Below are 144179 nucleotides of genomic sequence, written 5' to 3' on the forward strand. Positions count from 1 at the left end.
CACTAAACCAGGCCGCACCACCGTCCCTCACCAGCTCATTATGTCACCACTATCATGCGCCTCTTTCCAAAGGGACTTGTCACATCATCTAAGCTGCCTTAGCATTCAAGCTGTACTAATTGGCTTGAATCTCACATGCTTATGAGATTGCTTGTCATCTATGTTCTATTTTTTGCAAAACACTGACAAGATAATAGAGGTGTGTGTCCTGTGATGCTACATTCACTGTAAAGCTAATTTACATTGGAGCCAAGAGATATAAAAGCTTCGTTCGAGAAAATGTTAAACAATAAGTAAAATGTTAATAACAACAGCCTGCAAGAAACTTGGGAAGTTTCTTGCAGACTCCAGAATAACGACAATGTATAAAATGTTTATATGACATTTTAATATTACAATAAATATATTTCGGTATCATAAAATATAATTAAAATTTTTATTTAAACTTTAACCATCATCCCAACATTTTTGGAAATGTTATTGTAAAATCCTTACCAAAACTCATCTGTGTCTATTAGGAGACTTGTTTGAATTAGAGCTCAAATTTATAAATATAGGAAAGGGAAAATGCAATGACGCACATTATATACAGGACGTTTTTTCCTGTACATCTGTTAAATATGGTCCGAGTACCTTCGTTTGATCCAATAGTAAACAATATTTCAACTTAAGATAATTGGGGATATTCATTTTCCTCTCGGTGTGAATGTGACTGTCTGTGCTTATCTGTCTTTTGGTGTTTGCATTCACTCAGAGCCACCTGGGCTCGGCTCGAGCACTCTGTGACCCAGAGTTGGATAAAGTCACATAGACAATGGAAGAGTGGATTGAAGAAGCCTTTAAAAGCTTTTTTTCTTTGATTAAATTTAAATGTGTAAATTTGCTCCATAAACCTTTAACAAGCTAAAAAAAAAAAATTATAATATAGCTTTCATAAGATGATACGTTCCTGCTGTTCTGTCATCCTGTATAAATGGTATTCAACACAAATGAGCTCACCGAAGCATGGCGCTGGGTGTACTTTGACCACAAAGAGACGAGAAGAAACGTAATGCACTATTACCACTGTCTTGAGGTTTCCAGTAGAGAAACAGTTATCCTATTCCCTAATCCAATCCGTTTTATTCCTTCATCATAAAAGACTGTTTGGGCTCACAGTTGACTGTTATTGCAGATTTACAAAAACTGACAATTGGAGGATGATGGCAGTTTATAAATTATCTTTGGAAATAAACCTTTGTCCATCAAATACTAAAACGTCGCTAATTTTAAAGGAATTGCAACAATCTGTAAATTAAATCAAAGAAATTCTTTTCACTTCCTGCATTAGAGTGCAATGTCATATCAGCACATTTATACTACAACTGTTACATCCAGTGCTTCCACACACGCACACACACATGCACACACACACACTTTCTTAGGATAGGCTTTGTTTTACATCTTTGTTTCTAACAAACCTGCTGCTCAAATCCTTAATAGAGAAAGAGCAATTGCGTTAAGAAAAAAGAAATGTCCTCGTCCTCCTCCTTCCTGCACAGCTCTTCTAAGAGCCACACTTTGTTTAATTCAAAGAACGCTGGGACGCCTGTGCAGCAGATGTAAGATTTTGTGGAAAATAACCACTAATGAATCTCTTCAATCCTTGTTTCTTCTCGTAGTTTATAGGGGGTTCTGTGCTCTCTGGCTGACGATACCATTTGTTAAAATGATGCTTCACACATCCTATTTTGGGTCTATGTGAGACCCCCATCCCCCTCTTCAAAAAAACCCCCACAAAAAACCCAAAGAAACCTGGATTTAACACAAGTAAAATAAGTAGCAGCATTGCTCAGATTTGGAAATGTTAGCTTTGTGTTTTGAAGTTAATTCTATTCACACCATCACTGTGATTATTATGTAATTGGGATATTTCATGGTTTCTGCTCGCCAGTGATTCTCTTTATGTTTAACACAACTCAGTGTAGTCGTAATACACATGTGAAGATGATCAGAACCACCAGAGCACCAAGGATCTGAAATGAATGAACTAAATCCTGCATTTTGAATTATAATCTGTTCAGCGTTTTAAAGCCCGAGGTAAAAACTCCAACAATCTCCATGGCCACAGGACACACGGATTAAAAAAGAAAAGGGAGCCATGAAGAAATATGTGCATCTTCATGCACTTAATTCTCCTGCAAAAAATGGACAGTAGTGGCCTATAGGTTAGAAAAGCAGACTTGGGATTGAGCGCTCACAAGTTTAATTCCCACAGCAAGACCTTTAACCCCCATCTGCTCCCTGTAATGTGGCTTCACCACCGCATCCTAGAAAAAGAATGAGTCAATGTGGAAAAGATGAATTTCCCCAAGGTACAAGTAAATCAAGGATGATCGGTTTTTTGGGGGGGAGTAAAATATCTCCAGCCATTAATTGCTTATGATGAGTGATGTGAAACAGAAGCTCCAGTGCCGTTTCATCACTGGTGTCTTGTGGAATTCGGTCATGCATCCTTCCTCTTCTCCCTATACACTAATTATCTTGGTTATGCAATCAAGTCACATGGCTTCCAAACAAACCCATAAGACCAATAAGGTACTCAATTTGTCTGTTCTCCTTTCTCTTAGAAACTAGAGAGCTGGTATGTGCATTTCATTCAAATGCTGATTAATGAATGATTGTGCACAATTTATAACCGCATGAAGCCAAACCTCTCACTCCAGTGAAGGGCCATTCTTATCAATCGTATAGAAGCCTTGTTTTCCAAATCAAATTATATGCAATTATTGGTTAGTTAAATGCACAAGTAGTTGATTGAACAAACTCTATCATCCGACGGACCCAGAAAAAACACTTTTTAAATTAAGTGCCTATTACGAATAAAACCTTAATTTGTCTCAACCTATTTCGTTTCATCATCTTAGTGAACCACAGGGAGACTTGAGTTGTGCCACCCATCATCATACAGCACAATGAGGATGGTAAAAGTGTCAGGATTCTTCTTAAAAGTAATTTGTCCATGTCTGAGCATTGATCGAGCCCTGCTGCTTTAATAGTAGCCGGTACATGAAAAAAGAAGAAAAAAAAACAACATTATCCATTGCAAAACCCTTGTGTAGGAAGAACAGAAGAAACCTGAAAAAGGAGCTGAAGTTTTTTTTATATATATATTGTTTTTGCAATAAATGTCACTCAAAAAAGCAAAAAAATGAAGGGAAAGGGTGGAGAGAAACGGAGTGTTAATGGATGATACGGAGGAGAGAGGCGAGCAGAAAAAGGGAGATTGAGAGTTGAAGTGAAGAAGTGAAGAGTGCCTTCTGTCTTTTACAGTTGCCATGGACACCAAGAAAGCGGACTTGCTGCTGTGTGAACAGCTTTTTTGAATGGAAAACACACGAACCAATAACCACACATTATTACCATCATAAGTGCCATCACCTACTCGTCTTTCCATTTAGAATACTTCCACCCCCTTCACTTGTCAGAGAAAATTGGCCTTTTATGGAATGTTTGCAACATTTGGATGTTCCTAAATGCAAAGATAAGGTCTTTATGAGCTTTACTAGGTTCTCATTAATGCAAGGCAGAAAGGCCAAATGAGGACAGGTCAGTGTCACTTATAAAGATAATAACACAAATCTACCTCACGGGTTCACAGTGTGAATAACATACAACATACAAAATACCCTTTTCCCTTTTCAGATAAGGAAAAAAAAATCTCACAAAACAGTACCCCAACGTAAACATTCAAGATACAAAAAAATGGACCACAAAGCCTTTTTGACAGCAATACAATGAGACAAATGGACAGCTCATTAGAAGTTGTATTTATCTTTGATGAGAGAATACAGTTGGGTTTGAAAAGTATGCTTGTCACCCAAACCCCTCAACATCCTCTTCATAGTTTCCCTTTCTCATGTGCCAATTCACAAACCAAAGTTCCACTATGTGAAAACACTGGAGGGAATACGGGTCCCAGTTTTGTTTTGTATTTTTGGTATAGATTTGACACTTTACCTGCATTCATTCATTTGACCGTGTTGACAAAAGCAAAAAACCCACAACTAAACTTTCTTCAAATTTAGCTTTGCCTGCAGTGTATGTTTGCTAGTTTCATGGTGCACACTGGGACCATTCATTTTCATGTGCAATGCCATGCCCTTTAACCACATGGGATCTCCATCATAATTACTGGGTTTGTTAATCACATATATGAACTTAATGATGGTGAAATTGGCTGCTTATCATTTTAAAGAATATATATAATTGGCTGTGTCAATGTATAGAGGAGTGAAAGCACAGCAATGCAATCATAGAAACGTTTATATTGATTGCAATAATAAAGGGTGTATGTGCTAAACACGGTTAAACATACAATAAAGAGGACATATGTGGATATAAAATACACTTGTGACTAGTAGTTTGGTTGTTATACCCGAAAGACTAAAGATATTTGCAAAAAAAAAAAAAGAAAAAAGGAGGAGATTTTCTGATTGGCCGTGTGGAGGCACGTAAAACCACACCAGGCTCGTCGGAGCAGAGAGTAATAGAGTATTGCTACAACAGGTTGTGGTGAAACAGCTCGCAAATGCGGATATTCTACCCTCATAGTAAAGTGCTGCTCAACTTTCCCAGAGATCTTCAACGCTTAAAAGCGTAGAGATTGTCGATCGGATATCGGAGCTCCCTGCGGTGCGGGAGACATGCATTACAGCGAGAGTCTGCGCGCACATTTCAGCACATTGGACAGCGCGCGGCGCCGCAGAGGCGGTGCGTGAATTCAACCGGTGGCTTTTCCACCTCGACCAGAGTGAGAGGAACCGTCATAAAACACTAGTCCTGCTTCACATGTTGGATTCCTCTTCTTCTTGGTCTCTGGATCACTTGGACTTGTGCTTTTTTTCTTTTCTTTTTTTTTTCCCCTGACACAAAGCGTCTCCATCGCGTGAGAAGGCGTGCCACTGGGTGAGCGGCTGACTCCGGCGCTGAGCAGCGGGGAAGAAGTGACTGTCAGGCGGCCGTGAGTGGTGCACTAAGAGACGCTCCGTTTAGAAGGATGCTGGAGGGAAATGCCTGGAGACAGAGATGACGAGATTTGTCAAAAGGCACTTGAACTCCTGTCAGATCTTTGTTCCAAAGGGGAAGTGCAGAACGAGAACTGCCTGGATTTCATCTACTATTTCCGAGATCTTGCCAGGCCACGCTACTCAGATTCAGGTGAGTGATTATTCGCACGCATGACTGAACGACTGCATTGAATTGAACTCATGTGCATGTGACTGATTTCATTAAAAAAAAAATCCAGTGCCGGAAACACAATGGGTGGCCTTTGTGATAGTGGTGCACGGTCAGTGTTGCTTCCAAAATAGTCCCAGACCAGTATTCTTTTCTATAATTATCTCAACAATTACCCAGTTCAGTTATGTAATCTTTTCAGGAATTTGCATTTTTGTCATTTTCGGTTCCTAGACTCAAAAGTAATATCGGCACAAATGCACTCATGAGATAATAGTATGCAGTCTTTTCCCTGATTGAGTTTAGCTTGTATCCAGCAGCTATTATCACACAGTGGATTCTATACTTCTTTAAAAGTTTATCTAATTTTTGTTCAATTCTGCGTGTCAGCCTATATCCTGAATCCAACATAATTCGTTGGTGTTTTTTGGGGGGGGAACCCAAACGGACATTGGATCACATATAGAAACATGATGTTGCCATAGAGTCATGTTTAATGACTAGCAGCGCCTTGGTTAGGCAGCCTAACAGGAATGACACGCACAAATGAGCGTGTGAGTGCCACTGTGTGCAGAGCTCAGAGCGAAGAAAAAGAGGGGAGGGGGAGGCGTATTAGCGGCAGTGAGAAAGTGCAGTCCCTGCAATTCTCCACATACCTGCTCCAATCTTTCATTATTTTGCATGATTAGCTATTAATGAATATTCACCACATGAAAGCTCTGTGCAAATTCTCTCTCATGTTGCTACTCCCTCCATCCCTTACTTCCACATAACACCCCCCCCCCCCCATTTTCCATATTCCCAAATGTTCCAACAGTCTCCCTTTCACCCCTCATCCCTCTTGTCTGTCTCATCTTTTCAATTCTAAAGGCAGTTTAAAAGTTGCACTGATGTGGCAGCACATGCATAGTCCTTTAATGCCAGATCTAACTGGTTTGTATCAGCCAGCATATGGCAGAACCCATGATAGAAAGTCGATAAAGGAGAAAAGGCAGGTCATCCTTTCTTAAAGATGCCGCCACACAGTGGTAATGAGGTTTTACACGCACACCAAATATAAGTTGGAACAAAAAGCTTACCAATTGGGTTATTTAAAAATAATGATGTATTTATGTATTTTCTGTCAGCATGCAAGATAATCACATAGAGCAATAACCAAGAGATGAATAAGCAGAGATTGACCGTATCCATATATATTCACACAATCAATGCAACATAGCACACTATTAGCTGGGAAAAATAAAACAAAGCCCTTTGAAATACAAACACAATTAAATATTTTATTTTTATTCATGTTTGAGAACTTCCATATGGAAAACATTGTGACCTGCAGTAATACTTACAGTAGACAGTGAAATCACAAGGGGGGAGTATAACATGAATCATAAAATGAATCACGAAAGCAGATCTCAATAGGTTAAAATAACAGTAAGATGTTTAAAGTGATCTAGCATTTTTGGTCCTTTTGCTGAGCGTTAGCTCAGAGGAATCACATAAAAGTAGTGAAGCTCATTCAGCTTTACTCCAGCAAGAAAGAGAACGAGCACATTAGAAAAGGCTACTATGGCTCAGGTGTTATGGCAGATCCACATGTCGATGTGCCCTTGTGCAACACATGGATTGAATCCAAATTTTCTCCCAATGGGGGGCGAGGAGCTCGGGATCATGCACTCACACCCCAATGCCCTGCTGTCAGTGTGTGTCTGTGCAATAATGTGTGTGTGTGTGTGTGTGTGTGTGTGTGTGTGTGTGTGTGTGTGTGTGTGTGTGTGTGTGTGTGTGTGTGTGTGTGTGTGTGTGTGTGTGTGTGTGTGTGTGTGTGTGTGTGTGTGTGTGTGTGTGTGTGTGTGTGTGTGTGGATGGGTGAAACTGATTCATCATTATATCTAGGTAAGATCAACGCCAACAACAAAGCTTCTAAAAAGCATAGCGACACTTTAAAACCGTGGCTTCCAACCATTTCTCTTGTAGTCCCCCAAATTGTCTCTAAGAGAGGTTGTGGACCCTCCCTTCAATCTGGCTCACTAACACATGACAACAAAGCCAATAACTAGTGGATGCAGCCATTCTCACAACATACAAAAGCATGAGTCTGTTAGATAAAAGCAATGTTTCCCAGGTCTCGACTGGATTGTTATAGTTTTCTTTGATGTGTGCATATTTGACATACAGTAGCAGGCAAAGCTTTGGAACCACAAAAACTCTCCCATCACACCAGGAGGTTCTGGACAACAAGTTGAGAAACAGTCCTTATGAAGCCCCGCACTATTTATTTGGAGTTGTATACATGAGCCTACAAGCTCCTTTTGTTATTAATTGGAACTATATAATTGCACCATTTTTCCTGGGTGAATAATAACCAGCAAGATAAACTGACGGAGCCAGTCCAAGTGACTCAGTTTTGTCTGAGTGAGAATAAAGAGCCACACCAACTTGCATGTGAAACACAGGATGTCAGGGAATGAGCTATTAAACATTATAAAAGGTATATAAATCTAAAGTATATTTCTTATAAAGAAAAGCACATTTCAGATGTGGTGTCATGCAATGCTTTTTCAGCACTTGCTTCCCTCCTACACTATTGCACCTTTCGAGGTCCTGTGCTCTAAAATGAATCCAAAGTTCTTTGTTGTGATACAGTCTCCGAATCCCTCCTGATGTCTATAGATTGTTATCGACCAAGCAGCGCTTGGGCAACCTGCCAAACTGACTATGGGCTCAGTGTCCTCGGATGGCAAGTTTCTCAATTTCTCCACATTATTCTTTCAGATCATAGCAGATCACACATACTCTGGTATTCACAGAGTCTCCCATCGCAGAAAGGACAGTTGGTCTGAGTTCCTGTGTAAGGTCTAATGACAGCGCCCACACACAGACCCTCTCCTGTCTCAGCCTGTGCTGCCGAATTTGGAGGATTTGTGGCTTTACCTACAGTTTAATACAAAAAAAATTTATTTTAGAGTAAAATGTTCAGATTTGTATTCTTACATAACCGTTACTGAGTGGGTCAACATTCAGTCGCCTGGTTTTATTGAAATATGTATGAAACATGGGAAACAGAATATCTTACATTTCCCAATGATTTAATTCAAAGCTTTGTTACATTCAATACATAGAAATACCATTTCAAGATCATTTCTGGGTGAGTTACACATGTTGTGAGTTAAATTACAGATTTTTAAACATTCTTTTCTTTGTGGATTAGCAATTCTATTAATCAGATTAAATATTAAAAAAATCTAAAAGGAAACACCACAAAAGCTGCAGTAAGCTCTGTAAAATAAAGCAGAATAGATGTCGAAAAATGATTAAGGGAAAAAAATAAGACATAACCATGCTTTCTCATGATCCTTTAAAGAGCAAAACTCAACAATCCCATATAAGCAAGCACAGGTGAAGAGGAAGATGAGGCATAGTTGTCCTGGGAGCTGCAATATAATATTTTAATATTATGAAATGTTGTTTCACCAAGGAGCTATGAATTTTACCAGTAAGCTACTCACAGAATGTAGTCTGCTGGAGTAACAATTGAATTCACACACACTCAGTACGCTGCAACTCATGAGATGTCAATGATTGCACTGTCCAAGTTTGGTTAATTAGTGAAAGCCTAAGTGACAAGTTTGCAAATATTTGCAAGATACGTGTGATTTATAAGTTCTACAAAACTTCTCTGGAAATCATGAAGGGACCAGATTCTAAAAGACTGGCTGCTCATCATGGTCATTACTTTTCTGTTAACTGTGTCAGCATGGATTTCATTTGATATCCAGGAGGTGTTTTGGCTAAAGAAGTGACACACTGTGCTTCACAATGACAGGGTGTTCATTTTGAAGGCAATCATTACTGTCACTAGAAACTGAAATAGTATAATTATACTGTAGTCATTGCTATGAGTGAATGAGTGACGCACACCTGACTTTTTTCCATTTTATTTTAATATTAAACTCTGCACACACACACACACACACACACACACACACACACACACACACACACACACACACACACACACACACACACACACACACACACACACACACACACACACACACACACACACACACACACACACACACACCATTTTTATTACTATAGTTGACTAATAGCCTGTTGCATAGTCAGCACAAAAACTGAGAAGAATTCTGCATCACTGCTCTCGCACTGAGCGAGGCACAGCCAAAAATAGCATTGGTCATGTGGATACAGCAGACTGAAGCTAATAAAAAGTTCCTGTGCAAGATTCTGGACTTTTCTGAAAGTAGGTATCGTTTTGACATCATTATAATGCAATAAGTGAAAGGAAATGTCACAGTAACAGGGGTGAAAGTTTATCGGTTTGGCATTAGACAAAGAAGTGTATGTAGAGGCTTCCGGTGCACAGAAAAGAGACAATGGAGAGCAGGTTCGCAGGTACAGTCATAAGTGAGGTGGCTGAGATCAAAGCTTAGGGGAAGCAGGCGAGAAGGGTGGCCGAGACTCAGGGGATTGCCAGGGGAAAAAATAAAAAAAAGCTCAGTGCCCTGAATATTTGAGTGTCAGAGCAGGACAAGTCAGGCTGACAGAGTGAGGACTGCACATGGAAGAAAGCAAGAGGCTGTGTCAGGTCAGAGACAAAGAGGCCATCCAGGTGGCCTGAGCACTGTAGATCAACCGGACAGGGCAGAAGACTTCAAATGTGCAGATGGGGAGGAAAAAAGCATCCGCCTGGAGCTGCCAACAGGGGAACCTGACGATAAATATGCAGTTTTAGCAGTATGAATAGAAGACCAAGCAGATGGAGTTGATGATTGGGATGATCAGGAGGGAACTCACTTTGGCAGAACTGCTCAACCTGGATGCAGGTGACATCGGCAGAACCTGCAGAGGACCGCCAGGTGGGGGGGGGGCAGAGTATGAAAGACTGCTTTGAAGAGAAGCTTAGAGACTTTGGCGGCATGCTTTGAGTTTAGATGCATTAGTGGAGCAGCCAGAAGAGAATAAAACTGTTATCTTTAGAGAAGGCCGGACAAAATGAATGGGGCTTGGAAAACAGAGGAGTCCTCAGTGGGGACTGGGCAGATGGCTTTGGTGATGAGAAAACACATTGCTGGGGACCAGTGCAGAAAACTGAGGTGCATGCCTGGTGCCTGGAGAGCAGCACTGCACACAATGACAGCTGGCTGGAGAACATCCTGCAAACCAAACAGTTGCACTGTGGCCATCAGCGGAGAACCATGAGCAACTGCAGTGGTGCAGTGCTTCAGCAAAGGAGGCTGACAAATAATGTGGCTGAATGTCAGCAGACCATTAAAAATCAAATAGTATGGGGTAAAGAAAAGAAATCACGGCTTAGTGGGAATACAGGTGGAGAAGACTGGAAGCGAATCAAAGTGGCCACAGTCAAGCAACTTGCATGTGTCTGATATGGCAATTTACAGTAATAGCATAATTGAATTTAATGAATTGTGTGTATCATAATGTGGCTGCAGGGAATTTCGAATCAACAGCCTTTTGGATTGCACTGAATCTAGAGGTTTTTTTGAAAGCTTTCAAACAGGTAGAAGGTACTTCAGTGTTGGTTTCATTAAAACGCTGGTAAATTCTAACACTTATGAGCAGGTTTTTTTGAAGACGTCACATTTAGCAACAAACTTTAATTCAATAATGTTTTTCTGTTATCATGTTTAGTCATCAAGCAGTTACTTTACTTTTTTTTTTTGCTGGAAGTAGATTCAAGTGCAAGTTGCCCCAGTGCCTGGGTGTGCTAACTCCAGTTTCCTCTCACACTCCAAAGACATGTACGTTGAGAAAATGGTGACTCTAAATTCAAGTGTGAATACGAGTGTTTGCTCTGTGGTGGACTGTTCATCTGGTGTAACCAGCCCTTCTCGCTTTGTCCGCTCCAATTAGCTCCAGCACCCCATAATGGACAAACTGGTGTAGAAGGTGGATAGATGGAAAATCAAATAGTTATAAACACTGTTTAATAGAAATTGCCTTGTTCTTGTTCTAATGGGAGCTATGAACTGCATATTCCACCTGGTGTAGTTCATGATAAAACATCCATTAACTCCTACACAGCATTTTCTTTATTTAGTATATTTAACATATCACTTAAATACAACGGGCTGTACACATACAGTCTTGTGCTTCAGATCCTTGGCTCGAGGTACATTTTGTTGGATCGCATTGCTCTCCACATGTCCACCATAGAACATGACATTATGTAAGTAATTAAATGACTTTCTTTTCCATTTCTTCTGCATCAGCAATTGGTGTTGACAGTTCCATTAACACATCCCACTCCAAAACCGAAATAGGTCTATTTAAATTTCTGTTAGACGTGTTTCAGCAGATTCAAAGAGGGTAGAATAAGGTATTACACCTATTGGAGTGTAATTGATGTCTTAGTCAAGCAACATCACCTCTTATACCTTTTAGGTGGGGGAACTGGCATCACTTCAGTGTATTTTCCTCTAGTTGCATTAAAGTCATGAGGGAAAAACAGTGTAGTAAAGTAGTCATTCCTGTATGTTACCTATACAGAGGAATTTGAACCACCTCAGATAATCTAAACAAAACACATGGGCAACATTTCCGTAACAACTTAACTAATACATTTTGTCATAGCTTCATAATTGTATCAAATCACTGTAGTCATTGGGGGACTGCAGCAGTGGTAGCAGTTTCTATGATTTTTCTTTAAAAAAAAAAAAAAAAAAAAAGATTTTGTGAAAAGTCACCCACTTCCTGAGAGGAGAGATGATTCAAAGACCTTGATAACTCTGTTGGTTCACACCTCACCTTCCTTTTCTATGGTGACTCACACACCCGATGACATTGCTTTGAAACTACAAATTCGTATTTGACAGACTGAGGTGTATTGTAATATGTCTGCAAAATTTATTTTTCCCACGCACAGCCACTGCTTTTGCTGTTGCACACATGTACTGTACATGAGCATTATTTTTGATAAGGATATTGCTTCTCTATAAAGAATAACAATCTCTTATTCCCAAAAAAAATCTTGAATATCCTGATAGCTCTGAAACAATCAATTTGACAGAAAGATCTGAACATTTTACTCTAACCACATTGTGAAAGAGGAAGAAAATAAATTATCTTAGGATGTTGAGGTTTGACACTTTATTTGTACCAAACTATCAACTGGACATGACATTTTATCTTATAGACATTCCAAGTTTCCGTCAAACTGAACATAACAAAATAGCCTGGTTTTCAAATGAATGATTGTATGGACGAACGGACGAACAAATGGATGGATGGACAAATGAATGAATAATTAATGTGACAGTGTTTCAATATTTAAGCGTGTACAGCCTGACTGTTGCTTATAAGTCATATAACAGCATGGAGCGTGGTCATCTTGGCCAGCACATAGGATTCACCATTCCATGATATAATTAAATACAATTAATATAAATGAGTATTGATGGAAAATTCTTCAAAACAATGTTGTTGTTTTTTTAATAGGAAATAATGTCCAAGTGCAACAGACCCAGCATGTCAGTCCTCAGGTGGAACATAATTTGCTTTATAGGTCACTCACTTATACTTTTCCTACCTTTGCGGATGTTGCTTTTAAAAGTGATGAGAAGGAGGACAACTAATTTGCTTTACACCAATGTGGTGAACCAAAATAAGTTCACTCTGTTGTATACTAATCCCTCTTCTCTATTATTCACCTCTCAGATATCTCAGTGAGTCTGTTGTCACTGGTCGTGACCGCCTGTGGCTTGGCTCTATTTGGAGTCTCCCTCTTTGTCTCCTGGAAGCTCTGCTGGATACCATGGAGGGAACGCGGGATATCCCCCACCACCAAGGAGGCTCATGGGCACCTCAACCCCACCATGAGCCCCCTATTATCACAAGCAGCACCCAGACAGCCAGTTTACACAGCGGTGGACCCCCCACTGCACAACCGCCGTGAGTCCATGGCCAGGGAACCGACTCCTGTCGCGTCGGTTGTATCGGTGGAGGTTCCCGGCACTCCTGTGTCACCCCCACCTGTGGTCATGGCCACGCCAGAGGCAGCTATGAAGATCAGCCACACGTCTCCAGACATACCTCTGGATGCCCAGAGTAAAAGTCGGGAAAACGGTGTTCACACTACTCCTCGTATGCAGAGACAGACCACCGAACCCCCTCCGTCTGGTCATTCAATGTCTGAAATTGGGTTAGTATAAGTTATTTGTTGATTTTGGGACTAATACTTTTGCACAGAAAAGTTAAAACACTTATATTCTTTTTTGTATTTGTTGCTCCACCTGCTTTTACTTCACCTCATTTCTCAACAATACTACAGAATGGCAACATTCAAGGCAACATTTTGTTAATATCTGCAAGGACCCTGAATGTGGCAGCAAGTTAAGCAATTTGAAAGATTGTAACTACGGCATTTAGATTATTGAGTTCAAAATTAGGATTTGAATAGTTATGTTTAGGGTTACAGATTTGTTAAATTGTGGCAGTTGGGGGGTTAGGGGTCCTCTAAAGACAATGAAAACAGGACTGAAGATAGAGCCCTAACTTCAATGTCAAAAATGACCTGCTATAAATGGATTAACAAATTGAGTTAGCAACTACTATACGACGGTGATATAATGCATCTTCTAGTCGTTTAACAATCGCAATTAAATGTTTAGCCTGACCCCAAATATCCTTTGGCACCTGATCACTGTTACGTAAACTCATTTGAGACCCCACAAGGTATGAGAAGTGGGAGAAGCATAACAACCATATATCATCCTTGAATCCCTGAAGTCTCTGAACATTGTTTGATAAACTACAAAGACTATTGTACAGGTGTAGCCAGTAATCTGTATACCTCTATGGGTGTGAATCAGTAAAGGATTAAGATCACCCAGCAGTTCACATCATGTTTTTTAGGTCACAAAATACAAAATATAGAAATGATAAACTGTTGAATGGTCTCAGGTCAGAAGTAAGACCTTCATAGATCATAGTCTGTTGACATCATTTAATCAACCATGTTCTAACAGGTATAATGCAAATAGAAACCAATTTCTGGAATTTCTTGAAAAAGAATTTAGGTTTGAAGTCTGTATGATTCACACTTGTCATGATTGGTCTGGTTAAAATGAACCCCGATGTGCACTAAACAAGTGCACCACCTCCTCTCAAAAACCAGGTTGAGCTATCCTTCTCAATACGCTTTGGTTTGTGCTTCCATTAAGGTTTGACTGAAGTCTGAATACAGCAACAACAGCTGTAAGTGGACAATATTGGATGTGACATACTTTAGAAGATCCATACCCTCACAGTTTATTGTACTTTATATGTATAATGCAGGAATCCCTGCAGCTGTATTGATTACTTTATATATTGTATAAGCTGTTAATAAGTAAGACGGTAAAAATCTCACTACAGTAATCTAATATGCTACGTGATGCATCAAGTGCAACAGCAGCTGTCAAACATGTGGTTTATTTACATTCATTAGTCCAGTATTATAGTATTGTGTACTACTTCAATTATGTAATATGAGCCAGTAATATAACAACTTATTCAATAATGGTTAATAATATCATTGAGTTAATCACTTTATTTCATTTAAAATAACTATAACTATTGGCTTTTATTACATTATTGGTTGCGACAAATATGAAGTAGACTAGAACGAAATGCAGACGTTTCATTTTTCTTTAAATGTTGATGTGAGGCACAACAACAGTGTGAACACTACCTCAGAAACTAAAAAGCTTTTAGTTTCTTCATAATTAAATTGTCAGTGACAAATCAGTGACAGACTGAAAGAACATGGATAATCTTCACACACGCTACACACTTCCTTTGTACCTGACTGCTGTAAAGACCTCGTTCCTGAAGAAATGCTAGCATATATTATAATATTATGGTGTGAAGAATTGTTCATACAGCTTGTTACTCTGTTTTTTCTACCTTTTGTTAATACCACCCTGCTTTCCACTTTCCACAGACAAGGTACCATACGCAGACATATGAACCTTTCTAACCCAGACTTCAATGTGGCCCAGTTCCAAAGGCAGGACTCCCTCACAGGAATGGGCCTGGGCCTTGGCCGCCTGAAGCCTGAGCTCTACAAACAGCGCTCCCTAGAGGGTGATGATGGTAGTCGGAGAGGCGGAGGCTGTGGGCGACTCCACTTCATCCTTAAATTTGACTGCGACCTGGAACAGTTAATAGTTAAGATTCACAAAGCAGAGAACCTTCCTGCAAAGGATTTTTCTGGCACCTCTGACCCTTACGTTAAGATATACCTGCTGCCTGATCGTAAGACCAAGCACCAGACCAAGGTGCACCGCAAGACGCTGAACCCTGTGTTTGACGAGGTCTTCCTGTTTCCTGTGGCATACTCTGAACTTCCCACACGTAAGCTGCACTTCAGCGTCTACGACTTTGACCGTTTTTCACGCCACGACATTATCGGTCAAGTGGTGGTGGACAACTTCCTTGATCTGGCAGATTTCCCCAGGGAGACGAAACTCTGTCGGGAGATCCAGTATGTCTCCTCGGTAAGTTGCTACACACATAAAAAAAAGTCTTATTATCTTCACTTTCTTACTTTTAATTTTTTTCCATAAATGCACAAGACATTTCAAGTCTGACAGGTCTTTTGGAATGGATTGTCAAGTTATTCATTTGTTCTTTAATTTCAGTACCAAGAGTCTCATATTGACAGTATAAAGTGCAAAATGAAAAAGACTGTCTTCCAAACACAGCGAGCTGTCGGCTCTGAATAAACCAGTGAAAAATTAGTTGGTAGGTAAGATGAAAAGGTTTCACTTTGAGAAAGATACGCAGCTCGACACAGACACACTGGTCGTCTTTCAACATTTGATCAACGAGTCAGTGCAAAGCGCATCTTGAATAAATGCATTGTTCAAATCACAACTTGAATATATTTGCTTTATTGCTACTTATTTTAGCATTTCTGAAATGTGATCGGCAGCTTATAAACATCAAGGGAAAATTAGCCATCAAAGTGGCAAAAGGCAAATTGAGCTAACACATTTAAAACTGGTCACTTAACTACTCTGCTTGATATTTGTTTAGGACACCCTATTAAATGACGCACCAGACATGCACAGCCAAATTGTCTGAAGCAAAGCATCAAGGTGATCAACTGCTTATACAGATACCAGAAACACATCTGTTGTACTTTGCAAGTTGTATCTGACTGAGTGCTAGAAATACCAGTGAAATCAGAGGTAAAAACGGAACGAGAATGAGTAAAGCCATATTTGTGTGTATGTGCTCGCAGGGATATACATTTTTTTTTTTTATTGACAGTAATCTCAGTGTGTGTGCTTGACAAGCTGTAAAATACAATTGATTGCCCATGACATGCTTAATTGTCATCAGTCAGAGGCCTTGTCACTGATTGCTCAAAACAATTCGCCCCTGGAACCTTGTAAAACTCATGAAGATTACATGCATTCACTCTCACAGATTAAAAATGGTAGAACTTCAAACAGTTCAAGTTTAACTGAAGATGTATTACAGATCAGTGTAAAATCAATTTTCAGTTTCCTCATTGCAGACACATCACATCTCTCTAAAACAATCAACTTCCAAGCTGTTTCTTGCACATAAATCCATCTCTTAAAATCTGATTTTCAGTGAACGCAACGAAATCTTCCCACTTCAGGAGATAAATGAAGGCTTTAGCTTTCACCTCTTCTCATAGATCATTCTGCACTGCAAACACTCAACCTGAGAACAGATAAAAATAGAGGGGTTTTGTGCTGTTTTTCAGTGGAGATTGACTTAAAACGAGTTAAATATTCATGGCTTCCTTCCGTTGTTATTTTTGCGGTAGTCACATTTTGCCGATTGAAGCTGTTCCCAGAATTTGGTTGACATGTGGATACAAAACACAGCAAATCAATAGAAAGAAGAAGCTGTAACATGTGATTAATGTGTGCAATGGACAGTCAAAGTTTGATGTCTCTTTCAAATGAGGTTAGCTAATATGTGTATTTGGGTCCAGCTTCTCTGACTGTTAGATTTGGAAAATTTCTTGTTTCAGAAATCCTGACACTTGATTCTTTCTGAACTTGGTTGTATTGAATACACAAGTCAGTTCTGCCGCACAGAGAGTCACATGGGAATACATGACTGGCGCCTGTATTGTGCTGACTACACAGTCTGCACAATCTGTCTCTTCTGTGTTTAATGGGTGAAGCTGTATCTTCTGCCTTTGTTGTCCAGGCTTGCCTCCTGAAGCTCTCTTCCATACAACATTTGCAAATGTCATCACCGCAGCCTTTTATGTACTGAGCTTTGCTTGATAGTTAGTGGAACTTGTGAAACACACCTGTCAAAGCATATTAAATATAGCTACTGTAGGGATGTGAAGGAAGGAGTGTGATGGATATTTCCTTTTAAGGAGAAAAAAAACAGTTGAAAATATAATTAGTTGTGAACATGTCTTTCTGGTTCAGTGGGTCTTATTAGAAAAACAACTTGTTTCAATTGTGTGGATATGATTTAATTATGTCTTGTTTTTTTAACAACTATTTATAGATTTATTGCAAATAATTGAGCATTTTGGTTTTGGAGTTGCGTGTAATAGCAAAAGCTTGAGATGATGAGAAATCAAATATTTGCATAGATTTCAAGATAATTAGTCAACGAATACATTATGAACATTATGAAATGTGCCCCAAATACCATTAAATATGGTGAGTAAGCCAACCTGGGAAGACATTCTGGTGATATTCAGCCCACAGAAATATAAATAAGCTAGTTATCAACTCTATAACTCATCTTTTCCATTCACCCCTCAGCACATATATAAAGTGGGTGGAGTTTGTGTGGCCATGTGCAGACATGGCGAAATCTGGAAATAGTTCATGGAAGAGGCACTTATTATATTCACAAACAAACAAAATCACTGTTTGTTGTATTACAATATTCATTTCCAAACATGACAGAACAAGTATATCTCCCTATTGCAACTCATATTAATTAAATACATTCATGCCTTTTTAAAGTCATTTCAGTTGTTATCCCAGAGAAGCAAAGGGAACTCAGGAGAACATTTTTGTCAGGTTCATTATGATATTGAAACATTCCTGCAAATAGATCCACTCAACCCAAAAAGGACAAGTCACTTCTAAAGAGAGCTGACTGGTCAGTAAAAGTAGTATTTTATACCTGCTGAGGTCGTATCCTGATTCCTGAACATATACTCCTCCAGGGCAGGCAAGGAGTTCGACATGAGTTACCATGGCAACATATTTTGATAAAGAGTTAACCACCATCACAGTACTGATACCCCAGGGTTAACTTTGACATTAAATTATTTCTTACTACAGGCCTTGGGTATGTGTTATTTGTTATTATTTTTCTTTTAGCAAGAAAAGCTGCTACCATCACACATGACCTTTCTATCAACTGCATGGTAACCTTGTTGAATCCAGAAAAGATTGTAGTATACTGCAGTCAAAAAGCAGTAATATTTTGGTGTAAAAAAATATATCAAATACTATTAGGGTAAACAAGAAGAGCAGGATTCAGAAGATGAAAGCATACCAGGGCTACAGGAGCCTGCTGTGATGTGCAATACAATGTGGATCAATAGGATACACCATAAATGTTATAATAGATCAGTTGCGTTGCTGTGTTTTCATATGACATGGTGCATTTTGTGCAGAGTTTTGTGATAAAATCCAAGAACACAGTACTGACAATAAATCCTTTTTTTTAAAGTTTCTTTGGGAGTATACTCATATTCACTCCTCATTTGGGTCCAGTCCTCATTTAACATCATGTGTTATATTTTAACAAGTGATACACATTCACACACTAATCTTTTAAAACAATTAGTGGTGCTTTATTTCTGTTGCATCAGATTTAGTGCAGCTGTAAATTATGATTCTCTGAGGAGATTCATTCACGAGTGTTTACTTTCTGATTGTTGTAAGCCTGTTTTTCACTTCTTACCTCACAGATCTGATTATTAAGATTCAAACAGCTTTTTCTCATGTGTGATAGGGATAAAGAGACTCATTATATTGAAAAAATCTGTTCCAGAATCTCTTATCCACAGAACCAAGGCTGTGAATCCTAGGCTGTGAATTTTGGCCCGGAGGTTTTGCTGCAAATCTAGATTATATTTTATTTTATTGTAATTTTTTTTTTCTGCTGAAAATTTATGTAGCACCTCAAAGCAGACTTGAACAGTCTCCATCATGCTGTCTCCAATGCGTGGTTTGTCTCTCCTCAGCCCACAGCTGGTCTGTGACCATGAGCACCTCACAAGCGTTGCCATTTTCAAAAATGCTTCGACTGGTCACACTGCTCCTGTTAGAGTGACTCAGTGCTTTACACTTGCCCATTTCTGCTGCATCACTGAGTGCTTCAAATACCCCAGACTTTGACGTGGTTATCATCACCAGTCAGTTTTTATCAGTGTGTGGTTATACAGGTTAAAGTAAGAAATATTGATTGTTAGCATCTTAGAACAAGTATGGATGTTTCATCCATACTTGTTCTTTTTCCTGTAAAATCCATTGCAAAATAATGGCAATGATTTGTCCTTCAAACCGGGCTTTCCTTAGAGGTGTAATTCTTACTCATATTCAAACAGTTAATGCTTTCATACTTTTCCTTGTTGCATTTTTCACTTAGTGTGACTCAAATGTGTAGCATTGCATAAGTATCCTTATCATTTGCAGGCAGCTCAAACCAGTCAGTGGTTGAGCAAAAAGTCTCGCTGCTTCCTACTCGTGGCCTAAAAATACTGACAGCTGGATTCTACCTGTCTCTCTCTGACATGCATCCACACGGCTGCTTTAACCCAAGCTGAAAAATACTTTAGTCCCTCAGAAAGTCTCAACATTGACAGCATTTTACATGTAAGATGGTTAACCACATCCAGCCTAGATATTGTATGTGAATATGCATTCTGAGTTGATGGGAGTCAATGTGTTCATAACCTAGAGATGGTGGAATCACAATGGAAATGTAAATATGCTTCAGTGATTGCTTTGTGTATACCCAAGGAAAGCACTGCTCAATCTTTGAATTAAAAATGCTAAAATCTCTTTTTCAGTCAAGTTAATCAAGCATCAAATTCCTATAATTAATATGTTGTGATGTTGCAACAGCTTCATTGAATCCAGACAAACACTGTCTTCTGTGAAACACTTGAATTGGAAAAAACATTACATGCTCAGGTAATGGTGATGGATGGATGGATGGATGGCACATACACTCACATACTAATTTACTCTAATTTTGTTCATGTCCTGTGTGCGTACGTTGAAATGGCATGCAGTTACATCATGTAATGTAAAAAGAGAAGCAGTCAGTCATAACTGTTAATACAGGTTTTGATCCTTTGTTGAAACAGTACTTTCCCCCCTCTCTCTTATGTGAATACAGCACTTTGTTTAAAATGCCAGCATTTTCTGCACAATAAAATATAAATATCACTTTACCAACTACTGCACTGTGTGGGATTGTAAGAGGGCTTTTAGAGCCTCATGACAAATAATGTTTGTAGCAACATACATCAGTAAAATAGTGACAGGTTTCAATGTTAATCTTTGTGAGTGAGCAAGAGTGTTTAAATGGTACATATGCATGTTGGCATGTGTTTCTTAGTGTTTTTGTTGCTGCTATGTCTGCTGAGAGCAGCTGGAAAGACATATAAATGTCCGACTTTGTCAAAATACATATGGTCAAATCTGGAGTCTTGAATACAGTCAGCTACTAAATCTGTTCTTCTCTCTAATGGTTTCCGTGGCAAAGAATTGATTCAGAAGTAAGAGCATTTCCAAATATGACTGCTAGGGGAATAACATTTTATCTGTTTAACACAAGACAGCTGTTTCAAATTTAAAATACACTGAATAAATAACAAGAATTACACAAAGAAAGCAAGAGGGAGATGCTGGAAAAATGGTGTGAAGATATTTGTTCCGTCAACAAGCCAGATGGAGACAATAGGGAGATATTGATAGAAGTATTGATATATTTGTGTAACCTCTCCACATATGGTTGTTTGATGGGTCACTGCTGAGACTTGCACTCTTCATCATTGATCGGTGATCAATATTACAGAGTTCGAACAGAATGCTATGACAGGTGGTTGATGGAAACCAGTGATTCACAGAATCTGGGATGCTCCATTCTCACACTGTCCATTTTTTTTTTGTTTCACACGACTCAGTTCTTGCAGACACACACCAACACATACATATACACAGACATTTACATTCGCACAAGACACACACACACACACACACACACACACACACACACACACACACACACACACACACACACACACACACACACACACACACACACACACACACACACACACACACACACACACACACCGGGACACTTGCACAAATGCTTGTTCCCAGACATTTGCACACATAAACCCTCATAAACAAGCTAATTATTTGGACAGCCGCACAGAGGTAGGACATTTTGTAACCACTATAGCAGAGCCTATTAGTCAGAACCAGAATACAGAATTACTGATTTAATTTATAAGAACTGGCATGCTTATTATTAAGTCTTGATTGGCAGTAGAATTGTCCATATTGGGAGTTTCATCACCACACCGAGCTTCTTGAAGCTCTGCAAAACAAGCAGATTGTTTCAACAGTGTTATATTTTAACAGATTATCAGATCCAGATTGATAAATAAAAACAAAAGCACTGCTCAAAAAATACCTTTTTTTATATTTTCTTATTTATCAGTTTAATGGTTTTGGCATTTAATATGTTGAAATTGTGAAACGTGAGATCCATTTTGAATATCAGACACTTTGGATGTGACAGGAAACCTGGAGGTATTAGATGCAGCAGTATATGTTGTCTAAGAGGGATTCGGGAGTGAATGAACCACAGCTCTAATCTTTCTCTTCCCACCTGTACCTCAGGCGGGCACAAAAAGACATCAGAGCATGAAGCATGTAAAACCCACAGGATCCCTCTTGGATGAAAAAAGCATTTTCTAGAGGTGGTTGTCAGTTAATCCATCATGCAAATTAAAACGCCTTTAACCATGGCCTTTTTGAATACTTGATCTTAGTTGTAAGAAAAGCCCCCCACGATTGAAATATAAGACAATGTAGGTCTCAGGAGGAACATTCTGAATGTTTCTGGGTTTTTTTTCCCCTCTTTTTTTCTTCTTGGCCTTGATTTTTTCACACTCACACAAACACAATCACAGACTTGCAGATCACAAATAATAAAAACAAGTGTGATTTCACAGGGTATATATAGCTTTACCAAGACAAACTACAAAATAGGGTTGGAGAGTGTGAGACAATAATCTAAGAGTTGCAAAAATTAAATTGCATTCGCTTTAAAAAAAAAAAAAGAAAAATCTGGTTCACAAGCAGATATTAAGATAAAGTCGTGTCCCGTTGAATGAGGCTGTATTTGCTGCTGTGTTCTCCCTTAATAAAGCACAGACTTGGGGATTAATTCAGCTATGTTTCTGACATGCGTAGAGAAGCTTTTACGCCGGGATAGTCCAAGGGGGTCAACTGAACTTAGGATGACAAAAACATTGACACCTTCATTTGGTTCACTGCACTTTTGAAAGTGGACCAAACTCATACAGGTCATACAGGTAGAACAGCTGCACGTTTGGAGCTCTGCTGCAAACAAACACTGACTCGCAATGAAGCACAAAGAAAGAGGTAATTCAGCTGACTGATTGGTCTTGACTGAAAAAAGGAACACAAAATCAAATATGCAACAAACAATGAGGCAATTTAAAAACATAATTATTCTTGTGGGTGGCCAACTACAATTTAAGGACATCAGTCCATGTATCAATCAATCACCCCAGACCTACCCACGAGACATTTTCTTAACTTTTCCTTTGTCTCCTCGAGCGAGCATTTTTAGCATGCACCATGCACACTACATCACTCTCTTTGCTTCATCTCTTATATTTGCTCCGCAAGTATTTCACAATGCAGAATATGCAAAAATGTACACTTACAATGCAAAAAGTTCATGTGCAAGTGAACCAAGTTTGCTTGTTTGGTCTGTACCAGAGTGTGAATGATGAGCTTTCCCACCTGCGCAAACAAAGTGGATTATCAGGGAACTGAATTGTGGTCTGCTTGAACTGTACCAAACAATGTTAGTGTGAACCACCCCTAATCGTCACTGGTTCAGCGTGATCTAATACAAAAAGCACATAGACAAACCCAAATTCGAAGAGAAAGTATAGAAGTAGACCGCTCTGTAGCCACTAGGGAAAGACTTAGTAACTACACCAAAGAAGCAGATGTTGGAGAGAACAAAGCAACCCAGGGGAGATATTGGAATTGATATAAATGTCAACAGTGAAAATAAAGAAGTCATATCCATCTCTTTTACAAAAATAAAAAAAAATGTGTTTGATTAAATAATACAAATAGAATATAATCAACTGTGGCGACATCATTGATCGTGACTTAAAATCTGTAGTGTTATTTCAAAAACCGAGATGATTTTGCAGATGGTCGATGTCACAGTCGTGTGACTACAGACAGCCTGCAATCTCTCTTTTTTTTTTTAAACTGCGTCACAATTTCACAACCACTGCCTCACAGCATTGCTCAGTGTGACTGCTGATACGGCCCAAACCAATGAAAATACTGCAGAACATGACAAGTCAATTCTTTTTAACTTTTGGACGGTCATTCTAAACTTTAACTCTTGGTTGCCTTGAAATTTGATATTATCTCAATCGGTTAATAAAGCAGCTGTGCAAATGGTTATAGGACCAATCTGTCTCAAAGTTAGATGTTTGCACATTGATTACACTCTCAGAGCTGGAAGTTAAAAGCAGACGACGCTTTATTCCAAACACCAACACGATTTTTCCTCAACATGCCAAGAGATCAGCAAGAGATTCTGCTGTAAGAGTGGTTGTTGTCTTCACCACACACGTTTGTGTGCTTTCCTGGTTCTCACTTCTTCAGTGGAGTTATTTTAGGCACATGTGATAAGTGAGCTGCAGCTGAACAGAAGTCTCCCTGTCAGCTGAAATATGTGAGACTTTTAATAGAGCCACGTGAAAGAAGAGTGTAACCTTTTAAAGAAAAAAATGTAATTCATGCAAGTACCCACCAGAATGAGACTGCTTTTATTAATATTAACAAAGACACAGCTTGGTGGGGAAGAAGAAAACAAAAACATGAAATGTATTTAAATTAAAGTTCATGTTGAAATGAAATAAATGTCTTTATTTTGTCCATTAGGACAATGTGGACCTTGGGGATCTCATGTTTTCACTCTGTTACTTGCCGACTGCGGGCAGATTGACCATTACCATGATAAAAGCTCGCAATCTCAAGGCTATGGATATCACTGGTGCATCTGGTAATTAAAATCTGATACTATCTATAACTACAGATCCCCGCTGGTAGACTGCATCTAAATATATGTGTATTTTTCTCTCTCTTTTTTTTAATAGATCCCTATGTGAAGGTGTCACTGATGTGCGATAGTCGCAGACTGAAGAAGAGGAAGACATCCACAAAGAGGAACACTTTAAATCCAGTCTATAATGAGGCCATTGTCTTTGATGTTCCTCCAGAAAACATTGAGCAGATCAGCCTTTTGATTGCAGTGATGGATTATGACCGGTTAGGAACTTCATATGAATAAAGACACAAAGTACAGTATATAGGTCAAGCAATATCTTGCACCTTCTCAGTATGACTCATTAACTGCTGCTGACTGAAGGAGATGATACGTAATCAGATGTTATTCAAATTATTTCACGGGCACTGTTTCTGTAGCATAGCGACATTCTTGTCATTCTTATAATGTCTGATAATTTTGTGATCGTGTTTCCTCTCTCTATCTCTCCATTCTACACTTATAGTGTAGGCCATAATGAAGTCATTGGTGTGTGTCGAGTTGGCAACGATGCTGACAACCTCGGTCGGGATCACTGGAGTGAAATGCTCACATATCCGCGAAAACCTGTCGCCCACTGGCACCCTCTTGTCGAGGTGAGCTGAATTTACTGTGATGTCTGTGATTGATGTGCTTCTGTGCATGGACGACTGACCATGTTTTTAACATGAATACATTTGTTGTGTGTTTGTGTCCAAATGGAAATTTGCAACTTATGGTGTCAAAGCTTCAGACTGCCAATACATTCCAACACCCGCAGGTTTCAGTCGCCAGGTAGAAATGGGTTATATCTATAAATTCAGTAGAGGTCTAAAATCTGCTGCTATTACAGCTGTAGGAACCTGCAATGTTTGATGCAATGACTCACAGTTGCCAGGGGAAACATCTGTGTTGTATTTATATGTATATGTATTTTTTTTATTTATTTTTTTACTTGTACAATTAAAGAGGGATAACTATAATTTTGCAGAGAAAAATTAAAGGGGTTTAAAATTTATTTTTTCTTCCTAATCATATGCCCACACATCTTAGGCAAAATAAGCCAATTGCTGGTCATTAAACTTTCATGAAAAATAATATTATACAGTAAAACAGATTAAAAGACTCAAGGACTCAAGGAAAAACTGTAGTGAGAACAATACGCGAGTAAGAGATTCAACTTCTCATTCTTTAGTTATTAAGGCAGAGTGAGCTCATTAGTATGCATTGATACAGTAGTGTGTTGTTACAACGAAGCTGCGAAAACAATTTTGGTCAGAGGTAATGTGAATATTTCGGCAAGCTAGCAAAGCAAGTATCATAATTTAAAAAGAAGAAAAAATATGTGTGCTTTTATAATAAACATTTCTTTTACCTGACCTGAAAAAAAAAGCCTGAAATATATATCTGATGTACAGTATAGTATATATCAGATTTAATAATATTCAAGAAAAGAAAGTGTGTTTGTTTTTCATTTCAAAAGCTGATTTAGGGGGGGTGCTATTTTATCTGAAAGTACATATCTGAAACTGATATATGGCTGATATATAACCTGCTCTGGACCAGAGCAAATCTGCTGCTTCTTTGAGAAAAAGACAGCAAGTTTTGAGCCTGCAGTTATCTGGATAATTTATTGTGATGGATTCCTGCAGGAGAGACCACTTATCCTTGCTTAGGTGCCAGTTCACTTAATATTAGCTTGTACCTTCTTCCTTTTTTAGTAGGAAAAAGCAAATGTGACACCACAGAAAAAGCACTGATACAGAAGATACAGCACCATACAGACGAATGGTGTCAAACCTATTTTAGTTCAGGAGGCAAATCCTGCCCCATTTCTCTCATTTAGGTCAGTAAAAGGACAGCATGATACCCGGCAAATACTGAAAACTAACACATTTGTCCATGGTCAAAGGGTTTCAGTTTTGAATTAAACTTCAGATTGAAAGGTTAGAGTTCAGTGGTTTTAATACCTGAAACTTTTTTGTTTTTTATGAGCGTCTTTAACACAGTGACACTGTGACAAAAGCAACAAACAGACAGGCAGAGATAGACCGATAGATAGACAGAACACACCAAATAGTTGCAGTTTTAAGTAAGGCAAGGCATATTTCAGGCAAGGCATATTTCTAGTAAGTCCACATTTGAACTACTTTGACATTAATAGCTGTTGAGGCAAGAAAAGCCTCCTTGGAGGCTTGTTAGACAAACCTGTTAAACTCGCTATCCTTATCTTATAATTTGATTTGGTCTTTCTTGGTTTTACATCACAATCAATTCCAGGACATATTTTCATAAAAAAAAAATAATAATAATAATTTTTGAAACTGTATTTTTTTTTTATTTAAGTTCTTTTTTAAACCACGGTATGACCAAAACTATGAGTGGAATCAAACAAAATTTTACATAATTTTGAAATATTACAGCTGTATTTGTAGTGCAAAACCACACAAGTACAATCTGAAAATGTTCACATTTACTGATTTATTTTCTTTTTAGAATATTATAAATGAGGATGGTGCCTCATAATGAGATCATCGGTTCAAATCCTGGCCAGAACAATTTGTGTGGAGTGTATATCTTTTCACCATTCATGGGTTTACCTAGGGCACTCTGGTTTCCTTCTACGGTCTAACAACATGGATGTGAGGTTATATGGTGATCCTGCATTGCCTGCAGTGTTATTGTGAGTGTATGTAGATGTCATAGCCAGCTGGTATAAGTTCCAATGACCCTGCTGCCTCTCAGAACATATGATTGCATGTTTTCAGAAACCCATCCTGACAGTATGGCATTGACGCTAATGCTATCTCAAAGCTTTCACTGCTGCATTACTGATCATTCAGCTTTGAGAATGGTTTCCATCTGCTGTCCCTGAAGCACAAGAGCCTCAGTTACAGTATGTAATGCAGATTGAACATTCTTCCATTGTATTTTAGCCTGATAGATTACATGTCTATTTTTTGTCAATATATATATATATATATATATATATATATATATATATATATATATATATATATATATATATATATATATATATTTGTATATATGTTTTGTATTGAGTCCATTATACCAGTTCTTAAAAGTTTAGTTTTTTATTTTTTTTCCTATTTTATACTACAATCAGAATTATTTTTTCATGAATACAGTCTAGTTTTAGAAGCTTTATTCAACTTAACTTCCATTAAGTATATCTATAAATAACTCACCTAAAATTTGGATTTGATGGAATTTCTGGGAATAGGGTGGCTGGCTCTTGACAATTTCAAAGACTTATATTCTGACTGTAGAGAAATGGAGAAAACACTGAAGGGCAGTTTGTCTGACCTGTGCTTTGAGGCAAGAGGAATGGCTTCACTGTGCATTTGTGTGTGCATCAAAGGTCTCCGCTTGCTGCATTCAAAGAGACACCGAGTGCTAGAGAAAAAAAGGAAACTGGAGTCACAATGTTTCTTTTTAGGCTAATAGTGTATGTACACAGTGCTTTGAAATGTTCACCACAGCCTCCAGAAAACACAGCAATTGTTCTCAAGTGATTGCAGTGAACGTTTTTTCCATCTTTACAGGCACTTCATCTTCAGTAAGCCCACAAACCAGCAAGCTACTTCTCTCCTGAGCTAATAACTTTCAGTTTGCAGATCTATTTTTGCTTTTGAATGCCAAATAAGCCCCTTTATCTGCAAAAGCTTTCATGTCTCTTTTGCACTTGGCAACGCAGTCACAGTTTTGCAATGTATTCCAAAAAAACTGAGGGAACAACCTACGTGGATAAACTCTCCTCCTAATGAGTCAAATATAAAATGACAGTCGCATAATTTCTGGCTGACCATTTAAAAAAATCATCAGGAGGTTGGAACATTCCTTTAAAGGCATCGACAATGGCTATGGTTTGATTCCCATCTATCCACCTCCTATACCGCTGTATCCAACAGAGGGTTGAGAGGTCTTGAGCTGTCATGCTGGACAGATCACCAGTCCATCATAGGGCAAACACAGTGAGGTAGACAGTCACACATGCATCTATAGGACATTGAAAGCCATCAATGGTCCAATTGAATGCTCGACTGTGGGAGGGAGCAGGAGTGCACAGCTAAAACCTACCCACGCACAGGGAGTTCATGCAAACTTAACCAAAAAAAAAAAGGCCTCCAAACCCAACCCGGACCAATGAAGAGAACAAAGAGCACCATGTCATTTGGAACACAAAAGGAATTATGATTCCTGTGTGAATGCGTGCGTGGATACAAGCACATCTATTACATTACATCACCTGAGAATTGGGTCAAAGAAGCTTTAGGTGGGTTGTGTGAGCCATTTAGAAATGTATTCTTTAGCAAAATTGAAGACTTTGGTCTAAACTGAGGGAAAATTTTGGTCTGGGTCCACCCCAGGCAAAATCTGAACCACTACTACTGAACCTGTTTCACCAATGTTTGGATTAGAGATGTTGTTCCACAGGTAACCAGCAACATCCACTTGCCCTGTACTGGATATATTTTTTGTTACCAAACACACATGAGGGTGATGATAGGAGTGACACGTGACAACATTTGAAACACACGTACAAATTTACATGCATTAACTTTTTGAACTTTTCAATTTGAGACAAGAGCTCTAAGCCCTTCCTCACTGTTTGGCTCTGACTTTATTTAATATCATCCATACATGTGACTTGTTATGATGTTTGTTATTTTTTATGCATATTTAAGGTTCCATTCTATTATGACATGCTTTCTGTTCCACTCTTTTTGCAGTACCAGGGGACCACAGGTAGTAGCCAAGGAGGATCCTGTAATTCTCTGAAGACGCCTCCTTCTCCGTAGCCTTGAGCAACCGTTCACGTGACAAAATGAATCGACCTTGAACCTCCGCTGTACGTTTAGACAGTGATGCTACCACTTGTCGCTCAAATAAAGGTACCAACAGACAGATGCAGACATCCATGAACAACGATGGAAGAAGACAGACAAAAACTGTCTGGAGCTCTGCTCAGTTGGATCAGTTGCATGTTGAATGACCGCAAAGATGGATGTTTTCTTTTCTATAATGTTCCACGAGTAAAACAGCAGGCGTATGCAGACATTTTAGGTCTGTGCTATACCTGAGTTTTTAAAGTCATGAGTTTTTTACATGGTCTTGTTACTTGTTTTAATGAGATGAGTCTGTATTTGCACAATGTACTAACAACCAGTCAAACTGCCATACTGTTCCTTCATTTGGTAGTGAATTGGTGCATGAGGTCATGGTTTGGTGGGAAAACTTCTCCTCAGTTGTTTGTTTCTGTTTCTATTTTGGGAATACGGCGTGTTGTTCTGTTGGTCTGTTGATGTGCAGTGACAGTTCATTTCTAGATGAAATCTGTGTAAGTAAGAGATGTTAAATGTGAGAAATAAATATTATTACATAAAAAACACCAAAAAAAAGAAACCCTTGAATTTGCGTTTTAATTTATTTATCATGTGTTGGGGACTAATTAATTTGCCTTTTGTGTTCTGATCAGTAAATTAAATAAGAAAGTTCTCTCACTGTGGTTTTCTCATGCATGAATAACTATAAAAGATGGAAAACACAAATGTTACACACATTTCATACACATGTGGTGCTTGAAAGGCTTAAATACTGGAAAAAAATAACTTTATCATACAATAGTTACATTATTTTTCATTATCCTCATCAATAATTTCAGCATGTTGATCTAATTACATTTTAAGATTAATTTGTTTGAAGTGCGAGCTGAAAAATGCAGACAGATTATTTTCAAACTCTTCTGAATAAGTTTGTCTAGTATAATTTGTGAAACAGGCTGAAGTGACAGGTTGAGTAAGCAGATTATGAATATCAAACACAACTGTGAAATTAAATACTGAAAATTTCCAACTACTGTGGAGCAGTCGGGTAAAAAGAAACTACACAATCACCTAAGATATTTGGTATTGTTCCTCTTGCGTTGAGCATTTGATTTAATTTTAGAATAAGCACCAGATTGGAAGTGCTTGGCGGTGTTGCTCATAATTTGGTAACTTGTTGGCAAGCAGCAAACTGCAGTCAGCCACATCTAGTAAGTTGACTTGACTCAACTGAGTAAGAAGAAACTTGGAACAGAACTGGGACTTAATTACCACTTTTCAACTCGCTCCTCCTTTTTCATTTAATTTGCTTAAATGGCTCACAGCCAAAGTCTCTCTCTACTGTTCCTGTGATGTTACATTTAGGCTTTGGCTGTTTCATTTACTTGGTGTGCTGGTTAAAAGGCTGGCAGTGGGTGCAAGTTGCAATAAAAATGTTCCCACTGCAAAAATGTCTTTTATTTATTATTACATGCACAGACCATATCCTCCAGGCTACATACTGTAAAATGGAAGACATTTCATAATGGAGGAGCTGTGCTGAGCATAATCCTCAAAGCAATTTTATTTTCAAAACACCCAGAAGGAGGAAACATTAAAATGCTGTATACCTTTTGCTACTTCCATTGCCTTTTCATCAACATATTACAGCCATATAAATTGATCATTTTTAGGCCTTTAAATTGAAGTAGACATCTTGTCTAACAGATTAAAATCAATTTAATACATGATTGCTATAATAATATTTAAATTTGAAAATATAAAAATAAAAAATCACAATGAATGAGCACTAAGGAAAAATTTATTTTGTTAAGTAATCAATAAAAAAAGAACTAGAAATAGCAGCGGTTTTGTGTATTTTCCTGAAAGTGTGAGAACATTTACATAAGGTCAAATGTCTTTTAATGTATATATGTAGGAGAGGCTTTATGAGATAAACAATTTTACTTAATGGACATCTGTGCGTTACTTAGGGTCTGCTTCAGCCAAACCCTATAGCCCAGGATCTCAGAGGTCTCCAAACCAGAGCCTTTGTTTTGTGCACACGACCTTTTATTTTTTTCAATTCCTCATTCAAGTCATTAGCAGAGCCCCACATGCCTCTCTGTTGGCATTCATTTAGTAGGTAGTGGGATTTTATGCAGCTGGCACCAGGGGAACAGTTTCTCCTTATCCCTGCAATTTATCCCGGATTCATAAAAGCATTGCAGCTTAAAAGAGATTAGCAATAATACAAAATAAAGCCACAGCACAGATTGGTAGACTACAAAGTTATGCCTAACAAGAACAGAGAGTGGATGTGGAAACAGGTGTGGTTTCTTCTCTTGGCATCTGTTGAAAGCGGAGCGGCATAGACATCCAGAGAGTCAGTGCCAGAGCTCCAGAACGCCAGAATAGATACGAGTCCAGTTCAAACACCAATGAATGAAAGCGCGTATGCACTATTCCCAGGTTCCTGGTTAGTATTTTTGCACGTCTGAAACAAAATGCAAAACCTGAGTAAAAATTAAAAGGAAGGCCAAGTGAGCAATGTTAGGCTTGGTGCGATATAGCAAACACAAAGAATACCCATGTCATTTCATTTGTAAGCGAGGCGGAGTGAAATCACTGACGCTGATGAGTATTCATATATAATGTTGTTTTTCTATTATGGAGTAATAGCCAAGGTTATCAAATGCTTCACAATGTTTGATCTACTGTGTCTTTACATTAACAGAATGCACCATAACTTCTCACATGCATATACTGTAATTAGGACCTTTGAAATAATTGAGCCACTTCAAAGAGTCTGCAATTAGATGAATGGGTCATGGTAGTTCACCTCGTGGAATGAGCTATGAATTAAGCATATGTGTCTTCAGTGCATATCACATTCCCATGCTGCTTCTTCCAATTTGCAAGTAATGATAAAAAAAGAAAAAAAATCAATGCTGCTATTTTAGTGCTATATCTCTCGAGTTACAAGAGCTACATAGTTTTCATTCTGTTCAAATCAAATCAACAGATCAAAAGAGTTCTTCAGATTGAAACCACTAATCACATAGAAACTGGTTTGTTCATATTTGCTTTAAAACAAATTGGTGGATCAGTGGTAATGTGGTTTACAAGCTCCCTGCAAGAATGTCAATGTCCCTCAATTCAAAAACCATGGGAGCTGACTACTTTCTGAGTACTTTCGGAGTTTACAAGTTATCTCTTGCACAATACAAAGTTATAATGCAAATTTAATTGTTTGTGATGGACTGGTGACACACCGAGGGTGTGTCCTGGACTAGATTGACTCTTGTCCAGAGTGACCCTGGTGTAGATAAAGCACATGAGATAGAAGATGGATAGATACACTGGGGTTGTATTCCTATTGTATTAAACAATCATTTCCTTGAGTTTAAATGTCTATCTGGCCACCAGGCTATTCAATTTAGTCTCACACAGATACAGTATGACATCCAGATTCCCATGGAGATATTGATGAATAGACAGATTTCCTGTTGCTCTAACTGAATAATGCAGCGCTACTTCTCATCAGTGTCAAAGGTCTCACCCCCCCATGACAGCTAACCTTCAGCTTCTTCCATCAAATTAATAACTGTGACAGTTGTCCTCTTACTGTAAGTGACCCCTGCTTAGAACTCATTTTCTGTGTAGCATTAGAATATAAGGTAAAAGACAGAAAAGGAGAGGGTAGGTGTGAGTTGTCATTGCAGAAACAGAGGTGTGTGGGTTGCTTGTTAAGGTCGTGTAAGTGGGAGCTATGTATGATACATTTCTGGTAGGCTGTACAACTGTGATCCAGCCAGGTTGATGGTAGCGAGGGAGGGAGAGTGCTCTTTTCATAGAGCATCTTACCTGGTGAAGTAATTATCTATCTGGCATTTGCTATACACGGCTAAAGACTCTCACTACTGTAAGTCTGTGTGACTTCCTAACCTCACATTTTTCACTGAATGATAATGACTCATAACTTTCCTGAAGCGCTCTCACTGAGTTGTTGTGAAGGACTGGCTGTCTGAAATATTTCTACAGCTAAAATAATCGAAATAAAATCTTCATTCAAACTGTAATTGAATATGTGAAATATAAATAATCTGTATCGAGCTTGGCCCCGGTTTCTTGGTTTAATAACATGTTTAATATTTGTAAAGTTGTTTGAAAGAGGCAGACACACACCAGCGAGTATACAATACATCAGGCAGACCTGTAGCTAAAACTAGTAAGAGGGAACATCATGTCACATTGCGTTATCGATCAAACACAATCTCAGAGATCAACAACGGAGGTGAGGGCACATTTCCATGTGGAGCGGTTTGATCAAATTTCTATCTTCTCAGTCCACATTTCTTTTCTTTATTCATAGAGTACCCAAACATGCCTGATTTAAAGGATTGGCTTCACCCAATCTCCTTGTGCTCTGTTTCTATCAGTATTGTGGATTATCCTCTGGGATATCAAAGGAAACAACCGGACCATTCCCAAGAGAAACAGACTGCATATCGTGCTTATTTAGCCAGGTCCTTGCTTTGGCTAAATAAACAATTTCTTTAGACTGATTTGTTTGCCGTGTCAATCAGGAAGTGCTTATTGAATGAAATTGAATCAAATGAAATAGCTGAAGAATAGGCTATGAAGAAATAAATGTAATGTTTATTTACAGGGTCCAGGACACAGAGCATACTTTAGCTACAGTAAACCACTCCTCTACTATATAGCCCCCTTTTGCTTGTTGAAATTATATACATTTTAATGTTCAAGGATGACATGCTGAGATGTCAAGAAGTTTCCCAGATAAAAAAAAATATGTATTTGTGATTTCAACACACGTGTGTATTCACGGTTGACTAAACAGATAAGCAAATTATATATTTTACCATAATAAAGTGTGAATGTCGTTAAAAGCAATAAAACTAATTCTGTGCCGTAACCAATTCCATCTATTAGTTCGAAGAAAAAAAAAAATATATATTTTTTTTTCCTGACTCTCTGCGTGTTGCCAACTAAAAATCATTATTATTTGTGATTCTCATTAAATGAGATGGGATGACGAAAGCCTTTGACTTCCATATTTCGTTGCCTGAGTCTTTACATGATGACGGTCAATACAGTTATATTTTTCAGTCAACGTTATCAGTATTTAAAAACCACAATTAAAAGTACATCAGTGGTTTATCACAGTTTGTGACCCAATCGTTGGCTGTCTGCAGTCACAGTTGCACTGAGGCCGAGTAATTAACTTTGTGGAATAGAGAAGAAACAAGGGGACCTCAAAAGGATAAAAACAAGAGATTGAAGTGAGATATTTCAGCAACTTAAAGAAAATGTGTCATATCTTCCTCAGGAAAAGCTGTTGATCTCCCATGTATACTGTTTTCCTGTGATTTTGGTAATGTGTGAGTCTGACAGGTAAACATGACCCCATTTTTATTATGCATCTCCCCCAGCCATGGATCAATGATGGCTCTCAGTATGTTGCTGAAACCAAGGTCAGTGTCTCTACATTGTAAAGTGAGTTCATAATACACTTTCACCACAGTGTCTTCACTGGATGGTAATGGTATTACCTTATACAATTTATCCAATAATGACAACGATGATAATCTAATTTCTAAATGCATGTTATCAGATAACAATCTTGCTTTCAGCTAATGGTCTGAGAGGCGTCACATAGGTTACAATAAAAATTTATATTTCAAATAAATCAAGCATCATTTTCACTTTCAATGGTTGGAAATAACAAATCTGTCAAAATGTTTTGATAGTTTGATTGACAAGATACATAAAATGGAATATGTCAGTAACGGCAAACTCTGACTATGACTGGAGAAAAAACCCTGTTGAAAATGTTTTATTAAAGTCTTTCCATCCATCCATCCATCCTTCCATCCATCCATCCATCATTAGTAATATGTCATAAAATCTCACAGGGGATGTAGGAAGAGAACAAACGTAAAGAGCAAGAAACTTTCATTTTGTTGTATTTTTGAAGAATTTGACAGCCTTCATCAATTCCAAACCAAGCTTTTCATTATTTGACAAAGTTGCAAAATCCATCAAAACCATGAAACTATAAACTTTCAGGTCATAATAAGTTAGTCAGAAATGCATATTCAAAAATTCCCATGGGGCCGAGAGAACATGGTTGATGTTTGGGCTGAATCACTGCAAGTTTTCTGATCCCAAGTCCACCTCTTTAACTTGCCCACCACTGACCCCTTTTAACCAGGAAACATGACAATGTGTATTTCAACTTTGCAAACTGAAACTCTGACCATGAACCATCCAGCATCTGTGTTTGTTGTGGGAATTCAAGTGACACTTCAGTCTGAATGATGAAATGAACAACAACTAATGAATCTGTTTTCATCTAGAAAATAAAATCTGTCCAAATCTATTTTCAGTGATTTTAGTTGGGGAATTACTATTTGGTATGGAGTACCCTTAAATGGCCGCATGTCTTAAAACTGGCATGGACTGAAAGATTTGCATGACACCGGATCAATGTTATCCTTGTGAGCTTTTGTTGAAAAGAGCTGCTTGCTTGTAAAGTCAGGAATGCTTATCTCAGTCCTTCAGTGGCCCCATAAATGTTCAATGGGGTTGAGGTCGGGTGACCAGGGAGCAAAGCCCACAGGAGTCAGCACTCCTCACACTGCTTTGGTCTTCATAGTTCTTTTGCAAAGCTTTGAAGTGTGTTTGGGCTCATTATCCCGCTGAATTATGGATCCTGGCTGCAGAAAGATGCAGCCTGTGAAGGATGAGACCTTCTTCTGCTGAATGTCATCAAAATAAAGGGTTTTAGTGAAATGACGTAACTCTGGGAAACTTAATAGTTTTGTACACATAAGCTTAGCTCGCCACTGATTGACAAATGCAGCTGAACGTTCACCTTCTTAAATTATCAGAAGAAAACTGTGTAGTATTGATATTAATGCTGGCATAAAGCAGTTATAATAAAACAGTTTTTTTCTTTGTTTTTTTTCTTTGTTTTGTTTTGTTTTGTTAAATTACACATTTTGTAACTATATCTATTTTTTTTTTTAATTCAGTGACATAGTTTTCCAGGAATACATTCAAGAGAGGTCTCTGTACAACTATATATTATTATCCTTGACTAGTGATGCACCCTGTTGGCCATTCTGTGTATAGCAGAGCACTGTCAATGAACTTAAGCAAAAAATAAAGAAAAAGTTTTCAAGGTCCCCAACCTGTTACACACATAAACACAAAATCATATAAATGGTGAATGGTGAATATATTTCACTTACGTACATAGAGCTTTTTTCTCTCTCTGATCTAACAGCTCCGAATGCGCTATACGATGTTCGTCACAGTCACACACCAGTGCAATGCAGCTGCCATACAAGGTGCTCAGTATAAAAGTATACCTCCTCATCAGGAAATCACGTGTCCCGGTGTCACACTGTCTGATTCACATTTTTCCAGCAAAAAAGATGATGACTCTGTGTGTATGTGTGTGTGTGTGTGTGTGTGTGTGTGTGTGTGTGTGTGTGTGTGTGTGTGTGTGTGTGTGTGTGTGTGTGTGTGTGTGTGTGTGTGTGTGTGTGTGTGTGTGCATTATTGTATTTTCCCTTTTGTAAGATAGTTTCAATTAACCTTGCAACTCTTGCAACAGTAATTTCATATCAGTACTGTGTGACTTCAGATAAAATGTCCTTGGGAGCAACATAATAATAAAAAAAACCAACATTGATTTGTTTGTCTATGAACTACAAATAATGACAGATCACTGTTCAGCTTTTATCTGCACAAAATGATGTTCAATTCATGTGAAAGAAAATATTTCCCCTGAGATATTCTTTCCCTACATCAAGGTCTCTGAGTTTCCTCTTCATGCTGTCGTTGTTAGATTACAGCAACGATAAAACATGTAGTAAACAGTCAGCCTATCCTAAGAGACTGTTGCACGTCAGAATCGCTTCATGTTGTACAAGTCCAAACAGTGGCTGCATGGTGGTGTAGTTGATGTAGCCTCTTAGCAAGAATGTCCCTGGTTGGAGTCCAGGTTGGCTCAGCTGCCTTTCTGTGCAGAGCAAGCTCTCCAACAACCCCAGTTCCCTCCCACTGTCCAAAAACATGCATTTGAGGTTTATTAATAATTCTGAATTGCAGTTGTGTGTGTGTTTGTGCGTGCGTGTGTGTGTGTGTGCGTGCGTGAGACTTGATAAAGCAGAATAAAAAAAGATGGATTCATTTATGTGAAAGTAGTTGCTCTAATATTAAATCAATGTAAAATATCTCCAAAGCAGCTGCCTTCCTCCAGTTTCATGTTGCATCCAGTGTTTTCCGTCATCAGTGTCAGTAAAACTAGTCACTGTGGTTAAACATCCTGATGAGATCCTCTCTGGCTCGACCAACGCTTTTGGCCTGAAACTTTCAATCTGGTGGATTTTCCTCTTTTAAAAAAGTAATTAAAAGTCATTCACACAGATAAATTCAAGCAAAAATATATACAAACAATAAAAACTATTCTAAATAGGAGTTTTTGTCTAATGTGGACAACAGAGCTGAGAACAGATCACAGAATAAGAGGAGACTTTAAACCCAAAAGCCACATTGAGGGTTTTGGAGGTCCTTCAGATGTCAGGGCAGCTGTTTGTAACTTCTGGTGTAAAAGAATGTAAGTGTTAGACGCAGGAGAGAGATTCTGCAACAATCTTTCCTTCTGCTAAAAATGCCTCACTGTCACTGTTTCCACTGGACAACACTTTTCTCCATCTTAGTGAATGAAGATCAACGAGTGCTGCAGTGTGCGATCGTGTGTTGACATGGCGTCGAATGCCAGTCACATGTTAGAGGCAGCCTTGGAGCGCATGGATAACATTATTGCTGGTAAGAGTTTTCTGTTTCATTATCAGAGTTTCAATAGACTGCCCAGTTTGTAATTGTAGTTTTACATAAACCCACACTACACTCATGGCTGGACTCTGGGATGTTCAACATGTGAAAACATTTGTTTTGTTATATATGAGCTGTTATATAAACACAATTTGGTATTTAAAAAAAAGATACAAGTATGACAATTATTATTTGAAGAACTCCCATACTGTTAGTTTAACTGCTTTTTCCTCCTTTTTAATCTTAATTACGTTTAATTTGCTTACACTAGCCGCCATGCAGGAAATATGTGAACTCCAACTCACTTTCAAAAACTTTCCCCAAAGTTATTTGTAGTAGAGGTGACACATTTTAGCAGCTGCCCTTTGTCAGGACCACAGAGGTGTTATTGTCCAGGGTCAGGAGACAAAGATCTATTATTAGAAGTGTCAGCTTCGCTATTAACATGCTTCAGAGGGAAACCCACGCGACAGACAACAACTAAAAACCACATACTGTCAGTGGAAACACGTGACATTTAGAGCAAATGCACATCTTCACAGTGTTGGCATGAATACATTTCTAAGGGTCTGATGTAACTGTACAAAATGAAAAGAACTTTCTGCAGCATGGACATGGTGATTACTGTAACTGCTACTACATGCTGAACCTGTAATTTGTGGATTTCAAAGACAGTGAGCAAAATATGATGCTATTTATGCCCAGCAAGGCCCATTTTGATATGATAGCGCCCCCATGAGTCCAACTGGCTCTTGGTCATTTTTTATTGAGATGCCCAAATAATTGCAAATAAGTTAGTGAGCTGTTTCGAAAAATAAAATGAGTAAGTTTTCAGTTTTCTGTCATTGAATTACTAGTGTCTTGTAGTAATCTTGATTATTTGTACTCTTCCCAAGGAAAAATGGTTGAAGGGCTCTCAAGTTCTCCCATGCAGTTAGGTGGCCAGGATTACCAGTCCTCAGAGTGCATTCAGCAGCTGACATTTCCTCCCTCTGTGGACCCCACTTTCAAGACCCTTCAGCTGACCGAGGCTCTCAGAGCTGTGTTAGAGATCCAGACGAGTGAGGAAGAAAAGGACAGTCTCAGAAAACAAGTCTCTACTGACACAGCCAGTGTTATACTGAGATGGCTGGAAAGACATGAGGTAAGCAGTTTCACTGTGCCCTGGTCATACAAAGAAAGGATCACGGACTGCACTATGTAATGACAATGGTCAGAAAATCTTGATTCAGGGAATCAAGCTATTTAAAATACAAGTAGCCTGCCACAGCGTACTTCCACAGAGGCCCCGGGTTTTATTTGCTGCGTGATATGGTGCTCTTTGATCCTGACCATCAGCATGTGGAGGGCCTTTTCCTGTCTGCCAGGGAGTAGAAAGCTGAAAGCAGGATATGTTGCAAACGTCACCAGTAATGAGATCCAGAGCTCCTGTTTTCAATATGTGTAGTTATACAACCTAATCACTGTTACAGCCACACTTATTTTCTTTACTGCAGTATTTGTTTATTTGTTTGGTCCAGGTTAACCACCACAAGTGTTTCCCCTGTTCATCAACTTGTCCTTTGATTTTTATACAGTCAACTTTACATTAATATTTCCTTTTGGTCTCTTTAACTACAACCCCCTCCCCCCCTCCTCCTCCTGTTCTGCATTGCCTTTACTGACTTTTTGCTCTCCACCACATCTGACAAGCATGTGCTGCTGCAGAAACGTTCCTCTACCCTGCTCCCCTTTAGGACGCCCCACAAAATTATCCTGACTGAGGGGCACTCCAGACACTGTGAGAGAAGGAGCTGTAGAGACAGATCGAGGTGCAGGACGAGAAAGAAAGGGAGGACAGGAAAAGTTGGTAGATCGTGATTGAGGGTCAGCAAGAATGCACGGATAAGAACAACACTGAAGCAGTTAAGAGCTTGTATGACGGAGAAACAGCAGGAAGCAAGAAGGGAGTAAAGGAAAAGAGCACAGCCAGCAGGCATAGTTTGACTTGTGTAGAGTTGTTTCTAAAGTCTCAGGCAGTCCAGACTAGAAACCACAAGGACCAAGATCCTCTCTGCACGCTCCACAACTGCAGTATGGACGGTCTGTAAAAAAGGAAAGAGAGAGAGTGCAGTCCAGTTACAAAATAGTTGTTTTGCTTCTTTTGTGGATCGTCTGTGCCCGTCCTCTTGAGCTCGATCAAGCAAAAGCTAAGTTCGGTTAGTAATTAACCTTAAAAGTACAATGGGCTTGCAAAATGGAGTATGACATTGATTTCTACAAACATTTTGCTTGGCTCAGAAAGGTAAGTCATACCTCATTTGCATGTCTGCTCTTCATACCGTCACACTGCCTCACAAGTGTACTGTGATTTTTGTTTACTTTGTGGCTTTTCCTATGTGATTACAGTAGCCATGGCAGATCATTTGGGGGGGATATGTGTGGTTTGTATGTTGTAGAACAAACAGTGCTGCAGAGAAAGTGTCTTTTGCATAGGAGTGGAGAAAGTTGATTCGGAAAATAATCTTTTAAAGCACTACAAGCGTGCATGTAATTACATCAGTTCTTTTTTTTTTTTTTTTTTACAAATGGGAGGGAAGGTCTGCTAAACTACCCAATGCTTAAATAGTTCATATGCCTAGAGAGATCTTTTCCTGCTACTTTAACTTATCGACAGTCATCTTGCTTCTTTTAGAAACTCTTCAGTTATCACCGCCTTCATTAAGTCTTAGATCTTATTGTATGTTACATCAATATAGAACATATTTTCATAGATATACTTGCTGAATACATGTTAAATATTACTTACTTTTCTGAAAGGTGAAGCCAATTGGTTTGGAAATTGTTAATATTGTAGTGATATCGCTATTCTTAAAGGCACTGAAACAAACTCAAACATACTTTAATCCTGCTTAAATATCCAGACACAAAAAATGCAATATACAAGTAAAATATTTCCTTCACAAAACAATTCCATAAGATACAGATCAAGTGTTTCAAATAAAAAAAAAAATTAAAATAGGAATAGTGTGAGAAAAGAGTGTTTATTTTATGATGTGACACTGTGCGTTTTTCACACCTTTGTTGCCACTGACAGATTCAGATTCAGTGCTGCATATTAAACCCTAAGTTTCTCTGAGCATTAGTGCATCACTATAAGTCTACTAATAATTAATGTTTCCAGGATACTGAATGCTTTCCCCATGATTTTTTAATCCAATCATTTGGAAATAAGATGAAGAACTGATTGGACTGATCTTGGTTTTGGAAAATCTGCTAAAACATAATTGGGCACACGACAAGGACAGAAACAATATTTACAGTTTCACTGCCAAAAAATAGGGATATGAAAAACAAGAGGACCGGGAATCATCTAAAAAGCAGATGATATTGATCAAAAAATATTAACAGAAATGTCTATGCTGCCACATATACTATGTTGCATATATTACACAGCTGAAATATGAACTCCTGTAGCTCTGAAGTCTTGAAGTTTCATACCAGGGGAATATAAAAAGCTTAGTCGTATTTTACAATTATTGAAAACCACTTGAGTGGGTTGATCATAATTAGGGCTGCTGCACTACATAATATTTCAATAGCTGTGGTTAAAAAGTGGGTCTTGGTGAAACTGGAGCAGACTTGGTTGCATTTCACTTCCTTCGCACACTGGCGGCTCTCTAATAACTCAACCCAGAAGACAGCCCTCAACTCGAGCTGCCGCCAATACTTCATTCGCCCTAATCTTCTGGTATAAAATGTTGTACACAACTTTTAATGCTGGATTACGACCTGAAAATCTCCTCCAGACTCTCCACTCAAACAAAAGAGTGTTTACAGATTTGGAATCTGTGCAGTTGTGTGTGGTCTTGTATTTCTCTTTGTGTGAGGCCAAAAACCTGAGGGGTGGGGGTGCACAGTGATTCAGACACTTATTTGTGAAGGTTCGGGTTATAGTGGGGTCTAGAACATTCATTCACATAATACGAAGGTCCCACACAGAAAACAAATTATGAGCATGTATGTGCTGTTCTGTGTTTCTCTTCAATGGGCCTAAATGTTGAGGGACACACTACAATTATGAGGTCCAGAATGCAGAATCCAACATTAGTTTCATATGTTTTTAAGTCTAAATATGTGGTTTCATGTTACAATTGGGTGGTTAGGATTATGGTCAGCACCCTCTCGTGGTATACGGAGGAAAACTTCTTTAAAAATTGAAATCTGAATATCAGTACAAAATTTGCTTAAATATATAAAGAATTACATTCTTATTTGAATCAGATGCATTAAAAAAGAGATAAATAGCCACTGTATCTTGTTGTGGTGAGTTTATGTGCCTTTTTTTAATAAATGCTCAAGCTTTTTATAACGTGGCTGATAAAAGTGGTCAATAAACAGTCCACTTCCTGGCAGTAAAGTTATATTGTTTGTGAACCGTCCATAGGTAATCAGGTAAGCTCCTGCTACCATGTCAGACAGATGGTACTTGGTGCTCAACATTTCCTCAGATGGTAGGAGAACTTTACTGCAAGATGTTTGACCACTATATTACTGCAATGGGAATGTCCCAAAAATATAGTACTGCAGATGTTTGTGTAATTCATTTTAATATTAACAGTTTATCTAATGAGCCTAACTTAGCTGACCTCTTTTCTTCAGGTAAACCTCCATTCAAACATTAACAGTGAGTCGTACCAGGACCGGTTATCACGTCTGGAAGGAGACAAAGAGTCGTTAATTCTGCAGGTAAGACGACCCACTCCTTGGTTGTATTAATCTGATTGAATACAGTATTATCAGCATTATCTCTGTCTCATGTAAGATAGTGTCAGAAAGGCTGCTGCACTACCAATGCGCTTACCCAGGCATACCTAAGCATCTGTTTGTAAATGAATCGGTTTCATTGCACAGGTTCCTGCTCAAACAAAAGGGGACAGGTGACACCACCTTGTTAGTGGGAACTGCTTTCAAACATTTCCCAGTTCGCATATCAGTGTTAGAGGAGAGAGGTGAGGATAGGCCGGTGAAAGGACAAAGGTAGATCAGGGTGTTGGGCTGTTGCGTAACTGCGTGTTTCTGCACTGCTGCATAGGTGCAGCAACAGTTATGAAGTGGATTAAGTGAAGTTACAACACTGGAACATCTCGCTTTGTGTCATGTGTTTGTCTGCGTGTGCATGTGTAGGTGTGTGTAATGTTCTTACAGGTTGAAGCAGGTTGTGTGTGTGTGTGTGTGTGTGTGTGTGTGTGTGTGTGTGTGTGTGTGTGTGTGTGTGTGTGTGTGTGTGTGTGTGTGTGTGTGTGTGTGTGTGTGTGTGTGTGTGTGTGTGTGTGTGAGAGAGAGAGAGAGAGAGAGAGGGAGAGGCAAAGTGCCCCGTTTAGTTTTTTAGGTCTTACTTAAAAAAACAACAACAACAAAAAAAACATTCTGTGTTCCAGAGAAAATCTGTTCCAGTTGGCTGGTTGGACCTGCCTCTTAGCAAGTGATTAGCTATTATGTGGCCTTAATAGATTTGCATTTAACCTGCATTCTGCTGACATTGCTGCAGCCACTGAAGTGTTGCAACCACCTGCCGAGACATAAAGGATCATTCATGTTGTCTCAAAGGACATTTGTGCAGTGTTTCTTTTGGCGCGGCTGTAGAAATTTCAACAAAAGGAGCAGCAGCATTTCAGTGAAAATGGCAAATTTTCATGAATAGTTTACTGTGAGATAATAGTAAAACTGGAAAGCGGAAGGTTTTTAGAATGCAGCTCGGTGCAGTCTGCCATCATGAGATAAAGTTTTACTTTAAATGTCAGATAAACAATTTTAGTTCTGGGATGAACAATAAAAAAGCATCCTCATATCTATTATATGTCTGCCCATCTACACAAATGCTTGCAGGTGAGTGTGCTGACAGACCAGGTGGAAGCTCAGGGGGTGAAGATCAGTGATTTACAGACTTCTTTGGTGGAGCATCAGCACAAACTCAACTCCACAGAGGAGATGCTTCAGCAGGTATTCACACTAACTGATCTCAACTCATGACACATTGCATCAGAACATCTTTCCCTCAACCCCCTGCATACCAACGGCTCTCAGGAGTGTGAACGTAACAAAGTCAGAAAACTCTGCTTTCCACCAGAAGGCAGGCAGTATTGTTATATCAGTACTGTTCTTCCTCTTAATGAAATGTGACACAGTCTCAGACAGTTCATTGATCTTTTAAATGTGCCTCATCCACATGTCAGAGTTTTTCTCATAACACAATGTTAACTGGGGATGAGTTCTGCTTCCTGGCAAAAAAAAAAAAATTCCTCTTTCAAATTCCAGTGGATCTGGCCGCACATTACCTTGACAACCAAAATATTTAGGAGGCTGAGGCTCATTCCTGGCCGCTGTCTCAGAGTATATGTCTAGTGGTTTATGCAGGGCTTGAATAGTCTGTCTGAGCAGGTGATTGCTGAACCATAAGCCCCACCTCCAACAAGTAAACACACGGTCTGCTCGCATTCAGGCCTCTACAGAATGACAGAAAGAGGGAGGAGAAGACAAGAGAAAGAGGAAGAAATTAAATAAGGAAATAAGGAAGGGAGGAATCATTAAAAAGGTGGAGAGATGGGAGGGAAAAAAGCAAAGGGGTGGTGCTCCCTGAAGGGTTAGAAGTGTATCTCAACTTTCGGTTGTGTGTGTGCTTTCAACTTCACGTCTGCGACTTTATTAAAGACTTCAAGACAACAGAACGGAATGGATATATGAAACTATTAACTACAGCTTTTTTGAGACTACTGCATCTATGAAGAACAGACATTTAAGTTTCAATATGCTGGAGGCAGGCACTGGAAGATGAATCAGGTATTACATCTCATTCCTATAACCCGACTCCTGTAAAAATAATTAAACTGGACTCTTTCAGTCTGTTCCGACAGGACTACGTATGTGCTATCTATCTGATGAGTTGTGAACTTAATCCACAATGTGTACTCTGTGCAATGCTGTATGTATTTAGAGTATCAAAGGGCAGCCACGGCTGGTTTCTCGGAGACGTGGTCATTATGAGGCTTTGGACATGAGCCGTAAATCTCTTCCTGGTGACAAAGCTCTAATATTTTCCATGTGGACTCTAGAAGAAGCCAGATATTTTTCCAAAGCCAGAGTTTTAAATGAATGTATCTATATGCACAGTTTCTCTTGCCCCAGATGCTCATTTCTGGACTTTAAGTGATTTAGCACCTGACATCAACTAAATTAGTATTACATCTGCCTGCATAGCTTGGCTTCATTCTGAAGGCTGACAGCCACTCAGGACAAACAGTCACAGCACCGTTTTGCCACATCGTCCCTCCACACCAGGTTTGACTGGTGGCCATTCACATACACCGGACAGGAAAATGCACCTGTCAGAGTTATTTTGATGTTCTCTGTATGGATGTTTTACATGCTTTTGCTCTCTCTCTCTCTCTCTCTCTCTCTCTCTCTCTCTCTCTCTCTCTCTCTCTCTCTCTCTCTCTCTCTCTCTCTCTCTCTCTCTCTCTCTCTCTCTCTCTCTCTCTCTCTCTCTCTCTCTCTCTCTCTCTCTCTCTCTCTCTCTCTCTCTCTCTCTCCCCCCCCCTACTCTGCTGTGTACTTTGAGTGAGCTGTGAAATAGGCATTATAAATAGTGGTCATGGGTTGTGTATATTTAGCCACTCAAACAGCTTCTGAAACCAGTGTGGTTTGTGTGACGGGACTGTCATTACAGAACTGCTAGCTCGCTGTACCTCATACTTAATGCTGCTGTTGTTCAGTAAGTATTGTGCCGAGTGTGCCATTGAAGGGATAATGTACACACGCTTGTCTGTTTGTGCCGCTTCACACTCTTGCTGTGTGTTGTTGATGACAGGAGCTCCTGCATAGAACGTCACTGGAGAGCCAGAAGCTGGGTCTTATGGGGGAGGTGTCCTACCTGAAACTGAAGCTGGCAGACATGGAGGGAAAACAGGGCCATGGGGCTGAAAGGCAGCACAAGGCAGAGGTAAGACCTCTTACTGAGGCAATATGAAGCTGCTCCTAAAGATTTAGACTGTTTACTTTTTTAAAGTCCAGCAAACTGATAGTTATTCATCCTTAGTTCTTTACATATTTTATATGCCTTTTTTAATGTTAATACAAAAGTTGCCTTGTTGAGTGGTAACATTATTTGATTTAATTGCTCTTTTTAATCACTTGCACAGTTTGCTTACTTTCTTACTTTATCTGTTGTTAATCTTTTACTATAAATATGTAGCTACATGGCAGATTCTAAAATAGCCAATCAATCAATACTTGTAACAACAACAACAACAGCAATAATAATAATAATAATAATAATAATAATAATAATAATAATAATAATAATAATAATAATAATAATAATAATAATACATTAAATAGTATTTATTTATCGGCGTCTTTTACAACACTCAAGGTCACCTCAAAAAAGTTAAAAACAACATAAAAACCAATACAAGATAGGACAAAACACAGGCACTCTAATTTACATAAATAAAGTTAGATGACTGTGTGCGTGTGTACTGTGTATCGAAATAACTTTTCACTGTTGACTACTTGCAAAAGGGGAAATGACTTTAGCTTAAAAAATTTAGAAGCCTCTCGTTTTCTCAATTCTTTGGAAATGTGAACTTAATTTTGGCAAGAATGATGAGAAACGACACGGAAATCTGTATAGTGTTTCGATCGATTTCGAAGTGAGCTGCTGATTTTATGGAAGACCATAAACACTTTCTGGATGGATGGAAGGGAACATTCACCCAGAGCTTGGCTCTGTTGATCCTGCAAATTCAAGAGGAAAAAGTCTCCCTGGGTTTAATGTTTTTGCCGGTCTGAACTGAATCATGTATTTGCTTAGGACTCGTGTGTTAAGTTACCAGCAGATTTCCTGGGCATTCGTTGACTGTATAAATTTTAGAAAGGAAAAGCCAAACTATCACTGGACAGGATACTATAATGTATAGCTTACTGTCAAAACAGTGCTGGTCAAAGACTCTTTGTGTCCTGAGGTTAAAAGAGTTCAAGCACAGCAGAGCTGGCATGATGGATGACGGGCAAAATATGAGTGTGTGTAGGCTTCAACCCAGAGAATTTAGTTCTTCGTGGAGGGAAAAAAGGTTGGGGGGGGTGGTCATTCTGGAAAACTGATCCGCTTCCTAAGTCAAGACATATTTAGAAAAGCCTTTTTTCTTCACACATTCATTTGTATATGCTTTGAGTTAATACTGGTTGTCTGCCCAGGCAAGCAGAAAGAAAAGCCATCAGGTATGTTTTCAGATTCTCAAATCTGCTTTCACAATGCGAAATGATTACTTTCCCTTAAACAGCTGCATAGACTTAAGAAAAGCAGAAAAAACAGCATTAAAATGCTTTCCTGGCATCCCACGTGCTGCTTCTATGACACAAACACACACACACACACACACACACACACACACACACACACACACACACACACACACACACACACACACACACACACACACACACACACACACACACACACACACACACACACACACACACACACACACACACACACACACACACACACACACACACACACACACACACACACACACACACAGCCTCTTTGCTGTGGAGCCAGTAGGCTCATAGTTAAATTTAGAGGCAGAGGCACTCCGTGTCATCTGTCATATCCGCTGTACGGACCCCAAGTGAGACTTCCTCTGTCCACAGTCCGAGCATAACTTGGCTGCTGTTTATACTTTTTCTGAGGGAACATGGGCAAGGTTCACCTCCAGAAGATGGCAAGAGAAAACATATCCTTGCTCTTGCAGCAACTGAAATCTATCAGCACAAACTGCCAGAGAAGTCAAGAATTTTGCTCAGGAACATAGTGTTTGTCAGGTGTGTAACAACATCTTTGCTACTAAATAATGTGTGTTTGACTTTGTCCGATAAAAGGGACTGATCCAGTGAGTCTAAATTGAGATGAGCCAAAAAAAATAAACATTTGCTAACACAGGGTCATATCTGTTCAGACTCAAAACATTTTTAGGATAGAAAGTGATAGAATATTTTAGCATGGCTTGGAAGGGAAAACTATTATTCAAACAAGCATAAATATGCAAATTAATTTCAGTTTTTCTTTGTTTCTTTCTTTCTGAACATTTCTCTTGATTCTCTCTCCCCCATTTGCCAGACGGTAGTGAATTTTATTAGTGAGCTGCAAGAGCAAATGTGTCAGTTTCAAAAGGAGATTAATAGCAAGATCCAGGAGAAAAAGGCTTTGGAGAGTCCGGTTGACAACAAGCCTCCTGTGACCTGCCCCATGGAGTCTGCAGACAGCCGGGACTCAAACCCGGGGGTGTCCTGTGACAGGACCTCAGGGGGGACGCACAAACTAGAAGAGGCTCCAGACGAGTATGATGGGGACACACACAGCCTGGAAGAGAGTATCTCAGATGAAGAGCCTCAGGATCACCATGGAGGAGAAAGTGTAGGCACAGCCTGCCTGCATGACTTCTAATCTTGTGCACAGCATGGGTTGTCTCACCTTGGTGTGTTGAGATGGTTTCAATGCTCAGCTGTGCTTCATGCCACTGTTAAATTTAGTCCTTCTGCTTGAAAAAGAAGGAAACTTTATATGCATTCGTTACAAGCCAGTGTGTGACAACAAAAATGCATCTTGTGCCATGTGACATTTTGTGGGGTTTAAAAGATCATGAGCCATTGGCTCACATCAGCTGGGTATGCTGAGACAAGCTAATTGTGTACACATTGTGTTTTAGGGCTTACTAAAGGAGCTCCGTACTCTTAAGGAGAAAGTGGAGCACCTGGAAGATGAGAAGTTACAGTATGAGAAGAAACTCAAAGCAACAAAGGTAATCGGACGATTCTGCATATCTGCACGTACACCTTGCATTTCACCATCAGCACCACTCCACTTTCTAAATTGTGGTCCAATACTATACTCCAGCCAGTTTTTTGACTCATTCTCTTTTGCACATGTTCATTTATCCACACCTACCATACCTATAGAATCTATACCTATATACATATACACTTTATTTTTCTTCCCAGTGCACTGCTGATGTTTGCTGTGTCACTTTCAACATTCAAAATAAATGATGTTGGCTAGTCAACATGTGTCCATGTGTTGAATGAGGATGAGGTTTCAAAATGTGCGTAGCAATTTGCCAAAAAATATCAAATAATCTTAAGTTTTCAGAAAACTGTAGGATTTGACCACATTTATGCAGCTGTGGTCTGTAATTTCAAAATGAACACATTCTACATATGGGCATATCTTTCTCAATACACCTACATTTGGTCATCGTGCTAACAAGGAGAACAAAGGATAACTTCACCCAAGTCATAAAAAGAGACCACATAAATCCCAAAAGGAAGAGACCAAGGGGGCATCCTAACCAGAACTGGCTCTGTGGAAGTGGCTTTACTTTGAGTCCCTCCTGGATTGTCAAAGTAATCACTGTCACAATGAAAAAGAGCCACCGTCATAGGACGCTGTTGTGTTCTGATCTCTTTCTTCCTGTCATGACCACATTTCATGGTCAGAGGTGAAGATGGGCGTTTGGACTGAACTCAGTTCGCAACTATCCACAAATATGTAGTTTCCCATCCCACCTGAAGAAGTTATGCCATCTTCTTCCATGATACGCTCAGACTTGGATATGCTGATCTGCATTCCTACTACTTTACACTCAGCAGGGAACCATTCCAGAGTATGTTGGCGGCCCTTATGCAACAGAGTCAATAGAACCACGTCATGTGCTAAGAGCAGGAAAACAAGCCTCAGTCTTTCACACAGAATACCCACCTGACCTCAGCTGTGCCTCAAAACTGTTGATGAAAAGCACCAACAGAAGTGTAAACAATGCACAGCCGGTCAGGGGTCCAACACCTGACTGAATCCAAACTATTAAGCCACAGTTCTCACAATGCAGCACAGAGACGGAATAGTCCTCAACAGTGGCTCTGGTACCCAATTCTTTGAGATAAGTCACAGAGGCTTCCAGGCTTTAAACTTTATAGGTGTATTTCATCGACTGCTGGGGCATTGCCACCAAGACATTTTTTGAGTGTGGGTTGATGACTCCATCAATCAAGTTGAGAAAATATTTATGCACTTTGGAATAACTGCCAACAATGTTAATAACTTTTGCAAGCAATTATTGTACATTTTGAACAAATTAGTGGAAAGCAGTGTTTTGAGTGAGTACAAAAGACCATTGGTATTTGAGAAGAAAAACTGTGTTTTCTCCACAAAATAGTAAGAAGACACTGGAAAACAGATCAGCCTGAACTCCACTTTATTGCCATCTGTGTGTGTTCCTTCTGTAACGTACTTCAAAACAAGCTATAAACTCCAGACACCAGTCATTTGCTACTTTAAAATTCACTGCAGCTTTGTTGCTGGTGATTCATATGTGAACACTGCTGAGAAATGAGTGTCTTGTGATTTGCTTCTCAAGTAAAGACATGTGCAGATACTTATAATTACAATATAGTTACTCAGTTTATTCTGTGTAATAGTTTTACTAGGTGTGACCACTTAAAAAAAAAAAAAAAGACATGTGTTGGCACATACAGCGTACGTTTGCAGAAATACCTTTCCTTTCCTGCGAAATTCCTCAGCGTATTTGTTACCCACAGGCAGAGATCAGCAGCCTTCAGCAGCTCCTGTACACTAAGAACGCAGAAATTGAGAGTTTGCACACTCAGCTGATGACCAGACCCTCTCTACCCACTGAGAGCACAGAGAGAGGTAAGAAAAGCACCAAACACCAGGCCCTTAGTCGACCTCTCAACCACAACCTCCATCTCTGGCGTGCCCAAACTAATAGGTGGCACTGTTAATGATTGTTGATTGGACTCAATAACTTTCAGTTAACGGTTGTGGGAAAAGTCTGCCATCGCCCTTTAAAAGCTGTCTCCGTGTGTCTCTTTCTCTCAGAGATGTACAGGAGGAGGCTAAACACCAAATGTAAGCCTAAATAGAGCTTAATAAAAGTCACTTTAAATCAATTGACTATGTTAATTCTGTTTTATCTCATATACTTCTTCTGAATTTTTTCCTGATCTTCAGTTTTAGGGGCTGTTTTGACAATCATCAACTAATGTTTAATATTACTTGATCTCTGTGCTCTTGAGGTTATTTGTGGATTACTGTATGACTAATGTCTTCTTTGTTCATAATTGTATTTATCATAAACCACTTTTCTGGGATAGTTGCTTTGTGTAATCATTGTCACTCACTTGTAATGTCGCTTGTATGTCTGCAATTGTCACTTAGTGTTCTGGACCATGAGCTCAAGTATAGAAATGCTGACATGACCTAAATATATGATTGGCAGATAAAAATGGCTTGGTTAAATCTAGAAATACATGGTTTATATATCACTCTGGTGGGGAATAAATATACAACAAGCTCAGATTTACTTTTCCCTTTCTCTCCCTTTTCAGAATGAATGCATCCAAGTAAATATTTCTATTTCAATTCCTTCTTTTAGATCAAGAACTACAGAAACTGAAAAGTGGAATGAAATCACTAATAGCTGCTAATGATGAAAAGGTATGTTACCAGTGACCTGGAAGCCCCCTCCCCACACACACACACTTCCCATTCAAAACAGCTATCTGTGATTATGCTGTTCAAATCAAAGTGAGTGGTGTCCTAATTTTAGTAGAATATTTAGTTACTCACTGGCCTGTATATGGACATACTGACGTACTGCCAACAGACCTAGAAAGTAATGTTTTTTTTTTAAGTTGTCATTTCTCAGAGGCCCCACCCTCCAACCATGTATAGCACAGAGGGGCTTTTGTATTCTCTCATCCAGTCTATCTTGAACTTTAAAGACTTACAGACACAGGCCTACATGTGGCACTCAAGTGAAGACACACACACACACACACACACTGGTGTACACACCCCCAAGGCGAGCCATTTCAGGCAAAGCCACACATAAGTAGGCCTCATTCTGCCAAGCCTAATTTTGGAGTGAGCTACATTAAGACAACCATGGCGAAACCAGGCATGGGCACCACTTCAAAAAAACACACACTCCACACAGCTGGTGACCACAACTAAGTATTCCAGCTCGGCCTGTCAATCCCCTCCCTATCCAATACTTTGATGTAAAGGCCATATGGCGAAGTAGAAATGTTTATGTGACATATCAGTCAGTAACAGAGAAAGACGAGCAGTCAGTATGTGTGTTCCTTAACCTTCGATAAACATCTTAATTGAGTTTTTTTTTACCTCGAGCCCATACTCCTCTGCTGTCTGCAGGACCGGCGTATTGAAGAGCTCACTCTGCTCCTGAATCAGTGCAGGCAGTTCAGAGAGGTCACTCACATCACAAGGCAAGGTAACCACCTTATTCTTTATCATTCATCACACTTCCTTTTCTGATGCATATCACCGGCTCCAGTTGAAAACTTTCTTTGTCACTTTAGCTCCACCTGCTGTTAGATCGTTGTCAAATGGTAGGAGTCTGTCCAGCAGCAGTGAGGAAGAAGAGCAAGGCATGATGAAGAGTGCTGACTCAGCCAGTGCACAATCTGAGGATCTGAAATCTGAGGTGGGAACAAACGAAATGAACTGTGCGAGCCTGTTCAAAAGACATACAATCTATTTTGTTTTAAACTACATTTTTCCCAGAACAGGTTTCAACAAACAGTTCGTCCTCTCAGCAAACATCTCTTTTATCAGTCCCGAGAGACACTGACTCCAGGTAATGAATCAGCTTTCATTTACTGATGATGCTGATATTTCTCAAAAGTATTTTACTGAGTTCTTTTTTTTCTTTTATGTCCCAGAATGGATTCACAGACTTTGTCGAGTAGTATGAATGACATGACTAATGAACATCAACAAAAGGTATTATCATGAATTACTTAATTCATACTATTTCCAAACATCTTAAGGTTGTGCTTCTTGACTTCTTCCACCGTTTGAAGCCGGAGTGCCAGACTTGTTTCAGTTCAGGGGATGGATCGCAGTAGGGCAGAATCAGTCAAATGTTATCAAAGTAAATTATAAATAATGTCAACTCAAGAATGTTCCTCGTTTTTCATGTTTAGTACAAATAAAAAAACTAATTGTATCTGCTGCAAGTTTTTGTTTCACGCCAATGAAGGCAAAGTACTGTTGTGTTCGAGAACATGTGACTTCTGCAGCTCTCGGCAAACACACATTCAGAATTTCACCACTCGTAGTGTGAAGTATATGATACTTTTTATGCCAAAACAGATCACACATGGATCGACTTAAACTTAAAGGAAACTTAAACTTGCCTTATAATTTGAATAAATTCGAAGTATACCTCCTCTGTATAAATACCAAAAATCAGTTATTTAACAAAGTCACAGCTCTTTATAGCCACTATTTCAAAGGTCACTCAACATGCTTCCATTTTAGAATTATTTGTCTTCAACAGTACAAAAATAACTTAAAAGTCTCATTATAATAATAATGACAGAAATAGTGCTTCTTCTGTATATGAAGACAAAATATGAGCTCTATTTTAAAAGCTTGACAAAAGATGAAATGAAATCAAGTTCTGAAAAAAAACTCTCCTGTTTCACACAATTGAAAAAAAATATATCCTATGGTTTTTTTCCAACATAATATTGAAACCACAAAACAGCAGCTTCATAAAGATAAATGAGAAGCAATGCAGCTCTTGCACAGCCTTTTAGAGATTACCTCACATGCAACAAAGTACTGAGGTACTCTGTGCAAAGTGCCAGACATCTTAAATACAAGCTCAACAAAATTATTTTCTTTTTCTTTTAATGAATATATTAAAAACAACAACAACAACAACAACAACAACAACAACAACAACACCTCGATGCCGACAGACAGGATGTGAAAAGTGACTGTGTCTGGGCGAAAATGCACATTTGGTCACCTTACATAGTAAAGCATTGATGCTGATGCAGCAGTATTTCCACATCAATAGGTGAACTTGCTTTTTATAAAGCATTACAATGCTGCCACCTGCTGTTTAGTTCTGGCTCTCGTTGTATCGTCTACTGTCACTGAAACAGTAGACACATCAGAAACTGAAGTTATTTGAATAGAAACATATTATTTAATGTCTTTGTCAAGCCTGACCTTCCAAAGTGTAGGAATAACAAAGTGTTGTGGGCTACTTTTTGGTCTGCAGGCACTTGTTTGACACATCTGGTCTGAAGCCTCTTCAATGATGAATACAATTGATAATTACAATTTTTTTTCGATAAACATTTTGGTGCTTTTATATGTATTTAATGGAGTCATAACCTTTACTTTGAATCTGTTGATCCAGAGTGGTCTGGGTGACACCAGAAGTCAGACGCTGCCTATGAGTTCCTCCCTGATAGAACAAAATGGGACTGAAGACAGCAGCAGTGACAATCAAAGGTCTCCAAATGGAAGTGAAGATGGAGACTCCTGTCAAAGTAAATCCAAACATATTAATTTACAACTCCACAAATGTGTGGTTATTTGTGATGTGTGATTAGTGTTTTTGCTTCACTGAGCCTTGATATGGTGATAGACCAGTCACGGTTTTTTGTGGTATAGGCCATAACCTTGTAATTTCCATGAGAGAAGGCAGAATTCATATTTGGACTGAACCGCTCCCCTTTGACCAGATGGTCTCGTTTGGTTCGTTTGATCAGAGCTAATTGCAGAGGTTCCTGACAGAGCAGATGGATCCTGGGATCTCTCACCGGACACACCCTCTCAATTCCTCTGAATTCGTCTGCTCCACCCTTCCTCAGCCTGACTGACCAAATTTAACTTTAACTTAACTTTAATTTCTTCCTGCTGTGCTCTGCTGAGGCTCACTGCAGTATGTATCATAAAGATCACACCTTTGAATATGGAGCTAAGATCATTTCGCCTTCATGGGGCATTAACTGTTGAATTATTTGCTGAACTTAATGATGTGTAAACCTGTGTGCCTCCACTGAATAGAGTACTGTGAACAGGCACCACATGTGCTATCCTGCTTCTAATGTTACTTTTGGTAGCCTGAATAAAGGGAAAGTCGGCTTTTTATGGCTTTCTACTCAGTCTCCATGATTATGAAGATTGAGTCTTAAACATACCAAAGTGCAGGAAATGGCCAAATCTTTTCATAGATGCCATTTATTAAACATATTTGCTTTGGGAGAGTAACAGTGGTCCTTTGTCTGCTTAAAATTCTCTGAGTGAACTGTGAGGTTTTGCTAAGTGAGTGCATCTAAAATGCTGCATGTAATAAATGTCCCATTGGGGACATGGAAACAATTTGGATCATTTTGTACACGGTGATATTATATTGACCAGGGTTTTTGTAACTGTCATACAGGAAAACTGGAGAAAGCTGATGACAGCACATCAAGTGATAATTCCCCGGTCCATTCGGGGGCTGGCACACAACCAGGCCAGCGAACTGTTGGCTCACCGGAATACATGAAGAACAACAGGAGCTTCAAGAGACTCTGGGGAAAGTGAGTGTGGAAAATTACACCACTGTATTCAAATTAATCATCACCAAGTAGGCCAAGGAATAGTATATTCTTACAATTAAGAACATTCAACCTTTCATCACAATTGTATGTTTACTTACATTAATTTATATTATACACACCCACACACACACTATGCGATGGAATGCATTAAGTAACATTACTGTAAAAGTAGTTTGCGTGCGTTTGTTGCCTTTTGCTGTAGATGAGAACAGCTGCTTAGCTACTGTCTCTCTCTGTCCTGTGAGCGTTAATAGATGTTAGACTGCCTCCATGGTGTTTTGTTTCAAGCCCTTAAACACACATCAGCTTACTGTTACTGTATATCTTCAGTTTTGTCGCTGCTACTTCTTATTGTGACTCATTAATGTGCCTTTCAAGAACAGCTGTTCTGAAACATTCTGCATGCTGCTAAAACTTGTACAAATACAGGACATGATAACAGATTAACTCAAACAGACCAAAATAACTTGCTTGCAACACCATGTTGCTTCTCAACAACTGATTTAACATCAGCTATAACTTAAGAGTGAATCAGTTATTAGACTGATCATCCAGCTAATTTGTCAAAAAGCACATTAATTAAAAACAAAACAAAATTTCAAATCAACTCGTTATTTTGTTTTGGCAACCCATTTTTTTTTTTTTTGTCTCAGGATCAATTAAAGTAACATCTTGTTGTAACTAAAGCAACTTGTTCAACACAATTGTTTAAATGTACATATCACCTATATAGAACATACATTAAATTGTAAGCGATGTACAACTTGAATGTTTAAGTGAATGTTCATTTAGCATACATTTGAAGAGTTTAAGTGAATTAAACAATTTTTATTTTTTTTTTATGTTATTATGATTCAGACTTCGAAGAACCCAGTCCGGAGGCCTCCAGGCAGCTGATCCAGACGGTGGTCCGTTTAAAAGAGGAGGACTACGTGCAACAGCAGGACCCAGACTAACCCGGACCCCTGAATCACAATCAGACAATCTACGGTAATCTTGATCTAATTTAGCACTTGACTTATATTCAAAATTGTAGTGTGGTAGTTAATCTGATCGCGACTTCTTCACCATTAACAAAACTGCCAAAAAAAGAAGAAGAAAAATGTATCGTTTTTTTTAACGACTCAATACATTTTGGGAAAGAAAAACATTGACCCCAGCGAAAATTCTACATTCACAAATGATGTATTTCTTTTTTGGTTTTCCCCTATCTCTCCTGCTCAGTGATCTTAATATTCCATTCAGCCAGTGGAGTAAAGAGCAGGTTTGCGGCTGGCTGGACGATTATGGACTCGGTCAGTATGTCAGTCTCTCCAGACAGTGGATAGAAAATGGACAGACTCTTCTTGCTGCTACAGTTCAGGACTTTGAAAAGGTGAGACAATGACATCAATTTGAATTAAACAAACAAAAACTGTTTGGAGTTACACTATATAAATAAATGTCTGATGTTATTACATTTGGTTGAATGACTAATTAAATAGGTATTTTCCTTGTGCCCTCAGGAGATGGGCATGAAGAATCCACTGCACCGGAAGAAGCTGCAGCTTGCTTTGAAAGCCTTCACCACTAAAGTTTTCGAGAAATCATCAGAGTTAGATCACATCTGGGTCACCCGTAAGTCCTTTCTCCATGGAAATGTTTCAAAGTCTTACGGCATTTTATTCTCATCAGAATATGCACAAATAAATAAAAGCTGTTTTGTTTTGGGGTTGTTTTTTTTTACACAAGAATGTCTAAAAAAAAATTATATATATGGCTAAATGCAAATATACACACGGTGGGCAATTTTTTGTTCGAGTTTAAAGTTTTTTTTAGTTGGTTATTAGTAACAATTTATTGATCTCTATTTTTTTTTTTTTTAATGTTAGTCTTATTTTTTTTTTTTTTTCATTGCTGGTACTTAATTCAGAATATAACTGTGGGGGCTCCTCTTGGCCCCAATTGGTTTTGTCCCGTGTTGTTTGACTCACTGTAATCCAAACTTACCTACAGGTACAAAAAAAGGAACCCACCCAAGAGACCAACCTAGCAATCGACTGCTGATGATGTTTGTAACAAGATGCTAGTTTAGTGACTGAATATCTGGTTTGTTTTTATGAATTCAGGCTGGCTGGACGATATCGGTTTGCCTCAGTATAAAGACCAGTTTCACGAAGCTCGAGTAGACGGTCGGATGATACAATATCTCACAGTGGTAAGACTTCACTACTGGAGAAGTGAACAATTCCAAACATATAGTCAGTGTTTAAGAAGAACAAGGGGTCCTGGAAATTACGGTGTGGTCTCTACACACGCTAATTTGATCCTAACATAATCAAGTGTATGAGGGTTTATATGAAGCAGAAGGATTTTAGCCAGACTACATCCACAGAAGATGTGTGGATAATTCCCCAACATGTTTTAAATCAGCCTTTATACAAGCGAAAATGTGCAGAGAAGAACTCATGCTGCTAATTTAAATAATACAATTGCATAAATATATATTTTATGGTGACCATGAACTATTTCCACATCAGTTGTGACATTTAGACAAAACATTTGCACAATACTATGTATTTGAATACATTTTGTTATTCACCATGATTCCTTCCCATTAAAGTGTTTCTTTTCCTCTTCACTCAGAATGACTTGTTGACTCTTAAGGTCACCAGCCAGCTGCATCATCTCAGTATTAAATGTGCCATTCATGTCCTTCATGCCAATAAATTCAACCCAAATTGTCTTCGACGTCGGCCAGGAGAGGAGGTGAGAGAAAAGGGTGAAACAGGAGAGAATAAACTGTGTGAGCATGTTCAATGCTAAATTGTGTTTTGTGTGTACATTGTACATTGAGAGCTGTGTTGCAGAAAAAGAGAAACACTTTTAAGAAAAGTGTTTCACCAAGAGCCTCTCGAATGTTGAATAGTGTTGGTATATCAGTTTACCACAAGGTGGAGTCAGAGAGACAGTAAATGTTTTCAAAACCAATACTTTTGCTTCCAAAATAATTCAAGGGTATTTCCTGGCTTATTTTCTTTTTAAATGTATTATAAAGAAACAAGTGAGATGGGAAATTGGGTGATTACAGCTGATTTGTTATTGATTGTCACCAGAATCAGCCCTCTCCCTCAGAGGTGGTGCAGTGGTCTAACCATCGAGTGATGGAGTGGCTGAGAGCAGTGGATCTGGCCGAGTACGCTCCCAATTTACGGGGCAGTGGTGTCCATGGTGGTTTGATTGTATGTACCAGAAACTTCTTACATCATTAGGTGGCTTCGTCATTATGTTGCTCGTGACCTAAATCTCTTTCTTTCATTTTAACTTTTGAAGATTTTGGAACCTCGCTTCAGCTCGGAGACTTTGGCCCTGCTCCTAAACATCCCGCCACAGAAGACTTTGCTGCGTCGTCACTTGGCTACCGCCTTCTCGGCCCTGGTGGGTTCTCAGGCCACGCAGGAAAAAAGGGAGTACGGCAATGCCACAGGCCACGTGCCTCTCACCACCACTGCTAAAGTAAAGGTAAAAATATATGATTTTTCTTTTCATGTCAACTAAGACATGTTTTTACTTCAATTACAAAACTTTAGAGTGAGAAAATTCACAGTTTGCATCCCCTGCTTTCAAGTTTACAAGTTCCTCATAGATATGCACAGGTTTTCTACAGTTTCCATTCACAATTGTAAATAATTGTTGAGCCCAAATCCCCAGTAAGGGCCCAGAGTCAGCTCAGATCTACTGAAGCGCTCTGTGAACCTGAGTTAGAAGCATCCTGGCAGATTGGTGAATATATTATGTTGACAAAACAAATAGTTTGATTAAATATTTTGCACAAAGTACTTAACTTCTGTGTTTAAGAAAATATTGCTTTGAAACCTTTTGTACATCCAAAATGGTGGAACAAAATAACACATTTTATGTTCCCTGTCAAAAAGAACATTCTAGTGTGTGTGTGTGTGTGTGTGTGTGTGTGTGTGTGTGTGTGTGTGTGTGTGTGTGTGTGTGTGTGTGTGTGTGTGTGTGTGTGTGTGTGTGTGTGTGTGTGTGTGTGTGTGTGTGTGTGTGTGTGTGTGTGTGTGTGAAATATTAAAAGTCAAGAAACTTGCCAAATTATTGTCAAATTATAACAAATCGCAGGAGGGTTTAATCATTCAAAATGCTCTGCTGGAGAATTGCAGCAAAATGATCTATTACTGTGTTTCGTGTGTGTTTGCAGCCTAAGAAACTCGGCTTCACCCAATTCAGTCACCTCAGGAAGCGGAAACCTGACGAATCAGCAGACTATATCTGCCCAATAGACAGTGCAGCGCTAACAGCCAATGGAGTTTCTCGCTTTCCCTCATCATCAACACACAGAGGCCTGAGCCCCAGTCTGGACAGGCCAGCTGAGAGGAAGGAGCAGGTGGCAATTCAAGTTCAATGTAATGGTGCCAAACAATAAGTCTCAATGAACATAACGACTCTCACCTTCTTCACCTCACTCCCTCAGTGACTTCAAGGAGAACTAAAAATGTCTCTCTAATATCTGCTGGATGGACTGCAAACAAGCTTTATTTAGCAGGTTATGATGATGCTGTTATTATTTTAATCAGGTATTACTGAAACAATAATCATCTTAAAACAGTGATTGTAAGTGACATTGTGTATGAAAGCTGCTCTCTGCATTCCGTACCAAGTTGGATTCCGAAGCTTCTTCTATTTTTTTTGCTTTTAAAACAATGTATGTTACCGACCATTTTGTACCTAAATTGAGTAGTTTGGTAGACTCCGTGATGTTGTTTTTGTTGTTGTTGTATAGTGGAATTGTCTGTACAGTTTAATTGATCCACAACAATTACCTTAAGAATAAATGTTTCTCGCTTAATTTACCGGCAACTACAATTTATTTTCTGAACCTTATACAAGGCTTGTTGGTAAATTGAGTCCAAGTCAAACAATGTTTCAAAGGTTCAGTGTGCTTTAATCACAAAGTGTTCAATGTTTTTCTTTTCTTCTTGTGAGATGGACAGACTCAAACACAGTATTTATCACTGCTGCAGTATGTTACTTTATTAAACTAAATGTAACTTTGTATTGCGCTGGGATTTTATTGATGCATGGTGACAATATTGCTGATGGAGCCGATGGGATTCAAACAGCTGTTGATCTAAGACTGCCCACTACTGGTCATCGACTATAAATACACCCAGTCAATTTTCAATAGATTTTTTTTCTTCATTCAATTCAGTTTTTAATGACAGAAAACTAATTTTGATTTTGTTCTGATTTAAAGAATGAATCATAATAAATGTATATGCTATTAATAATATGTTTGTTGTTGACAGCATCACATTAAATTTGGACTGCGTTGACATTGTTAAATGCCTTGATGATGAAGAATATATGTGATATATTACAAATGGCACCTAAAATAATAAAAATCTACAATCTGATTAAACATATGAATTCACAAGAGGACCAAGAAGTCATTATTCAATTATTGTTGTTGTTCCCTGAAAGGTATTGGTCATGAAATTAAACTACAGTTTCTAATGTAATTTTCATGTTTTCAAAAGGCAACAAACTCAAATAAGCATTGGCACACTGTGCCATTTGAACACATAGAGAGAACAAATTTCAGACATTGTCACTGAGAACCATCCATCTTCTATCCCACTTCATCGTGTTCGGATAGGTCACTAGGCCATCATTTATGTGGATTTAATATGATGTAATATGTTTGAAAACATATCAACTGATGAAATAGTAAATGTAGTCCAAGAAAATTTCAAGAAGTACTTTTGAGGTTAACTTTTCCACAGAACAAACTGATCATGATGAGACTATTACAGACTATAGTAGTTCAACACAAGTGCTTTAATATCTTCAACAATGTCAAAAAATGTCACAGACAAGCAACACAGACAAAGAGGCTGAAATTCTCACTATTGGAATTCCTGAACGTTTTGCTGAATAACAGAGAAAGTGTCAGCATTGCTCACAATATTTGAGTTTTCATACATCAGTAAGTGTCATAATGAAACTTCGGGTCTCGGACAAAACGACATTCTGTCAAAATGTTTCCATCAATTATTGTGACTGTGGTTAACTAGCAGATGAGGCTGCAGCCGATTGATCTATTAACCCACAGGTAGAAGAACACAGCCTCAATTAGACCAAACACAACAATCAGGGAATGTCTTACCTTTGAATCCTGATCAATGATTACAAATGACAGCTTCATAAATAAATTAGTCCCATTGACAAGTGTGTTACATTACTCAATTGATCCACGTTGAATGGAGATTAGAGTAAAGCAGAAGAGAAAAATGATACCGGAAAATGTAAAACAGCTCATTCTAACTCTCCCCCCCCTCTTTGATGATTGGTGGTACCAGGGATTAGGTAGATCATTCAAGCATCTATTCTGAGTTTTAGGGCAACTTTTCACTTTTATTCTCTATATGACAATAAAAAAAATATATGTAGTTTCTAATGTTTATATTCTACAAACTGGTTCAATATTTGTTTTAAACTCTCTGGATTACAACTAACCCTAAGACTGAACAAGTTGATATTTGAAGGCAACTTTATAATCTGTGGTTATAAAAGGTATTTCACTGTGCAACTATTTGTATTTCTGTGTATATTAAGAGTACTGCTGATTACACTTACTGTTTTTTTCATAGTCTTTCTCAAAGCCTTTAAATTAGTCCTCATTACATTTCGCTCATGTTTTAATCAAAAGCTCTCAATTACAAAACAAGTTTTACTATGAACAAATAATAGTTTACCTATCTCTTATAAGTTAAAACTAATTTCATTATCAATACTTTTACTTAAGCAAATGGTTTACATCACGACTTGTACTTTAGGTTGAAGAGTGATGTAGGAAATTTAGGACTCTTAAGGGAAGAAAATCCAGGGTTGACAGCCTTTCTGTGTGGATTTTGCATGATGTCCCTGTGTGCATGTGTGGGTTTCTTTTGATACTCAGCAAATGTAAAAAACTTGGTTGCTTTTTAACATCCGATTATTGAAAAACAACCTGTTAAACAGTAAAAGGGGATGGATGAAGTACTTCTACTTTTACCTGGATATCATTTGTATTTCTAATGAGAGTAGAATGTGAGTAATCTTTCCATCTCTAGGTGATACTGAGTGACAATGTTGCTATAAACTGTTTTTGAACCAGCAGATGTCAGTGTTGCCTGTGAATATGTGTTGTGCTTTAAACCGCGTCAGCGCTGAACCACCACAGTCATTTCAGTGAGAAGCCACAGAGTACTCCTGAAATCCTTCTGCATTATTTTCTGGGTTTCACTTTTAGTACATAGTTAATTGCTTTAAATGAAACCACCATTTTGGCCCAGTGACAATATGATGCCATGTGGTGCTGCCATACTTTCTCACATTTGTAATTACAGAGGAGATACAAAGGAGATACGGTTGAGTGACATTTGAAGGTTCAGATTCATGTTTCTCCAGATGTGAGTTTTTGAGTTTAAAGTCTGTGTGATGGGTCATGGATTAAATGTTTTTAAGATAATCCAATCGTTAAATTAATCAAAATAGGACAAGCACACATCTTCAAGTAATTATAATAAATATGAACACGTCCTTAGTACAGTTTATACTTTAACACATTTTTTGTGTCTATTTCATGTTGCCTTCCTCATTGTTTTCACACACAAAGGTTAGGTGAGTTTATGAGTCCATATGCATGTGCAAAGAGAGGATGGCATTGTTTATAATAGTGCATCTTAGGCTAATTTCAGTAATGTGATCCAGCCTGCATGGGCTGACAGTTTAATAGCCATTATTTGTGTCGCCCCCTCTCATAATGCGTTAGCAGTAAATTGTTGTGTGCAGGAGACTTTGGTATGACTGACATCTTACCTTGCAATATGATATCTATTGTTTTAATTAAGTGAAAGTGTTTGTGACATTTATCGGTATCCAACTTACATGTTAATGGCCGCATGAAAAACAAAAGTGTAAGTAAATTATCAGGTTTACATTACATAAATAATTTGCAAGCCCTTTGTTAATGATTACACATTATTCTCCCACTGTGCCTGTCAATTCATTTGAATACATCACAAATAAAAACACTGCACTGGTGATGCAATGCGAAGCCCCTCTTGGCAATACCTGAGTTTTCCTTCTTTTTTTTTTGGTTGTTTTTCAGTTTCAGCTTCTTTCTTTGTGTTTGTGTGTCTAATGTTTATTTATTCTGTGCAACTTTAGAGCTTACATATTTCATTTAAATTATAGGGAGGAGGGGGCTTTGATTCTTGTACCAAGGCTCCTGTTTAAAGTAATGCCAGTATCCAGTGTGTTAGTGCTTTAAGTCATCACCCTGTCCGTTTGATCTATGGGCTCACTCAGATGTCTTTACTGGAGCATAATCATGTTTTTATATGATGTCACTGGTCGTTCCTGTCATTAACTTGCCACCAGCTTGCCAGTTTGGGGAACATATTCGATGTTAGGGTGGCGTATGTGTTGCATACTCTCCATCCAGCCACTAAAGCTGTATCTGTCTCCAGCACACCAGTTTGTTCTGACAGGCCTGCCACAATGATGACTGCATCACCCAGATGCGGCAGAGCAGCTTGCGAGCCAACCCTGACACGCCGTCAAAAGGAGCAGCCAGCCGTCTACACGAGCCTTCTTCTGCCCCATCAAACCTTGCAGCCCATCTTACTGCTGTACAGCCATCCGGGATCACCCAGGCTGTTTGTCTCTGTTTGCGTCCCATGCTGAGAAAAACCCATGTAACATCACTATGTGCCTCCAATTGTGTCTTAAAATAATAACTTCCGAAAATTCAAGGGGTATAAAGCACTTTGAAGTATCAGCAGACAATCGGAACCCACAACAAAGCACCTCTAACGGTGTCAAAAGCAAGTGAAGATGGAAGATGATTTGCTCAGATGGAAGAACTCAGGTATGACAACCCAGAGTATTTTCTTTTCTTTATTTTTGACAAAAAACATCGCCCCAGTCAAACATGGAATGCAGGCCAGCTCATTAAGCAAAAATTGATTGATGTGTTACTTGTTGGACTGCTGGTCATTGCATTATAAAATCAGAAAGGCTAAACACTTCTTGCTATATGGATGTTATATGTAGAAACATGACATGAGACAAGGGCAGCATTTTCAACATTATATTGTCATTCTACTCAATATTGTTAGAGTGAAAACATTTCTTTTTACAACCATTACTCGTCTGATAGTCAATCAAATTAATTTCTATTTTGCCAAATACAGCATAGTCATATAGAAACTTGAAGCTTCCGTAAACTGAATAAAATTCCACTGAAGTGCTATGAAGTTGTTAAACTTTTAAAACAGTTCTACCAGTGTCATTGTAGGTGTAACTGTTAGGCCACGATACAGGTTGGACTTAGAAAATGGCCAATAAAGCCATAATGTTAAGATGATGTGAACGTGACGATTAACCTCTGGGGTAAAGTGACACGCTGCAGGATATAACAGAGGGACAAATTACACGTTGTCATACACACACACAGAGGACGGATAAGAAAAACAATTTACAGTCAAGAGGAAGTATCTTGAAATCTGCAGCCTGAAAAACTGATAACAAAAGGAGCTACTGTCCACCTCAATGCCTGAATGCTTGTTCCGACTGACAAAACTATCATGAAAGTGCTGAAACTCTAAACAGTTCCCATGTCAGAGAAATGGAAGCAGTTTCCTCACCTCAGGCCATCATCATGGGTGATCAAGACTGACATGCATCACCAGAGGCTTTCGTGTCAAATGAGAACACCTGTCTGACTCTGCGAGTGAAACTGGACAGAGGAATGTCATCGCATATAACATTTCATGTGTGCTGTGCTGCCCCGGACAACTTGCGATCCTTGGAGCAGAGATAAAAAACGCAATTATGAAGATTCAAGACTTTTGCTGAGTCTGATGAGCAATTCAACATTTCATTAGTAGAACATTTCCTATAAGTTGACATTAAATTGTTAGATTTTATAACACTAAGTTTAAATAACATGTCTTTGTTTCAGCTAGACAAATCTTTCTAACAGTAAAAACAAGCTTGGTATGAAATGTATGATATATGAGTGGGATCACACATACTTGTGGGAATTACGCGGTTCACATGTGCATTCATGTTCTGACTGATGCAGTTGCAGGAACTTCGCTTGTCAAAACAATATTTGTGAATTTCCATTATGATTTTAAAGCTGCAACTGAAATGGCATCAATATGATATAAAACGGGACGTGCAAAACCATCTCGATAAGATTCCCTATATTTACATATTTCCAGGAGAAATGCTAAAAGTATTAAAATGTATTTCATTTATAGAGCACCAATAATAAAACAACAACAACTGTAAATGTGCCTTGAATCAAAGCACATTTACATGGAAAAACCGAACCCACCCCCAAGTACAGGGTGTGTTACAGATTGGACTGACATTTTCAGCAGCCGGCCGGATTCGATGTGTGTGACACACCCCTGCTAGTTAAAGCCATTATCTGAGGCTGCAGTTGATAAAGAGGAGAAGCGCGTTAAGCTTCAAGCATTCATATTAAAAGGATAATTAATGAAGGCTATCTTAACATGTTTTTACTTGAAGAAATCTCAAGGAGAATTAAGGAGAAAAAAAATAAAACAATACATTTCTTTACAGTTGTCGAGAACTGATCAAAAGATACCTATACAACAGGCCCATAATATGGAGTTTTAATGTCATGAGACTTTTACCTTGAGCTAATTAATGATGTTAACTCTCTGGAAGCACAATTACAAATAGTAGGACAGCTTTGGAGAAAATTTGTTGTTAATCTTATCCAAGGTGAGCAATGATGAAGTACAAGTTAAGCATGGCATTACCTAAAATTCTAATATTACTTTTCTGTATATGTCAAATCATCAAATTTCCCATTGTGACCTGAATAAATAACAATGTCAGCATACTAACATTTATCAGGACAATTTTAGGTGTTGGTCTGTAAATATCAGAAGATTCATGTCATATGGTATTTCAGTCTCTGGGGCCATTAATGCCTCAGCTGAGTCCTACAAACAGTCATTTAGCGGTGACAGCATACCACGAAGTACACTGATTAAAGTATTTTCCTCATGTAACACGATTCAGTTCAATTGTTTATGACACAAAGGCACCCTTCAACAATTCTTTAGATTTAGACATTGCTTCAGATCAATGTTTAAATGTTCAGACATTTATCAGACATGTTTTATGTGTGACAGTTATCGCACAAAGGGGGTCTCAAAGGGGGGTACTTGTGAACCTTGTTGAGGTTGCGATGCCTGTCTTGCTCTCATGTTGAGGTGGGATTTTGGATCATGTACTCTGGTGCACCGAGTGCCCCTTGGACATGCTGCTCTTTTTCTCCATCCTCCACTTCACTGATAAGATGTTCTGCTCCGTGGAGGCGGGTTTCGCACACTTATCTTTCACTTTGTAAATAGTTGTCTGAGTCACAATTACGATAGTGGTGTATGGTTTTGTACACAGTGCCTCTAATACGCTCCCAGACTTTACACGAACAAAAAGGAAAAGTAGCTCCCCAATATCTTCCACTTTATTTGTGAACTTGATATGATGGTTGATGCCATTTGTGTTTTGGATGAAGCTGATGACAGCGGAGCAGTGCAGTTTGTTCAAAGTGCCACTCACATACACACTTCACGGCAGTGAAGGGGGAAGGGCAAAGTGTAACCCACTGTGAACATAAAGATGATCCATGAGCACGCCGGTCATTACATTACACACATACGACCCTTAATAACGCATAAAGCATCTACTTGACAACTGAGCAACCTCACTTGCATCAGAAAGCCATTAAAAAGTTTAGAAACACAAAGTAACAGGTCAGAAAGAGGACATGCCTGACTTGATAATTCGTGAGCCTGAGAAATGCTGGGAGGAGACTATGGGTTACTTGGTTCAGCAGACCATAATGCAATTGGAATCTTATCGATTTCAGTGTCTTTGGTTAAAACACTGAAGCCAAAGATTTCCCAATCTTGTGCTATGTAAACTTTATAAAAGTAATATCCATGTCCCTTTATTTTTATTTTTTTTATTTTAACTCAGTGTTAGCAGGGATTGGTGAACTGACTTGGAGAATCTGGGTGTATATGGATTGATGGCTTTTGCAAGATTGTTTTCATTCAAGACTCATCTATTAATTAATCTATGAACGATGCCTTTTGATTGCTCACATTGGTCAAATAATTGAAGGCCCCGACAAAATATTTTGCCATGAGGTACATGACTACACTTACAAAGAGATATATTTGAATTCATTGTGCTTGTCCACTAATTAAGAATGCACTGTGGATTATGAGCCTCTTGTATAAATTCAATCAATTCTGGAGAGCTGGGTTGCATTACATTGGATCTGCCACACATCCTGTTTACAAACTTGAAAAACATACAGCAAAGGGGCTGTTAGATGAAACGAGAGAGCCTCATTTGGGCAATATTGTATAAAGAAATATGCAAGAAAAAACAAACCCCAACAGCAGTGCTTGATGAAATTACAGACAAAAAATGGTCTCTGATGAATTGGCACTTAATTACTTCTTGATTAGCATAATTATGCATGTTAATAGCATCTCAAATGAATTGCAGTTGTCAGGAGGGAGGAAGCATCTGTAGTGGTGGCAGCCTGATACATATTCTTTCCTATCCAACAGCGTTGTCTAACTCTTCCCCTTAAGTGTTCACCATTAATCACTACACACTCCTCTTCCTTTGGAGTGAAATTTGGCATTTTGGGATAATTGGGCTATTATGGTGTGCTTGTCACATCTGTAATAGTAGGCTAACGAGCCCCCTCGTGTGCTAGCATTCAGAGATGATGGCAGAGTATGGGCACTGAGTGGCATGGCAGCAAAAGATATGGCCCAGGCACACTGTGACATACGATCATATTATTTCAACTACTGCTGTATATCACCACTTTAACAACCCAAATTCAGGCAATATACATACCACTCTGGTGCACGCTGTCACTGATGGATGCGTCGGTGTGTCTTTACTGTTCTTGCACGTGACAATGTTTCAATAATGCATGACATATAAGATGTTGTATAAAAAAATTATTTAAGAACCATTGACGTTTCATTGGTAAGTGTTCAGGTTCATCATATAAACTCTAAATTAATTTCCACAGATACATTAAGGGCTCCATTGCCGGTCCCCGGTGGAAACAAACATATTTTCTTCTCTTTCTCCAACACCTAAAGCTACATACCCCAGACATGATGAGATGTTAAATTATTTGCCAATGATGTGGAATATGTATGTATTAAGTATGCACATTTTAATGGGAGTATTTTGTCTGGATGTCATCAGAGCATAATGTTTGCAGGAAAGTAGATTAACGGCTGGGGAAGCTGTATTACATATAAGATACAGTACACGGAGTAAATGCTTACAAACAGCCAATTGCTGTAAGCTGGCGGCCTTTTCTTGTCTAAATAACCTTTAGGCGGTGAGTTTGAATCCTTTATCTTGAAGGAATCAATTGTGTGATGGATTACATTGATAGCCCTCTCTGTGGCTTGCATCACAGATTCTGGAGATGACACATCTAATTTCATGGTAAACATTTCCTCCCAATGCCACTTCCTCTGGCTGCTTATTATTGGCAGACATGGAGAAGTGTGGAGGGAGACGAGAGACTCTCAAGGTTGCAGGTGGCAGCCGGGAACACTTATGGATTGAGGCAAAGGGCACGGTCTGACATGAGCTCTGCCTGCTTTATTGGGAATTCTCCTCGGGAGTGCATCGCATTTGTAATCATCTCTAATCGCTTTTTATTTGAAGCAATGTCACAGACAACAGTTCACTGTCAGTTGACACCAACACTAAAGGAGACTAAACAAATGGTGAGCTGATATTAAACAGCTAAACAACTTGGATGAACTAACGTCATACTTTTGGAACAGTTTATTGCATAAATATAGGAATAAGTGTACAACTCTGAGGACTGGAACACTCATTAGTTTCCCTCAAAATGGCTACACATTAGGTAGGTGTAATTTGAGTGTACAATCAGCCTATTCACTGGCCTGTGTGGCAGTGAGGGCTGTATTGGATATTAACTCACTGACGCCTAGTGGTCTGTCATTCCCACAGACAGCCTCTTAATGCCCTAACGGCTCATTTACATTATTGATGAGCCAACCCTGCGTCACCTCAAACACAGACTATTTAAAGGAAATAATTTTATGCAAACTACATATTGATGTACTAATGATCAATTGGCCCTTGTTCTGTGTGTTAATAATATGCAACTGTTGCAGTGTGATGTACATCTTCAATTAGAGAGTTACCGTGAGTGCTGGCTGACTCAAACAAGTGGCGTGGCTGCATCATTTGTTCTGCTGAGTGGTTGCAGAAGTAAAGACGCCTGGTGGGTTGGAAAGAAAAAAAAAAAAAAAAAAACTTCTGTGAGTGAGAAACTAGAAAAGTGAAAGTCTCTCCATTGGTCCGTCCATCCGTCCTTTCTTGTTCCATGTGTCCACCCAGCACAGTATTGAAGGACTCCATTTCACATATCACTTGTATAGATTTCTTTTTTGAATTTATGGTGAGTTACCAATAGTTAAATTGAAAGGCCTGACTTCTATTGTCAGTCAGTGCCAAGAGTACAGAGTCCACAGTCTTGTTCTCTCTACAGTGTTGACCAAAAATAAGCTAATTATGATACATAAATGTTTATTGGTAACCAGTTTCCTTGCTGGTTTAGGGCTTGTATGATAAGATAAAGGTCATGCCAGGTATTATGATGGAGATAGTTTAGATGTTATGATACTGAATTGACTGCTTGTGAATTATTTAAAAGATAATCTTGATTCTTAATATTTGCTTCCATTAATTTAACGCAAAACTGCAAGGTATTAATTGTTTTGTTATAATTCTTGCTCAGAAACATTTGGAAAGGTCAAAGAAGATAAATCCCAGAGTCTTATTATTCAACTGTATCAAATACTCTCTGGGGACATCTCTTTTCTCAAAATAAAATAATCAATACTGTGATCAATTACATTTGTTGTTCACACAGTGATGCAAATGGGGTCTGCCAGGGCTGTTATTGTGTCCCTGACAAATTGGGGACATTGTTTGCATGCAGGGAGATTGCCTGTCTCTCATAGAATAGAGTACAGCTCAGAGTGACATGGAGGATTTGTCTTTCTGATTGATTGGTGTCATGCTTAAATGCTCATCAATCTCATGATTTCAAAGAGCTATTCCTGAAAGAATCAACCCCTCGTGGACCGATCGGAGCAACAACGTAGTTCTGTTAACTTCAACAACGACTACTTTCCCTGTGAGTCTCTGACAGAAAGATTGATTATTTCTCCCCATGTGGACGTGAAGAGACACTGGGGGCAGACTTGTCAGTGTATCATCATTTATATCTATGACCTACAAGGTGTAAGGATGTCACCATTTTCAGTTCAATCAAAGACAGATGACTAATATAAATCATTTAAGACTGTGAATTCACCTACCTGGCTCACAGTTCTACTTGACTAATAACAGGTTATTTCCTTTAGTCAAGTAAGTTCTAGTCTGTACATTAAGTACATTTTTGCTCCTCGTTTCCCCAAAGATATAGAAATAGACACACACAGAGCGAGCTGAAATTGTCCAATTTGTGTTTAATTAATGACCCCCTTAGAGGTCAGCCTCAAGTACCCTTTTGCCCCCTTCCGTCTCTGACAAGGCATCTACAGCAGTGTCTGCCTCTCTAAATTAAGAATCCCATAAAGCAGCTCCATTTTCAGGATCTCAATCACAGAGTGAGGACCCATCACCACCCCTCAGGGGCCCTCATAGCCCAGTGAGCCCCTTTTTAAAATGAATTACCACCGTCTCCACTAGTGCTCACAGTTCTTGGTCAGATTGATGGCAAGAATAAAATGTCCCTCTTCACGTTTGGCCTTTCCACATATATCAGCCAGGAGGCCCATCGTTTATCAGGCCCAATACCACTATTAAGTATGCTGACTGCTACCATTATGATAACATATAATAATGTAAAAGGATTTAAGGGGGGGTGAAGGGGGTCTATGGGTCTCCAAGCCAGCTGTTGAGGAACTGCATTGACTCCTGGTTGAAAGGAAATTTGTCACTGATTTTATTAGAATTTTCTCTAAAATCTATCTGCTGTCGGCAGTACACATGACAGTGACTGTATGGAGTTTCCCAAGAATTGCTCATTCATTCACATATGAATGGATGAATGCAGGGCCTCGTGTCAAACTGTTAGGAGCCATTTCTGATTTTATGATTAATGAATCATACCTTATAGAGCACAAGAATAAAATTGAAAACAATATGACTCCACTCTGATTTTTCCAATCATTACACTGTGTATGTATATTGCTAACAATTCAAAGGTTTTATATAATTCAGCTGAGGATAAAAAAAAAAAAAAAAGACGTAATCATTCGAGAGTTATGGTGATGGAAAAACACAAGTTCTGCATTACAAGACATGAAAATCAGTGGTATGTGCCGTTCAAAATGTGAACGACTGGCAGGCAGTGGAAGAAAGTATTCCTCTCTTCATAGTAGCAACCTCTACAGTGCATGTCTGCCAATCAATTGGGCTTTTCTCTGGCATGGGACAGCTGGTGTCATAACAGAGGGCCCATCATCATGTGCTGGTTGCCCCTCGGAAAGGCTTCTTCAACCAAAAATTATTTCTAACCCAAAATGTGGTTTTTGAAAATACTGTTTTATACATTGTGTGTCTGTATGTATCATATCCATTCAAAAAAAGATGTGCATTTCATATAGTTTGTATGTTTTCATAGGGAAACTGGGGAGTGTATTATAAAAAAATGTAACTCAAAAGAATAAAAAAAATAAACAAGCAAAAAAAAACGTATTTATATGGTACAACGTGAGAGTCATTTGATTTGGGGGAGTTGCGTTTAATAAAATTAAATAATCATAGTATCTATTCATACAGATAAGAAACAATTTGTTGGGTTTCTCTCTATTATTAACGCGTATGACTTTCTTGTATGTGGTGCTCTATAAATAAAGTTGAATTGAATTGAATTGAATTGAATTGAATTGAATTGAATTGAATTGAATTGAATTGAATTGAATTGAATTGAAACAAGAGCATCATAAAAAACAAGATGACCAAAAGTACAAATGAGTTTATGGAATAACAGTGGTTGAATTCCACAAGAATGAAAATTAAGGTCAACTCCACACTCCGTACTCCATCTTAAAACCATTTATTGACAGAGAGGAGCTTCTCCTTCTCAAAGCCTCTCAGAGAGAAAACCATTAGCCTTTAGAGCACATGTGTCAAACTCCGGTCTTCGAGGGTCTGAGTTTGACACCCCTGTTTTAGAGACATCACTCTGAAGCATGTTTGAAAACCCCCTGTTGGTCTTCGTTTTTAGATGAGCTGGTTAAATTACCTTAGTTGAAATATCTTATTAGGTATAAGGGATTCGCGCTGATTTTCAAAACTGTCACGATTTACGTTTTGTCCCCGTCCAACCAGAATTGGAGTTTTAGCTGCTGAACAATGCTCTCTCCTTCGTACCTCACCATGGAAGCTTTGAGGAAGAAAAGACACTTCAGACAATGGTGTCCATCGTGTTTTATTATGCAAAGAGATGGTTTCGATATTCTGATCACTGATGCAAACAGAGGTTTGACTGGCTGACCGATGGCAGAGGAGAAAAGGGACCTCATATAAATGGGAAATTAGCGGGGAGCGTCGTCAAAAGTAATTAACTCTCCTCCTTACCACTGTCCATTAGCCCTGACATAATGACACAGGAGGAGGAAACATTCATGTCAACTCTGGCAGCCGCCTGCACGGTTCAGATAAACATTTTTTTGTTTTGTTTTGACGCCTGATTACAAAATGATTAGCCAGCGTGCCTGTCTCCTCCTTACCCTTCACCTCCCCTGTGGCTTGATTGACAGATGAGGTGATATGCTGTTGGGTATGTGTAAGCTGTCTACCACCCTTTCTGACAGACACACACACACACACACACACACACACACACACACACACACACACACACACACAAACACACACACACACACACACACACACACACACACACACACACACACACACACACACACACACACACACACACACACACACACACACACACACACACGGAGCTCCCGCGATTACATTTATTGTAAAGTATAACAAAAATTTAAAGAAAATCGATCAACTTTGTATTCTCCTGTGTCGTCACACTTTTATATAGATAAAAGCACGATAGCCAATGGTCTAAAAGCTGACGAGCCATTTTCTCCATCAAGCAACCAACTATGTAAACAGCCCATAACTTAATAACTTTCCTATAATATAAATAAATTGTAAAAACATAAATGCAACTTGACTTGAGAACGAGTGCTGCATACTATGTATCTTTAATGAATGTGTATGTATTTTCTATAAACTGCAACAAAAAATTCATAAATAGTTTATTTCCAGGAAATGCAGCCCTATGCATTTATTATATAAGCTATTATTGACTGCAGTTATTACAATTTCAACTCTTTTAATATGACTTAAATAACGCTTTAACAAATCATTACTGCAATAACTTGTTGAATTATTTGCAAATGTTATCAGGCATTGATATGTTATTATGATTGGCCTTTAAGCCAATATTGCCACACATGTATGCACACACATGCACGCACAAACACTGGCAACAGCTGCCATCCATGGTGCTCAACCTCATTTGGGAGCTACTTGGGGGTCAGAGACTTGCCCCACAACATTTCAACATACAACCTTGTGAAGTGAAGACGACCTGCTCCACCGACTTTGCCACCTACAGTCAGAATATTGGTGAAACTAAATCAGGTACACGTGGTTTGGTGAAACAACAAGGTTCATTTCCAAATAAACTACAATGAACCAAGACTTAATCAGTAAGCGCTTAAGAAATGTGATATGAAACGGTTTCCTCCCTGTTCTCTGAATCATACAGTGTAATCTGTGCGGTTGATCATTTACTAACATCTCCTGTGTTGCTCTAGAGTCAGATAAGACAGTTTCTTTCGAGCAACAATAACAGTGTCATGTAATAAAATGTCACTGTGAGTTAATGCAGCTGAACAGAATAATATAACAAATATAACTCTTCAATAAATAAAAATATCACTTTTATTTAGAGTGACCATAATTATTTTTGGAGAAGCACCACAATCTGATTGAATCAGGCTGGTTCAAAGAAAGTACCTCATTTTTGTGGCTGATGAATAATGGTTGATGAGCATGTGATCCCTTGTTAAGATAACAGGACGCATAGGACGCCCTTGGTGTTTGTTTCAGTAGCAGTAGGAATGCCCATTGATCATCCATGAGGCTATAGGAGCTCATATTTTGATAAGGATGAGATAAAAGCATGATAAGAACAGTATCTTAAATCTGTGGCTTTATTGATTTACTGCTGATGTGTCTCCAAATGGCGGACCACCATCTCCCACCTTTCTGAGCAATTCCTTGGATACTGTGAAAGGACAGTAAATCTCACATTGGATTTCAGTATGGAACCATATCAGTATAGTTTACTTTAGCACTTTTTAAATTAATACATTTTATGACAAAAATCTACTTTTACAGATTCTAACAATTTTCAAAGGTATGTCATAGAGATACACAGTGATTGGTATCTGCAGATAAACAATACAAAAATGAAACAAGTAATGGGCATCAGCATTAGATACTGATGGTCGCATGATTTTGTTTTCGGTGTAACCAGCGTGAGCATGCCATGACCAGGCCAGGCCATCAGGGTAAAAAATAAAAGAACCACCCATCTATAGTTAGTTTCATTCTGTGTGCAATTGTTCTAGTGCAACAGCATTATAACATTTAACATTGGTATCATTGAAATCCTTGAAAAATAAATTATATCTATATCTATATATCTATCTATTTTTTAAGATTTTTTTAAGGTTGCGAGTACAAACTTCTCACGGTTATCTGTTTAATTTTTGTATTATTTTTTTTCTTTTTTCTATTGGTGAATCTGACTGTCTCCCTATTTAAAACAGAACGAGCTGTTAAACTATTAACCGTTAAGTGATAAACAGAAATGTTTTGACTTTGGACCTAATTCACCGACAGTGTCCTCTAGGAGTGCTGCCGGAATTAAAGGCAGAATACTATTATGGTGCCATAATGGTCACTGATTGCTGTCATAATATATTTGCAGAGAGAATCACTCTCCACATATGTAGTATCACTTTGAATACACATGCGGAATATTCACAAATAAATTCAAACTGAAACCTGTCTCATGTCAAGCAAATGTGTAGCTGACATGTGACAGACTTCTGAAATTGACATGTAAATGTTCAGTTGATGTTGAAATAATAAACTGAAAGTTTCATCTGTTTGTTTTTGTTTTTAAAACATACTATTGAGCACCGATGGGTGTCTCTGTTGCCCAGAAACAAAAGAAGGGACTTTGGCTTCTTTCCCTAAAACATCATTTAACCATCATCAGTAGAAACTGTTTTGCAATCAGGCAGATGTTTATGATTTTTACAGCCTTTCCTGCTACACAATCGCAGCACAATCATGTGCTAAAGCACATGGTGCTGTGCCTTGACCTTTGATCTCTGGGTGGCTCTGGAACAACAGTCACACATCTTAAAGCATGCACTCCACCAGCAAAAAATAAATAAAAATGAACCACACCATTGTAGAGGGAAAAAAGGTGGAGCCAAATTTAAAACCATTAAATTTTTTGTGTTTATTTTTCATATTTTCTTTTTTCCCAATTCACATTTTTTTCACATTTACTTTAGTCCATTTCAATTTTTTTTTCACAATTAAAAGTAAAACATAATTTTACTTCATTTTAAAGGGAAACATATTCTGCAGTGTTTCTTTACTTATTCAAGGTGGTTAGCTCACCACAAGTTTTTTTTTTTTTTGGACATAACATTTTGGAGATGTTTCCCGTCTATCTCGTGCACGGGTCGGTGACTTCATTATGCAACAGTCTTCGCAAGACCAACACGGAAGTTGTAGCTGCTGCTCCACGGCCATCCGAGTAAAGCCGTGAGCCTCTGTTCTGTCACACAGTTTGGAAAACAAGATGTGTCTTCAGCTTCAATAAAGTAGTGCACCAACATTTTAATAAACCGAGTTAATAAAACAAATAAGCATGTACAAAGTGGCGTATGCAAACAATAATGGGAGGGTATGGGACGGCAGATGAAATATTTAATATTGCGGGCTTGTCGTGAGTGATGGTTGTCACTACCAATCATCAGGCGTGTGGAGGAGCGATGCTGACAAAGGTCCTTCACTTCTTCACCTCACTGCCACAGACAGCAGCAATTATTCACTTAACGTTAAATAATCAGGATCTATAAAACAGACTAATGAAATTGAATGCCACACCACTTATGGTTCTAAAAACCCTGAAGTCCCGCATATGTGCGCAGATTAAATAATATTATAGTGGTGGCTGCGGGGGGGGGGGCTATTATACTTGTCTACTATGGCAAAGATGATACTTCAAGTATCTGTTAGTGTCACACAGTGGCGGAGTGACCCTAACAGACGTGCTCTTGCCTCACAGTAAGAAGGTCATGGGCCTTTCTATGTGGAGTTTGCATGTTTTCCCTGTGTGTGTGTGGGTTTCCTCCAAGTGCTTCGGTTTCCTCCCACATTCCCCAAAAACATGCACTGGGGTTACCTGAACAAGACCCTCAATTCGCCCCCAGCTCCCCTTGAGTGCTGCTCTGTGTGGCTGCAACTGATGGATCAGTTCAGTATGAATTTCCCCTTGGGGATTAATACTGTGCTATAAAATAAAAATAAATTAACTTTACAGAACGCCAGGACTTTAAAGCAGAGGTCCGAACAAACAAATAAATACATAAAGAAAAAAAAGTAACAGAAACAAAATTGTACATATCATTTTGACACAATCCATTGCAAAAAAAATATGAGAGTTCCCCTTCAGACACTGAGTGAATTTTTTAATGTTCATGCTGAAACGTGATGAAATCATAGTTTGGTTCAAGACCTTCCATTATGCTACAACAGTGACTGGACGCTTGGCTGATTATAAATCACCTTGGAAACACATGGTGATGCAAAATCCATAATGTGAACATCATGCTTAGAACCATATTTAAGCATTCAGGAGCCCTGCTACAATTGCCTGTTAGCATGCATTTTGCATTTATTTACCAATTAAAAATGCATTTGGTATGGATTTGAAAGTACTATGCAAAGCTACAGTGCTCCTGTAAACAGATTATGGTCCTGGGGGACAGTGTGGTATTGAATGACTAAACAGGCCTACTATGATTTATGATAATGCATAAGAAAAACAGGGTACCTACCCCTTAGTCCCATGACTTCAGCAAGGGATTGGAATATTTGCATATTTCCAGTACTACTACGACTACATTTATTCATTTCAGAGTTACTTGTAGTTTCTCATTTTGGTCATCTTTTTTGTTGGAAATTACTTCAATCAATTCACATATTCCATATCACGTGGAAGTTATTTTTAATACAATGTACTAAATGTGTACACATCTTTCCCACACTCAATTATTTATTTACACACACACACACACACACACACACACACACACACACACACACACACACACACACACACACACACACACACACACACACACACACACACACACACACACACACACACACACACACACACACACACATCAGTGAGAGCTACATGGCCCATGTTAAACAGTGAGTGGATGTGAGCGCTCCATGAGTGGGAGAAGTGTTCGTTAAGGCCTCTTTCATTCCAACTGACGGGTTGAATGCTCCTCAGAGTGAGGGGAGATTTGGGGCTTCACTTTATGTGACAGAAGAGATTACAGAGGTAATCCTGCCTGCTCATCAGGGAATCATCTAGTCTTCAACTTGCTCTTATTAACTGGTTCGCACTCGCACTCGGTGTAATTAAGAAATCTCTTAATTTACACCTATTTGATTTAGTTTCTTTATTCAGCAGAGCAATTGGACTAAATATCTTTTATTCCACGGCTCAGCTTTGTTTTACTCTAAGACTGAGCTATTATCCTTTTAGCTTTAGGTTTTTCGAGACTTTGGAATAAGTAGTCATGTAGTTTAGTATTACAATGGGGCCTATCCAGCAGTACAGCTAATTACACTTGTTCCTGGCTGAGTCAAAGCCTGTTTTTGCCCCATGCATTCATCAGGCAGATTGTGAGCAAAATTTTCACCGAAACTATTCAAATCAAATATTTGTATGCTATATTTCATTAATTAATGTATTTATATATGTCCTTATATATTTACTCATTATAAAATGTTACTTTTAAAGGCAAAACACTCACCTAAGCATATGGATTCAAAGGCCCCACTTTTAGACACTAACATATTCAAAATAGGCTAATTAGCGTCCACATGAAAACCTGAATATAGTCAACAAATGAGTGAAATACACTAATCCCCTGTAGCCTTTACCATTGTGTTTTGTTTTTTTGTGTTTGTCAAATATAGTAATCATATCACATACAGAGAGACAGCAGCACATGGCCATGTTATGACTGTATAAAGGGTGTTTCCTCCTGCGAGCTTCGCTTTATGAACCTTTGAATTGTAATTACATTTTATCAGTCAGTAAAAGTATGAAACAAAACCGGGGTCAAGCGTGTGTGTCATGTGATTATAGCACTGTACAGTACTGATAACAGGTATTTCAGTATGAAGGGACATGTGGCATTTGGCCTTGTGTGGTTCTTTTATGATGAGCGTCTCTGGTCGGTACATACTTGATGGTTTTTAAAAGGCAAAGTTTCTTCAGTGTTTCAACCACCAAAGTTTATGTTTGACTGAATGAGCATCACACTTCACCCAGGCATAAAGTAAATTTAACTGCTTAAATTGGATCATGGATAGCTTCGCTGGATTTAGTTATTTATTCCATATGTAACTTGCCAGATTGTAGTTAGGATTTGGGACGGTATAGTACTGTAGTGGATGGCACAATGCTGCACAGTGAAAATGTTCCTGATTTGCGTCTGGATTTGGATTGGAGGCCTTTTTGTATGGCATTTGCATGTTCTCCCTGTGAGTTGGATAAAGCAAAACCTACACTACAAAGAAATAATTTAAAAAATATACATTTACTTTAGGTTGAATGAAGTAACAGTGCATTAACAGGCAAGCAAACGATTGTTTGGTTAATACTGCTTTTTGCTGTGGTTGGGACAACTCGTCATAACAGTCAACAACAAATAGTTAGTACCTGACTAGTCGACGTATTTTCCTCTAGGAGATGAGTCGGGTAATTTAATCAGCATGATTTTTCTCCAATTTAAGGTGAATCAATTAAAAAACAAAACACCATCCTCAGACACATCCCCCTGTGCATTAGAGCCGGTTCACACTTGTCATTGGGGCTTCACACTCGTGATCGGCTCATCCGAAACGTATGTTCGTGCTAGGTTTGAACAGGCCTAGGCACGCACACACAGGCACGCACGCACGCACGCACACACAGATGTACATGGACAGATAACAAGGGCCACAGTCTGGAGACCCTGCCGATCGGGGGTCCCGTGTTGACAGGAGTTACATTCATCAGGCAGAGCTGAAGCAGCCCTGCTGTCACTTTGTGACTGGATTAGAGCTGGTCTATTTGAGTTGGTCTGCCAGCTTCAAGAAAACCCCAGGAGCTTCCTGTTGCTTGATCTTGAGGCATTTTGTAGTTTACCCAAGTTCAAAATTGGACTGCTGTAGTGGCCCTCTACGTTGGGCCTTTTAATAAAGAAGGAGTTTTTAAAGGAGGAGGATTTGTTCACTTTGAAGTGAACAAGCATTAAACAAAACTGCCATGTCAAACCATTAAACTATGAATATGTCTAAATATACTGTATCTATAAAACCATGAAGTGAGAGCACATTTAAGAAAATTATCATCAGTTTTCTTGTTTGTGAACATAGCTGACCCATATTACATTTCTATTGGGATATTGCTAGATTAATAACATTCCAATTATCCTGTAAGTGATATTGATCATCTACACAGAAATGAATGTTTTGCAGCAAAGTGAATATAAATCAGAGATTAAATTGGTTACTAGTCCTGAATTCAGTCTGCCTTATACAGTGAGATGACTAGACGAAGGATTTTGTTGCAATAACCATATTGACTAAAATCAATAGCACAGGAGAAGAGGCAATAATGCAGACTAACAGAGGGGGATGAAATAAGACATCAAGGGAGAGGACGGAGGTAAATAAGGTGATTTGTATTGAAGAGTGGGCTTTTGATTAAACCAAGACCTTCTGTGTGTTGGCCTGCAAGATTACATTTTGGAACAAGCTTTATTTATTTATTTATTTATTTTTAATGAAATGATGAAATAAACATTCTAAGCCACTTCTTTATGAATGTTATCTCAATAATCAGAACAATCTATAAATGATTTAGATATAGTCAGACTGACATGTCCAGATTTCTTGAAATTAAAAATAATAAAAAAAAACAAATCAACCATTACTTTAAATTCTTGACTATGTTCATCATCCTAGATTGCACCCTGTTCAGATCTTAATTAAAGCATGCTACCCCACCCCACTTTCCATCCTGTTCTGAGACCCCTGTGCAGTAGGATTATAGGATTACACCGGTAGGGTCCAGGCCTGTGAAAGCTCTCTGTAGTACACCAGTGTACAGCTCCGAGTCTTGTGTCATAAAGGAATTCTGGGTGGAATTCGTCAAGAGGACTAACAGAGCTATGGCCTTTGTAAGTGGCGCAGCAGGTCTCTGGCAGCATGTTTCCATACCGCTCCAAGAGCAAGAACTACAGCAAAAGAGTACAAAAATGATTATCCATGTAATCAGTGAATTTGAATTCCATTAAGTTCGAATGCCAAAATTGCCCCTGAGGAGGTGTGTGTGTTGGGGGGGTGGTATAGCTGTTGTTTGCCCCCTTAAGTGTGGCAGAATTAATAAGACTATTACCTCAACAATTACCGCTCTGTGCAGCACTGAGGATTCATTCCTGTGGAAATTCGATGCTACTAATTAAAACTGTTGCCATCGCTCTAGCATGAGAGTGATTGTCTCAGAAGATACATTCCCCACCGAATTACAAAGGCAATTTTATGAGTTGGAAAACTGAGAGCAATTATTTTAACAAGCATAAAGCATTTTCTATCGAGCAGCAGCCCTGGCTGATCTAATATTAGTGCTCGCACTATAAGCAGAAAAATAAAGAGTGAAGCCAATGAAGCCAACACAGTCGAGAAAATGAGGCTCCCTCCTCGGAAAGCTGTAAACCAGGGAGGTGTCGACCTCCTGCTGCAACTCTCTGTGTGGTCACAGACTGTCTGGCCAAGGCCAGTGTAGCAACCATTTTTACAGGATGCAACCACATGCACACACTTTTATAGGTACACAATATATCATACGTGGCATACCCACGACGAAAAGATATGGCCTGCACGTGCACTTGTTCCATTAAAATCCTGAGTGCTTATGTTTGTCTAGTAAGAGAAACAAGAGTTGTTGGTCGTTATTGGCAGAACCATGATAATTCACTCACAGAAAACTCAAACACTCATTTCTCAGCTTTTAGAAAGCGTTTTTTTTTTTGCATGAATGTCACTTTGAACAAATCTGCTGGAAGGGTTCACATCATCATTGCATACATAATGTTTTTCACCGAAATGACACACTTCATATCTAATGATCTTTGTTGTTCAATGCAAAATGTTCAAGACAAACATTGTTTGTTGTAAATAGACTTTGCTCAGGATTTCTTTTAACTGATTCAACATCTTCAGCACACTGATCTACTAAAGATTTGTTCGTATAAAGACTGTTGCAAACTTCATATTGTGCGCGCGTGCACACACACACACACACACACACACACACACACACACACACACACACACACACACACACACACACACACACACACACACACACACACACACACACACACACACACACACACACACACACACACACACACAAATATACTGCCAACTGAAATATCTCGGTGAGCCTTATAAATGGAGTGGACACTTTTTAAGGCTTTTACAGCTTACTTATGAGTAAACACTGCAGTCTCAAGTTGTGTTTACTTTCTTCGTCATAGCAGCCCGAGTGCCAGAACATGGAGCCTCGCCACTGGAAACTCTCCCTTACTGGTGCTTCAAATAACTGTGTGGGGGCCGAACAAAAGACTGCATGGTTTTCCTTTCGTGGCTTTGCTTGGCTCTGACCTCTACACTTCAAACACTCAGGTTTCTGCCCACCTAACATCCAGAGTTTGTAGAAAATATACTTTAAGTGTTAAACACTAAAAGACTTGAGGATTTATTGGAAGCATTCAGGTCTTAACAGTTGCAGTCCTGAGTCTGACCCAACAAACATTGGGGTAGTGGGAAAGGGAAAACCTTGTTTGTTTTCACAAATAACTAAGTTTAATTGTTCACTTTGATCTGCAGCTGGATTTTTTTTATGAAAATACTCCGAAAAAGACAACCAGCGATTCTGACATTCCCGAGTTGATATCAATTTCTAAAACACTAATGGTCTAATTTTTATTCTCTGCATTTTCCAGAGCCAAAATTTGCTTCCAGCTCTTAAACAAAATCTATAGTAGCAAAGTCATTGCACCTTCCAGACCCTCTGATGATTACTCTCCTCCTCCAGAGCCACACCTCACCCTGCAGCCTGGTAACAGAGTCGCTCCTTATTTGCCATCAGCGAACAGAAATAACTGTCATCTCTGCCAGGATGTCAACAATTCGGGAGGAGTATCTCCTCATCTCTTTATCTGAGTCAATTCCTTTTAATGTTGCCTCTCATGGCCACTGTCCAATCAAATGTATAGCATTTTATTATATTACTTCAACACATTTCCATTTCTCCAAATTGTTTCATTAAAAAAAAAAAAAAAAAAGGTATCTGGACATCAGATTCATACCTAAAATTATCTACCTCAGACTGTGATTCTTTAGACATCATACTTCAAGACACTTCAATTATCCAAACAATCAATCTAATTGATACTTAGGTAAAATAATGTCCATAAAATAATTTTAAACAAAATTGATTTTATTCAGTAAAATTGACAACATTTATATACAACAATAAAGTGCTGCACAATCTGAACAAAATCCCTGCTTCAAGTATGGCTTGGGGGGCCTTTCTATGGGGAGTTTGCTATGGATTTGTTAGTTGGATACTATGTGCCCAGGGTTCCTCTCAATGTCTAAAAACGCGTTTGAGCTTACTCAGTAACTCCAAATTACCTGCTGAAGTGTAAGTATGGTCTTTCTGTGATGACCGAGCAACCTGTGTTTCCTGCATTTGCCCATTGTTATGTAGAATCAGCCTCAGCCCACCACAACACAAAGTTCTATGAAGCAGCACAGACGTTGGATGGATGAATAAACCACGAGGGCCAAACATCAGTTTGACGCTCGAGTCTAGCATGTATCATTTGATCTGAGGGTTTTGCTGGTCACAGCATTTATGAAACCTTCACCACAGCTACTACAGAAAGTGATAGATTTCATGCTTCCATATCAAGCAGTTCTGGAAGTTAAATGGTGACAGATGGCGCCTTAATGTTTTGCCATTTGAAACCTAACAAACCTGTCATCTGACATGATGTTTTTCTTAATAGGGCATGCTATTTGTCTTTAAAAGCAATGCTCTATGTGATACAACTTTCAGACAATATCTATTGTGCCAAGTGGCTTTTTGCATATGTGAGAGTATAGAAAAGAGAACTATCGCGTTCCCTTTTCATGTGTTTTTAACATTAACAGCAGCAGCTATTAATTCTTACTGCAAGTCAATGTGTTTTGACACGTCTCTACCTGAACTTATCATTACTGAAGTGGAAATTACACATGTATCTCCAACATGTGCCCCCAATTAGTCACTTTGTACTTTTAATTAAGCAACATTAATCTTGTGTGTATGGAGAAGCTGTGAGCAGAAACTGGCAGCACCACAGGGTGGACGGAAATGAAATGGAGGCGGGGAGTGCGCTACAATACAAGTCGGCAGTAGGTCACGCCTCAATGCACACAGATGTGATTAGAGACACCTTCCACAATACAGACATACGTAATCATGTCAATGAATATGAATGAAGTTACCGAGTACCACTCAAAAAGAATGATGTCCTTTTTTTTTATCGTGGAATCACTTTTTTCATCAACATACGTTTCTCCTAAATTAATCAACAGCCCACATTTACTTTGTCAGATGTACGATCTGCTGTGACCTACAGAGCTATATCCTGACCTCCTCCTTCCAACTGAAAGAGTGTGACTTTTCACACAAGGACTGAACAGTGTGCTGTCCCTGCTTGCCAAAACACATGAGCGATTCCACTACAAACCCAGTCTACCCACATTTCATCAGGCCTCCCACCTTGACCAGCAGAGTTCCTTCATCCTCCATTATATCTCCAATTAGAGTGGATTTTCAGGATTTAACACCATTTTCCCTGGTATATCCCACTGTTTACACAACCAATGTCTCTATGGGTGTCACTGTGAATTTTTCAAGCCTGGGAAGCTTGGACCATTAGTGGAAGGTGAGCACACTGCCACATATACAGTAATAGAGCCTCTCTGCTAATATGACACAGGGTGGTGTGTTAGTGTTGGTGAAAGCCTGTATCTTCCTGTTGAAATGCAGAGAGTGTGATCCAGATCCCAACACATGCAGTGATCTCTATATTATTTTTTATTCAGTTATATACCTAAATAACTGAAGTTTAAACTTCCAGATCTGAATTTATATGACTCACATATCATGTCACAATCTATAAATGGAAAATGTGGATTTGAAATCCTAACTTGAGATTTAGGTGGCACATTTTTGCTTGAACCAAAGCAAATTCACTGTAGCAAAAGGATAACCATGTACAGCAGTATACATGGTAAATAAATCTGTAACAAGCTGTTTATCTGGCTTTATCCTCAGCCTACTGCACATCTGGCCTCTAAATTACAGTTGCTAAAAACGAGGAGAAATTTACAGTGATCTCGACAGGGTTTCAGACTGGGCACAAAGCCCAGTCCCCCTGCCTCACACCGCCTTGGAGCCCTGAACACACATGGGGGCCATTATTTGTAAAGTAGCTGTGGTGGCACCAGGGAATGATTTGAAACGTGTGTGTGTGTGTGTGTGTGTGTGTGTGTGTGTGTGTGTGTGTGTGTGTGTGTGTGTGTGTGTGTGTGTGTGTGTGTGTGTGTGTGTGTGTGTGTGTGTGTGTGTGTGTGTGTGTGTGTGTGTGTGTGTGTGCGTGCGTGCTACAATACGTAGCCTGAGTATGTTTACTCTGTTATCACATCCACACATCTCCAGTAAGTGGCAGGGAGAAAGTGTGCCGTGTCGAAGAGGAGATATGGGGAGATTATTGTGCTGTTTAAGACCTAAACTCTCCCACCCACTCCAGTCTCCTTGAAAATGGATTATCTTTTCAAGTATTGTAAAGCACTTGAGTGAAATGTTCACGCACACATTTATCTCAGTTGCCATTCAGTAGTGAAACTCTGCCACATGTGTTTATTATAGCAGTAGATAAAGCACAACGGCAAGTCTGTGTGGCCAGCAAAGAGACCTGTAAGTTAATGAGTGATACTAGATAGTGTAAAAGTACAGAACATTAAACAACACATTAACATGAAAAGAAAATTAAACAAGTGAAATAAAAGAAGGAGTCAAAAATGGAATAATGTATCTGGTATGTCACCCCACAGTAAAGCCACTGGTTGGTCATGGCTCTGGGCTGTAGACGGACCGTCTCCTCACAGTGCTGGGTGAATTAGGTTGCGGTTCCTCAGCAAACCTCAGCCAGCCTCAGCAATGTGCTAAACCCAGACGTGACTTATGGCTACCCACCAGGGATTGGGCCTTTGGACCCTAGGACTTACACCGCAGAGCGGAAAGGCAAAAGACATTTCATCACCAGCACAACACAAAGAGAATGGGGCATTACATGACATGTGTACTGCAATGGTAGTCCTCATATTGTTTTAAGTTCTGCCTTAAACAGACCAAGAGCAGCAAAAGTGAGCCAAAAAGCTGTGTTCACATTCGTGGTCTGGTCAGTACAAAGCCACAGGGCAGAGATGTTCTCAAGACCACAGCGCCAAGGGACACTCCCAAGTTGGGCAGCTATGTCTACCAGTGGTTAAAGACTGGTCCAAATACATGATCTCTCGTAAAATTTCCCAAGAAAAGGATTTAGTTTCACCAAATCCTTGATATGGGAAATTATACATATATTGAGGATGAAAAATAGATTAAATTCAGGTAGGGATGCAACGATGCCCCAAAATGAGTAGTGTATGAGTATTTGCATTTGAGTACTCACCGATACCGATACTGAACACTTGGGCCAATATACACGTTTTGTTTTTTTTGTTTTTTCACAGATTGTGATTTAAACAAAGTTCCTACATTGTGATGTACTGACATTCAAAATTAGTTCTTTTATGGCCCTGCCACATATACTGTAAGAAAACATTTCAATGAACTTTTGTTATCAAAGTGTGTGTGTGTGTGTGTGTGTGTGTGTGTGTGTGTGTGTGTGTGTGTGTGTGTGTGTGTGTGTGTGTGTGTGTGTATATCCTTTAACAGGTGCACTACTCACTTGACCAGTGTGTGTGAGAGAGCGAGCGTGCATATGCTGAGCAGATGTAGCAAGAAGATGTACATGAAAGTAACTGGCAAATAAATACAAGTGTTCAGCTCATAAACTTCCATGTTCCATGGAGTTGATGTCCTGCTTTGCAACGGCTGTGAGGCGAGGGAGTAAACCCCAAAGCTGAGGACAGCTTCGGCCCCACAGTAGAAGTTGGTCTCCCTTGCGTCTTCTGACCACGGTCTGGAGACCGGAGCAGGAAGGGTTAATGCTTTTTCATAAACTGAGTACTAACATTTAAGAAAAGAGCTTTCAATAAAACGTTCTCAGAAGCCACAGGGTGTCTTCTACATTCATTTTGGAGTGGCGGGCCTCCCGGGGTGGAGGTGCGCTCGGTGGAACAGAGCTTTGAGCAAGCTGTGCTCCTCACTGGTTGCCGCGTTTTGAAATGACGTACTGTAAATCGCGCACTGCCGTGAAGCGGTATCGCTGTCGTAGTATCGGGGGCAGTTTTATGAGTACGAGTATGAGTACACATGTCTGATATCAAACCGATACCCCATTCTTTTATTGACACATCCCTGCATTCAGGCCATCTCACCTCAATGATATGCCAACAAGAGAGACTGTGTGAGACTTGTGTGTATTTAATATGCATTACTGGAGATATATAACTAAAAATTTCTTTTGCTTCCTTTCCAGTCACCATTAAGTCATTACATAACAAGCAAAACCACAATGTCAGCGCTGTCTCCAGCCTCCTCCTCCTGCCTGCACTCTATACTGTAATGTCTGTAATGCCATCTCCTTGCTCAAACATGTGCCAAGAGTTTAATACACAACTTTATATGTAACCTAATACAGGACTCTTTCCTCACCGCCACATGTATCACAGAGGTTAACATTTGTTTAATCAGACTCTGTGTCGTGCTTCTTTGCTTGTCATGCAATCTGTTTTTCATGCGTCGGCTAACAGACGCCATGCCTTATTATCATGCGGAAGTGTACCTCAAAGCATTGGATGACTATCCGCTTGTTTGTCAAGACCAAAGAAGCAACTCAACACAAACTCGTGGTCTATTTAATCATCTTTAAACAAGCACATTATTCAGAAATTTGACGTTGCATTGTCTTTAGCTTTTAATAAGTTTGTGTATATTTCTAGAAGCATGGAACACATTTAATAAGACGTTGTTTTTGACATCAGAATTATTCACCATCACTGATGAGGTTCACGGGTTAATTTGCAGCACAGACATTTATTGATCAGTGGAAGCTTATTAGTGATCCCTTCCACATACGCTCTCAACAGTGTGTCTGTCATTCTTCATAAGTAGCAGGTCCTTTTGAGAAATCCATGGATCTGTCACTTACACTGCAGAAAGTTAAAGGATGCCCCTCTATAACACACAGCTGTCTCATGCACACAATATAGATATTGACACTTGCAGCTCCAGTGTATATATAATTTTCTGCGTTTTGGACAAAAGGCATTCTTTACCTTAATTGCTGTAGATAATTTCTCAGCTACAATTCCTAAAACAAATAGCAGGAGAAAAAGCCAATGTCATTAAGCTGCATATTGGTTCAGCAGCCAGCCAACTAAACCTTTTGTTACACTGTTCGATTACTGGAGAGAAAATGCTACTTATCCTCATCATGGTGATTATATCAAGGTGCGGCAAACAGTTGTTGTTTGTGAATATCAGGCATTGACAAAGAACAAAACAAGTGGATAGAGTTAGCCTTCACTGGCTAGGTTTGCAAGATTTTTATCAAGGTGTTTTAGTTTATCTATGTTGATGTCCACCACCTCTGATAGGTCTGCTGGAGGTCCGTTTATTGTGAAACGAAAGTGTTCTCCTTTCCCCTAATTTACTTGTGTTCGATTATGTATGAACTGTACTTGTGTCAGATTTCTGTTTTTAATAGTTTTCATTTTGACATTAATATCAGTTGCGAGAAGAATACAGTTCACCCTACATAATGCTACATAAACAAGATAATGCAATCGTAGAAAGATTAGAAATAAAATATTAAAATAAAAATTAAATCACTGCTGGTGAGTTAGGTTGATACAGAGTAGACAACAGACAGTTAAACATAGATACAAATATGTTTGAAGCAGACAATTTCAATTTGCTTCTGGTTTTCACCTCTTACCATTTCACCAGAGTCAGAATTGATCCAAAAATAACGTAAATAAGAAAAGGGCATGTTGTCCAAGGTGCAAAGTGAAGTACTAAAGACAGCAGGTTTTTTTTATTCAGTGCAAGTTAAGACATGCCCTCCTCTGACAAGAAAAAGCTTGAATAAATCAGTACAACCGGTAGAACTTGTTGACTAAAGTTTGATTTGGATGGAAATATAAATCGGCTATCCCACCTCTATCTAGGCTGATTCAGCATCCAGAAGTTCACCTGATATACACGTGAGACATGTAATGTCACTGGCTTTCAAGCCTCATCCTTGCTGCCTGTTTAAATTTCAAAACATCCATTTATCCCAGATCATTTATACCGTTTCGCTCGAACACTTTTATTGGCTATCATCAGTCTTGCTTAAAGCAACCATGCATTAGAGATGGGGTTGCTGGGGGGGAAATTGCCCTAGTTTGATAATGAGGCCTGCAAGAGGTAGGCTGATGGCGGTGGGTGGGCTTGGGGAAAGAGACTTAGTAATTAAAGTGTACAGGTGATTCATTCAAACAGAACGCAGTGTGGGAGGATGTGACAACATAGCAGTGAAGATGAAATTTAATTGCTCATGTTGGCTGTACCTGAAATGAAGCATTCTTACTGGGGCGTCTCTCTCAGCAGAGTCCATGCTGTGTGGACGAGTTTATCTATGAGAGCCTGTATGGCCTTTACTTTATTTGTGTTAGTGTGTAAATATTAAATATGCAAACATGGATTTAATAATTGTCTAACCTCAGGACGAGCCATGCAATTCATACATATCAGTGATTCACTTCATGTCTATCAAATTAATTTACTGACTCAGTTGATAATGGAATACTGAAAAAAAAATTAACTGAAGGACGGATTCCATTTTTCCAGTAAAATATAGTAGAGCACAGCTTCGACAATGTTTACACCATACAGTTAAAACACTATTTCAGTGAGAAAATAAATCCCCCTGGGAGTTGAATATTTACATTGATTAACATTTTGAAAACTCTTCTCTTAATACCCATTCACTATAATTCCTTGGTCGTGCTTGACAGCTTGGCAAAAGAGCCTTCTGAATTGTGCTCAATGTGCTCCATAAAAATGATTTTCATAGGGAAGAATGTGGCCTTGCGTGCCATAATAATACTGCCTAAGCCTCTGCAATTCAAAGAATATTGAAGCGTAATCTCAATAACTTTATATCATTAACTTGGTCACTCATTGTGTTTACCACCGTAGCCTTGTGACCACAGGTTGGGAGTTGCCAGGCTTTTTTTAGTCATCAGTCATAGTTCTTCTAATAGACATTGCAAATAACTAGCAAATAATTCAAAACACCATATTTTTGAATTTGTCTTCCAATGAAGAAGCAATGCATTTATAAATAATTTCTGTGTCTGCAATAAAAAAAAAAGAAAAACAGCAGTGTACAGCAATTTGAAAATTTATACAAAAAGAGAAAAGTGAGGAGGATGAGGAAAAACTTCTCTAAATTGCACAGCATAATTCAAACACGGAGACCCATATGAAGTAACGGATTTACTGAGTTTAATCCCTTATCAAACAGACTATACAATGAAGCCAGGCTCTAATCTAAAGGAATTCGCAGCCCTTTTCTAATATTTGGGTAGAGTGGATCCACAGGGGTGCCCTGGCCTATCACTATTATAACCTTGAGCAAGAATCCAACTATATCATGCACAATAATTGCTGTTATTACTTAGAAATAAATCTGGTCGACACCTATTTCATGGTCAAGTGAAGACATCCTTTGCGTGAAGATGTAGAATTAAAGAAAACTGTCCAATTTCTTGAGAAGCATATAAAGAAAAACATTAGACCTGTGCAGTGTAACAGTTTCTCAAAACTTCACACTCACACAGGATTAGCAAAACTATCCAAAAGTGATAATGCCACACACGTGTGAAGGGATTTCAGAGTTTTGGAGGATGAGCAAAAACCTTAAACATGCTTGGTCTCACAAGCATGACTCCTCTTGTGCGCGTGTTCTCTTAACTCTTACACTTGGGATTTAGCGGTGACATTTTTTTTGTCATAGTGATTCATCTTTATTACACTTGAGCTACCAAAAAAATGTGTTTTAAAAATGGCTTTATGGTGAATTTATGTATTATTTCATTGATGATTTATTCCCAAGAAAAGGACCCCCAAGATATTTCCAGCTGCTGTGCTCTCCAGGCCCCCCATGGGAGACCTGTCCCGAAAACCACTGAGATATGCATTTATATTTGTGTGTGTATATTTTAATGTTGCTTTCTTCGCTTTACTGCCCATCCCACAAATGCATATTCTTTACATATTTGAGACCATTTAGAAGGCAAACAGATATGCAATCTAAATGTATTTGTTTAAACAAAAACAACAACAACAAAAAAATCTACCAAATACACAATTCTATTTTATTCATACTGGAATATGTTTCACTGACAGTCAATGGAGGGACAAAAAACTAAATTCCAAAACACACAACATGAAAGTGTAGAAGCATTTGGCTGCAAGACACAGGGAAGGTACTTGAATCTGTTTTGGACAAAAAGGCAAGTGCTGCTGATATGTTTCTAATGGAGACCTCCTTTGCTTTTTTTTTTTTTTTTTTTTTAACAGTGAATAATTAATTCAAGAGGCTGAAAAAATGTAGCTATTCATGACCTTGATAGTGGGCACATTAAAGAGGAGAGCGTTTGCTAAACGTGAAATTATATGCGACTAGAAAGGCATAGCTACATCACTGGAGTCACCCTAGAGTAAACAAACGAGTTCAGCAAGCAGAGGAGGGATTACCATATCTCCACTTAACTTATTTTATCCTGTGAGAATCATCAATATTAAAGGGTAAGGAGAGGGAGAGAAACTGCTGAGGTGGGCTTTTAGCAGTAGGGTGAACTACTGTGTTTAAGGAGAGAGATAAATGTGAGATCTCCGTGGAATCTACGAGGATAGTAAACATTTTTTTTTCCTTTTTACTGTATAAGCTCTCTTCATTTTGAAGAAGTTTCAAATACTTTGATTTAACAACCATCCTTGTTAATATCCTCTCATAATTAATATGTATTTGCACTCTTTTTTCTTTTATTTTTTTTTCTGTGCAGTCCGTGACACACTATATTGAGTAGACAGTTTGTGCATATTTGCAGTCATGCTAATGTTTGCTTCACTTCAATCATGACCACATTATGCAACTCATTGCAGTTTTGATACTTAACCAGAGTAATTGTTCATGAGGGGTGACCTGTGTTTGTGTGCCTTTGGGCTAAAAGCTTGCGAATATGCTGTGCTTGCCTGTCATGCCAGTGTAGAGCATACCTTATGGAGGTAGACGCTGCCTCAGGGTTGTCAGACTCAGCATGGCGTCTTTGTCAGAAATAAGTGACCCTGTGGGGGCAAGTGGTAGATTGCTGATCTATGAACTTTACTTCTGTTTACCTTACCTGCCAGTCAGAAACCGACAACGTTACACAGTGTTGAACAAGAAAGAAGTCCAACAAAACGAGCTTGTATTACATGCTGTACAATGCCATTATTCACTGTCTCCTCTCTGCGAGGCAGGATATTAGGAACCCGAACCCATCTGCACACCTTCAAACTCCTGGACACGTGCCAGTTAGGGCATGCATGGCCTGGAGGGAGGCCTCTTGCTACTTGCCAAGAAACCAGCCCAGCTTCCAGCTGATATTAGTTATCGATATTTTACTGGTTGTCATTAAAACTTTAAAGAGGCTGCGATTAGACGCAAAAACAAAGGAGATCCTTCATGGAGGGAAGTCACGTGGGGTTGTAAAAGATGACTTTAAAAGCCTTTAAGTAATTATATTCAATTTATCCTGGTGTGTGAAGCTGTGGGGTTGGACATGTATAAGGAAAGAGCTCCTGTGCTGTGGTCGTCTCCCTGTGCTGATAGCTTCAGGCACCTTGATTTACAGCACTGCTGAGCGATGCTAATGCACACATGCAGCCCTGACAGCCTCTATAAAAGCTTGAAACCTTATCCTTAATACATGGCAATAGCATATCACAATGGTAATCACTACATGTCATATCAAGTTCACAATTTATTATGCAAAAAAGAACATATAGTTTCTCTTATCTTCTTCATTGTGTTTTTATCACCAGGTAACCCACGGTAAAATAGGTATAAAGTTTCATCAGTGTTGTGACTTTGCCTAGAGCTAGGTTAGTTTTTCACAGCAAGTCATTGTACTTGTCTACTTCCTTGCTTCATATTACTCTGAAATATGCCTGAAGCACAGGTATATCTCTCTTTAACATGTAAATCTGACAGCTTATGTGTCTTTTCAGTTTATCTTCCATAAAATCTTGTGTGTGTGTGTGTGTGTGTGTGTGTGTGTGTGTGTGTGTGTGTGTGTGGGCGCGCGCGCGCGCGCGCGCGCACGTGCATGCGTTCGTGGTTCGCCCACTTTGAGGGGTCCAGACCCTGAGATCACCTTGCGTATGTGAGGTACCACCGACTGTACTTTGTGAGGGCTAAAATGTTGGACAGTTTTAAAGGGAAAGATGTGGTCTGGACAACATAGTATTGTGGTGGTTAGTGCTCTATTTTCATAGCGGGTATGGGCTGAACCTTTCTTTATGGTGTTTGAGTGAGACTGAGTGAGAGTTAGCTGTATGTGAGGCTAATTTGTGTCTCTACATTGCCAATAGGTGTGGATATCAGTGTGTGTGGTTGTCTGTTTCTTTGTATTTCCCTTATGGAGGGTTTCAGGGTACAGTCTCGAGAGACTGTACCCTGAAACCTCCCACAGCTACCTGGGATCGGCTTCTGTGACCTGTGATCCTGAACAGGAGAAAGTGGTAGAGAAGACAGATGGATGTCTTAAGATGTGGTCTTAGCCTGGAGCATGTACTTTATCCTTATATGCACCACTCGGCACACATGCCATCAATCATGTGCTCATTGACAAACACATACTTTTGCCATCCTCATTTTTTATTTTCAAATGTATTCATTTCAAATTTAAGTGTCATCATTTTATCTCAATAGTTCCTTTATAGCCATTCTGCATTAGCACAGAAACAAAGACCTGACTGTTTAGTTTTGTAAGGACGTAGGAAAAGACAGCTTAAAACTAACATATCAGCTGCATTTCAATCTCAAAGGGGAAACTATTAACAGAACAACATTGGTGCAGAAGTATGTGCTCCATTGCAACTTAACATTTAACACACACATTGTTTCACTAGTAAGGAGACAAATATGAACCTCCACAATGGAGTGAGGTAAAGGTAGACACACATCTCCATCAACTAGCTGTATAAAGTGTACTATCTAAACACTATATAGATTTCTGCAAATTTGATGCAGTACTGCTTCATGTACTATATTAAATGCGCATGGTTTGATGATGGCAGTGAATATCTATGACCCTGAGTGTAGTTGTTTCTATGGATATGTTTATGCATGCTCGAGTGCTATATTGTTGTTAGGAGTGCGTGGGCCCAAGCTGGCACGGACACATTGGGGTAGGAGGTCTTGTCTAACAGCATTTCCATGTCCTCTGACCACTATCATGACGGGGAAGCCACAATGATGAGGAATTTTAGCATTGCGGTTACAGTCACAAGAGTAGGCCACAAACAACGCCCCTCAATCTCCATTCCTCACTACCAAACTCTCCTCATTGTTTTTCTCATTATATGTCTTCTTACTCAGTTAATAGTCTTTCCTTCCGCTGTCTCCCTTGTCGCTTGGCGTCTCCTGATTCTGAGACACCCACTGAAGCCCTTGAGGCTCTGCGTAGTCTGAACATTATCATCAGAGGCCATGTGAGGTTGAGGTGAAAGACGAGCTGTACACAAAACAAGGATGACAAAGCTGTATGTTATTCGTGCTTGGAAACAAGGGCCATATGAAAGCCTCTGCAGTTACACCAACATTAAATCCTAAATAGCAGTAGAAAGAACCATATGTTTCTTTATTTCTTTTCTTTTCTTTGAAAAACAGGTCAGCTCCCCCTAGATAACCTCAGTGTAAGCACTGATTCTATCAAAGTGAACAAAACATATCCTAAAGTAGGTTAAACTAAGGTTTAAGTTACGCTTGTGTGTGTCTGTGTATTTGTGTGTCTCGGGGGCAAAGTTTCAAGTTATTTGTGTAATCCATAAACACCTACCCAAATACATACACATATTGCATTTTCTTAATAGACTAAACAGTATACATGAAAAAAACAAAAAACAAAAAAAACTCCATACCATCAATGCTATTCAACATGCTCACCAGTGGCTCATGCATTTTTTTGAAGATGATTTACTACCCTGGCTTTAATAGGTTCAGTGCAAAAATATGTTTAATAGAAACAGGAGCATCACAGGGAAGGGGATAGTAAAACTAAGTTCCCAGATCCTCTGAATGAGGACATTTAAAAAGCTTCAACTGAAAACCTTTATAACTGGAATTGTAAATCTGCATTAGAGCAACATTTCAAGTATTACTGTTGATTGAATAAAAAGTCTGATGGATCATACTTGCACCTAAGATAGTATTATAATTCATGTGGGGTTCACACCCTTGTAATATCTGTTGATAATATATAGTCCCACATTTGATATATTTAAATTGGGGAGGCTATATTTGAATTAGGTTTGTTCCTTGAAAGTAATTTCTCAGTTGAAATGAAATGATGAAACCTCTTCATTACCTGGACTCGTAGAAGGTGTCAGCATATAACTTAAATGACGATCAAAAGATCAAAACCGGGATTGCTTAAACCAATTAATGTTCCTGGCGCTGACTAGAAGGAATTTAGCCTTTTCATTGTTTTTGCCAACTAACTACGTCCTTTTTCAGGATTTAGTTGAATTTTTTTTTTCTAATTCTGTCAAAGTTTCCGCAAAGGAATCCCCATGAAAAAAAAAAAAAAAAATCTATCCTGAATACAACTTAAAAGTCGTGAAGTTACATGGTTTTCTATCATATCTTGCATCCAGGGTGGCTAAAGTCTACGGATCTGTGTGACTGATGCCACTTTTAAATGACAACGTTTCATGTGAAAATGCAGTTTTTTGCATTTTCGTCTTAGAACAGTTTTGCGTATACCTGGCAACATTATGAAAACAATGTTCACACAGAAACAGCAGAAACGTTGTAAACAATGTAGTTTTCATGTTGGGCCACACTTTGGCACTGCCGTTTGTTTTTGTAATGAAACCCCACACATGTGCAGAGAACAAAATCCTATAAACATTAACAGTGGCAAGTACATGGGCAGTCGTATAGACAGACGACAAAGTACTATCGTTGGGTGAAACAACTATAAAACTTTGGACAATAACAACTCTGGAGGACGCCATGATTGTTATTGTCCATTTATTTGCACATTTGGAGAATAACTATTTATTATAGCCGTGGTGCACCAACGGGGCCTATATGGCTAAACAAGTGCATATCTGTCTCCTCACCAGTAGGCACCAGGTTTCTCATGTTGAGCGTTAGACCATTAGGACAAATCTCAGGTGACACACGCAGGGTTTAAATACCTGAACTCCCCACCATTTATTTGCACGAGCCAGTATAGCCCAGGGGAACAGCATAAAATGATGAAGCCACTTGTGTAAGGGTAAAAATGTCTTCCATATGACCCAGTCTCGTTGACCTATTATAATTCCTTTGAGATTCCTGTGGTTATCCCTGTGAGCTGGCCACATTCAGGTCAATTTGACATTTTTTACCTGGATAAGCGCTGAAGCTGCCTGGTATGAAAACACGCAGGTCATGATGACAATGACGTATACACTGTATGCTTCCACTTAACTTTGTTGAAAGTAAAAGCTTGAGGAAGCTACTGAAAAGTATGACACCTGTAAACAACGTGAAAGGATGCAAAATAACTTTCTTTATACTTAACAGTATTTGAAATTCAACAAATTTGTTGTAAATTGTGATTGAAAAGTTCAAATAGCTCGAAGTAAACAAACATGGGACGATGTTTAAAATATCAATGATGGCCTCCAGACTGGGCAGTGTCGCCTTCTCGCCATGCAATTAAGTGTGGCTGCCTAGTGTATAGCTCAGTGGACCATTGGGGCCTATGGAGCTCAAACTTGTACGTAAAATAGATTTAGGTATTTTACTGGTGAAGTTACTTTCATACTCCTCTTGCAGCGCACAAGACCCACACTAATACACCAAAAAGCTAGCCTTAAAATTCAACTGGGTCACCTGAAAAACATCAGTGAAAACACTCACATTCAAATAGAAATGCGTGTGTGTGTGTGTGTGTGTGTGTGTGTGTGTGTGTGTGTGTGTGTGTGTGTGTGTGTGTGTGTGTGTGAGTGTGTGTGTGTGTGTGTGTGTGTGTGTGTGTGTGTGTGTGTGTGTGTGTGTGTGTGTGTGTGTCTTATGTACATTTTATGGTGTCTTCTGATGGAATTATTATTATTAATATTATTATTAATAATTGTAAATTATATTATTATTATTAACAACAACAACAACAACAACAACAACAACAACAACAACAGTAAGAGTAAGAGTAAGAGTAAGAGTAAGAGTAAGAGTAAGAGTAAGAGTAAGAGTAAGAGTAAGAGTAAGAGTAAGAGTAAGAGTAAGAGTAAGAGTAAGAGTAAGAATAAGAATAAGAATAAGAATAAGAATAAGAATAAGAATAAGAATAAGAATAAGAAAAAGAAAAAGAAAAAGAATAATAAACTAAATCTAACAAATGCCAGAAAAAAGATCCATGTAAAAGTTTTGGTTCGATGCAGAGAAGGCCAAAATGTAACAAAAAGAATTAGGATACACCAAGATTTTCCATTTTTTCCTGCTTTAGTTCAGACCACAGAACTACATTTAAGTGTGACTACAGACTGAGGTTAAATTTATACTGGGCCAGTACTTTTGTGCTATACACCACTTTTTTATGAACCCCGAACTTCCTCTCTTTATGAACTTCATGCGTTGGAAGTTTTTTCATTGCCAGGCACATTTTAGATCAAATAATTTTTCATCAATATGTAAATGAGGCTTGATTTAAAACAACTCTCATTTGTTTAAGGTTTATGTGGATAAAAAAAAAGTCATAACTACATGTTCCACTTATCAACTGAATTTATTTTTATTGTTCCAAGGTATGGCATGTTCTTGTCCAATGCTCAACGCAAGAGACAGAACCCTGGCTTCAAAACAAGACAAGCTGGCTTTCAGATGCCAACTATTCCATTTCCTCTTCATTTCATCCCTCTTTCTTTGTCGCTCCCTGTCTAATCTTCTTTTTGTCCATTTTGTTCTTCCTTTCAGTCTTCCCTCACCTCCACACTTCCTCCTATTAATTGCATGGTTTTGTGCGCTTACCACTCCTGAGGGAGGTTCTACCATGAATAGCCAGCCTTGGAGGTCGGCCCTTTGGCCCAGCACCATGTCCCATTTGGCCTAGCTCTGGTGGAAAAGCCGAGTGGCGACCACATAATGACCAGTGTCTGAGGGGTTGGCTAATTTTTCATGTTCAAACAGGCGGCTGACTCCAAGGCCCAGACAAGAGCTAATGTAAGGTTTGTAAGTGCCCTCCAGGGGTCATAAAACATGGCAATCTGAGCCCTTGATCTCTTTTATGCAATCTACACTAACATATCCATGTCAGCCTTTAGTTGTGGTAGTGACAGATTTACCAAAATACATTAAAAAAAAAAAAAAAAAAATCTTGGACACATTTGACAAAAACATGTTATAGACAGCATTATGAGCCTGAAATCCCCTCCAGAGAGCCAAAACAGTTTGGTATTAGAAATGTTCATGCATTTGCAATATCAAAAGTTTCCATTCCACGCTATTTACATAAATAACTCTTTGAGGTTGTCTTTGCCAAGTGGTGGTAAAATGTACATTTGCTTGCCATATCTTGAAAAGTAATTATTTGCACGCACGTACGCACGCACGCACACACACGCACTCGCGCGCGCACACACACACACACCGCCCCTGCTCTGCTTACCTTTGTCCATGTATGCTGTCACAGTTCGACAATTGGTGTTTATTATTTCTGTAATGGATGTTTGTTGACATTTTCTTCTGACCTGAGCACCCTGCAGAGCAGCTGCTCTCTACTCTGTGTGACTGTTGCTCGAGTCCCTCACTCGCCTTTCAACCTTTGACGTTACTCTTGGTCTGATCCACTGTGGTTTAGCTCCAACCAACGACACACAAATCATTCTTCCAACAGGCAGAAAGATAAACATCCTAAATGCATTAGCAACGACATACTCTGTGTTATATGGCAAATAAAGAAAAAGTGGTTTTTGGAGAGCAGTGCATCCTGATGCTTAAACGCAAAGTTGGCTACACATTGTGTGGGTGACTTCAGACTTTAAATAGGTTAGTGGGAAGAGTGCAGCTAACACAAATGTGTTGTGCTGTCAAGATACACTAATTATTTACAGGTATAAAAAGAATAAGGCAAACATATGAGCTGGAGTAAGAAAAATAGACCACCTCGATGGTGACCCACATAATCCATTATGTAGATGAAGGCAATATTCACTGCATGTGCCGTGTGAGATGTTGGGAAGTTCACAACACATCTGTCCACATTCATTTGCTCAGTATGTGTGTACATGTGACTGTCCCTTTGCATACTCAACGATGCAATATGTTAGGGGGAAAAAAGACATGATTTCACATTAATCCAACCAAAAGGATCGCCACTGTACTATCATGCATAATGTATAGACTATCTTATTTGCCATGAAAACATGATTCCATGCTATTCTAATGAATACGACATATCAGCTTTGTACATATTTGTGATGTTCTTCTGCCAGATGATGATTAATTGCCTTTCATTTATAACCAAGAGATTCCCCCCAAACTCCACTTCTTAAATAACCATAACTGACTACTTGACCAATGCAATACCAAACTGGTGCCAGATCTTGCCCAACTACAGCCCACCTCCATAGACTTCTTGTGGTAATGGCACACAACATTTAGGCAGTTTATGACATAAGCAGCAACAAATTAGCCCACTCTCAATGGCAAACCAACAACTTATTATTCATTCTACAACACCAAAACAAGAAAAAAATAACAATAGCAAGAAGGAAGCACAGGTTACAGGATGAATCATCCAAATACAGAAAGCTTTGGTTTGTTGGCCAGTCAGAAAATGTACAGTGTCGACCAAGAATATTCTCGACCCACCCCCCCCCCCCCCCACACACACACACACACACACAGATACATACTTTTTCATTTCAACAAGCAATCACATTAATCATATCGCGTTCCATCAGCAAAACAAGTTTGAAATAAGTTGACACTTTTGTGTCTAAACACTTTTTTTTTAAAGCCATATTGCGAAGAATACTAAAGATTGTAAATGACTTGCACTAAACAGAAACACGTATCTCTGTCTGGAAATGCCCCACTGTGGATTTCCTGTGTGAAAACAGCAGAGCATTTTCTTCTTGATGAACTTGGATTTTTTTTCTTGAGGTCTTCCAAAGAAGGACCGCTTTACAGGAAGTCGTTCGTTGTTGTCTCTCCATCCAACTTTTTCACGACCTCAGCAAAGTAACGTTGTGGCCTGTGGAATTTCCATGAATAAACAGCTGTTTTTAACAAGAACCAAGACAATCTTCATATTTGTGCTGTTCCCATTCAAATAGCTTGAGGAAACTTCTTAATCGCCCTGTCTCGAGTTCTAATCGCAAGAGAAGAAGGCAAAGCAAAGGCATGGTTTTCTTTTGACTAATTATTTGTTTTTTGTTGTTTTTTGCTTTTTTTCCATGTTCAAGTACACGTTCTACAACGCCATCTTTGACGCCTGTTACTTTACAATATTAGTCTTGGTGGGATTCTATTAAGATCTTGTGTTTGCTCCATTCACTTCATCCCAGTATCTTAATCTGAATGTGATAAATACATATCAAATATTATATAAAGCGTATATATTAATTCAGCTGTGTTGTTGAAGACAAGTGTTGAACATATAGAAGTTATAGCTATAGGAAGGTATCAGTACTTGAGGCACACGGTTTCTCATTGGCCTTGCTGGTGTAGAATCATTCAATGATGGAGTTATGTTCATGCCAGTGGCTGGAAATCTAATGCAAACATGATGCAAAATAGGACAACCTAAAGAGGAGGTTGGAAAAAGAAAAGTACAGCTTCACCACTTCTGGCTCTGTGGCTATACAGTAGCTGCCAAAGCTGAGACAAACCTAGTAATTCACCCAAATCTCAGCCTGTTAACTCATGGTATCCATAAAAGATACATGTAAGACTTACAAAAAATTTAGGGAAATGTATAAAAAAATTTAACATTCAAACTACTATAAGGAAGTGAAAAGTAATAGCTCCATCTTGAAGTTTCTCAGGGTAGAGTACTTTATTTTTTTTTAATCATGCAGAAAAGGAGAGGTTGTGATTACTCAGGAAACATATTTACACATAAAGTCTGCATTGATAAAAACAGATACTTTCATGACGTTCCTGTTTTTGACACGTCGCTCAAGGATTTACAGCACTACCTGCTCTTTATTGCTCATTTATCAGTAAGTAGTTCTTATGTGTTAGACTTTCACATTAGTAAAGTATGTCACCGAGACAAGTAATGTGTATTAAATAATATAAACTTTTTTTGTGTGATTTTTGCTTAGTGGAGCTTAAAAAAGGGAGATGTTGGTCTATCTTCCCATCTAACACATAAAAGTAGACAGCATGCAGACAGCTCCAAGGGTTCAAACATTCACAGATGGCGGGTTTGTTGTTTATCCACTTTTGTTCTGTGCTAACTCACTCCATTGTTCAGCTGCATTGTGCAGCGCACCAGCATTATAAGGGTTCTCTGAGATTGGCCCAGCATGCACATCATGGTGTTTCAATAAAAAAGACTTTTATCCCAAACATAGAAAATGATGACCAAAGAAATTTAAAATTTCCGCAAATTTCTTGGCTTGGAAAAACAAAAACAGCCGACGGGGGAAGAAAGGAAATAAACAAACAAACAAAAAAAACAAGGGCAGAGCTTATGACAGTAGTCCACTGTGGAGAGGCTACAATAAGTAAAGCTATGGGGTTAACAATGTGACAAAAGGTCAAGTGAGAGACAGATAATTTCATTATAATTATAAAATGTATCAATCCAGATTCACAGTATTTGTGCATACTGTGTTTTAACCTTTCCGACACAAAGCATGGTGGTTTGCAGAATCATTATTCTACCAGTTTTCCATGCACCTAAGCCTACTTCATTTTCTGTATCTCAACATTTTCCTTTTAGATTCAATGATTATCTGAACCTGCTTTCAATAACTTAGAAAAAATATATAACCATCTATAAATAGTGATTGGATTAGCCCTGCATAATTTTTAATGAGTGATAATCTAAAATAACCTTTTGTTGTTCTTTACTCAAAGTACAAGTTTCTTTAAGTATCTTTTGATTTCAAGTGATGGCATCCCATTAGTTGGCCCTCAGGATTGACTTTCTTATATTATTAAACACAATTGTGACAGACGAAAGACAACACAGCTTTAGGAGACTGACAGAAAGACAGACAAAGAAACCTCTCACCCCAAAGGACGCACATATTTCTTTATGTCTGCATATGTGTGTATATTTATTTTGAACGTGGGGGAAGGAGGAGGAGCTGTCAATGGCTCGTCTCATCTGTTGGCAGGCCCTCCATCCGTCAGGCCTTAAGTAGTTTTCCAACAGTACATTGACCTTGAGTGCCTGGTATCGATTTCCTGTGGTGCCGTACTGAGAGGGGTCGTTACCACATAGCCCCCACTGTGGGGTGTGATCAGGAACAGATTCTTGAAATCCCGATGCGATGGTGATGGATCGCCAGCCTCTGCAGACCATCAATCCTCACCTACCGCAACCAGGATGACACCTGCACTGAATTTATCATCATAAAAGCCACAGACATGGCAAACACGAGAATTCAATGTTACGTGGTGAAATAACTTTCACACTGGCATAAGCAAATAGACACTCAGTCATATGTGCTATATTTGACCTTAAGGAAGTGCCATATCAAGAGGCTCCCTCCCCCAACTCATCCCTGACAGTCCCTTTGCTATATACTGTGGATTGCGATGAGAAAGAGTGAAACATTTAAATTGTTGATGTGACAAGATGAGGTCTATAAGGTCTATAAGGCTATAGTCCTCACCATACTGCTCTATGGCAGGGAATCCTGGGCCGTATACCAATGCTATGCCAGGAAGTTGAACTCACACCTCCAGCCTCAGAAAACTCCTCACCCTCAGGTGGCAAGATAGAATCCCTGACGCTGAGCTGCTCACCGGTGCCAACCGACCTGGCATACACACAATCCTAATGCAGTCACAGCTGCGTTGGGCATGCCACGTAATCCGCATGTCAGACCATTGGCTCCCAAAGAAACTGCTGTATGGCGAGCTCCAACATGGCAAATGCGACAGAGGAGGCCAAAAGAGGCACTTTAAAGACACCATGAAAGCTTCACAGAAGGCCTTCAATATTGACCCTCCATCTTGGGAGAACACAGCATTCGACAGATCAAAATAGCGTCTTGTGGTTAAAAATAGTGCCAGATCCTGGGGAGCAAGAAGAACAGCTGCAGCAGAGCATCACGGGTAGATACATTTACACATAAAAGTGGCCATGAGTTACAAAAAAACAATGATTTCTGAAAACTCCGCCACAGTGGAGATTTTCCAGGATTCTGATTGGCTATCATGCTTCTCGTTACACTGCCCCCTACAGGTTTGGGATGCACATACTAGCTCTGAACCAGGTATATATATATGCAGGTCCGTGTCAATTAAGATTTTTTTGGGAAACGTAGAGGGGGAACTATTTGTTTTTGTGAAAACCTGGGTACGTCTTAATGTGGCCTTAGTGGTCTTCTCCATCTCGACTGGCAGATCACACCCTAAAGACAGACAGTACTGAGTGTGGATAAAATGTTTTAAAGTTAGAAGGAAAAAAAACACCTTAACCGGCTTGGCTTTCACTCAAACCTAATCATGTATCATCATTTATTCTTATGCATACAACTTTTCACAGATTATCAATTTTTTTCACAAGTTGTGGTGTACTTGAGAGTGGAATGGTATGTTTTCTAGTTAAACAGAGACTCAAGCTGTGCATTGCCAGAACAATAAACATGGCTTTAAAGACAGTAATCTCACCATTCATCTCTGCACGCCTCTGCCGTTACTCCTTTCTTTTTGTATCATTTCTGTATCACATTTTTTCTGGGTCCTTCATATTGTTTCTGGGCAACAAGCATGGTTATTATTGGCCTGGTCTCAGAAGATGCAGTCTCTGGTGCCATCCAGACCACAACTCAGAGCGTCCACTGCAGACAGCATGTGGAGGAGAGCGGCTTACAAGCTTTACCCACCAGGAGAATACTCCCTGAGCACAATGCCCCTTTTCACCGAGTTCCTCCAAAGGCGTCACACACAACCCACTGCGAGACTGAGCCAGAGGTTTTAACACGCTTACGTGTATACATACTCACACATGCTTGCACACACATACACAATGAACATTGAAGATTCTGCATACATCTATCTCCCTATTTCATTAACTCTGACAGCTAAAGAGATTAATGCAATGCATCAGTAAAAGCAAAAAGCAGCACCCAGAGCCCTCAACATTTCCATATGCAAATGCTTTATTCCCAACATCTTCACAGTAAGACATGGATTAGGCTACATCAAAGGAAGAAGATTGTAATCAATCGATTGTCTTTTCTTTTTTTAATCTTTGTACTTCTCACAAAAGTAAAACTTCAAATTGCTTTAAGAAACTCTTCAAAAGAGTTGTAACAATTTAACACATATTTTACTCTTATTTAAAAGGTGCAAAACTTATTACAGCAATATTTACTATACCACAAGAAAAAACTTTTTTTTTTTTTGTTATAAATTAAAGTTTGCTTTGTGAACTGTCTGGTAGCTGTCAATTCAATAAAGCATCTTGCTGTGATCATTGCACAAAACAAATGCCCTTTCATATGTTAATTCACACTTTTTATAATTGTTCTTTGAATTGTTTCCTCTTTTGATCTGCTCCGCTTGACAGTAGACAAGCCCCCATCTTCGCAGTTTGATTGAGAGCTGGAAAAGACAGGACTAATCTATTCACACATAGAGGCTGGTCCGGGCCATGCTAGTGAGCTACGCACTTTGATAAGGGATGGCTTTGAGTGATTCCTTAAACTATTGATTGGCTCCAAGATGACATTTGGCTGGAGAAGAAAAAGAGACTTAAGAGGAAGATAAAATCAAGGGATTACTACTTCTAATGCTAGATATAACACTACTTTAAAGGGAAACTTAGTAGATGCAAATATCTGAGGGGCTTCTTCTGTCTTGTCTTGCTGTATGAAACATTCAGCCACATTTGAATAGTTGGTTTTATTGCATTTATTTGGATGGCTACAGTGCCATTCTATTAAAGCAAAAAATATCGCTGATTCCAATCCGTGCTGACCTTGGTCTTGTGTGTGGAGTTTGTATGTTCTTTTGGTACTTGCTTTCCTCCCACAGTCCAAAAACATGGAATTGTTGTGTTTAAATTGCTGTAGGTGTATTGTGTCTCAGCGATTTGCCTCCTGTTCAGTTTGTAACCAGTTGGATAAAACACTATAGAAGACATTTATTTTTGCTCAATCGAATATAAAATGCAAAAATGGACTTATTTAACCAAATCCCAGAAAAATTTCAAAATTAGACACAGAATAAAAATTAGTCAAAACAAAACGAGACAGAACAAAATCAAGACAGCACAACACTAATGATGATGGAAGGCACTTAAAAATAAACCTATAGTGGCATCAGTTTGCATAGTTTCCTTCATAGTTGTGGTTTCAGCATGGTACAGTAAATACATAAATAAAGACGTGGGGTTGGAGGGGTTACAGTGGTTCCTCCTGTTTCCACTTGTGGTGTCCTTGTCCGTGGTCTGCTTCTGGCTGCGCTGGTTGGTGTAGGAACAGCCTCCATATAACAATTATTCACTCTGCACACCACATAATTCAGCCTGGGAGGTACACATCAAGCCCTCCAGCGAAATAGTGACAAGGCATTGCTCAATTCTTCCACGACTTGTCTTTCTTTGTGTTGTTGTTGTTTTTGTCGGAGAAGGGGTCAGGGTCAGGAAGTTTTGGCTCTTACAATAAGCCCTTGATTCTTTTTTGTTTTATTTGCTTTTAAGAAAGCAGAATAATTTCAGCCAAAAAAGGTATTCTCAAGCAGGCTGTAATCCTTTGCTCAGAGCCCTTCTTACCCCGAGCTCTATTTCTCTGGCTCCCTCTCTCCCCTCTCAACATTGACAACAGTGTAATTTGAACTGCTTTTCCCAGGGGCCTAATCGTTTACTTCCTGCTTGCAGAATATGCAGCAATTGATTAGTTATCAGACCTTAATTGGGGTGCAATCTCTCCCACCCTCAGATGTTTAAATCTATGACGGAAATGGCAGAAAGCAAATAAGCTAATAATACTTGTAAATAGTTCTGGCAACTTGTCTCGTAATTGTTAACAGGACTAATTTATATTCCTTATCAGGGGATAAGATGAGAGGATATCTATTAAGAACCGCATGTGATTATGATACAGAATGACTTTATAGCCTAATCAAAAAATAAATAGTGACATGAATGTTAGCTGGGGGAAGCTGGGTTTAAAAAGGTTCATGCTAAATGTTGAATCTTTCCACTTTTTCCGCTGCACATTGTTTGTACAAGGACTGACGTACATGTCAACGAGCACGCACAGCTTTCTACACTTCTGCCTACACTGCCTCACTCGAGTCAGCTCGGCCCTGCTGGAATACTGTGGGCGGCTCCGGCCACAACTCCCACTGTGCCGGAGTATGGTGCAGAGTGCGGCTGGAATGGGAATAGACAGTTAATGGGCACTTAGAGGATGGTGAAAACATTTTCCTCTCGAGATGCAGTGGTTTGGAGATTTCTCGGTGGGACACAGCCGAGCCAGCGCCCCACCAATCCCTCTGCCTCTGTCTATTTTTCAGCTCGTTTATCCAGTTTGTCTTCATTTTTTTTTTCTTAATGGCCAATGTCATGCTCATCTTTTTTCAGCATTGGTATTAGCTTCCTTTTTATTTTTTTGAGGTAAAACTCAGCCTAGATTTTGGCATGTCTGGATGATGAGTTTAATCTTTATCTGTGGTACGAGTAGAAGCCAAGATACGATCCTCACACTGCAGGTCAACCATTTTGAGTCATTCTCTCTATGGCTCTCCCTTTATTAAACAAGTTTGGCAGACACCAAAAACCTTCTTATGGTTGTTTGTGACACTTTGGGCTTGAGAATAGATTCTTTAGCTCCATACCCAGCAGCAGTAGTGTCTACTGATGGGTACTGGCTGTGTCCCAAGCCTCACGTCCAGTCCAGACATATGAGAATGCCATCGAGTCTGGTGTCACCTCAGGATAAGCTGGAGTCAGCTGCACATTTTCCAAACCTTTTCGCTCCACTTTCGACTACATTAAAACTTTGCTGTCTTCTTTCTATTCAGTGAACACCTCATATAAGTTTAGACCCTCAAGTTTTATTTTTACCATGTATATTTAACAATATATATATATATATATATCATGATATATACAATGGGTTTTCTTAGTCCGAAACTTTGGTCATAATCTATACTGATTTGTCAACAGTTTTTGCTTGGAAAAAAAATAGTTTTAGTTGAACGAAAATGAATGTAAAATTGTTATATGACTTTTTTCTTTTTCTTTTTTCTTTTGTAATTAACTAAGGGAAGTCAAAATACTGTATAATCCAGGGGGAAATAAGACAAAGAAGGCTATGAGCAAAATAAAAGGGTTTACATTATTTGGTTTTACTTTAAATCCCTTTTAAATGGCTGTTTATGGCTGTTTGACAAAACATATTTTACACATTCAAAGAAGAACCACATATTTGCATAATAACACTTTATGTTCTTGTATTTTAGCACGTTTTTTTTTTATTTATCTTAAATGGTGATACCAAGCTCAATGTAGCTTCACGACGTCATGTATATTCAAATTGCACTTGCTCAGATAAACAGTAGACATGTCAAAACCTCTTAATGTCTCCTGACTTCTCTGTTGTTTATATCCGAGTGTTTTCCGCCACAGTAGAGCATGTGCCACAGAGGATTGTTGAAGTGTAGGTGCTTATTCTCCAAGAGTGAAGGATATATGTGCCTGTGGGAGGGATGAAATCTGCAATGGGAGGCAAAAGTGTCCAAATGTGACCCCCTCAGCAGAAGCATCCAACTTTAAAGGCTATCTAATTGACTGGCCGGTGCTCTCCTACCTTCCCCTATCCTCCCTCCAGTCCCTGTGGATTGCAATCAGATGGATTGTGTGAACTTGCCCCTAATCAAGACCCATTCAAGACTAATGAGAGTTCAGTTAATGACCAACTAATGTGTGTCTGCATTAGGTCAGTGTGTCAGTAAGGCGGGAGATGCATAAAGCGAGAGATGAGCACAAAGCTTGACAAATCAAAATTAACTTGTTTAAATTATCCAACAGGTTGAAATGCAATGTCAGTTAAATAATACTATAAAGAAGCATTATTTACTGCTGCATCAACAGCTGCAGTTTTGTTAACATTATTCCCCTCCTCTGCACATTGATGAGTGACATTGAGCCAAATGACCGAAAGCTTTCTAGTGTAAACTGCAAAAAAGCAAAAAAAAATTGATTGAACAAGTTGGGGAGAATGGTGACGCAATGAAGCAAAGAAGTAAATAAAGGATATGAATAAAGATACAAACAAATAATAATGATCACAAGTTGTGCTTTCTGTGACAAGGGTGCACAACTTGACGACTGTAAAATGGATTATTATATAATGCAGTGAACTGTTTTTAGGAAATATGGTTTTAATCTGTTAGATCAGGGTTAACGGAAAAAAAGATGGTGCCTGCAGGGACATTGTAGAACATAGTGGAGAGTACAAATAATATGATTTGAAGATGCGAGTTAACGTTCTAAAATATCGCCAGTCATTATTTTTATATAAATAAAACAGAAAAAATACTCAGGGGAATATTAACTAGGAGCAGTGGTTGGCTTGAAGTGACTAGACGTTAATTGATCCACCACCATTGCAAGGACCTTACGAAGAACTGCTTACTAATAAATGACCAAATAACCGGCCATTGAAGGGGCGTTTCTGTATACGTTTGGTTCCAGTCCAAGGAAAAAAGAAAGAAAAAAAAAGTAATACAATTAACTTGAAAATGGTGAAACACATTCAAATGAAATAAATAATGTTGAATATATTGTGTTGCTTTATTTCTGCATGTCATTTCCGAATGTGATAGCCATTTCAACGACTTGCAAACTAACACAGAAGACCACTAAACTCTAGAAACTCTAGAAAAAGCAAAATTGGATTACCATTGTGTTCTACTGTGTGGTGAGTCACTGTATGTGGATGATTGGATCAACACTGTAGTATTGACATGAAGATGCTTTGTATCAGGAGGAACACAAACTAATCAACATGCTGTCTATTCTAAGCCTCACCTGATAATACCTATATGGTATTTGTAGCAAATCTGGTATATAAAACAGTTTGTATTGTTGTTTTTGGTTGTTGTGTTACTAGACAAGTACATGTTGTTGGTCCTGAATATAGCTTTACGTATAATGCTGTGAAACAGTGTAACTGGTACAAAGCCAATGATTAGTAAATAGTTTGTGCTGTACAGGCACGAACTAAGAAATCAAACAAAAAGCAAACAAACAAGTTAATTATACCAACTATTTTCTTAATGTCATCTTTAAATTATGCTTGCATTAAACCCCTGGGGCCTAATATTTTCAAGGGGCGTGCATATTGAAACCACATGCAATTGCAATATTGCAATCAAACATGAGTTCATCTGTTAACATTGAGATATGAAAAAAAACAAACATCTGTTTAGCATGTTTGCTTTCATGAATGTTGATTGCTGTGTGTTTCCGGAGGAGTTCAGGTCAATGGATGAATGCACGTGACTTAATGAATGTGAAAATGCTGACACATTTTGTACGATTGCATTTGCTTGAAAAGGGGGTGCATATTGACTCAGTCTTTAGCAGATAGGCTGCTTTTATTGCAATAAGATGCATTTCTTCATCTGGTTTGTCATGACTTTTGTATACAGTTTCTTATAAGATAGGATATTTGTATTTATTCTTACAATTCTTTATTTGCCTGTTTTTTACACAACTACACTACACAACTTTTAATTTGTAACAAATCATTTCCTATATTGTGAGTCCAGCTTTTATCTTTTTTTTTTTTACTTTATTTGCAGTAAAACTCTGATCTATTTTATAACTTTCTCCACCAACATGTTCCACTACAAGTAGATGAAATTCGACAGTTTCAGCAAAACACTATATGTAAATAGAGCTTGATGCTGTTAAAAATTCCAGTTAAATATTTCTTGTTTGCATGTGATTTCCCACATGGTGCCATTCTTAGTTGTTTCAGAAGGAGCCAGTGAGCATGCTTTATGCAGGGTCTTACTGAATCAGGCCCATGTTGTGTGAGCAAGACCTTCCAACGTGCAAAACTATTTGTGTTCATCACTCTAAATGTTTGCCACAGGGGCAAATAAACCTGAGTTTCTAAGTCAAAACACTTATGATATTAAGAATGAAAAGTGTACCGAAAAGTTTTGGATGAGTGAGGAAGCGAGCAAAGTTGAGTACAGGGGATGACTCAGACCTCAATCTCACTCTCTGTAACTCGTCAGTCAGAGTCGTTCTCACATAATCTCTTTAATCAGTTAAAAAGTGAAATCATGGAAGTTGGTCTTTGACCAGAACTTAAATAGACCCCCCAATCTCTCCCTCCTTCTCGTCAGTGTGCTGGGAGTCCCCAGGAGAGCTCAAAACCAGACAACCATTAAAAAGGCCCTGGATGACCATTTGCCAGTCTCCAATACCCCTTTAGGAGAACAGGATAGTGCATTAAATGGACCTTTTTCGGGCTGATTGTGTGTCATCTTTGGAGCAGATTAGACATCAGCCAGCAGGGTCTTTGGTGGATCAGCATGCTCCCTTCTGCCACTGGAGAGATGAGTGTGAGGAGTCATCCATCACTGCTTTTGTGAAGCCTTTTACCAAGGGAATGAGCAACTAATGACTGCTTTGCTGGGGTTGGAGATGAAGCACAGGGGTATATCAGGTCCTTCTATTCTAAGATTTGGGGACTGGCCAGGGGCTGGACTGACTCTGTGATTCTGTCTCGAAAGAAATACAAAAGTATTTTGTGAGGGCAGAAAGGATTGAAGTTTTAGTGGTTTTCTCTTTCAGCAGCACACTATAGGGTTAAGCAGAGAGCGGCTCTGGCTGGATTGTATTCTCTTCCTCCACACTGTGCGGGGCCAAGGAGGGGGAAGGGAAACAGGAGATTTATGTCCTTCTGTGACACATGCTGCTCTGGGTCTCATGTTAATGGAAAATGAGATGTTTAAGAGTCTGGCAGAGAAATACAGCCCTCTTTAAATCCTCCGCTTGTCAGCCAGTATAACAGCATTATAACTACAGTCCGGCATGATAATGCTGTTAATGACAGTAATATGTCAGGTATTCAGCAGACTTTCAGGCTTCTTTTACTCTGTGCCCAAGTGCATCCATAACCTGATTTGAACGTTTTGCACATGGTACTGCTTTCTCTACATGAAATAATGTGATCCAGCTCAAGGGAGCCAAAGAAATTTTAAAAAGTGTTTTTGTAATATTCAACTCATTATTATTTCATTTGCAATTGACAACCAGTTAATGGACATGTATTCCCACTCCTGTGAACAGAAAGGTCTATCACTTAAATGGCCTCACCATACTTAACCTCTGGTCTATGGGAAAATAACTTGGGTCATAACTTTGTAATCTTTTCCAAACAAGGACGGACAATTCCATACTTTTCACCCACCACAGTTAGCCTTTGTCTATCCAATCTGACATTCCCATAAGGCCCACGTGTTTCAGATTCCATCTCCTTCCTTGTTTCTTCAATTCTGTGTCTGTTTACTTTCTAAAGGCCTTTTTCTGCCTTCTGTTCTCAGCCCAGTTGCCCACTTCTCTGTAGGAGAGGAATGAAGACTGCAATAGCAGTTAGACTTGTCAATGATACTGTGGTCATTAAATGTGGCACAATATATCAACTTCTGATCAAGTTTTCAGTTGGTTATATATGTATGTGTGGCAGTTCCATTTAAAATCCAGTATCAGTTGCATATTAGTGACATTAGAGTCCTTCTTCTAAATATAGCAGATGTAAGACACACTTTCTTAGATTAAAATACCTAGAGTGTTAAAACATAAAAGTAATATGTATAAGTGCTTAGTCAATCAATCGTTTCAATATTCTGAAGAAAAAAAAACAAAAAAACAAAAAAAAGGAGGTAGGGGTGCAAATGCACACAGAAAAACCAGGAGCATGAAAAAACAGATGCCAGATTGATGAATGAGGAGCACAAATCTTGTGGTCTCGTGGACGGCCACTAAATACTTGCGTGAATTGAAAGCTTCATGACCAGGGGTGCAAATTATCCTGCAACTGAGCACAAGATCCAAAGCTCTGGTACTGGTTGCTAATGGAATTAATGTGCTTACTTTATTTTTATGGTTTCACTGCTAATGGAAGTAGGGAAATAAAAAGATGGTCTAAAGAAGCCTTTTCTGTCTTCAGTTTTCATCAAAATACCCATTAAAACTTATTGGATGGCATTTCATTCAGCAGAACAACAACCAAAATGTAAAGTCAAAACAATCAAATAGCTTTTAAGAGCAAAAGGGAAGTAATGCAGACTGTTGCTATAGACAAACCACTCAAATATGTAAAAGTAGTTACCAGACAGAGAACTCAACTGAATGTCACTGGATTAAACATTTTAAGCACTCACTTGTCTGAAAAAGAATCTACTTTACACTATAATTTATATTTTCATAGAACTTGAACCACATTGTGCTTGCTCAACTCTCATGGCACGTTTTGTCGCACACCAAGTACAAATTTGAATGATGGACTTTCTCATTCACTTTTGTTAAGTGCTGTTGGGGTCTATAAGCAAAAAAAGAAAAAAGAAACCATATATTAAAATGGGAACATGTTGCCCCTTGGCTTGGAAATATTGCTTTTTTTCAATAATCTTTACTTCTGTCATTATTGAGAATGCAGATGAGAACCCAGAGTAGCTTAAACAAGCAATGCATTCATTACTGAACCATGAAAGACATGTTATCTCATCTATAATAGCCTCAGTACCGTCATCAAGCTTGCAATATACTGCCTAGAGATGTTATCGCTGCCGGACATCCCTCTTCAACACTTCAATCCCTGCTCACCCTCATCAACCAACCAATCCCTAAAACAACAATAGGGAAGATAAAAACAGCGCTGTGTAAACTACAGCCGCTTCTCTTTCTCATGAGCACAAAACCTAAGGCCACTGCTTCCTGTGTCAGAGATTGCAGCAGGATTCCATCCAGGAAAGGATGAGTATTCTCTTAGCTAATCCTTGTTCTGTGGTTGTTGTGGGACAAGCTTGACTTCTGCAAAAAAACACCAAAGGACTTCCATGAAAATAACTCAAATGAACAGCTGAAATGATACCATGAATATCCCTTAGTTTACATTGGTACTAATAAATAGTGTTTCTATCAAGTATATTTATTCACACAGCTATGAGTAAATTTGGGGGAAATAATTATTTGATCCATAATTTTGAAGACAGTGGAAAAATGTTCTTCATATGGCTTTAAGTAAGTGATTTGTAACATTATAGCCCCCAGACTGTGCTGTTTGTATACCACACAAAGACACCCTATTAAATCTCATCAAATATAACAGCCCATATCATGTCTTTTCTGCCTGGCACTCCTTAGAGATACACACTGCCTCGTTTATCTGGTCTGGACCGGGTCCAAAATCTTAGAGCAAAACCTAAATTTGTGTAACAAGATCTGGACGTTGAGAGGCACGCCTGCCACAACAAATTGGCTTCATGTAGAAGGAAAGAAAAGAGGGGAGGTAGGGGGAGGGCTGCAAAGCTAGTGAAGATGTAAGCTAGCAGAGGGAGGTAATCTTAGAGTCTCCATGGCCTGCAGGAGCATGCCCCCTGATGCTCAATGTTTGGCACTTGCCCAAATCATGAGGACAAACATTGTGTCTTCTTCAATTAGACACATCCCTGTCTGCATGAGTTGTACATGAGGACAGGTTTCTCAAAAAAACCCAAAACAAAACAAACATGGTTTATTCAACATTAATTATGTTCTTTCTTCAAGTCAATGGATCATTTTGAGAAATGTAACATTCAGCAGAGCTTCATATCTATTAAAAAAACAAGTCCATATCAGTTATATAAAGATCTCTAGATCCATTTTCTACGGACTGCTAAAAGTGGAACCTTTACTAAAGATGTTTCAAAGTAGCACTCAAACCGGTCAAACCCAACCCACACTATACATGGCATTTGTCGTGCTTCCCATCTGTTACATCAAATTTAATAGTGCTGGAGTTAGGAATCTCAGAAACCTCTTAAACAACAATATTTTATCTTTGTTCAATGGATCCAATTTTCAACTTTGATGAGGCAAAACTGTCAATTTATGCATGAATACACATTGTGTATTAAGCTTGGGGCAATCGATTGTTTTGGCCTCAAAGTTTCACCCAATAGGTTTTGTTTAAAATGGTGCTATATTAGTTGAAATTATAAAAAAAAAAAAAAAGAAAACCCGAAATAACTTGAAGCTTCACCAGTTGAGCCTGAAGGTGTAGAGGAGGAGATGAAGGTGGTGTAGGGTGATCACTGAAGCTAGCTGTAGTACCAGTAAATTATTCTGATGGTCACGTAGTGAACATCATTGTTCTTGTATTTGGAGCGTGCAACCCAAAAAAAAAAAAAAGACCATAGCCTGATTAGAAATAGAGAAACAACTCTTGTCAAGTTGTGAAGTTTAAAAGAGCCAGTTTGAATAGCAAACACCCTTTTACAGTAACCTTTTTTTGTGCAATAATTCTCCTTCTCCTTTTGCCTATTTTCCTGTTTCTGTCTGGCAGCGGATGTAGGTGTGAGATGGATGTGTCCCTGTGGTGTGCAGCACGGCTGGTTGCAAATTTAATGCATATCCTTGTAAATCAGAACTTTATCTTGTCTAAGGTCCAATTCAAATCACTGACTTTGTGAAACATTTTCATTTCCCCAGCAATGTTTTTCTTGCAGTGAAGGTGCAAATGAAATCACTTGTTCACCAGCCAAAAGAATTATGACTTCATGGGGAGCAATACAGCACTCACTTTTAAAACTCACAAACTTCACTTTTTTTTGTTTTATTATAAATTAGCTCCATAATTATGTAGTGTTGATTGCTACCAGCTTCCACTCTTAGAAAAACATTTATGTGGAAACCTGGCCAAAAGGGTAGAAATCAGACTCCAGAGTCAATAAATGTCCCAGAGCTTCTCACCACAAGGAAAATAGCTTCAAATTAGGATTGTGGGATCATTGGACGATTTGGAGATGAACACACATGGAGAGAAAAGTAGATATTCAATGGATCATCAGTCTGTGTCTCTTTTCATGTGGTATTATTTGGCAAACAGCAGGTTACCCGTCTATCACACAGAGAAACAATCACTCCCATACAAATTCACACCTATGGCCGATTGAGAGTCATCCATTAATCTAACAAGCACATCTGTGAACTGTTCAATAAAGGAAAAGTGCCTGAAATAAACACATTGTACACAAAAAGACCCAGATAACCTACAGTTCCAAATTAGGCACCTTCTTACTGTGAGACAACCATCGCCATCATGAGGCCATCAGGTCAGAATAACCCTCTCTTTTATTCTTGTAACTAAGTCTTCCTGTTGTGTAATGACATCTTTTTTTTTTTTTTTTTTTTTTTTTTTTTTTTTTTTTTTTTTTTTTAAAAAAAAAAAAAAAAAAAAAAGTGTAATGACATCTGAACTATGTGCTGCAAGACAGACCAGATCATATGGCAGAAGAGCAAGTAATTACTAAAGATTACAAGTGATGAGCCAAATATTTTGCTGGGGATTGTAATCTGTTCAATACTTCCATAACATCATAAGTACTAGCTCTCCATCTGTATGCGGTTTATTTTGTGGAAAGCAGGAGAGGGTGAGATCATATTAATTGTCACAAATAATTACAGTACACTCGTGCTGATTTAGACTTTCATTTGAAAGCTGGCAGGTTTGACAAGGCAGCCCAGCTTTACTTAGAGCTGCAGAAGAACTTTTGAGGCCTAATCTGCCACATTTGGCGGAGAGAGAGCTGAGAACCAGAAGCTATTACAATTTCTTCAATTTGGAGATAATAAACAAAAAAATCAGGTTCTCCCGACTCAAATAAACACTGTGGAAGTTAAATCAACTCTGGGCTTTTTGCTTTGTGGATGTCGCTTCAGATTTTCAGGAAAGCTTTGGACAAGTATTTGGTGGCATATCATGGCTCAGTATCATCACAGCAATTGCGGATAGGGGAAGTGGTTGTTAGAAGGTGGAAGGGGCTTTTTGATAAACTGCTCATGATCTGATCTGGAAAATAAGTCAGACATTGGTACGAAAAGTGTGCTAAACAGAAAACCAAACCAGTGAAATTCCATGACAACAAGGAAGGAAAGTTCCTATTGGGAAAGCATTAAAGCCACACAATACAATATCTGTACTGGTTTGTCTCTTTTCAGCTGAGTGGATTTTTCAAGCGGCTCCTGCTTTCGTTGAGAAGGTCATGTTTACATATCAGAGTGTGCAGTTTAATGCATTTGTGCTGAAATCCTTTTGGTGGCACGCAGGTGTCTAGACAACTTAAGTTGCTTGACCTACTATTTTAGAACAGAAAGCATTACCTTAACTCAACTACTTACTTCACTGCAGAACACAACTAAAAAGCATGTTCCTTTTGAGACCTTTCTTGCAGCCTTTCACTTCAGTGTGGTCTACAGTACACATACAGAATAGTGTAGTGTGTGAGAATGTGAGTCATTGCTGTGAAAACAATGGTGTGCAAAGGCATCACTGCTGTCAGGTGTCATGCTCCATTTGTAAAGCTACTTTTGGTCTAAAAAATAAAAAGTCACTAACATTTCCCACCAATCCCATCCAGTGTGTATTTTTGTTTGTAACATGGGAAAAAGGCCTCACTGTCATTATTTCAAGATTAAGAACAGGCTCAGGCAAGCTGCAAAGAGCAGAAAAGAAAACATCAGCTTCACCAACGCTCTCGATATGGTGAAATTACCCCCCCCTCAAAACCCCACCCAAACCCCCCCCCCCCCCCCAAAAAAAAAAGTTCCTTCTGAGCCTTCCTTGTCAAAGAGTTATCAGTGATATCCCTCCCACTTAAGTCCATTTTGAATACAATGGGTTAACACCAAGACTTCCTGTCCTGGCAGCCATCCCAGACAAGGACATGCCTCTGCACACAGAGGTGCAGACTGTGAAACATTTGTGGAGCAGAATTGTGACATACACAGTACCACACAAATACACATTTTTGAATACTGTATGTGCAAGAACACCTGTACTCAGTTTTTACCTCATATATCAAGCTGCTAAGACAACTGCTATTGTGCCACTCATCAGTTTTCACAATTTTGGTATAAGAACACTCAAACTGTCATACTGAAAACTGTCAAGTCAAGTGAAATTAGAAACTGAAGACACTATTCAAATATCAAGTAATGAGATCATGTGATTCTGTGGAACTGTTTTTTTTTTTTAAATAGATGAGTGAATGAAGTGGCCAAGTTAAATGTCTCTTCGCATTTCACTACTCTTCAAGTAATTATCTTACCCTTGAAAGACGAAAAAAGGTGTTTTGCTTTTGTGTTTTCTTTTTTCTTTTAAGAAACAGTCATCCCAACTCAGCATTTTACTTTAATTATGTCTTTATTTTCAGTTTAGCAGCCACATGTGAAAACTCTAAGAGTTTTAAGGCTTTGAGGAGCTATTCATCAGCATTGTTAAGCTGAATTGTTGACATACAGTATGTTTAGAAGGTGAACTTTCATGCAGAAGTAACTAGCTTACCAATTACTAATAAGAAATATATAAAATATGAAATTTATTGCATCTTCCACAAAAAAGGGAGTAACTCTTTTTGTCAGGCTTATTCCACTTATTTTCCACATAGCTTATGAAACTTATTAACATCCACTTTGTCCAACATAGGGTCTCATGAGGGCTGGAGCAGATGTGAGCTTGTATTGGGCAAAAAACAGGGGACACTGAACGGGCCACCAGTCTCTCATAGAGTTAACACAGAGACATGCACTCAAACACTAAAATTCTAACTTTTGGGATGAAACTTCACACTGAGAGGCTCATGCTCCACTGTGTGGACTGCTATATGACCATCATCAAACCATACAGGCTTAGTGCATAGTGACTGCAATACCATTACTGAGTTTAATTAATCCATTACACTTACTGTTACTGGGAAAAAGTCCACAATCACATTACTGTTACATTGCTTTTATTTGCATTTAATGGCAGGGGGGCTATTATTCGGACAAATTACAATGTGTAATGCTGAAATGTCATCCAAGGATACTCCTATCTATATTCTCAACTATACAGATACAAATGGTCTAAAGTTTTGCTGAATGCTTTGTTATTACACACAAAAACACAAATATTGACATGATGTGACCCCACCCACAACTTGAATAGTTAGTTCCAGTCATCAAATAACATTTCCGACATGTTAACTTTCTTCACCTCCTCCTTCTGTCTTCGCCTTTCTAAATGTGCTGCACATTGTACAGAAGGGGCCTTTTGTTTATTTAAGGCTCACTATGCCAGACATGTGGTATGCCACACTAGAGGTGCGGTGCCCTGCAGCAGTCAAGTAAATGAAAATCATAACACTTGAAAGCGGCAGAAAGGAACAGCTGTTGAGCAAACGCTTTGTTGGAGTGAAACTGAGAAAGCTGCACACAGCCAGTTGTTTGGCCTACAACATTGTATAATTACAAAAGAAATAGATGGACCAGGATGGCTTAAAGCTTATGAAGACTGCAACCCATTTTATCCAAAAACTGAACCATATCGTTCAGCTATTTCTGCATAGGCTATTGTCGTTTGTTTGTGCCTACGGGGCGGAGAGCACAGGTGGAATTACTACCCTGACCATGCCACTTGGCCAGCTCATCTCTTTCTACAGGTGTGTTGTCTGAACTGGATGTCTGAGGAAGTCAGATCTCTCTTTGTTCTCCTACTCATTATTTTGTCTCTTCCAGGAAAGTAACGCCTTACAATGCCAGTAAAGCATCATGCACATGTCACACCCCCATCCATCAGCCCCATCTCCTGTCATTCATTTAAGCAGAGGTTATGGGTTCGCTGAGCAACAAAACTTCCACACAATGACAGATGAGGACAATAAAATCCTTGTATGTGAAATCAAACAATTTGTTGGTAAGAAAGTGATTAAAATGCATTTGCCTGGTAACATCTCTTCGTATTTCTCTCTTTGCCACTGGGCACTGACTCCCATGAGAACAGCACTTTGCAGTAATACAACACTGTGCTTAAGATGGCACCAGAAGAATAAGCGCTGGTTGTTTTACTGAGTTTAGATTAACCACAGACAACCGCTTGACATGGTAACAGCAGGACAGGAAACAATCTAGTGTGGCAACAGGCTGCACGTAGTATATGTGAAAGACAGGAGTGGGGTTCCCCAAGAACACAGGATGTCACTGATGAACATCCTGCCTTCCTCTCATTGCTTTACCACATCAGATTGAAGAAATGCATAAGGGCATACATGCACATACGTACACACTCACCCACTTCAGTCACAAGTTTGAGTAACTTTCTGTGGTGTGTCAGTTGTGTTTTCTCTGCTACTGTACTTCACCTACTTTCTAGGCTTTTCTGTTTGCACTTTTACCTCTTCAGTCTCCTTCTGACATTCTAGCATATCCTATAATTTGAATAATTTAGCCCATTACTTCTACAGGGTAAATAAATATATAAAAAGTGTCAAGACTGCTTGAAAAGAAAGTGCAGAATTCACTGAGGAAAATTTTAACTTTATTTTGAAGAAAGTCAAAGTACTCTATTTTATACCATTTGTGTCTGAGTCAATGCCCAGTGTGCAATACTGACAGAGGTAAAGCACACAGCAGCGATCAGTGGGGTAAGCGCTTAGACCTTCCATACACTTCTCTTCACCCTAATTGACGAGTGTAATTTGATGGCACTCGTAACAGAGTTAGAAAGCAATTAGCGTCATGGCCCATCGGCACAAACAGCGCAGAGAGGCCACCTGTGGGTCACTTTTTAATTTGGTGAAGTGCTTAGTGCTTAGTGCTAGAGTCTGTCTTTGATATACTCAGTAGATGGTAAATCCTGTTAGCGCTAACTCTAAAAACTACCCCACCGACCAATATCCATCTAATCCACTGGTTAGGGCCTCACCAAGCCACACAACAAATTATTAGGGTGTCATCTGGCCTGGGATTAAAATCCAGGCTCCTCTTCGCATAAAAAGAGAGATGAAAAAGTCAGGATAAAAGGCATGGGAGGCAATAGGCGGGAGGAGGGACAAGGCAATGATGGGGGAGGGTGTTTAATTAAAGCGACTGATCCGTGCTGTTTGTTGAAGGACTAATTGTCTTTCCCCCTGAGGAGGCGGTTTCCTCAAGAAACCTCTCCAAATTACACTCCAGACGGTAAATCCTTGTTGGTGGTAAATAAAACCACACTAATGGGAAGAAAAAATAATAATTTCTGGAAATAACTTTATTTGAAAACAATAACAATGCAAGTGGAGACTTTGCTCCTTTACGTTTCTGAGAAATATGGATGGTCTCTGGCGTCTTTGTTTCTTCTAATTAGGCCAAGGATGTTGATCTTTTCAGACATTGCGCTGTCCCTCTTTTTCCCCGGGGAGTGTGTTTAACATGTAGTCTCTTTGCAGGCTACTTGACCCAGAATGACCTTTAACCTCTCATTAAACCAACTTGGCTTTCCTTTTCGTACCATGCTTCTCTGGTCCATCTTTCAGACTTTGGCACCTCTGAGCTGAACTCCACATGACACACCAGAAACAGTGAAAACATGTCATTGTGTAGTGTGATTATGTACCCAAGAGGGTCTGCATCATCTCATACTTTAGGGGTGTCACATCACACCTGTATATCAATATCAGATGTAAAAATCACCCTGGATAGAAATGTGCAGAAAACCCCGATCTTCATTGGGATCAGAAGTATTCTTTATCATAAGTAACTATTTTCTTGTTGCACAATTTCAGAAGAAAACTCATTTATACAATGTCAGGTATTCTAGCTGGGTTTGTTTCCGTTTACAAGATCTGACTATTCACAAAGTGCAAGGTTCAACTTTTTCTCAGTGTCTTTTAGGTCAGGAATGTTTTTTTCTTTGTTTTTTTGTGTTGGTTGGTTAAAGTTTTGATAGGAGACAGAGATCTGAACACATTAGCTATCTCCTCTAGCTGAGTGATACCAGAAAGCATGAGTTGAGAGGAAAAACTACAGGTTTTCCAACTAATTTACAATACAGTTCCTCATTGATAGGTGAGGCATCATCTGAGTAAACTTTATTTCCTTGTAGCTTTAGCATCCCTAACTCACTATTCTCGACTCTGCCAGGCAGAACTGACAGTTTATTTAAATTAAGGTGTAAAGCACTAGTGTTTTCAGCAGTGTGCCACTGAAGAAGATATGTCTTCTTTTTGGGATAATGTGTAGCTACTGTTTTTATATTTGTTTACTTTTGCTTCATGTTTGGTTTTTAAAAGCTTTTCTTTCAACGGTTGAGTGGGTAAAATACTGCAAAGTATTAATGTGCTTGAATGTTTTCAATACTGCACTGTGCATGCATGTGTGGGTGCTTGTATTAAAAAAAACTAACAAAAAAACCACAGCTCACAAAGAGGTAATTATAAATATAATAAATGCATTTCTGTATCTACGATCAAAATGGGGAAACAATGCAGTTTCTAATTGATCATTGTCATGTTCTAGACGGCCTTAGAGTCAGTCCTTAACATCAAATCAGTGGTTTGGGAAGAAAGTCGAAGTAAAGTAATAAAGGCACACACATACACAGGAAGAGAACATGCAAACTCACCAACCAGGGTCAGATCAGATATATTCTCGCTGTGTGGTGAGAGCACTGACCACTACAGCACCGTGAGGCCTCACATTTGATATATTTTTCAGTTTTAATAGTTTGTTGCTGATGAATGACCCGGTGATTCAAGATTACACCATAGCTGGGTCCCGTATAGAAACAGGCACATGATGTATACGCCCATGAGCAGTGAGGTCTCCGATTCGTTTAGGGCCAACTGTCACTGGGCAGTTTGAACCAGTCAGATTTCTCAACACCCCACCTACTCAGACAAAGCCAAACCTCTGGCCCCCGCTTAACCAAACAAAAGGGGAGAAAAAGAAAAGGGCTGAGAGATCCCACAGCGCCGGACAATGACACAGTGTAGACTGGACATGTGTGAATGTGTTCGCATGCTGAAACCGAGACGAGGCTTCTCTGTGTTAACTCTTCGTGTTCATGTTGCTGCAAAGTCACACAAGATTGAGTCATCAGTGGAGACTCTGGCCTGAGTTTGAATAATTCACAGTACTAAAGCACCACGTTCACGACTGTGACTTAAAGAAACACTACTGTGGAGTGCACTATTTTAAATTAAATACTACATTATTGAATGCTTTACAGTATTATATTTAATAATTAAGGAAATTCCTTGTTTCCCATTATTCATAGTGTTGTAAACTCCTAGAGGTGAAAACAGTATTGTACTGTAGTGAAGGTTTAATCACAATCACATACACAATAAATAAAATGTAGTGGTCTCAAATGGATCCATTGTCCTGTCGTTTTGCAGCTGAGATTTGTCTCAAGAGTTCCTGTGTGGACATGTGAGTCTAACTGGCACCCTTGCAATATTTCCAGCTTGGACTAATGTCTTTAACAGCCTGCTGCAGCCTGAATGGGCTGCAACAGGAAACACATAGCTGTCATCAAAACACACTCTTCTGGCCTGTGGTCCTGGTGATAAAATAGGGGTTTAATTTATGCACAGGCTATATTTTTATAGTCCCATTTATTGACAGTTTACTGCTGGAACCAAAATCTTATATATCTGTTTATTTGTTCATTAAGTTTTTGTTTTGTTTTGGGGTTTTTTAATTCCAGTGGTAACTTATTCTGTAAGTAAGCACTACAGCATTTTCACTTCCACTCCGTATGAAGAGTGGAAGCAGCAGTCACAGGTGGTAAAAAGAAAATAAAAACATTTCATTTGAGGCAGCATTGCACACTACTGCTACTTTCTTGCAGATGATTTGAAAAGCAGCCACTCGTGACAAATATGACGTCTCCCATTGATTTGTGATGCAATGCAACTTAAGGAGCAGAATATTCATTCACTTTTTTTGCATTCTTTTTTATTTTACTTTGTTTGTGGCGAAGTAATCACCAAATTGTTTCACTCATTGATCAGTATTGACAGAAGCCTAAACATAACCCAGTTAATAGAGAACCGATCAGTCTGAAAATTTCAACATCATTGCCCTAAACCTAGCTGTGGGATCTGAGTTGGAGAGTTTATATCTGGCTTTACCTGATGCACATTTTCATTTTAAATAAATCAACACCCTGTGGAACTTGTGGCTGTGGAATAATGGCTCCAAGCACCACTGTGTCTGGTTAATGGGTGCTGTTTTTAGAGAAATAATAAAACATTAATAAAGACTTCAGTAGGGCTAATGCAGTTTCCATCACATCTGGGATATTTCATCTCACACTGAATTACAAACCAGATTTTGCTCACAAAATTGCGGAGCAGGCCATTAACACATAATTACCTGGTGTGAATAATGGCTGCATGTATAAAATGCAAGAATTAGACATCATGAATGCATTTTTAGTTTTATACGCCTTAAAGAAACTGGGGAAATTGAGCAGGTCAGGAAAGGTAGACAGTCTCCCAATATAATTTATATTTATACATATGCTAATGTTCTTGTTTAGGATAAACAGTTTGACAGTCCTCTGCCTTCATAAACACCCTTTACACACGTAGGTTTTCCCCCCCATAAATTGTACATATAAATACTGTTATATATAGACACTATTTTAGCAGTTATGTGTGTAACTTGCTTGACTCAGATTTCATAAATTGCCTATACAGTTCTACTGCACAATGGTTATTCAAAGAATCAAGCAAAACAACTACAACTAAAATACACAAATGTAACAACATTGTCCTCTATGTCATCTACATATGCAAGTAGTGCATTATGTAAATAAAGAAAGTAAGCAAACCAAGAGTCGAGGCATTTTACTAGAATTTATGTACAAGGCTTGTAAGTACATGGGTGAGGTGGACATGGTCCCTTCGATTATAGTGTCCTTTTCCACTGCGCTTGTTCTGGTTGATACAAGCTTCAGCTTATAGCAACAGTCACACTGTGTGGTGTAGTGGTGTGGTGGGACAGCACTTGTGAAATTACTGACACTGTTAGAAGATTATCACATTTTTTTGTGATAACAGCCATCAGAGAACCAATCTGCTTGCAACTTTGTCTGACATTCTTACATTAACCACAATCAAAGATATAAATACATAGCCATGATATATATAATATAAGAAGAGCAGAAACTGTGGATGAGTGATGAGAAATGATTCAGAAAATCACATCAGTTGTAATTAATAGCTTGACAGCAAACAGATCACCACGACCTGATGTCATGGTCGTTACATTAATGTGAGAACATGCAATGACTGACGATTCCGCTAATGAACGAGTTAAGATAATAAAAAGATTGGACTGGGAGCAGATGGGAAGAGGGGACAGAAGAATGTTGGTTTCCCTTGTGTGTGAACAGTGGCGCTATTGTGTGAGTGAGTAGGTGTTTTGGTCTGGATTGGTGGGCCCGGTGCTGTAATTGCCGTTTGGAATTTCAGCCTGGTTAGAGGATGTCCTTCGACGACTGGGTGTCATTGTCTGTGTGCACTCCAACGCCAGGGCTCTGGAGTCACAAACTGCAATTTGCTTTATGAGCTTTTATTAGCTAATTTAGTCTCTGTGTCTCCATGGGAATCGCATCCAGCACACAGGGGCGTTTGACTGATTTGACTGGTCTCAATGTACAACAGCCATGTGATGTCTATCTGCAGAATTAAAGCAATTTTCATAGTCTACATGCTTAGGATATGTATGTGTAAGAGAAAGACGTGTGAATGTGTGCAAGACAACATGCACATACAGACCTATCACATGTCATAGATATCAGACTGCAGTTACATACTTTCCATATTGTGCAGAAATAATGTTGTTGGAGTGTCTGCCTTTTAACCTCTAATTGTTTCTCCAACATTCTTGATTTAGTCATCAAGGTACTGAACTGTTCTGGGCCACTTGTATCCTCAGAGGTGAATGAAGCTACTGCTAAAATCGCTATGACTGAGTATGACATAATCTGAATTTCCTTTATTTAATCTCTGACTCTACAAGGAGTAAGGGCAGCTACAATTGGATCAATAACTGGCCAGACTCCAGTTTGCTGGGTTTGTATTACTCCCTTTCACCATGCTGCTAACAATACAATTTATAGTAATTCTTCTGCATTATACAATAATAATAACAATAGAACATTTTTCATCAGGGCATACAACAGGAAACTTGCTTCAGGATTTCTCTATGAATGTGGAAGTCTTAATGCAGTGTGTGCATCCTTGTTTTACTCTCTTTATGGATATGTTTATGTTATGAAGGGTTCAGATGTGTGTGTGGAATAATGATGACTCACTGAAAATATCATCATGTGTTATGGTTATTTAACAGTATAGCTGCTATATGGTATACGATGTGCAATGATGAGCTGTATCTCTGACCTTTCTCTTATCTCTGTCTCTGTCAGACAAGCTTGGAGACTCATTGGTTTTTTTTGTTTTTTTTAAGAAACGCTCCCTCCATTGTCAGGTTGTATACTCTCGATTTAACCTTGTAATAGCGTCACTGACATTGAACCAACCGGCTAAGGTTTGCTTTATGTCGAAGCCCATTTCCCAAAAACAAATAAACACTTGGACAAATGAACACCAGTTTGCATGTGTTCAGAACAGTTGGGGAAAGAAGATAAAACATAAAGTAGAGAAGCAATAGTGGTGTTTTTAATAATACTGCAGCTGCAAGTTGTGTGACAGTTTGCTTTAAGCCCCAGAAGAAGTGGGAAGATAGATTTGTTTGGCATCTTGTGCCTTAAGGCTTTTGGGCTTACACACTGACAGGGCCACGGGGAGAGCAGCTGCTACTTCTACAACTCATAAACACTGACACATATCGACTTAACAACACACGTGGAAGTAACGTTTCTCTTTTCAGCCAAGACACATGCGCTAATGTGCACTTAGGAGGATATTCCTCATAGTGCAGGTGTGAGGATGCTGTGATAGGAGGGATTTCCAAGGCCATGAAATATGCAGGTTGTAATGGCAGGGCCAACAGTCTTCTTAGCTTAATAGCATGCGTCCAGATGAAGGTACCTTTAGGGCCTAAGCAGCACACCTGTCTTTTTAATATGGTCCCAACAATGACTCAGTGTTGAAAACCCGGTGTTACAAAGTAAACTATTGATGCAATTGTGTTACTTTTGGTTACAACACCCAATTATGACACTGTTACTATTGCAGATATTTTTATGAATGTATCACATAATACTTTTTTATTGCTTCTTCTCATTGTCATTACTCAGTTATTATTTGTATTTGATTTGGGAGGTGGTGATGTAAAAGAACACCCGAGCAGTGCACAGATTTGAAAATACTGGACATTATTAATGACTCAAGCAGAACAAAATAAAGTCAGTGCACCTCCATCAGATGTCTAAATAACTGATTCAACGCCAGATGAAGACAATGAATCACTCATTAGACTAATGCACATAGTCCTGACAGCCCGGCTCCTGTGTCACCGCAAGACCAAAGTAATAATTTATGTGAACATTATTACAACATTATACATCAGAGAGTCAAAGTAACTAGTTACTTTTTGTTTTCAGCAACTCCCCAACTTATAAAGATATAATTAGTACTAGTATCATTGTTTAAGATTACCAGCAAATCACTGGTTGCACTGTCTAACAATGTAAGGAGTGAGGTATTAAATGACATATCAACCAAAAACGTATTTCTTTAGGTGACCAGGGAGAACTGTGACTCAGCTTTGTTTTGTTGCTTCAAGGATCATTTAGCAGTGATGGATTTATTTATTCAGTAGATGCTTCTCTGATCTTTATATTAGTGCTGTTGGCTGAGAATGGTCCTGACTATCGGGCTCCGCACTCAGCTGCGTCAGTATCTCCCCAGTCTTCTCATTTCATTAGGAATCACTCAGCACTTCAGAGAAACATTCAATTACGCTCCAATGGTAATTAAATGTTTCTCAAATGAATTCAGTTAAATCATCTTTATTTGGGCTTCGGTTAGGTTTTTAATGCTGTGCATTCAACACTGAGCCCAAATGAACATTAAGCGCTTCACCCACTGGGAGTATTGGAAGGGCCGCGCTCACAGTCACAGTCAGATGACATTTTCACCAGCTTAGCAGCTTAACAATTGAGAAGTTATCATTAACAAAAGATCCAGACTGCAAGATTCAAGAATACAACAGATCGAATAATATTGCTGGTACATCGAAGCAGGTGATGCACATTTGCAGGTCAGACATGGTGAGGTGACTGGGATAATTCTATCATCTTGCAATTGTAATGTTCCAATTAGTCTTTTTGCCTTAAGAGCAACTGTGACATTAGCTGTGATTACTTAGCCCACTGGGTTAGATTATGTCTGATTTGACATGGGTAATAGGAATGATCTGAGAGGGGACAAAACTCATCCACTCACGTTTCATTGTGACAAAGATTTCCCTTATAACTGTTCAAATCATATAACAATAAAATACCTAAATGTCATTGGAAATCCTCTGATTATGAATGGATGACATCCAAGACCAGAGATTTGAAGTTACACAATCAAATTGAAAAGTTTAATATGGTCCGGCACAGCTCATAATAAAATGTTGTTCTTCTTCAAATGGCTTTTATTTTACTTTTCAAACCATGCATCAGACAAGGCACAAGCCAAATTTTAGTAAGGTGGATGCATCACTCGTAAAACACTGAACTTCACACTGTAATATTGGTACTGAGTGTATTCTCAGAAAATAAACTTTTAATTGTCTCTATTGTGTGGTAAAAGGACCACCTTCTACCACAATGGTCCAACCCTGCACAGTCCAACATAATAAATGTAATAATTATGTGTTGGTGAAATAACTGTAAATCATTTAATGACCCTACAAGGCAAGAGTTATTTTTAAAAGGGGATTCATCAATATTCTCCTGGGGTACATGAAGAAAGGTCAGGAAAATCTCTCATTAGACTATGATCATGCGCATGCGTGTTCCTCCATGAGTACTTGTGTAAACATGAAGGCTTTGGCACGTCTGAAGCTGCATATGCGTTTCTATTTACGTCTTTAAGTGAGGTTCAAAAACGAAATTGAGACAAAAGTGCAAGGAACCATTTTGTTCACTCATTCACAGATTTGGATTTTCATCCTTAGTCATCATATATGGGATGGACCACTTTTTGGAAACAGTTGGTTTATTAGTCGGTTTATTTGTGCTAACGAACAGCCATTACTCCAACATATCGTCACTAAGTCAATGGTCACTATTGGCATATTTGACAAACATTGTGGTGAAGACAATGAAAAGACCCATTAGGTTCACTCTAATGGCTATGTTATGGATGACAAATGAATAGGGCAGCACCACAAATATGGGAGCATCCATGTTTTGAATAACAACAAAAGGATTCAACTGTGTCGTGTAGTGTTTTATTCCAGACGTCCCGTCATGTTCTCCTCAACAATAAGTGAGAGAGCAAAAAGTATTAGAATATATTTCAGTTGGGACGACTATAAAGTCTTGCTCTGTGACAGCACCTCTGAATCACCCCTTTAATTAGCATGCTAACTCCCTGTAATTGTGAAAATGATACTTTATTGTTAATGTCAGTTCCAGGCTACTGTAGCTCAAGGGCACAGCAGCTTTGGGAGAGGGTAAGGAAGAGAGGAGGGAGGGATGGAGGGGGGAGGAGGGGAAAGGAGTGGGGTGGACGCTAGAGAGCTGCCAGAAACTTGTGCTGAAGGTGACAAGTCCTGCAAACATTGTTGCAATTCTTCTTAGCCTTGTGTGGAAAACGTAAAAGAAAGAGACACAGTAACATAAAATATAATACAACAAATTACAGTATGGTTGCAGCTAAGTTCCCTTTTTTTTCAGGAGTGAATGTCAGTGGCTCTGTATCTGTTGGGATGTCAAGTTGCAGCAATATAGTGCATCCTTACTTCTATAAAACCCATGAAATACATATATTTCCAGATGTTTATTTAGAAAATGTGTCATAGTGCTCCCTTATATTTATTCTCATAAAAAAGTACAAAACTTTTAGTTTGGCAGAAAATGTATCAGTGTACAGTAAAAGTTAGTCTCATACACACACACACACCCACACGCACACCCACACCCACACGCACACGCACACGCACACGCACACACACACACACGCACACGCACGCACACAGGTAGAGGGGCACACTCATGTGCACTCAAACTCACAGTAAAGAGATAAAAGCCGTGCGAAACGCCCAAAGGAGATAACCCTGGACACCTATCCAGCAGTTAATATATCATTAAACTGCTATACACATTAACCTAACACATGACAGTAAACCAATGCATTATGTTCATGTGAATGTAATTATGGCTAATATGCAAACGCTCTGCCAACTCTTGTGCAATATTGACTAGTTGTATTCGATTACTCTGCAAGGGGTGAACACGATAGGGCCACCCCGGTAATAAATAGCAACCGAGTCATTGAACTTGACAAATGTTCAGTTGGAGGAGGGGAAAGTATGAGAGATGAAACCTCAAAACTCTGTGTCACCCTGCGCTGTGTGACAGTGAGACAGTTGAGAAAACACGTGTGACGATGTTGTTCACAGCACTATAACACATTCGCTGGTTCACTGCTGGTCTCTCGCCATCAAGCTACAGAACTGATACTCGCTTGGGGTCACACACCGGAGTTCTCAGTTCACATAAAGTCACTAGCTGGGGGCAACTAAATACTTTCCACCGGTGTCAGAGAGGCCGTCCAAAATCCAACTCAGATCTTCAGATCTGCTCTCCTCCTGACCTTCCTTTGTCTGCTCTGTCCTCCATCGCACCCTGCTAAGCCTCGCCCTCCTCCTGACTAATGGATTAAGGTAATTATGACATGGCTGTGCCCACATTCTGGTAGAGGGGTGAAAATTGATATTCCAGCTTTGTTGTTCTCACCAAACTGTTGATGAAATGGCATCGCCCTCAGAGCAATGGCAGCTCTTTGCATGAGCAGAAATTTAAAGCACGGGTAGTGTCTCTGTCTTTTTCATTTTAAAGCAGTCTTCTAAGTACCGTCAGTGTTTTTGGTTTGCCAGAAAGGTGAGCGGGCTCTGTTCTTTCACTACACTGCCTGTGTGTTTGCAGGTGCTATCAGCTTTCAGGTATTCATCAGGGTTGACATAGATACAGTAATAGGCTCAAGTTAGGGGCGGCTTACAAACATGTTGGAATGCAAAGAGGCTGATTAAATAGCCTTATCGAGTCCCGTCTGGAACTCAGCAGCCTCCGCCACCACAAACACCGGCTAACAAACATACAGAAAACAACTCGGTGACCTCTGATCTTTCAACCTAGACGCCTATATTGCTCTCCTGCCCTGACACTTTCCGTGTGACTGCTGAGGTTTAGGAATTTAACGTGTTTACTTATAAGTATATAGAAGAAAAAAACAATACATTTACAGCTGCGTTACATAATTCGACAAAGATAAAAGAAGGGCAACAATCAAGCAGTCAGTACAACTGTAGTCAGACACATTTGAAAACATATGAGCCTTAATTTTTCCCGACATCTCTTTCACTCTGCACAAAGACAAGCCAAGTGCATTTGGAAATCACACCTTGTATGCATCAACAAAACTACAAAATCCTACCTATACACTTCAGATAAATATCTTAAAATGCAAAAAATAAATACATGAGGGGGTAAATAAGGCGATTCAGTTCAAACAAGGAGAAATCTAAATTTGAAACATCTAAAACGTGTCAGTCAATGGCTGGTAGTGCCCAGTGTGAAGACTTCAAAGCTTTTTAATGGGCCCAGGCTGGAGGCCAGACTGATCGCCTGACTGATTGATAAAGTGCATAATAACTCCTTGTTGAATCAAAACAGCTCTTAATTCTGCTTCTGCAAGAAGTTAACATCTACCTTGAGGATATACAAGTATGGAAAAAAACCAGACAAATATAGATCTTAAATTTCTTCGCTTTTCTTCTGAATGATAAACACAATTCAGCCAAATAAAACCTAATTAAATATTTACTGATACAGATAGAGATTGTTGCTGGTGTAATTATTTTCAAAATTTTTTCTTAACAAATGGCGAGATACGTTTGTTTGGTCAAATAGATGCCTTTCGACAGTTTGATTTTACTTTAATGTCACATGAAGACAGTGTTTTGTTGCAGTTTGAAAGATTCAAGTAAAATATTATTTTATTGAAGCCCTGATAATAGAAAGATGTCCCGTAAAACTCATCAGTGACAACACACCTGTCTCTGATAAGGTGTTTGAGTCATAAAGGCAATAAGAATACACACCCAGTTAAAGAAATATTGAAAACATAGAAGTGGAATCGATCTATTTGATAATATAACATATTTGTAGGACAGACAGTATTGCTGCTCAAACTCATCACATGAAGTAATTCCTTCCCTGTTTGACGAGTTCTCCTTCACAGCGGCCCAATCTCTCTCCATGTAGATCTCTCTCTCAGCTCTGCATCATCAATAACTTCAAAGGCACAAAAGCAGCTAAATTAGGTCCGCCACTTTCTTCTGTCATGACTAATGAGCTCTCCCTTCGTTTGTATATTAGTCTCGCTCTGCTGTGGCCGTACCCCAGGGAATGGGCCACTGCTGTGCCTTCTCATGAACAGGTAAGCCCAAACAGATGAAAAGGCAACAGAATGGAAATAGAAACAATAGGGTTTTGTTTGAGCCACATGCTCAAAGTTATTTTAACGTGAAACCACATATGTACGGTGCTTGGTTTGTTTCATTTTCGTTTGAATAGGGAAAACAGTTCTTTCAATAGAAATCTGCATAGCTTTGTTTTTTTTTTTAATTGCCATGTAATGTTCAGTACGTGAATGTCCTCGTGCAGTGAATGTATTCAAGTTACAGATACAAAGCAAAGAGTGGACATACTTTCCTCCAAATTAAAAACAGAAAACTGAGGAACACAACAGTTTATTACAACTATAGAAAAGTTCTCTCTTCTCCTTGTGGTCATATAAATATCGTCTTGACTGTCAGAACCATCTCACACAGCGTTTGGCAGCAAGTAAATGAATGATATAGCCTATCATTAAGTGTGGGCAGTAAAACAAATACACATTTCTGAAATGATGAGATCATAAACTTCGAGAGTGGGGAGAAAATGAGAGAGGAAAATATAAGAAAGACTCTGTGTTTATATGCTTATGTCACAGTAAAGAAATTATTTGTCAGCAGCATGTCAAAAGAGGCCACAAAATAATTCACCACTCTGACTGCCCAGTAATAGCAGGACATGGTATGGCTTACTTTGCTCTTTTCCCCAACAAATCACATTATTATTGAATGAGTAAGCTGCAATGTGTCATCAGTAAATTGCATTTTGACAATGATGCAAATACAATAGAGGTGAGACTTCAGAGTGCAGAAGTGGTGTCATCATTGTTGATGAATTCAAGCTAACCGAAGTTAAAAGAAAGAAAGAAATGAGAGTTTGATCTGCCTTAATCATGAGCTTACAAGCCAGCAGAAGCACAAGCATCAGTTCACATTGTATCCCATTGACAAAATCACAAAACAGATGTTCGCCTATCATGCAGTTAAAGCACTCTATTGAATTCGGCACATATTCTGACAGAATGCCGAGTTCACACAGGTGAACTCATTGTCGCCACCTAAACAGACAAGACACTTATTGGAAGCAGAATACCCAGACTTCCTCATGTTAGTCTTGTACACAAGTCAATTAAATGTAGGAGACCTCTGAACTGAGATAAAGTGCAACGTTCGAGAGCAGTTTATGTGACTCCTAAAGCAACGCCTGTGCTCGGGCTTAGATAAAGCCATTTTTTATGACTGTTAGGCAGAATATGTGTTTGGACTGGGCACCAGGTTCACTGACATCCACTTCCTCTGACATGACTTTGTTCACCCAATATAAACATGACTGCTTACATAAACTGTGTGGATTCAACAAGGAATATGTCTGTTTGTGCTTTAATTTCATTTGGACACACGTAATGTGTATGCAATCAGGTTTTTCATCTTGTATAACAACTTTTGGCTTGAAACGTGGGCGCACTGGAAGGGAAATCCCTTGCACGGTGGTGTCCAAAAGGTGGCAGTGTTGAGTTTTATAATGGTGTGCAGTGGTGTGACGAACCCCTTCAATCTAATTCTTTTTTTTTTCATTTTTTATTTTCAAGTTACCGTTCAGTAGCGTCTTTCTGTACCATGTGTGATTTATATGCCGGCAGTATGGTCGAAATAAATAGAAGAGACACATGAGTGTGTGTATCATGAATGAGCTGCACCGTTGAAAATATATAAGATTAATATGTTGCTTTAAAACATTATAAATCCTATCAAATAACGAATAATGCGTGCTCAAGAGGAACACTGATAAACGACAAATAGTTGTGTAGTGTAGTTACAACTATTTACCGATCCATCAATCTATTCTTTAGTATGTTTTAAATAAAAACCCAATCAACTGACAGGTGAATGAATTCATTTGCATTCGTGGTTTATAACAATAAGTCAAACTGCAAAAAAATAAATAATAAATAGATCCGAATAGGTTCCACAGTAGATGTGTCTCAGCTGACAGTCAGCTGGTGGCTTTTGACAGTTGAAAAAAGTTTTGTTCTGCAGGCTACTAATATGTTAATTAGCTGTGTGAGTGTGCGACCCTATTGGCTCTTCGTCCGAGTCAATTTCCCATTTCCAGCCTGACGTCAGGGCGGCAACAATGCTCTTAAACTCATCTGCTGTGTGATCCCACTAAAAAATCGCCCCACCAGTCAGCGGCTTCTAACGTGGAGAGGCTGCCCACTGACTCTCGGCTTCTCTCCCTGCTCCTCCGCCTTGCGTAATGTATTCACGAAGAGGCGCAAAGTGTTAAATGTTTGAAACACAAAAGCGCCGGATTTCACATGCTGAAAAAGGACTCCGCTACTCGTGCGCGCGGCACTGGTGTGTCTGTGCAATAGACTGCAAAGAAAAACTCCTTGCACACGCCTGCTGGTCCGCGGCTGCAAAAGGGACGCTGAAAACCTCTTTTTTTTTTTTTTTTTTTCCTTTTTTCCCCCACTCAAGTTTTCAAGACTTTAAAAAATCAAACTGGCTCACGTTCTTCCCAACCAGCCCAGTTTGACAGCTGCTCTTCAGCCCGCTTGGAGGACTGTCAGCAGCAAGAGGATGGCATCAGAGCTGGCAATGAGCAACTCCGACCTGCCCACCAGTCCCCTGGCCATGGAATATGTTAATGACTTCGATCTGATGAAGTTTGAAGTGAAAAAGGAGCCGGTGGAGCCCGATCGCAACATCAGCCAGTGCAGTCGCCTTATCGCCGGGGGATCCTTGTCTTCCACCCCGATGAGCACGCCTTGCAGCTCGGTGCCCCCTTCCCCAAGCTTCTCGGCGCCCAGTCCGGGCTCGGGGAGCGAGCAGAAGACACACATAGAGGATTTCTACTGGATGTCCGGTTACCAACAGCAGTTGAATCCAGAGGCGCTGGGCTTCAGCCCCGAAGACGCGGTCGAGGCGCTGATCAACAGCAGTCATCAGCTCCAATCCTTCGATGGCTATGCCAGGGGCCAGCAGTTCGCTGGCGCAGCCGGAGCGGGAGGCGCCATGGCCGGGGAGGAGATGGGCTCCGCCGCCGCGGTGGTGTCGGCAGTCATCGCTGCGGCGGCCGCTCAGAACGGAGGGCAGCACCACCACCACCACCACCACCACCACAGCAACGGCCACCACCAGGCGCCCGGCGTCCAGTCCAACGGGACGTCAGGGTCCAACCACCCACACATGCGCCTGGATGAGCGCTTTTCGGACGACCAGCTGGTCAGCATGTCCGTGCGGGAACTCAACCGGCAGCTACGGGGGGTCAGCAAGGAAGAAGTGATCAGATTGAAACAGAAGAGGAGGACCCTAAAGAACAGAGGCTACGCGCAATCCTGTCGCTTCAAGCGGGTCCAGCAGCGGCACGTCCTGGAGGGGGAGAAGACGCAACTCCTGCAGCAGGTCGAGCACCTCAAGCAAGAGATCTCCAGGCTGGTCCGGGAGAGGGACGCGTACAAAGAAAAGTATGAGAAGCTCATCAGCAACGGCTTCAGAGAAAATGGATCCAGCAGTGACAACAACCCTTCGTCCCCGGAGTTTTTCATGTGAGTGTCGACAATATCGCGAAAAAAAAAAGAAAATCAAACCCAATATCAGTTACGCTCAGCGCTTAAAAGTTTTCAATATGAAACTTTGTTCCCCTTAAAAGAATTTGGCACAGAGCCCAAATAGACGAAGAAATAAATTGCCTTTTTTCTTCTTCTTTTTTTCATTTCATACATTTTTGAAAACTACAATTTCCTCAAGTCTGACTGCTTTAGATCCTACAGGGCTTTTTTCTTCTTCTTTTTTTTATTTTCGAGGGGCACACATTTAGAGAACTTCCATAAAAAAATGTTCATGCTCATGCTCATTATATTACGCATACCCTGTTTGTCAAGATTTTTCAACGCTGTTCATTTGCAGTGTTTGATTTTTTTAAAAGTTGATCCGACTTCATGCCGCAGTATACGAAGTGTGCTGCATGCAGGCACTTCCAGTATACGCCTTCAAAGTTCATCAACTTGCCATTTTTTAAAAATTTTTTTATTTTACTTTTGATTCAGTGTACAGATTCCTGTCAAAACTGCATCCACCAACAATGTGTTTTTGAGTGTTTAAGAAAAAAAAAAAAAGAAACATTTTTTGTCTGCCAAACTTGGAGGATTGCGAGCCTGCTTTTTGACGCCACCTCATCTCATGCTTGTGATTATGTTGAGCAACGAAAGACTCTGTTCATTACAAACTATTCATTGTTTTTTTTTTTTTTAAGAGATGTGTTATTAAACTACCCTGCATGCTGGACATGTATGGTTTATTATTGGTTTTTTTGTTTTGTTTTGTTTTTTCTTTGCTTGAAGATGTCCCTCTGTGTCGGATGACTCCAGCATGGCATTCATACTTCATGTGTAGGCCTCCTCACTTTTTTGGGACAGCGACAAAAAAGTGACAGGACTTTCCACCCCCACCCCCACCCCCCAACCACCGCCTGTAATCTATACGAGTGCATTTCAGCTGTGTTGAAGTGCTCCAACCATCGGCTGTCATTAGGCTGCACTGAGTGCGCTCTGCGCGCCTCATCCAAGTGTGTCGGCGGGGATCCTGACGCAAAAAGGAAAGACTTCACTATTGAGGAAATCCTACGACTTTAGTCTGTTGCTTGAAAACCGATATTGTTATTTAAATATATTCCACTCTGCATTTGTCAAACTTTTGGGGAATAATTTTTAAAGCGTAATTTAAGTACAAAGTTTTATAAGTTGCAAAAGGAAAAAAAAGAGATAACGTGCTACAGGTTGGAGTACATTACCAGGAGAATGGGAAAAAAAAGAACCTGCTGCACAAACGTATTTTTAACATTGATTTATTGGAATTGGCTCGGCTCCAGTTTATACAGTGAGCAGGATTGCGCAGTGCATAAACGGCGATTTTTCCAGCTTGTGCTTTAAAACAATTGGAAATGCTCCGCCACACCTTTTATTACTGTATTCGAGAAAGAAAAGGATTGTGGAAGTCGAGCAATCGCCAAGTATTTTGCCATGTTTCCTAAGCGAGCTGACATGCGTTGAACTGAAATGCACTAAAAAAAAAACGTGATGTGGAAGTTAAGGAAAAGTTAATATTACGATAAGTCTGGCACGACTTATTCGTAACATTTGAGGGTTTTATTATTAATTCAGGACAGACTGTTGATTTGTCTCAAATGAAGTCAATATCTGCAAAGCAATAACTAATTATTAAAATGATGATGTCTGGACATTGTTAGAGGGTCAGGGGGGCCACCCTGCATGTACAAAACGGAGTACGGCCAAGAATTCTGAGACTATGTTAATTAATCTTTTTATCTTATATATAGTATATATATATATATTTTGCTGTGCAAAATGATTTCACTCACTAACCATATGTGATGTTCATATGTGCTCGTTTTTTTTTCTTTTCATACGATTAAATGATATGCAATAAATGTATGTAAATGTCTTCAAAACGTTTCTCACTTTTTCTTTTGATGTGTCCGGGATTTTGTTGTTTTTATTACTTTATGGGAAAAGTACAGTAGCAGAGCTCAAAACAGAACATGAAGGTAATTTACTGCACTACAGTCAAGCACAGGTTATTGTTATAATGCATTAATGCACAAATTAGAGACATGATTTTAAAAGCAGTATAACGGAACCTAATTAGAGGAAATTTCAGGCTGACACTCATTTTGAAGCAGATGCTCTGCATGCAAAATATTGCACACATTGTTACAGATAAGTCAAAGGAAGCACAAAGAAGATTGAGAAACACTGGCTTGGATTGGAATACGTTTTTTGTTTGTTCGAAAACTTAATTTCAATGAGACAACATTGTTTTTTCTACTTGAGCCTGAAACCGTGAATTCCAAATTCTTCTCAAAGTGTATGTGCAAATTGTGCACTCATATCATTCATTTCACATCTCGTCAATTCGTTGCTCTTATGCCAAATTAATATTCTTAAGAAAACATTATCTTTGCATTTTGAAATTACTGCATTTGACTTCATGACTTGCATCCTCATGCGTGTTTATAGGAGTGCGGTAATGTTTTATATATGACCATTACACCCGGTTAATTTTATTGTAAATTGTGACCTTTGATGAATGAATATCCGTGAGTCCTTTTCTCTCTGTCTATGTGTGCGTGTGCTTCTGTGTCCTCGTGTGTGGAAGGATGTGTCATGTCCTTGAATGACAGTAATGATGACATCCCCGGCGTGATCTTCTTGTAGCAATGCATATGCACTCTTAATTTGGCCTTTTTTAAATACTCTTATTTCCCACTCTTTAAGTCTGGTGTGCCCACTGTTTGTGTCTTTCAAACAATACGTGCTGAGTGTCTTCGCATGTCATCATTTAGCTCTTCCCGATTTCAGCCAGCGTTATCCCGGTTGCCAGAGGGTCTGGATGTTGGCCTGAAGCAGATACGCTGAGGGAGAGGGAATGCAGTGAGGGCACAGCCCTGTCAGACATGTGAGGGGGCGCTGGAGAAGGTGCCAATTTAACTCAGCCACTGCGGTGAGCACTGGAGGCTCTGGCTGCTTTACCCAATCTTGCATTTAGGCTGGTGTGTGTGGACATCTTGTGCCGACTTATTTTAACTTAACTTTGCACTGCACTGGTGCATTCAACATTTTTTTCCTGAAACACCAGAAAGAAAAAGAAAGTTCTTTGTAAGTTCTGGAACAAGAAACAGCCATGTGGGAATCTTATTTCACTCTTCCTGAACAATTTGTTTGTTGAAACAGGAAGATACATGTGCCAACATACACTTTGAAGAAACACTGAAGTTTCTGAGGATGGATTCACTCCGAATCTGTCAGCTTTTTGCAACTTAGCCGCAATTTGTGCATGTAAGAGTATGTGAAAAGGACATACACAAAGAACATCTTTCAGAGGAATTAACCACACTGGTCCTGTTAACAAGACACTGAGTGATCAGCTGGTATTACACAATCCATAGAAGAATCTCAAGTCAGACATTTTATATAAAATAATATGTTCACTGACCAGCATTGATGGTGAGAGAAAGAAAGAGAGAAAAAAGACAGACAGACAGACAGACAGACAGACAGACAGACAGACAGACAGACAGACAGACAGACAGACAGACAGACAGACAGACAGACAGACAGACAGACAGACAGACAGACAGACAGAAAGAAAGAAAGAAAGAAAGAAAGAAAGAAAGAAAGAAAGAAAGAAAAGTTTGAACAACTTGTGTCCCATCTGAGGTGCGCTGCTGCTGTGGAGGCTGATTTGCTGAGACTGAAGGGAGATACTGAGACAATAGTCGAGCTTGGGCTGAATTAAATGATTTTGCTGATGATTAATAGTGGTGTGGGCCACTGGCTCCTGCGATGTAGAGATGATAAATCGTGAGTGCAGCTCCGTGCAGCTGTGCCAGTGTTGGGTCTTTGCATGCACACACCATGCAATTTACAGCCAAGCCACTCTCATTCTTCCTCAATTTATCTAATTACATCTATTTGATCTGAAAAGCAGTGCTGCTATATTTTGATATTTCATATTAACCACAACTCAGCACTGAATGGCTTCTGGGAAAGAAACCATTGCCTTCTCCACCCCATGTTTCAGTAGTTGCCATTTCAAAGAGAAAATTAATTTCTTCTTTCGTAAGAAGTCCTTCATTGCCTCTCTGAAGACTAGGCATTTGTGTGGTGGACTTTTTGATGTGTTTTGAGTTGTATGTAAAACACGAACATTTGGTTTCTCTGTGTGGCTGCCTTACATCGCCTCCTAAGCTTGTTTATTTTGCCAGTTTCCTCATCGAAAGAGATCAGTTAGACGTATAATGTCAAGCAGTAAAACTGAAAACACACTCACCGCACAGACACTCAAACTGAAAACACACTCATCAGTGCACAAACACAGAGTAGACAGGCGAACAATGAGTGGCCCAGCTTGGATTCACCACAGCAGTATATTTCCCAGCATGATATCCATTGTGTTTTTCTCTCTTTTTTTGTACGTTTTTTTTTTTATGAAACTGAAATGCTGGACTCTCGAAGCTAAGTCACATTTTCACTGCAGATATTTTTTATTAACAAAAAAGTGTTTCCTATGTGTGTGGCACCAGTGCAAAAGGGTTATGCAAGTGATAAAACAATTGATTTTCTAATGATGCACTCAAGTGGAAAGTCTGAGCTATGTGGGTTGACAGCGTAAGATGTAGCACAATGTTCGCTGAAAAAGCAAGTATGTCACTTGAACCGAAAACAACAGTCAGTTTGGACGCTGGATTATTTCCGACCTCACCTGGCGCCAGGGTAGGAACTGTAGAAGATCTTAACGCTACTGTTCTTGTTAGCAGCCTGTGCGCAAGGTCGACTGATACCTGTGAAGATTCAAAGTGAGGGCGGAATGTGTGTAGTGTAAATTGTGTGATTCCACGTCCGTGCATGCTTTCTTAACTCTTTTGTTGTCTTTTGGGGAAGAGGATGAGCAGAGGTCAGAAGTTGCAGCGCACGAAGGATGCACTCAAAGTAATTAGAGTAATCCCTGCCCCGGGGAACCCGTGCTCATTTCCTCTGCCTGAACTCACTGAATGAGATGTACTATTACATCCGACATGGCACAACGCACAGTAAAACTCAAAACAAGTCACTGCCATTTTTGAAAAAAAAAGCAATTTCCTGCATTTCACTGCTATCTTGGAAAGTCACACTCCCGTCACATGTGCAGCAGTGCTAGCCTATTGCAATGGATTTTTTATTTTTTTTGAACACGCAGTTCTTGTTTTCTTAACTGTGTAAAAACAGCATGAATAACTCAATCTCAGTGTAGTTTGACTCAAGTGGTGTTAAGTAATAAATTCAAAAAGGTGTTTATATGCAGCATAAAAACGCATAGATAAAGTGAAGTTCCATGTCGCCAGGAAGTATGCTTTTTTACTCCATGATCCTGAACAGAAAAGGAAAAACAATATACTAAAATAAAAAAATCAGGAAAGTAAGACTGCTTGTGTCATTTATATGGAGGTATTATTGGTGAAAAAGGTCTGAGCACTTGTAAAAATGGAATTTGCAGTTGTGTACCATGAACTTGTAGTTGTGTACCGTGAGCTGTGTACCGGTCTCCTGATTGGCTGTGAAATATGTCAATCTCAGATAGACATCGCCTTTTTTCTCCATTGCCTAAACACCCAGGTAGTTTTTCACCAGATATCTCAGCTGAGCGCTGTGATGCTTGATTTGTAGTTGAAGGAAAGATAATTGTGACTCGTGAGGAAGATTCTCACTGATATAGGTGCACAAATATATTTTTCACCAAATTTACTGTAAACAATCGTAGGAAAAATGTGAGCTTGTAAGTTTTTTTAATCTGTGACTTGTGAAAAACAATTTCTGCCCCTGTAATTACGTTTTTTGAATGTGTAATAGTGTGTTGTAAATAATTCTACAGTACACAACTACACATTTCAAACTACAAAGCGCTCAAACATTTTTCACCAATTTTACCTCCATACATTTACACGAAGGCATCTGTAAAAAGAGTGTTGCCCAATAATGTTCATGGCATCTTCAATGAATAGGAATCTTTATTTCCACACCCACATTGTTCAGGCATTGCATTGTGGGTGTTGCAGGAACACTAACAAAGCAGCAAGTATTACTGAGGTAGAATTCACTGTGTCGCCCCCTTTTTAAACATCCACTCAACTGATGTTAGAAATGTAAAACTGTAATTTTCAGATTTAATTTTACACTTGAAGTGGAAAGAAAAAAATATTAAAGTATTATTAGAAGCCGAACCAGTTAACAGATTTCCACTTGTTTTTTTTTGTTTGTTTATTTTTGCTTAAAATGTTGATTTAGGTTTACCACATGACTGCCTTCTAAAAATGTAGTAATTTGAATAACTGGAGGTTGAAATATGTTAAAAAAGTATCTCAATTGCACAATCGTTTTCAGATTCATGCATGTAATGCAGGAGGATGAGAAGATGCTCGGTATCTGAGGAGAGGAGGCAGGGGATGGGGTGATGTGGAGCAGAGGATCCGCTGTGACGATCTCTGATGGGAGCAGCCGAAAGACGGAACAGATTTGAAAACATGCTGGAATTCACAATGGATTGCTTTTTAATGGTTATATTCCATAAATCAAAATACTTAAATAACCTCAGATGATGCAGTAATTTTAGTTGAGTTACACTGCAGCATGTGTAGCGAGTTCCCATTAACAGCAGTCGGATGTTTCATCAGTATGCCTACGTTCAGGGCAGACACATCAACAAACATGATCATTTCCTCTGACTTCACATATGTGAAATATATGGTCTCCTGCAGAATTAAATGGCAGTGAGGGATCACTTGAAAATCTGACTCTATCAGAGAAGTTTTTGCCTTTCTTTATGTTTCTTTCTTAGTGGCAAAAGAGGGTTTCAAACAGACATTAAGCGGATACATGTGGTGTCATTAGAGAGTTGTCCTTGAAAGACTGGCTGCAGGTTATGTTGGTAATGAGGTGGTAGGGACTTGCTGGGGTAATTTTATATGTCTGTAAATGGACTCAAACCAAGAGCTTGTGAATTGAATAAATGCAATGCCATCTCTCAGCAGTGCAGCTGTGCCGTTGCAGAAGGTGGCAAGAAGAGAGAAGGAAAAAAAACCCAACAATATACATCAAAAATAAGCCTAAAACACTGTTGATTCAGTGTGGCTTGGGAGATATTTGAATGATATACATTTTTTTTTAATTGCTTTCTGGTTTGTGACGTTTTATAAAACACAGATGGTCAACACACCTTTGAAACTTCTCAGATGGAGATTTCTGTTGATGACACTAAATGAGCTGGCTACCCTGTGAGACACCAAACACACAGGTGATTTTTCTGTTCACCCAGTAAGTATAACAATGACTTTTTCATATTTAAGCAAATTTGGCATCGCTATCAGCCAAAACTAATTTATTTGTTTACAATAGCCAATTAGATGCTCACAAGTGGCTTGAATATCTCGATAAAATTCAGTTTCTTGCAAACTATGAGAGTATTCAAGTTCAGTGTGTGTGTGTGCGTGTGTGTGTGTGATTTCTTTCTTTTGCACCTGGAGTGTACTCAGCTTTGTAACGTTTGAGGGGAGAATGGTTAGAATAACCAGAGATGCAATATAGTTATTTGAAACAGGTGGCTTGCACCACCACATTATACCAATTAGCACAGTTCAGCATATTAACAATCTTTTTTTTTTTCAATTATCCCCAAAACCTATCATATAACTGAACAGTTTAATCAAGGGTGGATGTGTACTTTGTAGAATTTAATTACACAGTATTTATTTGGAAATCCATTGATTTAAAATGTTCTTCTGTGAAAGATTTCATTTTCCTCACAGCATTTAAAAGGACCTCAAGAGCTAAGCGTGAAACTAAAGTTGTCACTTGTGTAACTATGATGCTGTGTTGACCCTCATTGCACTACATGCCG

At 39.1% G+C, this 144179-nt stretch overlaps 3 protein-coding genes across 7 annotated transcripts in view; all 3 read left to right on the forward strand.

Moving 5' to 3' along the window:
* Positions 1 to 5039: 5039 nt before the first annotated feature.
* syt9a (synaptotagmin IXa) lies at positions 5040 to 29420 on the forward strand (the record flags this gene model as incomplete). The annotated part of the gene is made up of 7 exons (XM_080501520.1): positions 5040 to 5199; positions 12913 to 13396; positions 15179 to 15734; positions 24456 to 24576; positions 24671 to 24842; positions 25085 to 25214; positions 29352 to 29420. Exons 1-7 carry the CDS (start codon positions 5052 to 5054, stop codon positions 29418 to 29420), a joined length of 1680 nt encoding a protein of 559 aa, XP_080357646.1. The 5' UTR covers positions 5040 to 5051.
* A 10679-nt stretch (positions 29421 to 40099) lies between these two features.
* Positions 40100 to 61178, forward strand: ppfibp2a (PPFIA binding protein 2a). 5 transcript variants are annotated; one of them, XM_080518007.1, is made up of 22 exons: positions 40100 to 40578; positions 42936 to 43022; positions 44163 to 44276; positions 46141 to 46272; positions 48454 to 48750; positions 49043 to 49135; positions 50928 to 51039; positions 51785 to 51846; positions 52567 to 52645; positions 52734 to 52858; positions 52944 to 53011; positions 53097 to 53157; positions 54593 to 54725; positions 55622 to 55763; positions 56643 to 56774; positions 57009 to 57159; positions 57290 to 57401; positions 57893 to 57981; positions 58410 to 58532; positions 58880 to 59005; positions 59097 to 59285; positions 59980 to 61178. In XM_080518007.1, the coding sequence occupies exons 1-22, from the start codon at positions 40531 to 40533 to the stop codon at positions 60202 to 60204; spliced, it is 2700 nt and encodes an 899-aa protein (XP_080374133.1). In that variant the 5' UTR covers positions 40100 to 40530; the 3' UTR covers positions 60205 to 61178. The 5 variants fall into 5 exon arrangements, with proteins under 5 accessions (XP_080374133.1, XP_080374136.1, XP_080374134.1 ...); XM_080518010.1 differs by lacking the exon at positions 48454 to 48750; XM_080518008.1 differs by lacking the exons at positions 40100 to 40578; positions 42936 to 43022; positions 44163 to 44276 and adding an exon at positions 44956 to 45113.
* Positions 61179 to 135046: 73868 nt separating this feature from the next.
* The window catches only part of mafa (MAF bZIP transcription factor a), a 72352-nt gene continuing 63219 nt past the window's right edge, over positions 135047 to 144179 (forward strand). Inside the window, exon 1 of the mRNA XM_080498719.1 lies at positions 135047 to 136276. Coding sequence (XP_080354845.1) covers positions 135309 to 136276 — 968 coding nt within the window. The 5' untranslated portion in view covers positions 135047 to 135308. The remainder of the gene's footprint in view (positions 136277 to 144179) is intronic.

The sequence above is a fragment of the Blennius ocellaris genome, assembly GCF_963422515.1.
Source record: "Blennius ocellaris genome assembly, chromosome: 1".
Classification (NCBI taxonomy): Eukaryota; Metazoa; Chordata; class Actinopteri; order Blenniiformes; family Blenniidae; genus Blennius; species Blennius ocellaris.

Coding starts and splice junctions, on each gene's coding strand:
- ppfibp2a (XM_080518007.1), top strand. CDS start 40,531: ATGGAGTATGACATTGATTTCTACAAACATTTTGCTTGGCTCAGAAAG. Junction 43,023..44,162: donor AAGAGTCGTTAATTCTGCAG/GTAAGACGACCC, acceptor AAATGCTTGCAG/GTGAGTGTGCTGACAGACCA. Junction 51,847..52,566: donor TAGCTGCTAATGATGAAAAG/GTATGTTACCAG, acceptor TGCTGTCTGCAG/GACCGGCGTATTGAAGAGCT.